This window comes from Tetrao urogallus, assembly GCF_951394365.1.
Source record: "Tetrao urogallus genome assembly, chromosome: 7".
Classification (NCBI taxonomy): Eukaryota; Metazoa; Chordata; class Aves; order Galliformes; family Phasianidae; genus Tetrao; species Tetrao urogallus.
The window spans coordinates 50,793,396-50,935,548 of NC_136820.1; the positions used below are offsets into that span (position 1 = coordinate 50,793,396).

At 53.2% G+C, this 142,153-nt stretch overlaps 4 protein-coding genes across 5 annotated transcripts in view; 1 reads left to right on the plus strand and 3 right to left on the minus strand.

Annotated features, from left to right (window-relative positions):
* Positions 1-295: 295 nt before the first annotated feature.
* ELP6 (elongator acetyltransferase complex subunit 6) lies at positions 296-15,575 on the minus strand (the record flags this gene model as incomplete). Its single annotated transcript, XM_079538278.1, has 7 exons — positions 296-421; positions 994-1,140; positions 3,177-3,369; positions 4,846-4,973; positions 10,618-10,688; positions 12,075-12,153; positions 15,522-15,575. 7 exons carry the CDS (start codon positions 15,573-15,575, stop codon positions 296-298), a joined length of 798 nt encoding a protein of 265 aa, XP_079394404.1.
* Positions 15,576-23,514: 7,939 nt separating this feature from the next.
* On the minus strand, positions 23,515-30,403 carry CSPG5 (chondroitin sulfate proteoglycan 5; the record flags this gene model as incomplete). Of its 2 annotated transcripts, none has more annotated exons than XM_079538268.1 (5): positions 23,515-23,670; positions 25,983-26,055; positions 26,505-26,693; positions 27,880-29,188; positions 30,325-30,403. In XM_079538268.1, the coding sequence occupies 5 exons, from the start codon at positions 30,401-30,403 to the stop codon at positions 23,515-23,517; spliced, it is 1,806 nt and encodes a 601-aa protein (XP_079394394.1). The 2 variants fall into 2 exon arrangements, with proteins under 2 accessions (XP_079394394.1, XP_079394395.1); XM_079538269.1 differs by lacking the exon at positions 23,515-23,670 and adding an exon at positions 25,714-25,740.
* A 3,459-nt stretch (positions 30,404-33,862) lies between these two features.
* On the minus strand, positions 33,863-101,762 carry SMARCC1 (SWI/SNF related BAF chromatin remodeling complex subunit C1; the record flags this gene model as incomplete). Its single annotated transcript, XM_079538265.1, has 28 exons — positions 33,863-33,948; positions 35,016-35,189; positions 41,163-41,418; positions 45,973-46,107; positions 48,624-48,778; positions 49,618-49,732; positions 51,141-51,196; positions 58,986-59,147; positions 59,736-59,994; positions 63,094-63,153; positions 65,085-65,198; positions 65,856-66,009; positions 66,834-66,947; positions 72,805-72,876; positions 74,923-75,044; positions 77,615-77,652; positions 78,287-78,346; positions 78,906-79,030; positions 80,501-80,619; positions 81,254-81,379; positions 84,366-84,441; positions 85,460-85,529; positions 87,716-87,785; positions 89,423-89,515; positions 90,906-90,987; positions 94,823-94,908; positions 96,570-96,689; positions 101,553-101,762. 28 exons carry the CDS (start codon positions 101,760-101,762, stop codon positions 33,863-33,865), a joined length of 3,309 nt encoding a protein of 1,102 aa, XP_079394391.1.
* A 27,900-nt stretch (positions 101,763-129,662) lies between these two features.
* The window catches only part of DHX30 (DExH-box helicase 30), a gene marked incomplete at both ends in the record, with an annotated part of 26,416 nt that continues 13,925 nt past the window's right edge, over positions 129,663-142,153 (plus strand). The window contains 5 exons of the mRNA XM_079538264.1: positions 129,663-129,867; positions 134,400-134,530; positions 138,714-138,824; positions 140,084-140,439; positions 141,526-141,652. Coding sequence (XP_079394390.1) covers positions 129,663-129,867; positions 134,400-134,530; positions 138,714-138,824; positions 140,084-140,439; positions 141,526-141,652 — 930 coding nt within the window. The remainder of the gene's footprint in view (positions 129,868-134,399; positions 134,531-138,713; positions 138,825-140,083; positions 140,440-141,525; positions 141,653-142,153) is intronic.

Below are 142,153 nucleotides of genomic sequence, written 5' to 3' on the forward strand. Positions count from 1 at the left end.
AGCACATCCAGCCCAGTTGGTTCTTGGTGGCCTTGTGTGTTGGGAACGGTTGGGATGACAAAGGGATCAACAGGCTGTCGACAAGCTGATGCCCTTGTCTGCATGCACTTCGAGATGCTCTGAAGCTTCCCTCCTAGGCCACATTGCTGCACAGCTCCTGGAAGGCGCTGAGGAAGCAAGCAGGCTGGTTTTGCAGCATGTCCGATCTGTAGGTACCAATCTATAGGTTCCAAGCCATCAGCACCGGTTCTCCTCGTGCTGCAGTGCTCTCGCAGCTCTGCGTGGTGTCACTGCATCACAGGACAGCAGCTGACAGCCCTCTAGCAAAAAAGGAGACGTTCTTGTCCTGGATCTTGTATTGGTAGATCTGGATGACGTCCTTCTCTGTTGACTCCAAGGACAGTCTCTTAATTATTTTAATCTGCAAACGGAAAGGACCAGGAATGTCATCCCTTGGGATGCCACAGTCACAGCATCCTCACCCCGTGCCCCTCCATGCTACCCTTACAAAACCACTGTTACAAAAACATCACGCAGTGCTGCAGGCAGCTCACCCTCGTGGAAGCCCCTAACGAGAGGCCAACAGCAGCCAGCAGCACAGCTGCGACCCCAGCCCAGGAGAAACGACCACAGCTACAGCCAGGATCCGTGCACGTGGTGCTTTGGGGAAGCTTCCCAAGAACCAGATGTTATTCCTGTGCCACCACCTCGGTGGAGGACACAGCCTGCACTGTGATGCTGCACAAACCTCACCCATCCTCCAGGAATGGGAAGCGTGCAGGATGTCACCGAAACATCCCCAGACAAATCCTGCAGGAGCCTGGGTGTCCTAGCAGGTCCCAGTGACTGCAGCAAGGCTGTGTCAGTCCTTAGCCATGCTGCAGACCAGGCTAATCCTGGAGCATCCTGCAGGGCAGACAGAGCACGTCCCCACACTGTCAATTCTGCGTGACATTGCCACGTGCCACCCCCCAGCGCCCCGTCGTGCCTTACCTCCCCATGAACATCCTTGCAGAAGCCAGTTGCCAGCCCCTCCACCCACAGGATCAGGTTGCTGTGATGACACAGGGAGGTCACCACCAGCTTGTTCTCCTCATCCTCTGAATCCTCGCTGCCGTGAACCAGCACCACAATGTTCCCCTGCAATGACAACAGCTGGCAGTGCTGAGCCTCTCGTTGGCTCCAACTCACTCCAGGTGAGGCCAGGCAGGGAGCAACAGGAGCCTTGTGTCCAAGTGCCCTGCCAGTAAAGCCACTCAGACATCTGCCAGCATGCCAGCCAGTGCTCAACCGAAACCCACTGGGAAAATCAACATGAGGCATGTATCAGAATCACAGAACGACTTTGGTTAGAAGGGACCTTAAAGCCCATCCTTTTCCAGCTCTGCAGTGGGCTGCCCTTCCCATCTCAGGCTGCTCAGGGCCCAGCCAAGGCCTCAGGCACCTCCAGGGATGGGACACCCACACTTCCCTGGGCAGCAGTGCCAGGGCCTCACTGCCCCCTGAGTAGTTTACCCCTAACATCTAATCTAAATCTCCCTTCTTTTAGTTTAAAGCCATTTCCCCTTTCTTATCCCTATCTGCCCATGTAAAAAGTCTCTCTCTCTTCTGTTCATAAGCTCCCTTTAAGCACTGGAAGGCCTCAGTGAGGTCCTCCCTCGAGCCTGCTCTTCCCCATGCTGAATGCCCCCAGCCTGTCTTTATAGGGGAGATGCTCATTGTCTGAGCATCCTCGTGGCCTCCTTTGGACCCTCTCCAACAGCTCTGCATCTTTCTGGGCTGGGGTCCCAGCTCTGCACGCAGACGGGGTCCCACGAGGGCAGAGCAGAGGGGACCAATCCCCTCCCTGCCCACTGCCACCCCTCTGCTGATGCAGCCCAGGATGCTGTTGGCACTCTGGGCTGTGAGCGCACACTGCTGCCTCGTGTCGAGCTTTGTACCACCAGAACCCCCAGGTCCTTCTCTACGGAGCTGCTCTGAGTTCTTCTCCCATCCATACTTATATCTGGGACTGCCCTGACCCAAGGGCAGCACCTTGCACCGGGCCTTGAAGACATACACACATCTCTGAAATAGCTTGGTGTGTGTATGTGTACAGATCTGTATACACACAAACACACACATCTGTAGTATCTGCAGACGTATCTAGACTAAAAATACATGCAGCCTTTGTTACAAGGCAGCTATCTAGTTAAACCTGTCTGTCAGGCCGTGCAAACAGCAGCTCTCTGGATGAATTCAGAACAGCTAAATAAAGACACGGCTGAGCGGCTGCAGCCAGAGCTGTGCTTCCAAACCTTCTCAGCTCCTGAAGAGCTCCCCAGTGCAACACCACCACCATTAACCATATCCCAGGAGCCTCTGCCTCAGCACAGGCAGCTCACTGTGGACTTAAAATAACATCCAATTCTCAAACAACTAAAATGTACTTTAAAGCTTCAGAACATCTTGGAAACAGAAATAGAAACGTGTTAGCAAAATTTACCTTTTTTTTTTTCTTTTTCCAGCTGCTTTGATGGTAAGTATTCCCAGCAAGCAGAACATCCCCTGTCAGCATTTACAGCTCAAACACCCCAGCAACATGTGAAGTGCAGGGTAACAAAACTTGACACCATCTACTTTATTTCTCACTCAAGCAAAGAGAGAAGTGGCTGAGGTGGTGGATGCTGCAGTGTAAACAGCAAAGGATGGATGTGATTAATGATTTTTGGCTGTGATGCTTCCAGGACGAGCGCATCGCCAGGGAGATTGTTGTAGAATTGCCACATCGTCACATGCCCTCAGAAAGCAGCTGGTGCAAAACTGCTGGAAGCAGAGAGCCACGTCCCCTCCACCCCAGGAGCCGAGCAGACCTTCAGCTACATCCCCAGCTCGTCAGCCCCTTGTCACCTTAGAAATGTTTCCTCCTGCATGCACACAAACACGGCTGTGAGCAGACATCTCTGAAGTGCCACAGCTTGAAAAAAGCAGCGCGTTCCACCCCAAAGCCCTGCTCTGCACAGCACCTCCTGGAAACCAGTTGCAAAGGTACCCCGGGGACTCATGCAACTCCCCAGGAACGGCCATGGAGAGAAGGTTTGAACTTCCCACAGAGACAAAGCCTTCTGCACTTCTGTTGTGCACAGGGGAGCAAAGAGAAAGCCAGGCTTTGCTTCTGTGTGCGGAGGGAGCAGTACCTTGAGCTGAGAGCACACCACCATTCTGCAGTAGTGGATGAAGTCCAGCACGTCCACTGGCGCAGCACCCAGGCTGAGCAGCACGCTGAGGTCATCCACCAGCAGCACCCGGCCCTTCCAGCAGTCGCTGTCAGCGGGCGTCAGGGACGTCCGGACAAAGTGAAACAGGTCCTTGAGGTTGGAAACGCTCCCACTGGAAGGGAAAGAGGAGATCTCGAGGGGCTGCCATCACCCAGATCACGGCATCACAGAACGGTTGGGTTGGGAGGGATCTCAAGGATCACGAAGCTCCAACCCCCCACCAATGCAGGGCCACCAACCTCCCCATTTCACAGCAGCCCAGGCTGCCCAGGGCCCCATCCAACCTGGCCTCCAACACCTCCACGGATGGACGGGGCATCACAGCCTCTCTGGGCAGCTGTTCCAGCACCTCACCACTCTCACAGCACACAACTTCCCCTGACATCCAACCTCCAGCTGCCCTCCCTCAGCTCCAAACCATTTCCCCTTGTCCCGCTGATGTCCCACTGAGCATCACTGACCCAACAAAGGCAATGCCAGCCTGCAGCCCCCCTACTGCCATGACATCCCTCAGGTCACAGAATCACAGACTGGTTGGGCTGGAAGGGACCTGACAGACCATCTGTTTCCAAACCCTGCCATGGACTGCTTGTCCCCAACCAGATCAGGCCGCCCAGGGCCCCATCCAGCCCTGCCTTGAGTGCTGCCAGGGATGGGGCACCCACCCTGTGCCAGGGCCTCACCGCCCTCTGCTTAAAGAACCTCTCCTAACACCCAACCTCGATCTCCCAGATCCAGAGGTTACCTGCAGACAATGCTCCTCGCTTCTGTGTGCACAGGGAAATCCTCATACCTCGCTCAAGGGATATGCCATGCTGCAGCAACACCCACGAGCCACATCCCAAAAGTTATGGGATCCCACAGCACAGGGCCTTACAAGGTTTCACTGCCTGCCCTGAGCCTCTCCTCTAGCATGCTCCCCTCGAGGTGGTTACCTTTCAGGTGCTCTCAGTGCATTTTGCTGCCCCACAGCACTTTCCACATGCCCACCGTCCCATAGCAGGGAGTCCCCGTGCCTGATGGGGCACCAGGTTTGCTGCTCTTGCTTTGTGTGTGTGCTGCTGTTCCTCAGTGACAGGAGGGAGCGACTCCTCTCCTCCATGCAGGGTTTGGTACACTTTTATCAAGTCGTCAGGAACATGGAAAAGTGCAGTGGGCACAAAAAGGAAACCTACACGGCCAGATCAGCACTGTGCTCTAACAGTTTGGATGGAGTTTTATTTGAGACAAGCCTGCTGAGAGCTGGAATAAATTTTCTGTAGCCCTGTAGCACACTAAGCAATGAGGATGGGGCAAGAAATTGCTCCAAAATGCTGAAGAGGACAGAACCCCTCCCTGAGCAGCAGAGAGGGGCAGGGAAGGACAAGCACAGCAACATGCATGGTTTTGGTATTTCCTTTACCAAGCGCAGTGCACACCTGCTGAGCCCTTGGGCCCTGCAGGGAAGCTGAAAAGTGGCCTGACCTCAGTTCATGCTGCTCTCCATGTTGGGTGGAGGGGCAGGAGACGTGAGAACCCGGAGGTGAAATGCTCAGCATGCTCAGCCCCAGCAGAACCACCTCTGCCTCCTCCAGCTGGATGGGTTTACCTTATAAACTGAAGAGGACTGGGCTGTCCTGACCGCTCCTCCTCCCCAAACACGAGGTCAAGGCAGGACTTGAGGCCTTCCAAAAAGACAAGCTGCCCCTGTTCCTTGGCAGCTGTTAGACTGATCCCCTAGAGAGAGGAAAACATTATGTTGCAGAGCAACCTGCTTTGGAGGAAGGGTACAAACAGAACCAAGCAGATCAACAGACTATTTTTATATCAAGTCCCATCAAAATGTGCTAATAAAGTCACTGCCTGAATGACTCCTGCACATTGGCTGTAAAAGGAGGAGAAAAAACTGAGACGGGGCACGTTTAGGTCAGATATTAGAAGGAAGTTTTTCAGCCAGAGGGTGGTGAGGCACTGGCACAGGTTGCCCAAGGAGGCTGTGGATGCCCCATCCCTGCAGGCATTCAAGGCCAGGCTGGATGTGGCTCTGGGCAGCCTGGGCTGCTGGTTGGTGACCTGCACACAGCAGGGGTTGGAGCTGGATGAGCGCTGTGCTCCTTTGCAACCCAGGCCATTCTGTGATTCTATGATAAACAAGCAATGGGGTTTGGGGTGCTCAAGTGAACTGGAATCACTCCTGGGAAGACAGCAGCATCACTGCTGCCCAGCATGAGAAAATAATTCTTACTCAGAGTCAGGGAGAATACAGGCATGGGGTATTAGCAGGGAGCAATTTCTTCATCTTCCTTTCTTGGCAGGTGAAAGCTAATGGTTTTTATTATCTTCACATCACTGATGTGGCAACACTGACAGCCTGGCACTGGCAGCTCCTCAGCACAGCCCACGCACACGAGCAAGGTGCGGTCCGGAAGAAGCCAAGGCCAGGCACTGACACCCACACAGCACAGCTCCCAGGGAAAGCAGCCTCAGCATCCACCCGGGTGCAAGATCTCCCAGACTCATACAATCATTCAGGTTGGAAAAGACCTCTGAGGTCACCGAGTTCAACCCCAGCCCATCCCCACCATGCCCACTGACCCTGTCATCACATGCCACATCTCCATGGCTCTCGAGCACTCCAAAGACAGCAGCTCCTCCACCTCCCTGGGCATCCTGTGCCAATCTCCTGCTCTACCTTGAGAGCCAAGCACGGGGCACATCCAGCTCCAGCACCTCCAGGACCAACGAAGAAAGCCTTAGCAGAGCCGCAGCAGATTCCTTACAGAAGATCCTGAATGGAAATCCCAGCTGGAGACACAGTTCACAAAACAGCTCCTCATCCTTTTTTCTTTTTTTTTTTTTTTTAATCAAGGGCAACTTTTGGCAATTCTGTTGTTCCTTAGCTTACTGGTAACTGCACCAGTTTGGCTTTTTGGAGAAAATGTAGTACTTTGTGTAACCATCAAGATACATCACACAGCTCACCGTGGTCAAACCGCCAGCTTCCCTGTGGGAAGAAGCATGAGTTTGCTAGGCTGTGCAGCGTGGGCTGCTTCCCACATTTCACAACGGACTGTAATCTCTTCAAATGGAGCTGGGGAGCGTTAGCACAAAGCCTCTGGAAATGGGGCTGTTGTGCAAGGCAGCAGGTAGTTGGCCAAAATGGCGAGACGTGGTTAACTAAGAGTTCAGGAAGCTTGAGCTCAGCGCAGGGTTGCTCAAGAGGCAAAACTAGGGAGACAGAGGCTGGGACGCAGGCTGTGAGCACCTGATGGAGCTGTGCACGTCCCTGCTCACTGCAGGGGAGCCGGACGAGGTGGACTTTCCAACTCAAATGACTCCACAATTCTAACCAGAAACAAGGATTCTGAGAGAGCGGATCACTGGGACAAGGATCCCTGCAGGTGGGCAGAGCACGGCTGGGCAGAGTTGGTACCAGCCCAACTCCCCCCTTTGCTTTACAGAGGTTTTCCAAGTGACACCCATTAGCTCTTTGCTCACAAAGGAGACGCACAAAGCCACATGTCCACTTCTGCCTCCCGATTCCCACCCCATATCCCACCTGCCAGACCCTCCTGTTACTCTGACATCAACCCATAAGAGCCAGCATTTCACCTCCTCCTCCTCCTTTTTTTTTTAATTCTTAGTAGATTGGAAAGCTACAGCCCAGACATCTAATCAATGCCACATACCTACACGAGGCTGCTTTGGGAGCGTGGCATTTCCACACAAGCACCCCAAGAGAGAGAAGGTCTGAGTAGATAAGGAAGAGGCCCCTTCCAGGAGATTAACCCCCAGCCCTGCAAGGCTTATCAGTGGCCACATGTTTGCTGCTGATGATAGGAATGACAGATTTACATCACATTTCTTCTCTTTGCTGAAGCTCTCAGGGGAGCATCCGTCAGGGCGCGTGGGCTTCAGGCACAGGAATTCAGCTTCTGCAGGTGATAATTACCCACTAAAACCCTGATGGGAAGCAGGGCAGGAGTGCAGAGCTAGCACTAGCCTCCTAGGCAATTATAAGGCCACACCACGGAACAATTCCTCGCCAAGAACACAAGAGCTTTATGCAGCAGGAATGTGGATCAGCTGGCAAATACCTGACATGCCACAAAGCATGTACTGCAGGGCGGCTGCAGGAACAGGCTCACTGATCCCCTGTTGGACGTCTGGAGCTCACAGGACTCAGGCTCATCGTTAAGTGCTTTGCCAAAGCAGCACCTGAAGTCACTCTTCATGTTGGTCACTCAGAAATGGAGTTTTGCTTTGCTCTGTGCACATGCAAACTGTGTACTTCAAACAGAATGGCTCAGGTCAGAAGGGACTTCAAAAGAGCATTTATAGTTCCAGCCTCCCAGTTCAGCTGTTTCCCTAGCAGAGCAGCAAGGAACCATCATCTCCTCCTTGAAACACTTGGCAGCTCAGCTCTAGGACAGCAGGGCCTGCCTGGACAACAGAGGAAAGAGCCAGGACAGCTCAAAGGTGATGGAAAATGAACCCAAAATAGCCAATGGCATCTGCTTGAGTGCCAGCAGGATCAGAGGCACTAAAACGTCCTTGCTGCAGGGCCACAGTGCCGAGCAGTGTGCGTTACCAACCCTGAAAGCCCTCATTATCTCACAGCACCGCGCTCCATCACCACGCACAGACATTATCTCTGGCAATCTGTCACTCATCGATCCAGCCCAGAAATGCCTCCGAGATCACAGTCTGGGGAGATTGGAATCAACAGCTTCCCGACAAGGCACAGCTGCAGAGCCTGCAATGCTTCTGGGCAGGCAGCACCTGCAGGGTCCCAGCAGCCTGCAGCCGCGACGTTCCTCCAAACCAAACCTGCTGCTTGCTGTCGGCCACTTCATAATGGAAAGCAAACTATCCGCAGGAGAGAAGGAATGATGGAGCACGTGAGGCAGCTTCATTAAGCTCCATCAGCTCCAACGGCGAATGGCACCGCGGTACAAAGTGCGACAGTCTGTGATCAGGCACTCATCCAAGGTCTCCTCTCCAGCACGTGTACCCTCAGGGGACAGCAGGGGCGAGCAGGCAACGTCCTCGGGTCTGCAACCTCCTCGGGTCTGCAACCTCAGCGCTGGGAATGGGGAGCAGGCAAGAGGGAGGCCACATGGAAATAAATATGTTTTTCCTTCAAAACAAATCAAACCTTGGACAAGTGAGAGTGGGAACACCAGCTGGTAGGCTGCCCTCGTGTCATTAGTCCTGCTGCAGTTCTCTAGAAGGTCACGACAAACAACGTTAACGTTAACTGTCCCTTCAATTCAGTGTGGATCCTCAAACGAAGGGTGGAATTTGAAAAAAAAGGAAGTGCGAGGGCAGCACTGCGAGGCAGCACAGGCACAAAATTCCAGGGAAACTGCATTTAGCTAAGCTGTGAGGGTCTGATGAGACCTGGCAGCACTGCTGGGAAGCAGCAACACCACCAGGTGCTACAAGGACTGCAAGGTAGCACTGTAAAGCCTGCATCACACTTCAGCAGCACACTCTCTGGGGAGGTCAGAGCATGCTTTCCAGCCTGGCAACGACAGCCAGGTTCAGCTTGCACTGAAATCTGTAGGCACTGTGATAGAAAAGAGCCAATCCTAGAACCACAGGCTGGCTTGGGTTGCAAAGCACCTTAAAGCTCACCGGGCCTCAGTCCTTGCCACGGGCAGGGACATCTCCCACAGCCCAGGTGCTCACAGCTCACATCCCAGGTTTGGGCATCGCCGGCTCATTTGACTGCAGCCCTTCATTAGCACATAACCTTCTGCTAGAAAGGAATGCTATGGGAGATTGAACCCGTGCAGCCAGTGCTGCAGCTCAGCAGTCTTCCAACAGATCTGTCCCCCTGCAGCTCATCCGGCCAACGCAGTGAGCCCAGGTCCACAGCTTCCCAGTGAGGAAGAGGCGCTAGGCAGGGACCAGCTGGGTGTTTGCAGCACGCAGCACCTCGCAGCAGCACGGCTCTGCTCACAGCACTGCCTGAGACCAGGGCTTGCTGCAGCAGTGACATCCCAGCTGCCTCCAGCAGGCATCTACAGCAGCACAGCCAGACTGTAAAGAGAGACAGCTCCCATCATCAAGTCTCCAGTCGTAAACAGGCCTGAGTGAAACCACTCTGCTAAAACAGAGTAACAGAGCCTGCCGTGATCATCTGGGAAAAGGGCTAAAGCAAAGCTCTTACAGAAATGCAGATACAAATAAGTGACAAGAGAACCACTGACTGCTTTAAAGAATTCACACCAATCGCACACACAGACCTGCAAAGTTATAATAAGAGTGATTCAGAGACCTGAAACCAACAGGACAGGGTCAGCTCACTGCTGTAGGCAAATGTAATCCCTTCCCTCAACTCCCCCAGCAAACTGCATTGTTCTTCTTATCACTCCTTCACAAGAGTAATCTTTGTGTTGGAATCATCAGACAGCAAAGCACTTTGATTTGCATTGCACATGGGCTCCAGCTAATCCTTCTGTTCTCCCACTTCTCAGACTCTCCCACCAGAGAGATGACACCACCACCTATTAAAAGCACACCCTGGAGCTGTGTAATGGGAAATTTCACCATCTTCAGGAACACACCAGCAAATATGATTCTGCTTTTAGTGCAGGCAAGGTTCCCATACTGAACAGCCGAATCTCCAACCCACATTTCCTCCTCTGGGAAATGCTCTGCAGGGGAAATGCACGCTCAGTACCTGACTGAGAGTTAAAGCTTCACATCAAAATGCTGTTTGCTCAGTCCATCTTAGTTAACTTAAGTCTGAGCCCTCAGGCCATTTATCTCCTCCTAACAGAAGGTGAAAACTGAGTATTAAAAATAAAACCAGCTGTCTAGCAAGTATCAAAACCCATCCCACATTTAGAGTGGGGAACGGACCATCACTGCACCTGGCTCCTCAGTACCTTCTCTGTAAGCTGAAGCACTGCTGAGGCTCCCAGCAGAACAGAGCAGGGTCAGTGCAATCCCTTCAGCTCTGGGAGGTCACCTGGATTTTGCACCCAGAGCATTCTATGGCTGTAAGAGAGCACTCCACAAAAGCTGAGAGATGCATTTCAACCCACAGGTGAGAGGGGTGCTCTCACACACTGGGAATCAGTGTGTGATCAGACACTGGGAATGGCCTTGGCTCTTAGCTTCCTCATTCTGTGGTACGTGTAATCCTTCCCTGATTCGCCATGGGAAGGAAATTGGTGCTTGTGGCTTCTCAGATGGCTCAGACCCATGTCTTTGCCCAGAGGCCAGAAGCAGCACACAGGCACCCTCTGAATGTACCTGGACACAGATACCAGAGGGCTTTCCTCCCCAGAGCACCACTGAAACTGCGTCCACAGGTGTGGGCTTGTCTACAGGGCCCGCAGTTACCAACCTGTGCCAGGAGACTTACCAGCTTCTGTGCTACAATGTTATAGTGACTGAAGGACTGGACCAGGGCCAGGAAGCAAACCTTACAGCCAGCTGGGGAAGAAGACAAAAGACACATTGTTATTACTTCACTTGTAAACTGCCATTATTGCGGCACATAAATCACAGCAGCCAGGCCATAAATCTGCCTGCAAAGGCCTTGAAGGGAGGAAGGTGTAGGCAGCCTCTCACTTGCTCGTAGCTTGGAATGGGACAGAATGGCTTTCCATTCTTACCTTTCTAAGGGTTTTCCATTCTTGCTTTTCTTTGAGCTTTCCAATTTAGTGAAAGGTTAAAAATAAACAGAAGAACAAGAAAGAGATGACAAAGAAAAATTAGAAAGCCTCTTTTCTGTCCCATTCCATTCTGCCCAGGGATCTCCCTGCATTGTTTGTTGGTACAACTGCAAGGAGGCCAACGGCCGACCATGACACGAATTACTGAAATCACAGGCCTGCCAAGAGTCCCTGTTTTGGCTCTCCCAGGGCAAGTGACCTTATCTGCAAACACACACAGAACCAGCAATTTTCACAAAGATATCTCACTAGAACATGATTTTGGAAAACCCAGCGTGTGACAACCTGGCCTTGTGCTTTGGTTCAGACCCAAAGCGGCGCGGCTGCTTCTCCCTGCCAGAGTGCAGGACACAGATCACAAGTGGCAAGGTCTGTGGCCTTAGATTACGAGCAGCAAGGTCTGCGGTGCCAGCTGGGCCTTCCCAAATGTTTTGAGCACCAGCTGGGCACTGGGTCAAGGGCAGGATGGTGCTGAAGTTTGGCATGGCAGGCTGTAAAGGAGCACTGCCCCCCGACCGGCTCCCGCTGCTCACTCTCTGCTCAGCCCATGCCTTCCTGCAGTGCCTCTCTGTTCAGCCAATCAAGGAAACCAAACCTTGGAAATGATGAAGCTGCAGCTGAGGAGGTGGCAGTTGTGGGGGAGCACACACAGCACCCCGAGCAAAATTTCACTCTGCACAGGTTTAACAGCAGAGAACTGGAGTCTGCGAGTCGGGTGGCCGCTCCACAGAGGCCGATAGGTTATTTGGGGCTGGGAGGTCAGCAGCAGAGCAATGAGGCAGCTTGCCAGCAACTCTGTTTGTTTGTTTACTCACTGCTATCTTATCTACCCGCCGGTTGTTCCTGATAGTTACAAGATGTTGCGAAATGTTCAGTAACAAAGGACCCACACATGGCAGCTCTCCCTCAGATGCCCAGGTGATTGACGGCCTTCACTGCGCAATGACATCACTGCACAGAGACGAAGGGCTCGAGAGCAAGGCCTAGGAACAAGTCAGGACTGGGAGCCAGAAGCCCTGCACTGATGGGAGGATGCCCTGATCCCCGCAGAATCAGCTCTTGCAGAAACACTTTGTGGAGCAGGAACTTCCAAGGAGCAGGTGAGGACAAACCCCTGCCTTGCAGAGTCCTGCTGCTCACCCACCTCTGAGGTAGAAGGAGAGGAAGTGGTGCACCAAGAAGCTGCCATCCGTTCTGCTGTCTCGCAGCAGTGTGAATTTACCCTGGAAAAGAAGCAGCAAAGAAACTTCAAAGCGGGTTAAGATGAGGGTATGAACAGCTCCTGGCTCTGTGCCTTGGGAGACGATGCCTGCAGCCAGGGGAGGCTCTGCAGGTACAGAAGTTGGACTCGATGATACCTAGGGGTCTCTTCCAACTCTGGATATTCCATAATTCTATGGCACCAGAGGAGGAAGGGCGCAGGCAGCACCTCAGCCACCATCAGGCTCACTGAGACATGCCACGTTCAGAGCAGGAAGCCTCAGCATCTCAATGTGTTTACAGGAGCAGAACCCTGCACAAAGTACACTACCTTGTTCTGATCGGGCAGGAAATGAATTCACTTCATCAGTGCACACTTGTTATCAGTACTAGACTCATCAAGGCATTTGTTTCCATTAAAATATCAGTTGAGATTTTCCTCTAATCAGTACAAAACATAAATGGGCTGCTTTTAATCACTAAACTTATCATTGCCTTTTTTTTTTTTTTTTCAATTTATTACAAGAAAAAAAAAGCTCTTTGCAGCAACAAGCAATCTGCCCATAGGTGATTTGTAAGGCATCTATCAGTTAACACCCCCATGCATAACGTGTTGTGAAGTGCTGCTAACAGAATGACAAATATTCAGTCCGTCTGCAGAGAATGCAAAATGAAGTTTAGGGTACAGAAATGCTGCTCTGCCCCAGCCAGAGAGCACTTTTCCACCCAAAGCAGAGTGGAGGCACCACCCAGTGAGAGGCTCACAGGGATGTCAGTATCGTAAGCCTAGAGCGGTTGCAGGAACAGCACAAGATCCTCATTTCTGTGTTCAGCCCCTCCACGAGCTCCTCTCATCCCCTGGGACTCTCCTCCTGCACTCTGTGAGTCCAAATGCAGCCCCTCTTCCCCTCCTTGCTCACAGTGAAGTGAAGCCTGCCTGCTTGGAAGGCTGTGCGCTTTGCTACCGCATGCTGTGCGGGACTCGGTGGGATGCTGTCATGGAGCACACATGTGATTTACCTCCTTCAGAACTTCCAGTTACTGACCTTCAGTCTCAATGATTCTCACTTTGCTGTCGCGCTGCAGCTGCTCAGTACTCAAAACTCTCCATTTCTGATGTTTCCATGCCCAGCTAGTGAGTGATAGGAATGTCTGAACCGTGCACCTCCTGCACTGCTGGCTTTGCACCCAGGACTCCTGGAAATACCGGAGTCCTGCCTGCCTTCCACCCAGTCCACACACCCTTCCCGAGCCCAGGAAGAGGCTGCTCAGCATGTCTGTAGCACTTCAAGGGAAAGACTCCTGCAGCGCCTTCTCCTTCTGTCTGCCCAGCACTCCGCTTTCACACTCTGTCCACCTGCAGGCTACAGAGCAGAAGCTGCAGCTACGTGTTAGAAACTGCCAACATCGACTGGCAGGGCAGCGGCAGGAGTGACAGCATTTGGTGGTGACATGTCAGTACACCCACAAAGGCAGCAGCTTCTTCCACCTCCCAGCCCTGCAGTCAGTTCTTTGAAAAATCACACAACTGTAGAATCATCACGTTTGGAAAAGGCCTTTCAGATCGCTGTGTCCAGCTGTCAGCTCCACCATGCCCGCTGACCATGCCCCCAAGTGCCACATCTCTACGGCCCCTGACCACCTCCAGGGATGGTGATTCCACCACCTCCCTAGGCACCGTGCCAGTGCCTGAGCATTCTTTTGGAGGAGAAATTCTTCCTAACACCCAACGTGAAATGGCACAGGCTTAACCGCAGACATGCAGAAACGATATGGCAGAGAAGGGAAAAGGAAACCTGCAAAGGGCTGATGCTTTTTAAGAAGGATTTCTGGCCTGCATTCGTAGCCCAAGAGTGGCAGGACGTCCAAGTGGGTGGATGGAATTCCATGTCCTCAGCTGATGGAAGGAGGAAAGAGCCAACACAAATCTGAGTCTTCGGTTCAGCACTGCTTCCAGGTTCTGCCCACGCTGCCACATCAAAACTCAGGATTTTGAGGCATAACCTCCTTCTGCTCTGCTAAATTCCCGTCCTGCACCTGCGTTCATTGAGTCCATCTGCTGGCATCACACAGCATTATCTAACAATTAAACCTTATATCTGTGAGCGGTGTCCCAGTGCTCCATGAGCTCCAGCAGCTCAGGGCTGTGCCTGCTGCCCTGGGGAGCTGCTCCATGCCCACTGTCCTGTGGGGCACAGCCTTTCCCTCAGCCCTCCCTCCCCCCCACTCCCCAACCCTCCCTGACAGCTCCATGCCTTTTCCTTGGGCCCTGTTGCTGTCATAGAGAGCAGAGCTGCCCCTGTGCTCCCTGTGAGGATCTGTAGAGCCATGAGGGGCTGTAGGGCACCATGAGGCCTCACCTCAGCCTCATTTGCTCTGGGCTGAACAAGCAAGATGTAATGGCTTCAGGCTGCACCAGGGGACGATCAGGTTGGATACTGGGAGCAGTTTCTTCTCCAAAGAGCATTTGAGTGCTGGCACAGCTGCCCAGGGGTGGGAGATCACCATCCCCAGAGGTGTTCAAGAACTGTGGGGATGTGGCACTGGGAGACGTGGGCAGTGGGCATGGTGGAGGTGAGCTGACAGCTGGACATGATGATCTTAGAGGTCTCTTCCAAACTTAATGACTGTGGGACTCTAAACCCAGCGACCTCACATGTTCTCTCCTCAACGTCTCCACTCCTTCAGGGTGTGGGGTGACAGATCCCAAACACCCCATGGCAGCTGTGGGGAACTCCATGGGTTCTGCAGCTGTACAAAACAAATGGCCACTCCAAATATACAATTTTATTGCCTAACATAGCACGTATCAGGAAATACATCCCATTCTCTGTAACATGTGGAGGTGTTTTCTTAACGTTTGACCCAAACGTGCCACAGCTCCACACGGAGCTCAGCAACCACAGCTCAGCGCCAAAACTGCAGGGACAAAACACTTCCATGCAGCCTCCTAAAGGAACAGAAACTTCTTCTGCCCAGAGATGCGGTGGATGCTCCATCCCTGCAGACTTCCAAGGCTGGATCAGGCCTTGGGCAACCTAATGGAGCTGTGCTGTCCCTGTGCACGGCAGGGGAGCTGGACTAGATGGCCCTCACAGCTCCCATCCAGCTCTAAGAGTTTTCCCCGGAGGGGCAACGCTTTCACATCCCCTCCTTTTGCTCCGTCCGCCCCACAGATCCCAGCGAGCTCTGTGAAGGGCCGTTCCCTCCTCACGGCGCCACGGCCGCAGCCCGCCCGTACTACAGCTCCCGGCGTGCCCCGCGCCGCCGCCTTCCCGCCTTCCCGCCTTCCCGCCTTCCTGCCTTCCCGCCCCACAGCCCACCGCCTACCGCCTACCGCCCCCTTTCCGCCTCCCCGCGCCCCCGCCGCCTTCCCGCCTCCCGCCCTCACCGTGTCCGGGCGCTGCGGGGCGGCGTCCAGCAGCTCGTTCAGCTCCTGCAGCATGGCGGCTGTGTGTGCGCGCGTAGTGAGTGGGGGGAGCGACCAGAGCCGCGCATGCGCCGGGCGGGGCCGCCTTCTCGCTGCCAGCCCCCCCACACCTCCGCCATGTTGTCCTGGTGGGCGCGCGGAGGGGGCGCGCTGAGAGGCGCTGTGAGAGGCTGAGGGGATGCACTGAGGGACACGCTGAGGACAGAGGGGCAAAGTGAAGGCTTTGCACTGAGGGGACGCACTGAGGGACTGAGAGAATCCCTTGAGGGGCATCCTGAAGGCTGCCCTCAGGACAGAGGGACGTACTGAGGGGATACGCTGAGGAGACAGTGGAAGGCTGAGGGGACCCGCTGAGGGGCAGGGACACGAGCACGTCCCTGCTGTAGGAAGGGCCCTTCGCTCTGTTCCAAGCCAAACATTCGCTTATTCTGCGATCCCCACCTCCCCCTGCTGGCAGCGCTGTCACCGCCGCAGCCCGGACGCCCTTTGCCCGCGGGCTGCGGCTGCTCGCAGAGCTGAGCTGCGCCCGGGTTCGGGGCTGTCAGCCTTGTTGCAGCAGGGATTGGATCCGGGTGGTCTTGGAGGTGCTTTCTGTCCAACCATTCTGTGATCCTGTGACTCAGCATCACTCCTGGGGCTCAGCGCTGGGTCCTCCGGCTGGGCTCTTCACCGTGGAGCAGCATGGAGCTGTGTCATGGAGCAGTGCCTCGCGTCATGAGGCAGCGCCTTGTGTCACAGAGCAGCATCCCGTGCCATGGACCAGCATCCCATGTCATGGAGCAGCACCCTGTGCCATAGAGCAGCACCTCGCAACATAGCAGCAGCCCACACCATGGAGCAGCACACCATGCCATGGACCAACACACTGCACCATGGAGCATCTCCCTGTGCCATGGACCAACATCTCATGTCGTGGACCAGCACCCTGTGCCATAGAGCAGCACCTCACCACATAGCAGCAGCCCACACCGTGGAGCAGCACCCCATGCCATGGACCAGTGCCTCACATCATGGGGCAGTGCCTCGTGTCATAGGGCAGCGCCCTGTGCTGTGGACCAGCATCCCATGTCATGGAGGAGCACCCTGTGCAGAAGAGCAGCACCCCACAGCATAAAGCAGCATGCCATGCCATGGACCAACACACTGCACCATGGAGCATCTCCCTGTGCCGTGGACCAACATCCCATGTCATGGAGCAGCAGCCTGTGCTGTAGAGCAGCACCCCAGATCACAGAGCAACACCCCACACCGTGGAGCAGCACCCTGTCATGGAGCAGCCCCCCACACCATGGAGCAGCACCCTGTGCCGTGGACCAGCACCTTCGTGGTCACCACCCATGGTGTTCTGTGGCACGCTGCCTTTTTGGGGAAGGCTCTCTGATTTTCTTAATGTTTCTGATCAGCTTACCATCACATCCAGGCGCTGCTGAGCTGTCATTTGGCTCTCAAAGACAGAGCAGTGGCAGCTCCCTGCTTTGCTGAGTGGTAACAGCTAATTTACAGCCAGCAAGCATGAACATCTGAACTGCGTGGAGCTATTTTTTGCCTGAATTTGCATTTTTTTTCAGCACTTTTCCATGTTATTCCCTTGCCTTTGCTTTTGTAACTTTATTGTGCTGTAAGTGAGGACTGCAGGCTGAGGGAGGTATGCAGGCCCAGCGTGTGCCCCGTGCTGCCTCGTCTGCTGTGAGCATTAGGGGGCATCCAACGATGCTGATAAATGGGCGATGCTGCACGGCAGTGAGGGAACACACGGCACAGCACAGTGCTCAAAAAAACACAGATTGTCCCCATTGAAAGGTTATGAGGGGCTCAGAGGGGTGATTGATGGGAGAAGGGAACGGATCCGTGGAAGAGAGGTGTTCTGAGGGCTGTCACCAGCTCAGGGGGTGCCTGAGATGCACATTTTTGGGGTGTAGGAAAGGAGATTTGGGACCACGAGCAGCCTTAGCTCCAGGCTTCTCCCATCTTCTGATGTGGATATTTGCTGCAGTGAGAGGGTGGGCTGACAGAGGTCTGTCTGAATCACTGCAGCTGTTCTCTGTTCTTTATTTCCAGTGTTCACACATGCAGTATCTGTAAAATGTTGGCATGCACCGGGTGAGCCCAGAGCCCCGGATATCCGCCTGCAATCCCTCCCTGCTGTATCAGCCCCTGCCTCCTGCCTCCCACCCAGTGACCGAGCTGGGAAAGTGCTTTCTCCCTTCCCTCCAATGGCTCTGCTTCAGGAAAAGCTTGAGCTGAAACCTTCCATCGCTTTGCTTTCATTTTCCAACCCTTTCACAGAGCTGGGAACCTGGTCTGGTCTCGGTTTCTCTCCCCGCAGCACTTCCCTTCGGGAGCTGCACAACCCTCGGTGCCATGTGAACGAAATGTAAAATCTCATCTTTTTCTCTTTGCAGAGGGAAGAGGAGCAGAGACGCATGCAAAGTGCAGCTGTGTCTCTCAAAACACCTCTTGTCCTTCTTAATGTATTCCTTCGCACATTCCATGACCGCGCAAAGGCAGCGAGGATTTCGCCGTTGGAACTGTTGCCCCTTCCCTCCCGTCTGCTCCGCGCTTATCCGCAGCACTTACAATGCAGCAGACCTTGTGAGTGGAGCGCAGAGGAGCCATATGGCATCCATAGGTAACAATGCTGCTGACAATTGAGCTGTGTGCTACGTGAGACCACCAGCAAAAAAGCAATTTGTGACCAACAGCAGGAAAAAAAAACAACCCACAACTAAATAAAACAATCAATCTTGCAGTGTTTGAGGTGATTCCCAGGAGTGTGGCTAGGAAGGATAACTAAAAGCAGTGAGCTTCTTGGTGTGAGTGGAAAACCGCCTTTGGGGAGAGGCGCTTTGATTTACCTCCCTCGATTGTGGCTGCTGCAGCAAACTGCCCACAGTGCCACCACCCGGGATGTCCCCGTCCCTTTGGACTGCAATCGAACCGGGGTGCGAGCGTTCCCATGCCTGCAGATAGCGCTGTGGCCACCGGTCGGATGCTAAAGGCGTTAGTAACGCTTTGAGCCACAAAAGATCATTAGTGCTGCGAGGCCAGAAGAGGTTAATGAGAGAGCAGCTGTTGGGCTGGCTCAATGCTGGGGCGACAAAAGGGAAGGCAGAGTGTCCCCTGAGCTGGGGGGGGGGGGTCAGCCCTCCCGACACGGCCAAAAGCAGCTGGAGGAATAATGGATGAGCAGAGCCAGGTGCTGGGTTGCTCCGAAGCAATGCGGTGAGCCCACACCGTGATGGGGTGCTGCCACTGCTGCGGAAATGCTGCCCCATGCGCCCATCCTCACCCCTGTAGGAAAAAAATGGGGAAAACTGCCGGCAAACCGGCTGCTCCTTGTCACATCAGCACGGCGTGAATTCTCAATGTGAGTGTTCCAGCTTGCAAATGAGCAGGAATCACAGAGCCGGCTGCAGCCAGCTCCCAGTGCAATGCATCACTGCTGGGCTCGCCTCTCCGCAGCGCCAGCTGGAAATGGGGCACAGGACCTCGCTGTCTGGGTCTGGAATGCAGAGACAGACGTGGGGAAGCAGCAGCAGCACACCTGCACCTTCCCAGTGCCTTCAGCTCAGCAGCGAGTGGGAAAAGCACTGCGGGTGAAGCCAAGTCCTGCAGGGATTTGCACAGCCGCTCCCTGGGGCGGTCGTGGTAAACACAGACAGTTAATAGGAAAGGCAAAGATCGTTATTCTTTCCTTTACAGAAATCTTCCTGTCTGCCTGTTCATCTGCACATTTTACACGTCTCTCCCTCTGCGCACACAGCAGATGTAGGAGGAAATGCCACAGAACTGCGTTGTGCCCCCGGCCGAGAGCAGGAGAGCTGGTGAGGACGGAGGGGAAGGGCTGACATTTCTGATCAGCCGAGCACCAGGCTGCAGGGACACGGCGAGGTCGTGCAGCACCTGCTGCCAGGAGGGATCAGCTCACCCGAACCCCTGCTGGCAGACGTCGGCCCGCCCTGCTCCCAGGATGCTGCTGCACCACAGCCCTGCTGGGCGTCCCTCCCAGCCCCTCAGCCCCCTCTGCTCATGTCAGAGCCACGCATCCCTTGCTACTTTTAACCGTGACTTGTTTGTGACCGCCTGTGGCCATGAGGAAGAATATACTGCATTCATAAAGCGAGCAAAAGAATGTATTGTTTTGATTCAATTTTCAGGTCACCTTTACAATTCACGTTGCTGTTTGGAAGCAAGCTGCCTGCTGGCTCTCCAGGAGGCCCTTTTCCAGCAGAGACTGAAGATCCCCAGGAGCCGAGCTGAAAGCGGCGGGGATGTGGCAGCAAAACCACCCCAGCGGGAGCTGCCGCGATGTGAGCGCTGCTGTGAGCAAAGGGGGAGCAGCAGCTCCCAGCACTGAGCATCGCAGGCAGGGAAAAGCACCCAGTCCCATCCCTGAGGCTCTCTGAGCACGCTGCTCCAGCTGGGCTCTCTGCCCTTCGCATCCACCTTCATCCTTCTCCTTCAAACCTCTCCTTAGCCTCGCCCAGCTCCTTTCCTCACTTTGCCCCATGCTGCCTTCCTCCCTGCAGCTCCTCCTCCTCATCCTCCCTTCTTGTCATAGAATCATTGAAACAGAACCATTCAGGTTGGAGCAGTCCTCCCAGACACCCACTGCCCACGTCCCCCACGGCTCTGGAACACCCCAGGATGGTGACCCCCATCCCTGGGCAGCTGTGCCAGCACCCGGTTCTCCCTTTTCCTCCCTTCTTGCCCTTCACCTTCCCCCGTTGCTGACGGATCTCTCCCATGTCTCCATTTCTCTGTCCCCTCCTATTTATAGAATCACCAAAAAGGTCAGAAGAGACCTCTGAGCTCACCAGTCCAACCCCAACCCATCCCCACCATGCCCACCCTCCACGTCCCTCAGTGCCACATCTACCCTTAAGAATTCCACCTCTCTCACACTGAATCTCCAGTCCTGCTTCGCCCCTCAGAAGCAGGAGCAGAATTTCCTCCTCTTCTCCCCAGTCCTCCCCAAAATGCCCAGTTTCCCTCTCTCTGAGCACCCAGCGCTACTGGTGCGCTGAGCCGCTGCCCGCCGCGCCAGCCGGGATCCTCTGTGCCTCTTTGTGCTCCTCTCCCCAACAGATTGCCTCCATCTGCCGTCTCTTGCCTTGCAGTTAAATCGTGAGCTCTCTAAAGCGAGAGCCGTGTTGCCGTGCTGCATTTTTGTCGCACCTGCAGAAAGGAGATCTTCCCTCGAAGGTGCTTCTGCAAAATGGCTTCTAATTAATGCAATAACGGAGAATAGGAGGCAGCAGTCTGAGCAACGCTCGGAGAACGTCGTGTCGAGAACTGAGAGCATGGATCGAGAAACGAGGGGGAGCAAAAGAAGCACAAAGGCAGGTGCAAAGTGCAAAGCAGACATTTTCAAAAGACTTTTATTTTTAATACACTGGGAACCTGAAATGCTGGGGCCCTTTTGTGGCAGCCGTCCTTCCCCACCACCCCAACACGCCGTCCCCTGCTCCTCCCCCAGTGCTGCTCACTATTTCCATCTCAGTGTTGCCGTGGCCCTTCTGATCCCCCCTCATGCCTGTGCTCTCCCATAGCCGTCCCTGGTAATCTGACCCAGTTCCCACTTTCTCTAAACCTTTTTTTCAAGCTGCAGCTCAGCACAGAGCTTGTGGTGTAGCCAAGCTGCTTCCCACCGCGCTTCCTTTTGGGATCTCTCGTAGCGGTGCCGTTCACATCGCTTCTTTGAAGAGCTGCCAGTTTCCTTCTTCCCTTCACCTTTAGCCGTGCCTCCCATCACAGCTTTCACAGCATTCCTCTGCGTTTCTCAGCCCGCCTTCCTGGGGTCCTCGTCCTCCATTACCTCCCTGTGTCGGCCACGGCCGTGGTGCTCCCACCTCCCACCTTCAGCCCCCTCCATCTTCTGACTTTGTCTCTGTTCTGCCCCTGTCCCAGCAGAACCAGGACCAGCCCCAGTGCCACCAGCACCGGTCCCAGTAAGACCAGGACCAACAGCAGCCCCGGCAGCATGGAACTGGGCTGCTGTGGTGGAGCCATCACGAGAGCCAGCCGGCATCCACAAACACACGCACAGCTGTTCTTCCCCATGCTGAGCGTTATACAGTTCACCCAGCTAAGAGGATTTTGCCTTTCTCCTCTCTCTAAACCCGCTGCAGGTTCAGTGTAATACTGGGCCTGCTCCTGCTGCGCTGAGGCTGAGAGCAGTGGGGGAAGTGGTGCCATTTCCCCCCATACTGACATCCCACGCTCTGCAGCACCGCCTGGGGCTCCCATTGCACCCTGCAAGCCAAGATCTGGCCCAACCTTGGTGGGAGGCAGGAGGACTGTATGGGACACACGTCCTCCCCAGCGTGTCTTAGTGTCACTGGGAGCTGCGGGGAGGTGGATGAGGTCCCACAGCTCCCAGGGGCAGAATCACAGAATCTCAATTCCCGAGTTGGAAGAGACCCGTGGAGATCATCGAGTCCAACCCCTGAGTCCAAAAGGAACCACCCGGAAATCAGACCAGAAATGAGTCTGATGAGAGGAGTTGGCTTTGGGATCGGCTCCACATGCGCGACCTCCTTATCCTGGACATCACTAGGGCTGCTTTGTCTCAGGCAGCCCAAGAGAAGAAAGGGTCCTTGTCCTGGGGACAAACTCCCATCCCAGTACGTGTCCACAGGAGAAAATGGGACAGCAGAGGGACGAGGACAAACACGGTGCCCGTGCCAATCCTCTGCGCCAGGGCTGCTCCCCTCCCCGCCAGCCAACCAAGCATTTCACCTAATAGCCGTCCCCCACCCCGCTGTATAAAGGCAATTTGAGTGAGGCTTTGCATGTGAGAGGAGGCAAATTCCTCCGTGGAGCCACGAAATCAGACGGAGCCTGGGGCTGCCCCTGCTCTGCGGGGACATCACCGTGCTCCTCCGTTCTCCAGCGAGTGCAGAGCTGACAGCACGAGGGAAACTGAGGCACAACGAGGGATGCAGAGCCCCAAGTGAGATGGGGTTCTGGGGTATGAGATGGGGAGGGGAAGTTGGGGCTCCATGAAGGAATTGGGGGTGCGCGATTAATTGCTTTGCTTCCTCTCTCCTGAGGTCCCATCAGTGCCACCAAAGGAAATTCCGAAGTGAAGGCACTGCTGGGAGCTGCAGTGTGCGTGGAAAATGGGATTCTCCGTGGTTCTGAGCTGCCTGGGGAGTGAATTCCTGCTGGGGACATAAGGCTGCCATCCCCTCCAGCATCCTGCAAGCAGGTGGGGACAGACAGTGGTGACAGCGCCGGCGCTCAGGGCAGGGACTGAGAGCGTGGTGAGGGTGATGGGCACAGCACCATGAGCCACATCTCACAGGGGGACCCTGCGCTGGGATGGGATGCGGATGGGGTTGGGACAGGGATTGGGATGGGGACAGGGATGGGGAACAGGACGGCGATGGGGACAGGGATTGGGATGGGGACAGAGATGGGCACAAGGATGGGGATGGGGACAGGGATTGGGATGGGGACAGGGATGAGACAGGGACAAGGATGAGGAATGGGGTGGGGATGGGAACAGAGATGGGGATGGGGACAGAGCCCAGGTATTGACCGATGTCCTCACTGTCCCATGGCTCCAGTGGGGCACCTGGCAGAGCTGGGGTGTACGTGGCCACACGGGGACAGGGAGGGGCCGGGTGACACCTTGCCATTTGGGGCTGGGGCTGACGGACAGGGAGAGTGCAGGCACTGGCAAGAGGCTTAACTTAAAAAAAAAAAAAAGGTTTTATTTCAAGATCTTTCATTTTTTTTGTTGTTGTTTTCGCTCGTATTTCAAAAAAAGTGTTGAGGGGGTAAAAGTACAAAAAAAGTCAGTGGCGGAACAGCAAAGGTTTAGAAATCACAGCGCAGAACAAACCCAAGCAATAGACACAGAGCACAAAGCGAACACCCGACGACACGGTGCAGCCACGAATGGGACCCTCTGTACAAATGCCACCCAAATGTGTCTCCCCCCGCCCTACCCCAGGTTGTTGTGCAGGCAGGGCACCCCACAGCCCCCTGGCTCGCCCTTGCTGCCCTCCTCTGGCGCGGCGCTGAGGATGCTGAGCGGCTCCTCGTCCTTCAGGCCAGGCTTCAGCGGGTCCTGCAGCTTGTGGGGTGCGCCGGGGTCATCCTGGGGGGAGAGGGAGACTCAGGGGGATGGCTGTGGTGGTGGTCCCTTCTTGTGGGCACAGAACGGGACAGCAAGACCTGAGCCCATCCTGCCATGGTCACATCTATACCAACCAACCCAAAGCCAACCTAACCCAAACCCAACTCAACCCAACCCAACCCAACCCAAACCCAACCCAATGCAATGCAAAGCCCAACCCAAACCCAACCCAACCCAAACCCAACCCAACCAAAGCCACCCCAATCCAAACCCAACCCAACCCAAACCCAACCCAACCCAAAGCCAACCTAACCCAAAGCCAACCCAATCCAAACCCAACCCAAAGCCAACCCAATGCAATGGAAAGCCCAACTCAAAGCCCAACTCAACCCAAAGCCAACTCAACTTCATCAAAGCCCAACTCAATCCAAAGCCAACCCAACCCAAAGCCAACCTAATTCAAAGCCAACCCAACTCAAACCCAACCCAATCCAACCCAAACCCAACCCAACCCAAACCCAACCCTATGCAATGGAAAGCCCAACTCAAAGCCCAACCCAACCCAAAGCCAACCCAACATAACACAAAGCCCAACTCAATCAAAGCCCAACCCAACACAATGCGAAGGCCAACCCAACCCAAACCCAACCCAACCCAAAGCCAACCCAATGCAATGCAAAGCCCAACCCAAACCCAACCCAACCAAAGCCACCCCAATCCAAACCCAACCCAACCCAACCCAAACCCAACCCAACCCAAAGCCAACCTAACCCAAAGCCAACCCAATCCAAACCCAACCCAAAGCCAACCCAATGCAATGGAAAGCCCAACTCAAAGCCCAACTCAACCCAAAGCCAACTCAACTTCATCAAAGCCCAACTCAATCCAAAGCCAACCCAACCCAAAGCCAACCTAATTCAAAGCCAACCCAACTCAAACCCAACCCAATCCAACCCAAACCCAATCCAACCCAAACCCAACCCAATGCAATGGAAAGCCCAACTCAAAGCCCAACCCAACCCAAAGCCAACCCAAAGCAACACAAAGCCCAACTCAATCAAAGCCCAATCTGACACAATGCGAAGGCCAACCCAACCCAAAGCCAACCCAACCCAGCTCAATGCAACCCAACTAAAGCCCAACCTGACCTCAAGCACCAGCAGGGATGGGACACTGTCCTCACTGCCCCCACTATGAAAGCTCCCTTCCTTCCCTCTCCATCTGCCCTCCTGCAGCTCACAGCCCTATCGCTGGTCAACTCTTTCTCCACCTTTGTTCAGGGTGTTGAGGATGCACCCAACATCACATCCAACACTGCAACCTCACACCTCCTACAGGGGAACGCATCCACCAGCACACGGATGGCACTGGCGTCCCCACAGAGCGCTCATGGCACAGGCAGAGGGCAGGCAATGGAGTCCACTGTGTTCCCATGGTGCCCCCACAGTGCATCCATGCTGTCCCCATGCTGTCCCCACGCTGTCCGCTCGGCACTGGAGCACCCTGAGCCCAGCTCACCATGTGCCACCATCACCTTGACTGGCTGCCACCCGCTGTCCCCCTGCCACCCATGAGGTCTGTCTGTGTCGCAGCCCCTCGTGCCAAGCAGTCACCCCACACACGAGTCCCACGTCTTGGTTTTATTGTGTCCCATTAGCGTCCGGCCGCCATCCCAGGTGGCTGTGCCACCAGTGGGACGTGTCCCCACGTCACCCCCCTGCGCTTGGACACCTTGTCATACAGTGTCCATAAAACAGGGAGTGGGTCTTCAATCCCAAATCCCGTTCCTGGGGTGTCCCCATCGCTGTCCCCTCCAGAGTGGGGCTCACAGTTCCCAGGCACCAATGGGAACGAGCCCATGGCATACCAGTGGGGACAAAGGCATGGGGAACGATGGTCCCACATGTGGGGAACACCCCCAAATCCACTCCTGATCCAACCCACTTGTGGGGATTGGTCCCGAATCCACCCCGGGGCTGCGCCAGGGCTCCCGCTGGGTCACTTGCAGGCACTATGGTGCTAGAATTGCTCCAAACCGGGGGGAAAATGTCTATAGGGCCAGGGTTAGAGGGCTCTATGCTGCGCTTCTCTCTGTGGCAATGCAAAAAGTGAGGGACGGCTGCAGTGCTGCCCCCATAGCGCCCACCACAGCCCAGAGAGCATCCCCAGCTCCAGCGTCACCCAACGGCACCGGGTGGCACAGGTGGGACACGGCACAGCACAGCGCAGCGCCATCCTCAAACCCCCCAACCCAAGGGGATATGGGCTGTGGGGAGAGATGTGGGGAGGGTTATGGGGAGGGTTATGGGGAGGGATGAGGGGAGGATCCTTACGTTCGGGTGGGAGCCCTCGGCGATGGTGGACAGCGAGAAGTTGTCGTTGTGCAGCTCGGACGGAGTGCGGTATCTGCGGGGGGACGCGGGGTGAGCGCTGCGCCCCACAGTCGCTCTGGGGTTTATTTTTGAGGTCCTCATGCGGTGCAGGGGCAGGCAGGAGCCGAGGAGCCAGGCTCTGGCACGGGCTCCGCCGCTAATTACACTCAGCCCTGCCAAACGCTAATTAAGAGCTCGTTAGTGACCCGTGGGAGCACTTTCTCCTTGCTTGGCTCTGGGAGGATACGAGGCAGCGGTTGCGCGGAGTGACCCCACTGCGCCCCAAGTGTCCCCACAGAGTGGTGCCCGCGGTGGCAGATGTCACCTGCGGCCCCCAGACCCCCAGCCGTGCCCATCCAAAGGGCTGGAAGCATGAACCCACTGCAGCACGGTGACGTTCCTGCTGTCCCCGTGTCCCCAGCTGTCACCGGGCAGGGGGACACGATGACAGCTCCCCATCCCGCCCGGGGTCACCCCGCTCACTTGGTCTTGCGCAGTTTGCTGTTCTCCGTCTTGAGCAGGTAGAGCTTCTTGGCAAAGAAGACCGTGAGCATGAAGAGCAGCAGCAGCACCAGCGCGGCCGAGCCCACGGCCACGCACAGCACCTGGAAGTCGGTGACGATGGCCTCGCAGCGCGTCCCCTTGTGCCACGTGTAGTCCTGTGTGTTGCACCTGTGAGGGGACACGGGGTCACGGTGTCACCCCCGGCACTGGGACCCACGGGGGACATCTGTGGGGGATTATGGCCGGCGAGGAAGGGATTAATGGGTGTCCCCACGTAGGGGTGACCTCCCCCTGGCCCAGCAATGGGGCTGCGGTGCCCTGAGCCCCATACAGAGCATTGCAGCGACCCACCAGGACGTCCCCATCACGTCCCCGTCACACACCCACATGCTGAGCCCTCCCCACTGCAATCCCGACGGGCGCTGCGACCGCAGCCACATCCGCACAGCCCTGACCTAATTCCTGGAGGAAAGCCCCCGCCCGGGGGGGCACAGCCACGCTGCGGCCCTGGGGACGCGGCCCTGGCTATGGGGCAGGGAGCAAAGTCCCTCCTGTGTTACTGCTGGGGCTGGGGGAAGCTGAGCCTCACCCCTGATCCTGCACCCTCCTGTGGGTCAGAGCACCCAGGGGACATCCCCATGTCCCCTGTGGGGATGCAGCCATGGCTAAGGGACACCCACTGGTCTTGGGGATACCCAAAGGGAAAGTGGGGTGCCCAATGGGTCTGTGGGACACCCAATGGGCTATGGGACACCCATGGTGCTACGTGATGCCCATGGGGACTATGGGATGCCCATGCAGTTGTGGGACTCATTGGGGCAACGGGACACCAGTGGTGCTGTGGGACACCCATGGTGGGTATGGGACACCCATGGGGCCTATGGGACACTCATGGTGGGTATGGGACACCCATGGGTCTGTGGGACCTATTGGGCTATGGGACACCTGTGGTGCTATGGGACACCCATGGGGGCTGTGAGACACCCATGGTGGGTATGGGACACCCATGGGCTATGGGACAGTCATGGTGGGTCTGGGACACCTACGGTGGGTCTGGGACACCCATGGTGGATATGGGACACCCATGGTGGGTATGGGACACCCATGGGTCTGTGGGACCTATTGGGCTATGGGACACCCATGGGCTATGGGACACCCGTGGGGGCTATGAGGCACCCATGGTGGGTCTGGGACACCTATGGTGGGTCTGGGACACCCATGGTGGATATGGGACACCCATGGGCTATAGGACACCCGTGGGGGCTATGAGGCACCCATAGTGGGTCTGGGACACCCATGGGGGCTATGGGCCATGGCCCAGCACAACCCGCCCCCACGCTGGGGCCGCCCATACCTGCAGAAGGCCCCGTGGCTCTCCACCAGGTAGCACTGGCCGCCATTGTGGCAGTAGCTGGGGACGAGGTCGCAGACGGAGCGGCAGGAGCTGTTGTGCCGCACGTATCCGTTCCGGCACTCGCTGCTGTTCTCCGGCACCGCGCGCTCCCCGGGCCTCGGCCGCGCCATGGGGCTCCCCTCTGTGGGGCTGGGGGGCGGCGGGACGCGGGGCGCAGCCGAGGCGGGTGGTCTGTAGCCGTTCTCATCCTCCAGACCGCCGTCTTCCTCCTCCTCCTCCTCTTCGTCTTCCTCCAGCTCCTCCTCCTCCTCCTCATCCCCTTCGGCGTAGAAGGAGGTGGTGGGGTAGAAATCGGCTTCGTCGAAGGGCGTGAAGTCATCGTAGAGCTCGTGGAGGCCCCACGGCGTCGCCACACCACCCGGCTCCCTCTGCGCCGCGCCGCCCGCCCCACGGCTGCCCCCGGGCCCTTCGCCGCCATCGAACACATCGTAGTAGTCGACGTCGATGATCTCAGGTGGCTCCGCTGTGCCCGGGGCGGCACTGATGGGCTCCGGAGCGCCCAGCCACGTGCGGTCCGTGCGGCCGCGGGCCCTCTGCGCCGGGGCCGGGCTGGAGGAGGGCTGGGGGAGCTCCATGGACACCTCCGAGTCTTCGGCCACGGGAAGAAGGTTGGGTTCGGTGCCTGGGCTCGGGCTGGGGCTGGTGAGGGCGACGTTGGGGTTGGAAAGACCAAGGTTGGACGTGGGAATACCAAGGCTGGGGTTGGGGTTGGGAAGATCAAGGTTGGGGTTGGGGTTGGGAATGGGACGGTCAAGGGTGGGCCCGGGGCTGGGGAGACCGAGGCTGGGGTTGGGAAGACCGAGGTTGGGGTCAGGAAGACCGAGATTAAGATCAGGAAGGTCGAGGCTGAGGTTGGGGTCAGGAAGACCGAGGTTGGGCCCGGGGCTGGAGAGCCCAAGGCTGGGGGGACCCGGTGTCAGCCCCTCCGTGGGCCCGACGCCGGCCCTGGTGGGCTGCTCGCCGCTGCCGACCTCCTCGGGGCTGCCCAGGGCCACCGCATCGCCATCGCCGGGCCCAGTAATGCCGAGCCGGGGGTCCTGGGCTGCGTCGGGCGCGGGGGGCACAGAGCTGGCGGCCCCCTCTCCGCTGCACCCCATGCACCCCACTGTAGGGTCGGCGGTGGCCGGGCCCCCCCCGGGCGGCTCCAGCTGCGGTCCCAATGGCTCGGTGCCGTTGATGGGGGCTGCATTCTGCAGGGGGCCCCCCCAGGCTCTGCCTGCGCTGCCGTTGCGGGGCGGCCACTCGGGCGCTGCGGGGCACAAGGACAGAGCGGTGTCACTCACGGCGTTTCCCCCCTCACCCACGGGGACGGCGGCACGGCTCTGTGACACCCGGGTGCCACGCGGCCCCGCAGGGCTCCATGCGTGCCGCTGGGGGTAGAGCTGCCCCCCCCCCGTGGGGACGCAGAGCAGCACAGGGGATCCTGCCTCCCCCCCCCCCCATACACATAATGGGATGCAGCCCCCCAGACACACGTATAATGGGATCCAACCCCCCCGTACACATGATGTGATCCGGCCCCTCCCCCCCCAATATATAATGGGATCCATCCCCTCCCCTGCAGCGGGATGCGGCCCTTCTGTGCAGCGGGTCCCAGCCCCTGCGGTGCCACCCGACCCCGTGCAAAGGAATCCGGCTGCCCGCAGGGGGTCCAAACAACCCCTCCAAAAAAAGCAATGACGGGATCACACACCGACGCGCGCATCATTGGATCCCACCGCCCTGCACCGGGACCCAGCCCTGCAATGGGAGGATCACAGATTCTGCACGGGGATCCAGCTGCGTGCCGGGGAATCCGCCCCCCCCGCCCCATAACGGGATCCAGCCCCCCCCCCCCCATATACACACAGAGCGGGATCCAGACCCCCCCGGACGGGACCCGGTCCCTGCAGCGGGATGCAGTCCGTTCCGATGGGGTCCATCCCCACGCCATGCTTCCAGCCCCCGCCCCACAGAACGGGATCCACTCCCTAACGTGGGACCGAGCCCTGTGCGGGGGGAGGGGGGGTCCGGCTGCGCGCACGGCGATCGCGGACCCCTCGTCCACAGTGGGACGTGCCCCCCCAGAGCCCCGCAATGGGATCCAACCCCCACCCCCCGCGCACGGAACGGGACCGAGCGCTCTGCAGCGCGGACGTGGGGACCCACTGCGGCCCCGCACCGCCCCGCAGCCCCCCGCCCATCACGGGACCCTCTCCCCCTCTCGCAGCGGTTCCCATCCGCCCCGTATCCCCATCGTCACCCTGCAGCGCGTCCCATTCCCCGCAGCGGGATTCACCCCCCCCCCCTCCGCTCCCCCGCAGGTGGCTCCGCCGCCGGGCCCGGCGCGGGGCAACGGGGCCGAGCCCCCCTCCCGACCCCCCCCTCCCCGCAGCCCCCACGTACCGGGCGCGGCGGGGCCGATCGCGCTCAGCGCCAGCAGCAGAGTGAGGGCGGCGCGGGGCGGCGGGGCCGGGGGGGCCATGGCGGCATCAGCGCCACCGCCACCGCCACCGCCGCACCGGACGGGACCGCGACCGCCGCGGCTCCGCCCGCCCCCCCCGCGCCTCCGCTCCGCCGCTCCCTCCGCTCCGTCGCGCTCCGGGGGGGCCGGGCCGGGCCGGGCGGGGGGCGGGGGGAGGCGGCTCCGCCCGCGGGAGGGGCAGCGCCGCACCGGCAGCCCCCGGCACCGGGACGCCCCCAGCGCCGGCAGCCCCGGCACCGCGAGCCCCGCGCTGGGATCGCCTCCCTCCCCGAGGGGACCCGGACCGCTCTCAGCCGCCCTCCTGGGGCGCGGGGTTCCCTGGGGGCCTCCGAGCGGCCCCTGAGGACACCTCTGGGAGGGGGGGGGGGCACGGCGCGGTGCCCCGAGGGCCGCAGCCTCGGATCTGCGGGCACCTGGAGGTCGGACGGGCGCGGGGGGGACACGGGGGTGTCGTGGGTTTGGGGCACCGCGCACACGGGGACGACTTAAACGTGGGGACGCCGCACGTGGGGACGTCGCGCAGATGGGGACCCTCCGGTTCCCAGCGGGGCTTCACCCCCCCCGAACTCCTTCGGGCGGTCGGGGCGGTGACATCGGTGATATCCGACCCCTCCCTCAGCGCCAAGCCCGGGACCCGCAGCGTCCCCACCCCGCCCCACGGCCGCCTCGTCCTCCCGGGGCCGCCCCCGACGCAAAGGACGGACGGTGCGGGGTCGGGGCTGAACGTCGGGGTCCCCATCCGCCGCGCCCCCCCCCCCCCCTGCAGCGCGGGGCCGCGCTCTCTTCTCCCGGTGCTGGCCGCGCTCACCGCGCCGCGAACAAACCGCGCTCTGTGCCTCTCAAAGGGGTTTTCAAGGGGCTGCGCTGCTTAATATTCCCCGCACCTCCGGCCCGGAATGCGTCTCCAAGGGGACGGGGCGAGGGGACGCGGGGGGAGCGGTGCCAAAACCCCTGCGATGGGGCGGCAGCGGTGCGCACCGCCTCGAGGTGCGGCCCATCCCGCGGCTCCCCGCTTAGCAGAATCCTTATCGGCTGCGGGGAGCGATGGATGCGGGGCGGCCCCGGCGGAGGGCAGCGGAGCTCACAGCGGCCGCGCTCAGAGTGGGTCAGAAGCGGAGTGTGGGCGCACGCTGCACCTCTGTGCCGGGGGAGGTCATGGAGCGGCTCCTGCTGGAAGCTGTGCTGTGGCACGAGGAGTCAGACCATAGAATGGCCTGGGTTGCAAAGGAGCACGATGCTCATCCAGCTCCAACCCCCTGCTGTGTGCAGGTCGCCAACCAGCAGCCCAGGCTGCCCAGAGCCACATCCAGCCTGGCCTTGAATGCCTGCAGGGATGGGGCATCCACAGCTTCCTTGGGCAACCTGTGGCACGGCACAGCCAGCACGGCTTCACCAAGGGCAGGGGCTGTCTGCCAACCCGTGGCCTTCTGTGATGGCGTCACTGTGGCAGTGGATGAGGGAAGAGCTGCAGGCATCACCTCTGTGGATTTCAGTGAGGCCTTTGACGCAGTCTCCCACAGCATCCTTCTCTCCAGATGGGAAAGATGTGGGTTTGACGGGGGGGACCTTTCAGTGGATGAGGCACTGCTGTGAGATGTACCCAGAGCTGCGGTCAGCAGCTCCACGTCCAGATGGAGAGCAGTGACAGCGGTGTCCCTCAGGGCTCAGTGCTGGGATCTGTGCTCTTTCCCATCTCCATCAGTCAGCAGTGCACTGAGTGCACCCTCACAGTGTGGGTGACACCGAGCTGTGCGGTGCAATGGATGCACCTGAGGGATGGGACGCCATCAGAGGGACCTGGGCAGCCCAGCAGTTGGGCACAGGGGGGTTCAGCAAAGCCAAGTGAGGCTGCAGGACGCCCCATGCCTGCAGATACCCACAGTCAGATGGGCTCTGAGCACCGATGGAGCTGTGGGTGTCTGTGCTCTGCAGGTGTGGGAGCACACAGCCTTGTAGGCTCCCTTCCAACCCGACCCATTCTACCCCAACCTTCACCAAAGCACGACCTGACCCGGCGCTGCAGCACACACAGACTCCAAACGCAGCCCAAACTTTGTACAAAAACGTCTGTTTTATTTCACAAAATTGGGTGGCTGCGTGGCTGCAGGAATAAAACCGGCCCTATACAGAGGATCAGATGAAAAAAGTCAGCGCGTGGATTATTTGTACAGAAACACAACAGTGTCGAGCCGGGGTTACTCTGCGAGATCATTGCTAGGACAGTAAAAAAGAGTCTCCATCTGGATCCTTTAGACTGATCACACTAAAAACAACCTGAGGTTATTCTAAATGGTCTGAACCAGAACCCCCAGCTCCCCCCCAGTGCCCTGCAGAGGAAGGGCCCATAGGGGGAGATCCCTGGCTGGAGGTGGGAGGTGGGGGCTCCCGGCCCGGCAGAGGGATGCATCGTTCCTATGTGCTGGAAGCAACGTGGCTGCAGACGGCTGGGAAGGTCAACCACTGGTGCTGAGTCGAGCAGCTGAGTGCTGTCCAAAGCAGATCCGTGGCTGTAAGGCCAGGGATGCGAGTGGTTCTATGGGTCTGGGGCCGCAGCCGACCCTCACCGCCATCCTCCAGCATCCGTGGGCACGGAGATGTGGGGAGGGCGGCGTGGAGGGGATGCGCCCACAGTCCAACTGACCCCCACCCAGCCCCCGACCCACCACTGCTTCCTATCTACTGTTTTTTGTTGTTCATTTTAAACATTAAAAAGCGGATGCTCCAAAAAAGAGGGACTAAAAATGGCGTCTTTTATTCCTCGGTTGGCTACGGCACCAAACTACTCAGAGGGAACGTCCAACTACTGCCTCCAAAGGCAAAAGAAAGGTAAAAACTGGAGCAAGAAAACTCCTACCGTTGAGTGGTTTCATTCCAATCGATTCGCTCCTGGCTCCGCTCGCACCGGGCCGTATTCTCCCTATTAGGGCAGTGGTGCCACCCCAGGCCCCGCCGCCATCCTCAGCGACAGCCGCCTGCGTGGCACAGCCCAGGGCCCCACTGTGCCCCCCGCCCCGCTCTGGGATCCACTCTCGGTGCTTTCTTTGCTCTCCCCATCTGGGGAACCCCAAACATCGGCTCAGAGGCAGGGGGGGGACGCGTGGGGCATCCCAACGCTCAGCTGATGCGTTCAGCGCACGGCTTTATCCCGCTCTCCCCAGGAGAACCCAAAGCTCCAAACACCGAGAGGGGATAAAACCAGAGCTGGGGGCGCCGGGAGCAAGCAGAGCGCAGCAGGGACCTCAAACCCGGGGCCAGAGGTGGCATCTCCGATGGGCAACGTCCCAAAGGAGCGCCAAGGGCCACCAGGATACAGGGGGAGGGGAAAGGGGGCGGTGTGTGAAGGTGCCCATCTGTGGGTGCGCGCACGCGATGGGGGGCGAAACCTCCGGGGTAGAGGAGAGTAATGGAGTTCTTTTGGTCACCACTGTGTTGCTGTAGAAGTTCCTTCTCTCGGGATGCTTACGGGGCGGCCGCGGCCGGCGGGGCTCCTGCGGGAGGGGGGGTCACCCCTTCTGCGGGCGGAGGCGGCTGCGCAGCGGGGGGATCTGTGGGGAGGGCAGGCAGAAGAGTGAGGGCACGAGCAGGAGAGCTGCAACCATCCCCCGTCCTCCCCTCCCAGCTCAGCACAGCTGTGCTCCACCTCTGAGCAGTGGGTGGGGGATGCAGCACAGGAGATGCTAATGGGACATGACAAACTCGGGTAGCAGGGGAGGAAAAAAGGAAAGCAGAGTAAAGAGCAGCAGGAATAGAAGCTGACACAAAGGCATTCCCGTGGTGGAGGCCCGGAGAAATGGAAGGAGAACTGAGGGGAGCACCAGGCTACAGAGAGCCAACACCCAAATGACAACAGCAGCCACACAAACAGCACTCAGTGCTCGTGGCTGACAGCACTGAGGCAGCGCTCCCTGCAGTGGGAGCCCAAATGGGGCAGATGGCCCCAATTCGTTGTGGGAGAGGCACTGAGGGCGACTACAGCCCCCCTGTGCACATGAGTCTGTGTGCACAGCATCACAGCATGGTTGGGTTGGAAGGGACCTCAAGGCTCACGAAGCTCCAACCCCCCACCAATGCAGGGCCACCAACCTCCCCATTTCACAGCAGCCCAGGCTGCCCAGGGCCCCATCCAACCTGGCCTCCAACACCTCCAGGCATGGACGGGGCATCACAGCCTCTCTGGGCAGCTGTTCCAGCCCCTCACCGCTCTCACAGCACACAACTTCCCCTGACATCCAACCTCCAGCTGCCCTCCCTCAGCTCCAAACCATTTCCCTCGTCCTGCTGCCATCTCCCCTTTCCAAGAGCTGACTCCCCTCCTGGCTGCAGGCTCCCTTCAGGCACTGCAGGCTGCACTCAGGTCACCCCGCAGCTTCTCCTCTCCATGCTGAACAAGCCCAGCTCCCTCAGCCTGTCTTTGCAGGGAGGTGCTGCAGCCCTCTGCTCATCTTTGTGGCTCCTCTGGCCCCTCTCCAACAGCTCCCTGTCTTCCTTGTCCTGGGGGCCCCAGACCTGGACGCAGCACTGCAGATGGGGACACATGAGGGCCGAGCAGAGAGGCAGACAAGCACTCAGAGCCCCAAGCACTGCTTGCAGCCCCGCACACAGAAGCACTTACACATGCCATTGGGTGCTGCCAGAGGGACGCGGGGCCCGATGAGGCCGCCAGCCATGGGTGCCATGCCGGGAGGAGCGGCAGCGCCTGCGGGGTGGAGGTTGGCCGACACTCCTGGCAGCATCCGGCCCGGCATGGGCTGTGTGGGCAGCAAGGAGCCAGGCCCAGGCATCTGACCTGTGGGAGGAGAAGGCACAGTGAGACACGGGGAGCTGTGAGCAGCACCCTGAGGAGATGGCAGTTAGTATCCACCTATGCAAAGGGAAAACACAGAACCATAGAATGGCCTGGGTTGCAAAGGAGCACGATGCTCATCCAGCTCCAACCCCCTGCTGTGTGCAGGTCACCAACCAGCAGCCCAGGCTGCTCAGAGCCACATCCAGCCTGGCCTTGAATGCCTGCAGGGATGGGGCATCCACAGCCTCCTTGGGCAACCTGTGCCAGTGCCTCACCACCCTCTGGGGGAAAAACTTCCTCCTAATACGTAACCATGAACTGTTCTACAGTAACAAGAGCAGCCACTCTGCCTCCTGGCTTAACCTAATGGGAGTAATGAAATCATTGAGTTAATTATTGCACTGCGGAGGTATTTCCACTAGTAAAAGAACACTGATGTGATGGAGGGATTGGAAGCACCCCATCAGCTCTTAAGGGACCTCCACGTCACAGCAGCAACAAACTGCTGTCATCACACAGCTCTGGACACACACACTGCAGACTGCTGCTTTAAAACCTCATCTGCAGACATCCTTTTGCAGGACCCAATGACAATTTACTTTGGCACACATCCACAAAGGTTCAGTACTTTCATGAGCAAAGCAGCCAGCAGGCCCCAGGGCTGACTTTGGAAGCGTCCATCCCACCCCACAGCCCGAGCAGTGATGTGAAATGAAGCCCTGTGACAGAGCCCTGCAATAAGGAGGGCCCTGAGAGCACACACTGCACACACACACACTGCACACACTGCACCCCAAGCCAGCAGTGCCAGCTCCGTGCTGGGATTGAGTTGATAAGCTGGCACTGCACTGATTCTTAACTCAGGTTTGGCTTCACAACAGCTCTAAGGAAGGTTGTACCGATGCTTCCACTTCCTGGAATAATTCCTGGATCATTAAAATAGGAGAAAACCTGTTCCAGATGCTCGGGTCTCCCCTGCCCAGCCACAGCAACGCACATCTCAGATCCAAACCCATGGCTGCTCCTGGAGCCTCAGCCCAAGGCACAGAGCTGCTCTTGGAGGCACTGTCCTTACAGAAACATGAGGCAGGAGCACAGGATGAGGTTCCATGCTTCCAGGCACCCTTACCTCCTCCAGTTAATGAGAAGAAAGGGGCCTCACGCCCAGCTGAAACCTCGTGTGTTCCAGGCATGGGACCACAAGTCTTCCCCTGGCATCTCTTGTTGTGGAACTTCTGCCATCCCACTCCTCCAGCCCTCCTGAATGGCAGCCCTGCCTTCAAGCACGTCAACAAAAAATGCTCAGGGAGCCCAATGGAAGCAGATGTGACAAGAATTTGCTGCCAAAGGCATCAGTGCTGGTCCGGCTCGCCCTGCATGGAGCAGTGGGCAGCAGGGCACAGCCAAGGCTCTCCCCACGCTCATGGATCTGTTGTTTGGGAACGCCTGGAGCTCAGCCACACCTCACGTGAGCTCTGAAGCTCCACTGAGATCTTAAAATGTTGTTTCTTCACCCACTCCAGCAGCAGCAGTGCCCCACGTCTGGTTCCAACGCCCACCCACCAAACAGAGGAAGCTCCCCACCTTCTTCTCTCTAGGAGGTATGAAATTAAGCAGCACTGCAAGCCAAGGAGGTTCTGTTTGAGCCCCTCTGGTGGGATAGGGGACAATTCTGCCTTACAGTCAGCACTGGGTACCTGCAGGGCAGCAGTTATCATGAGAGCCCCGAAATGCTGAAGCTGAGTGGTAACCAAACAGCACCCAGCCAACCCAGGGGGAAATCATCACCACCACCACCACTGCAGCAACAGCACAGTGCAGCTGTACAGAGATGGCATGCTTCTCCACTTCATTTCACTGGAGACAGTGCTCCAAGACAGCAGCTCAAGCGTAAAACATGGAAGTGTGACCTACATAAGGGGGAGAGCTGAAAAAGCAGCAGACACGGGCAGAGAGAAAGCCATGAGGTTCAACAGAACGCAGCTGAGCAGAGGGAAAGGCCAATTCCTTCACACGTTACTGGGGACACGTTCCAATGCATGCTTCACAGTGCTCCACTGCTAACAAGGCTGTGGATCCAGGGTGCACTGAAGCTCACCAGAATGTGATGATGACAATCAGGTGAGGCTTCAATGAGCTCCGAAAGGGGGACTGCAGTGCTGAACCCTGAGCAGCTTTGTTGGTGAAACTGAAAGGTCTGCAAAAGACCTCTGAGATCCCAAACCCCAACCCCAACCTGCACTCCTTTCCCTGGACTCTGGGCCCACTCCAAGGCCTCCATCAGGTGCCCAGCACTCAGCACACCCTGCAGCAGGCGACCCCCAGCTGAGAACTGTGAATAATTAAGCATGCTAATTCACTTAGCATCACATCTCTGGAGAAAGGCATGATTTCCACTTCGCTTGCATGTCGTGTTTCTGTCACTTCCCTCCAGTGTAACTCACTTGGTGCTGATGGATCTGACTCCTCTGATGGCTGCGCTGGGCTCCAGACCCACCTGTGGTCACTGCTGCATTTCTGTGACCATGCACACCCAGTACAAGTAGCTAGATGCACTACTCCAGCCAGGGCAGCCCTTGTGCAGCACAGCAAGTAACCTTCCAAGCACAGAACCACAGAACACAGTGGGTAGGAAGGGTCCTTCCAGACTCCAGAACCACAGAAGGATGGGATGGAGCGGGTTGGAAGGGTCCTTCAAGATCCCAGAACCACAGCGTGGTTGGGCTGAAAGGAACCCCTGCCCCCAGCTCAGGCTGCCCAGGGCCCAGCCACGACCTCAGGCACCTCCAGGGATGGGGCACCCACAGCTCAGGGCAGTGCCAGCATCTCTCCACCTCTGGGTAGGGAGTTTCCTCCCCACATCCCACCTAAATCTCCTTCCTTTAGCTTAAAGCTGTTCGCCCTTGTCCTGTCACTATCTGCCTGTGTAAAAAGTCACTCCCTCCCGTTTACAAGCTCCCTTTATGTACTGGAAGGGCCACAACGTGGTCACCTCGGAGCCTCCTCTCCTTCAGTTTGAACACAGTCAGCTCCCAGCTCTCCTTTGCAGAGCTGCTCCAATCCTCTGAGCATCCTGATGTCCTCCTCCTGACCCGCTCCACATCCTTCCTGTGCTGAAATATTGACACACCTTCAATAATGCATCCCTGGGAGGAGCTGGGAGCTGCCCACACTCCCAGGAGCTCCGCAGCCATGAAGATGATGGGACGGTGTGAGTCGGGAAGGAGGCAGCAGCCAGCAGCCCACGTGGCACCCAAAGGAGCCTGGAGGGTCCTCCTGCACACCCTGCTTCTGTGTGACACAGCAACGCAGAGCTCTCAGCCTGCCTGCCCCAATCTCCTGCTACAGCTCACAAGCCCAGACTCATGCATGAATGCTGCACCACCAGCACCACGTGTACACAGCTCTGCTGGGCCCCCCTCGGACAACCAGACTGTGCACAAACAGAAGTCAGCCTTGAGCTCCTATGACGTGACCAGCTGCAAGGCCAGAAACAGAAAGATGGGGCAAGTCTGTTTTTGAGCCCAGCCTGCTTCTGCCTCCAACCCAGGCATGCTGTAAGCAGCAGCTTTCCCTCTTTCCATCTATAAACGCCTCTCAGATCCTTCTTTTGCTTTGTTTCCTGCCATCTCTTCAGCTTACGTCAATCACTGTAAAGACATTTGACTTTGCATTTTGCTCACAGTCTGATGAATCAACAGCTCCACTTTTCACCACCCTTAAGGCCAGCAGCTTGCCTGGTGACAGCCATGAGACTCGAAGGAGAGCCAATCCCACACCAGCATCCTGCCTGCTGACACCAACGAGACCCAAAGCTGAGACCCAAAGCTGAGACCCAAACCCATGCCAGCATCCTGCCTGGTGCCCCCAGTGAGATCCAAAGTTGAGCCCCAACTTCCTGATCAATGCATTCAACTATTTTACTGCTCACTTGCCAAGATTGACACAAATGAATACATCACAGTCATCCCAGGAAAGCATAAGGGAGGAAGATGCACACACTGTGATAGCAGCTCTGCTGTTTTATCACAGACAGAACATGAGCAATCTGATGTGATGGGGCTGTTTATTTTTCCTAATGCATGCAGCCCATGGGCTGTGTGTGTGTGTGTGTGTGTGTGTGTGTGTGTGTGTGCAGAACACAGCTGCTGAGTGCCTGAGGGCTCCAGCAGGGCTGCTGCAGATCATGGCTGTGCATGCACCATCTGCACACACGACCACACCGTGATGTTCTGACGGTGAGGAAGGAAAGCTGAACAGTGGAAAACTCCAAGTAGCCAAACAGAAAGCCAGGAGAGCTTCTGGGTCACCATATCTGCAGACTGCAGGGTCCCTCCTGTGGCACAACCCTACCTGGCTCGGCACACAAGAGCTGAACTCACTGGAGGAAGCAGTGAACTCCCTGGGTTTGCTCTCCTTCCCCACTCCTGCACAATGCTCCACGTCCAGCAGCTCACCATCACCCAGCAGGGGAGGGGGGGTCAATTACTGACCCACTTTAATCAGCCTGGAAGGAGAGGTGTGCTCAGTGATTAACAGCACTGCACTCCCTGCAATGCACGCTGCAGGGACTGCTGCAGGCACGGAGGGCCTGGATGACTCTGGTGGGGCTGAAGTGATAAGGCATGATGTGAACTGAGGATGTGAGCATCTTAGAAACGAAGCCTTACTGGCCCCCTAATGAACACAACGAAGCATATTACCTCGTTATGCTTTCAGTCTCAATAGCAGCCTGTGAGAGCTGGTCTGATGGCACACTGTATGGCCCCCTCCTATAAACCACCTTCAATTTGCCCCTTCTCCATGGCACAGAACGGTTCTTCATTGCACTCAGTGAACAAACTAAGTAATCAATATGGCATAAAAAACAAGACCAACCAGGCACAACATCACTCCAATCCAACCCAGAGCCTATTTTACCACAAAACCATAGGAAAGATGTTTAATTAATAACCCACCGCTCATCTTTTAGAATGGTTTTGGTCCAGCAGCTGAAAACTGACAGAAGCTCTGCTCCCTCCCTGCCACCCAACCAGGTTCAGCCATTCCAGGTGGCTTTTTTTGCTTGAAATGATTTCAGCAGCACTCAGCAGGCACTGCAAAGCCTTCCCTTCTAATTCCCATAAGCTCCTTCCCAGCACAAGTACAACACTGGACAGTCCCAATCCCTTTTCACAGTGAATGGTTTTAAGGTAGAACTGCATTAATAAAGGTAAAACTTTGCAGCTCTGTTTCTTAGAAGCAGAGCTGCCTGTTCTGCAATGAAACACACGCAGTTTGGAATAAATGGCAGGAATGCTGCTTTCCAAGCTGGTCCTGCACGATCACTTGGCCACTCTGCTTCCCCACCCCTCAATGTTAGGAATATCTTCATCCCCAAAGACATCCAAACCTCCATGGCACGACCTGCCCTGCTGCTGTGCTTCCAGCCGCTCCTCCGACCAACACAGCTCTGTGATTCCCAGCTGACAGCAGCACAGCCATGGGGCAGGAGCTGGGATGCCCTGAGGAAGGCACGGAGCGCATCAGTCACACCTCCTGCCATGGAGAAGTGCCTCAGGAGCTGCCTGCTCTGCTCCTCAGCTCGTGTCCCTTCCCTTAAGCTTTTACCCGATCAGACAGGTCACGAACTGGAGAAAATCGGAGTGAATGATTGCTGTTGAAGGAGCAGAGATTGCCTGGCATGAAAAAGTCTTAAGGAAATACAGAGTCTGAGAGACGTTTGGCAATGACGCTCGGTGGCAGCTCCGCTTTTACTTCCTTTGTTTTCTCCATTCAGAGCTTTGGAAACAGCCCGTGGCTCGGCCAGGCAGCACCCATCACCCACGGCAGCACGGCGGGGCTCCTATGGAATCCCACGCGCCTCATGCGCCCCGACTCCAACCGACACCGGCAACAGAGCCCTGCCCCCCTGCCCTTCTCCCTTCCATCCCTCACAGGGTGGCGACGGCAGCGCCGTGCTTGGATCCTTACCTGGCTGGGGAGGGTGAGGTGGAGGCATCTGGTGGTGCATCATAGGGTACGGCGGGGGCTGCTGGTGGGGCAGGAGGCCCTGGTGAGCTGCTGTGCCCAGCGGGTTCAGCGCGGGCGCGGAGTGCTGGTGAGGCTGCTGGGCATTCTGGCTGTGCTGCTGCTCCATTTGCTGCCGGGCGCGGAGCTCGGCGTACTTCAGCTGCTCCATGTGGAAGTTCTGGCGCTCCGTCAGCAGCTGCTGCCTCTGCTGCTCCAACTGGGGGGAGAAACACAAAGGGAATGGGTCAGAACAGCAAACTGAGAGCCTTTCAACGGGGCAGCTGGGAGCAGAAACAGCCTGTCCTGTGTGCAGCGGTGGGCACAGGCCATTTCCCAGCTGCACCCAATGAACTCGCCTCATTTCATCCTAGAGACTCTTTCAGTACTGCTATTAAAACACTACTTGATCATAAATTGCACAGAGCATCCAGCACTGCTGCAGTTCCAGCAGAAACCGTGCAGCTCTCTGAGGAAAGGTTGAGGGAACCGGGATGGTTTGGCTTGGAGAAGAGAAGGCTGCAGGGAGACCTCATGGTGGCCTTCAGTGCTTGAAGGGAGTGGATAAACAGGAGGGGAACGGCTGTGTGTGAGGGTGGGTGGTGATGGGACAAGGGGAATGGTTTTAAAGTGAGACAGGGGAGGTTTGGGGTGGATATGAGGAGGAAGTTTTTGAGCCAGAGGGTGGTGAGGCACTGGCACAGGTTGCCCAAGGAGGCTGTGGATGCCCCATCCCTGCAGGCATTCAAGGCCAGGCTGGATGTGGCTCTGGGCAGCCTGGGCTGCTGGTTGGCGACCTGCACACAGCAGGGGGTTGCAATGAGATGAGCATCGTGCTCCTTTGCAACCCAGGCCGTTCTGTGATTCTATGACTCTTAATTAAGAATCATAATGCATTTCTATGACAGTTAAGAAACCAGCTCTGTTTGCTACTCATGCATCAGGTTTGAGAGGTGCTGCAGCTGCACTCTGTGACCGATCTGGGCAGTGTTGCTGAGGAGCTGCACATCTCAGGGATGCCCTCCAGGAATCCCAGAGCCCCCCACGCTTTGTGCTGCCCGTTTGAGTGCTGACAAAACACGGATGAGAACCAAATTCCACTACAGAGCGTGCATTCAGCAGCAGAACCAGATGGGGACAGAGCTGATGAATAATGCATCCTGCTGGTCGGGGGCTGTTTGTCAGAGCACAGGGACAACAATGCGATTCCTCACGCTGCCATGAGCCCTTTGTCCCTGCCCAATGGGACAGGTCAGGGGGAGGGACTGGATGAAACGAGGAGACACAGACACCAATGGTGTAATGGTGCATGTATGGCAACAGAGTCGGTAGGCGGCAGGAGGTTCAGAAAGGAACTGTTGCAAGTGACCCTGAAGACCAAAGCACTGCTAACACACACTTGTTATGTTCACTTACACTGCTGCTGTGCTCTCTCCATGACACCCTACCCTGCCGTGGAGAAAAGACGGTTGGACACAGGAAAAAGGTTCCTTCATACAAGATATGATGCAGGCTTGTGCCGAAACCATGCAGAGCCCAATCTACCACTTCTGTGTTAGGCTCCTCATTGAATCACACAACGGTTGGGTTGGAAAGGATCTCAAGGATCACGAAGCTCCAACCCCCCACCAATGCAGGGCCTCCAACCTCCCCATCTCACAGCAGCCCAGGCTGCCCACGGCCCCATCCAACCTGGCCTCCAACACCTCCAGGCATGGACGGGGCATCACAGCCTCTCTGGGCAGCTGTTCCAGCCCCTCACCGCTCTCACAGCACACAACTTCCCCTGACATCCAACCTCCAGCTGCCCTCCCTCAGCTCCAAACCATTTCCCTCGTCCTGCTGCCATCTCCCCTTTCCAAGAGCTGACTCCCCTCCTGGCTGCAGGCTCCCTTCAGGCACTGCAGGCTGCACTCAGGTCACCCCGCAGCTTCTCTTCTCCATGCTGAACAAGCCCAGCTCCCTCAGCCTGGCTTTGTAGGGAGGTGCTGCAGCCCTCTGAGCATCTTTGTGGCTCCTCTGGACCCTCTCCAACAGCTCCCTGTCCTTCTTGTCCTGAGGGCTCCAGCCCTGGACACAGCACTGCAGGTGGGGCCTCACAAGGGCAGAGCAGAGCGGGACAATCACCTCCCTGTCCCTGCTGCCACCCCTCTGCTGATGCAGCCCAGGATACCATTGATTTTCCAAGCTGCAAAGCACACTGCTGGCTCATGGTCCGTTTTTCATCCACCAGGACCCCCAGTCCTTCCTGCATCCATGCCCACGAGCTCAGCACAGCACTGCAGATGGCCAGCGGAAGGCTGGAGCAGCGTAAAGGCAATTGGTGCCAGCACACTTCTCAGTGGGAAGGTCCCAGCAGTCTGCTTCTGTGTGCTGCAGGACCTGCAGGAGCAAAGCAGGGCCGCCCAGCAGGACGAGCACACACAGCTCAGCTCCCTCATAACCCCATTCCTTACAGCTCACATTCAGGCACGCAGCCATGGGCACAACTTTCCCCACAGCCCTCAGGTTTGTGGCAACGCATTTCGGTGCTGCTGCAAAGAGATTCACCATTAGAGGCACTCTTACAAGCACTCTGTACATATGTATGGTCACACAACAGTCTGTATGACAGTTCCTTCTTCAGAAAGTAACTCCTCCCCGTACAGGAACGGTAAAGAAAGGCATTCGTGTGCAATTATGAATTCTGGGTCAACGAGGCTCCCACCAACAGGATTCCCATTGCACACAATCAGAGTTGGCAGCACTGAAATTGCTTCAGCTTCAACACTGAGTCAATTTGTTTTGCCCATCGCCTTCCACTGCGCAGTCTGCAGCACACATTTCTTCCAACACTTATCTTTGCTGTAACACAGCAGCAAATAAGGGCATCTGCACAGCGTGCAACAGCACTAAGGGCTTTTTTGCTTTAATTGTTCCACCCAATACCCACAGTGACAGGTGAAAAGACCACGTTTAGCTGCCAGAAAGCCAAGGAGGAAAAAAATCTGTCTGCGTATTTTTAAGAAGGAAAATGTCACATGCCTCAAAGAGGAAAAACCCTGTCACTAATAGAACATATCCCCACATACAGCCAGGGAGAACCTTTTCAGAATAGTTAGGTCCATTTCCAGCACTGCCAGTCAGTGTCAGGGCAGACACTGCACTGAGGTGGTGGAAGATGCTGAGCAATCCAGTCAATCCTGCTGACATTCTGCTGCAACAGGAGACCACAGCTTGTCAAACCCCATCAGTGTGATTAATGCCACGGCCAGGATGTAAATTCCATTAAACTCACATGGCAGGGCAAACGTGACAACTCCTAGAATGACCACTCAGTATCTTCATCACATCTGGAGCCATTGCATATTGACAGAAAGCAAGGTAAGAGAGAATAACACACGCATGGACTGCTCCCTGGTTACAGTGCAGCTTTGGGTCAGCTTTGTAATAGCTGCAGAGGAACTGCACAGCAAAAGCCCGTGGAGCTACAATGGGAAGGAAGGTGTGCAGTCATTGCATGGATCACAGAACGGCCTGGGTTGCACAGGAGCACAGTGCTCATCTCATTGCAACCCCTGCTGTGTGCAGGTCACCAACCAGCAGCCCAGGCTGCCCAGAGCCACATCCAGCCTGGCCTTGAATGCCTGCAGGGATGGGGCATCCACCAGTCAGACCCCACCAGGCACAGACAGCATCTCCTCCTGTTGCACCCTGACTTTAAGAGATGCAGGTACCCACGAGCCATCCCCACAGTGCTACTATCACCAATCCCAGCCTGGGCTGCACCACAGTCATTCCCAATGGCACTGCCATTCCCAGCTGGCCCCACTTCACCACCCACCAGACTGAAGACACATCAGCAATGCTTTCCTTTGCTTGCCCAGCTCCTCCAGTTCCACCTCACTGCCAGATGTACCCAAAGGGAGTGGATAAACAGGAGGGGGAATGGCTGTGTGTGAGGGTGGGTGGTGATGGGACAAGGGGAATGGATTTAAAGTGAGACAGGGGAGGTTTGGGGTGGATATGAGGAGGAAGTTTTTCAGCCAGAGGGTGGTGAGGCAGTGGCACAGGTTGCCCAAGGAGGCTGTGGATGCCCCATCCCTGCAGGCATTCAAGGCCAGGCTGGATGTGGCTCCGGGCAGCCTGGGCTGCTGGTTGGTGACCTGCACACAGTAGGGGGTTGCAATGAGATGAGCACTGTGCTCCTTTGCAACCCAGGCTACTCTATCATTCTATAACATATCCATGGTTGCTACCAGCAGTCCCCTCTTCTCATGTGACATCGCTGCTTCCCTGTGCTGCAGCTGCCTACAAATCCCTGCCTACAGCAAGCAGTTGGATGGCATCTCACCTGGAGGATTCTTCCAAGGATATCCTCCAAAAACAGGAGGTGCACACTTAAAACCAAACCTGCAGAGCAGGTCAGGAAGAGAAGCAGGCAGCACTGGCTCCCCATCCCTCTGGGGAAGCCAGGTGTCCATCACTGCGTTCTCCTCCCAGGAAGCAGCAGTGCTTATGTCAGTTATCAGCCAGGTCACAAGGCCTGCACAAAGCTCACATGGCACAAGTAACAGTTAGGAAGCAAATCTGTGATGTCCCCAGTTTGCTGCTTGTGGTAAAGGGAAGATTCTGCATAGCAGGGAGGGCTCCAACAGCACAGCGCAGGGGAACAACAAATTCCAGCTGGGGTAGAAATTGCTGCACAACAGGGAGCAAAGCTGCAGCTGCTGTTAGCACACATGAAGTCTCGCAAGTACTGAGCCCCATTTCAGATCAGCATCCCACTACTTACTGCCTCTTTCTCTCGGTCCATAATGGTTTCCAGCTCCTCGAAATGGCGAAGCTTTATCTCCAGCTTTTTCATCTGTGTTTCCACCAGGAGAGCAACCAGGGACTTGATTTTTCTTTCTTCCACTGCTGCTAGGTGCTGAGAATAAAACAGAGCTCAGCTTTAAATGCATTTCATGGTTACCAGCCACACCTGCACCTAGCTGTAGCCATTCTGTTCTGTGTCTGGACAGAAATCAGGACACCACATTATCAACTTTATGCTCAGAATCAGAAGCCCCCAGGATACTACCAAGCTTTCAAATAGGGGTCTGGTTGTAACACAGGCAGCACTGTGGCTGCTCATTTCTCACTAGCCATCCAACATTCTGGACACAGCATGCCCAGGGGAGATGCAAACAGGGGAGCACCTCACTATAAAGCCATACAACCTCTTGCTGCAGCAGTTCAGCCCCAGGATGGGGCAAAGCCTGTCTATGAAAAGGAACTCGAAACAGTCCCATCCAGTTTCTTTTGATAACCAGGCTGCAAGGCTGTGTGTACACAGTGCCAAACAGAACAGGAAAATGCAGACTCCCTGAAAGGCTGTGACAGACACACGGACAGGCACCTGGCATGGGAGACACAGAGCTTCATACACGGCATGAGACAGCCCATGGAATGCTGCACATCTCAGGTGGGAGAGGCACACGGACTCACAAGAGCCCACCAGCTCTCAAGGACAGCTTACAGCTCCAAATGAAGCCATGCTCAGAACAGGGCACTGCCACCACAGCATTTCTGCGTGGCACCAGGGCATTGTCAGTGAGTGGGCTTCAGTGAAACTAAAAGATCTGCAATAAAAGTCGGTGACAAAACTCCCATGGTTGGGACACAAAGCCTCTGATGGACATTTTGCCTGGCTTGATGTAATTTTAATTATTACACTGTTAGCAAGAAGTCAAAAGATGTCTACAGTCACAAGCTACAAAGTTGGGAGACCTCTGTAAGTGTAAAGCAAAGAGAATCTTCCCCCTCCCTGGAAGCACTGCAGGCCAGGCTGGATGGGGCTGTGAGCTGCTGTGCTGGAGGTGTCCCTGCCTGTAGCAGGGGGTTGGAACTATGTGATCCTTAAGGTCCTTTCCAACCCCAGCCATTCTATGGTTCTGTGTGTCTGATGCTCTGTGATTCACCACCTGTGGCTGGTCTGTTTTGCCTGACAGTAAGTGGTGATGATCCCTCTGCCTCATCCCAACCCAGGGGTGTTTTCTCATCATATTCCCTCCCCTGGTGCCCCCAAGGGAGGCTGTGAGGGGCTCTGAGCACCCAATGGAGCTGCAGGTGTCTCTGCTTGCAGCAGGGCAGCCCATCCCCTCCCACTCAAACAATCCTGTGACACGGAAGCTCTCCCCTAAATGCTCACATGCACTGGACATCACTCCCCAGATAGGACAACTTTCCTCCAATCCTTGGTTCTCCTTATAACTGCAATAATTCCTCTGATATCAAATCAAGAACTTTGTAACAGCTCTTCACATGGCCAGGTCTGGAGCTTAACGTGAAGAACTGAATTAGCCTCAGACAAGACACAGCTCAGCAAGAGCTTTAACACTGTCTGGGTTTTTAAATGCAGCTGGAAGGAGAAATCCCTGCTGCATCTGAATTCTACTCGGAAGCACGAGCGCTCTAATTGAAACATATTATTTCCTGTAATGTAAAGCTAGAATTCTTTGGGAATATCTATATGATCATAATGAAAACCACCATTAGCTGAGTCCCTTCTCCCTCCAGCACTCGTTAGCACCTAATGGAGGCAAGTGGGATATCAGTTTGATTTGGAGAACCAAGATTTCCATTAAGCAGAGATTAAACTCCATGCTTTAAAGCGAAGCACGGCTGGAAACACCTGCAAGGCTGCTGAGCAGCACTGGGTTATCCTGTGCTATGCAGGTGGAAGGGCCTGGGACTGGAAGCAGCGTGGATGCAGATGTGATGCACAAGGAAGGCGGGCAGAAACCACGTGATGTGAAAACAGAGACTGAAAATGATGAAAATGATACTGTGAAAGAAGAAAAGGCATTCTGGTTCCTGCAAAAAGAGAACGAACAAAGGAGAGCATGCAACTGGTCATGATGGCGTGTAAGAGCTACCAGGGCAGCAATGCAAAGCACAGCTCATTAAGGGACTGCAGACAAACGAACAGGAGACGAATGACGGCCAAAAGCACGCTGTGAGCAGAAAGCAGCACCTCTGTGCTCAGGTTTCATCCAGCTGCCCATAGAAACCACTGCACCACTGCATCTGAGCACATCGCCTCCTTGTTCCCAACGAGGGGTCACAATGGCACAGCACAAAGGCAACTCGAGGGTGCTGCTTCCTTCAGCACCACAAGCTGAGAGCCACTGAGCAGAGGGAAGCCCTTACAAGGGATGCCAAGAGTTACAGCTCTTTCTCAGGGCTGCTCACTGGCTTCATAGAGGCACGAGCAGCGCCTGAATTACGTTACACAGCTTCACTGATGAGGCCAAGCAGAAGAAATCAAAGATGGCATCTGTGGCCTTTCAAGGTATTAGAGATCAGAACATGCAATTCTACAGCTCTGGAACAAAAGACCATTTTAAAAAGAGATCTAATGTGAACTGCAAACCAAGCAGTGGATCTGTGTGCAGAACAAACCTTTGCTTTGGTGGCAGCTGAGGCGAGAGCAGCAGCTGCAGCTGTAGCCACATTTCCTTCCGAGATCTCGTGTTCCACTTTCTTCTTCCCAGCCTCCATTTCTTTGTCTTTGCTTGCATCAACGTTCTCCTTGTTCTCTTCTGCCTCCTTTTCTTCTGCAAGAGATTTGTGGCCAAGTTTGTTACGTGCATTCCCCCTTTGTTAGCAGCACGGTGCCAGGACAGGAATTGCACTGCTCTGAGTCAAACCAACCCATTTATCCACACCCCACCAGTCCTACGTTGCTGCTGCCGCCCATCCAAGTGCTGCAGAGGGGACAGCATTAGTTTAAAAGGATCTGATCCAACACACACTTTCAGTTTCCATCCTGTTTATCCCTTTTCTGCCATCAGTGTGCTTCCACCAGACCTCTTCTAGCTGTATTTCCAGACCAACTCCATTACCACCTCTCCTTTCTGTATGAATTCCAAACACATCTCATTCTTCCTGGTGCCAACATGCTGGCTGTAAGCCCCAGGTAAGAGCAATACATCCACCAGGTAAAGAGAACATGTCAAACAACAAGAGGAACATCCCATGGAGGAACAGCCCATCAAAATAAAGACTGCAGCACCTCAAAGGGAAATCACCCCACCGAGTTACTTTCTAAGTGCAGAAGTGGGCAGCCCCATTTCTTTATGTGATCAGATGGAGTGGAATACAGGCAGAAGAAAAGAATTTTGACCTACACTCACTCTCCAACTGTAATTTCTCCACCCAGTCACAACACGCTGTGAAAGAAAGCTCAGCTGAGCTCTAAAACGAGTTCAAGGAAGAATTCAGTGCCTGAGCTTTGCAGCAAAATTAAACCAGAATATTTACTACTGAAGCACGAAGCAGCCTGATGTGCAGGAGGAAATACTTGTGCCACAGTTGAGTTTATGGTCCCTTCCAAACACTTCAGAGGAAGGCTATTAAAGCTAGCACAGCCTGAGGAACAGCTGGGGGCCATTACCTGGTTTGGTGTCTGCAGTCGCTTCACTTTCTTGTTCCTTTTCTGGATTCCTCTCATTTTCTCCTTCTTGTACTTTATCACCTTCCTCAATTTCACTCTCTGCTTTGCTTTCAACCTAAACGGGATGAAGGATTGTTTGGAGAATGAGAGCTATACGAGGCACCCGCTGTTGACTTGGTTGACAGCTTTCAAATTGATTCGCAATCATGAAGGAGGATTAAATTTTAAAGGCTGACTTCTGCTTAAGCCCATTTTGACACTCCTACCAACAACCTGAATAAAGCCAGTAACTGCAGCATCAGCTCCAGCGGCCCAGGCTGAGCTCTCCACCTGGTGGGATGTGACACCCTACAGAACCTGCTGGCACGAGTTCTGCTCCCTGCTGTCCCCACGTGGATGTGGGCACACCTCACACCCTGTCCCGTGTTTGTTATGTTAACAGCATTCATAGAACCATAGGATCAATCACAGAACCACACAATGGCCTGGGTTGCAAAGGAGCACAAAACTCATCCAGTTCCAACCCCCTGCTGTGTGCAGGTCGCCAACCAGCAGCCCAGGCTGCCCAGAGCCACATCCAGCCTGGCCTTGAATGCATTCATCTGCCCCCATGTTATCTTCAAATTGTGAGGAACTGTAACCACAGCAGTGACCTGTGGGCCCAAATGCCACAGCTGAATTACGTGTTTCTGCCCAGGAATTGGAAGGGAAACAAAATCTGGGCGCCTTAAGCTATCATCAGTGGAATCAGCAGCAGCTTCATGCTTAAGACTGCAAGCATCATTTTCCCCTTGAAGATTTCCTGCAAAAAGGAGTTTCACTGACCAGCTACAGAGACCTCTGCTGAGCCCAACCTCATCTCCCACACCCAGGGGATGGAACAGCTCCCAAAGCAGCACCCAGAGCTGCACACATTGAACAAGCATTGCTCCCATTGTCACTGCAGAGTTCCAACAGCAGTTAATCATTATTCAGGTTGTCTGCCCAGCTCCACTCGATCATGGTTGCCAAGCACTGCAAGGAACCCAAACAACTCCCCGTTTCCCAGGAAGGCCCTCACCCCTCTGATCCTGACAGAGCCAAAAGCTGCTTTCAACTCTGGGGAAGGCAATTTGCCACGAGACAGACTTTTCCAGGGCAAGACTTCAAAGCAACTCCTGCCTTAGACCACTACAAGTCCTGAACAATAGCAAACCAACGTCCTTCTGCAGCTGAAGTCCCCACGATTCATTTGATACTGACTGCTTTACAGTCAGTACAGTCAGTTACATTTCCTCCCAGCCCCAAGCTCCTTTTCTCAGGACTAGGAAACAAGATGCTGGCAAAAGAAACGTGGCAATGACTGAAGACCAGAGCACTCACTGCAAGTGGAGTGGGGACTGCAAAGTGCTGGGGAGCACTGCTCTCACAGGACTGACCAGCACACTCCTTCCCCCTTCTTATCAGGCATTTCAGAACGCAGTGATTTGGGTTTGTGAGTGTCAGAAGTGCCTCATCAGAGCCATATGCTGAGCTGAGTTTACCTTCTCAGGCTGCTGCCCATCTGTCTCTGTTTCCATTTTTTCTTCTTCGGCTCCATCTGAGAACACAAATAAAGTATTTAGAATTGTCATAACATTCATTCATTACGCTCATTTCAGAATTAACTCAATTTTCTGTTCCGTGCTGATGATGGTTTATAAGGAAAGCCACACAGCACTGAAATCCTGGAGGACACAAAGCCTCTTACATTAATCTTGGTTTAAAAACCAAGTTTACTTGCAAATGTAAATGTAAGAGGTTTTCTTTTCAGCCCACCGAGCAGGACAAAACGTGGCATTATCTGTGCTCTGCTGATACACCCAGCTCACCCACAGAGGGGGAAACACTCAGCTCTATCAATTTTAGCCACATAAAGAGGAGTTTAACACACAGCTCCGCAGCGCTGGAGTCACCCAGTAATTCCCACTGCTAAGTCACAGCATTATACAATGTTTTCCCCAATACAGCCAATTTGGTTCTGTAGATGGTTGTCAGTTACATGATTAACCTCAATTACGGAGCTGCCAGACTTGTAATTCCTCCTCAGCACCGGATCCCCTGAGCTGCTTTTGATGCACGGCCCATCCAGCAGCACTCTCCAGGGCTGCAGGTCAGCTGAAGATTTAAATTCCATCCTGCACATGCCACAATTCTGTGCTCAGGTTCCCAAAGCAATACCTCATTACTGCCTACGCCAGCACTTGATGCCTTGCAGACAATACAGTGGAGTTTGCTAGCATTTCACACGCCTTACAGACAGAATTAGAGAAGCATACAGGTTGGAGAAAGACCCCAGAGATCCCCATCCACCCCCCCATGCCCACTGCCCACATCCCTCAGTGCCACATCCCCACAGCTCTGAACACCCCTGGGATGGTGACCCCCCCTTCCCTGGGCAGCTGTGCCAGCACTGACCACTCTCAGGGGAAAGAACTGTTCCCCATATCCAACCTGACCCTCCCCTGGTGATCCTGAAGCCATGACCCTTTTTCTATTGCTGTTAGCAGGGAAGAGGCCGACCTCCATCTCACTGCATCAACATACGGAGCCCAATGAATGGGAATTGAATAATAACGATGCTCAAGTCAGAGAAGACAGTCCAAAAGGTGTCCTGTGATGGATGGTCCTGGACGACTCTCCCACCCTCACCGTGCTCCTTCATTCTCCCATTCCTCCCCAGCTGTACTGACAGCAGTACCTGTGGCTTTGTCCTGGAGGCTGGATCAACGAAGTGACCCAAGTTAGAGCCACAGAACGGTTGGAGTTGGAAGGGACCTTAAAGATCACATAGTTCCAACCCCTGCTGTAGGCAGGGACACCTCCCAGCACAGCAGCTGCTCACAGCCCCATCCGGCCTGGCCTGCAGTGCTTCCAGGGAGGGGGCATCCACAGCCTCACTGGGCCCAAACAGTTGTTTTTTTTTTTTTTTTTTGCTTTCTCACTAGAAAAAAAAACATTTAATATTACAACTGCTGTGGATGTGTGGGTCCAGACAGCACCCACTGCCTCCTGTGCATTCACAGCATCACAGAATGGTTGGGTTGGAAGGGACCTCAAGGATCACGAAGCTCCAACCCCCCACCAATGCAGGGCCACCAACCTCCCCATCTCACAGCAGCCCAGGCTGCCCAGGGCCCCATCCAACCTGGCCTCCAACACCTCCAGGCATGGACGGGGCATCACAGCCTCTCTGGGCAGCTGTTCCAGCCCCTCACCGCTCTCACAGCACACAACTTCCCCTGACATCCAACCTCCAGCTGCCCTCCCTCAGCTCCAAACCATTTCCCTCGTCCTGCTGCCATCTCCCCTTTCCAAGAGCTGACTCCCCTCCTGGCTGCAGGCTCCCTTCAGGCACTGCAGGCTGCACTCAGGTCACCCCGCAGCTTCTCTTCTCCATGCTGAACAAGCCCAGCTCCCTCAGCCTGGCTTTGTAGGGAGGTGCTGCAGCCCTCTGAGCATCTTTGTGGCTCCTCTGCACCCTCTCCAACAGCTCCCTGTCTTTCTTGTCCTGGGGGCTCCAGACCTGGATGCAGTGCTGCAGATGGGGACATACGAGGGCAGAGCAGAGAGGGACAATCACCTCCCTGTCCCTGCTGCCACCCCTCTGCTGATGCAGCCCAGGATACCATTGGCTTTCCAAGCTACAAGAGCACCCTGCTGGCTCACGGTCAGTTCTTCACCCACCAGGACTCCCAGGACTTTCTCTGCATTCTTCCCATTGGGAACCTGCAGCAACTTTACCAGACCCCCAGAAATACCCAACCCTGGCCGCAGTGCCATCGCAGCAGCAGCCATCAGGATGGACATCCAGCCCATGACAACGTGCTTCCTGCTGCTGCCCGTCTGGGTTCTGGCTGGTGAGACTAAGCTCTTCAAGCTAATAGCCTCTTATTTACTGTCTGCATGGCATCCAAATAGCTGCGACACAGACATGTGAGGAGCTCTGCCAGCACTGCCAGACCTGGGAGCTGCACAGTGCTTTCTGCCCAGCTCGCAGCCCATTCACCTCTGGCACTTACCAAGGCAGGAATGGCTGGACTGTAAGCGAGCTAAAGGGGCAAAAGGGAAAACAGAGATGCAACCTCTGGCAGCGCTCCAGCAGCACTATCAGCACCATGGCTGTGTGTATGCACTGAGAGAAGGGCTTTAGCAGCAGTGGGGATGCTGTCCTTGGCGCCGACCTCCTGGTGCCAACCCTTGGCTCATTCACTCCTGCTGATCCTGAGGCCTTTCAGGATAAGAGATACCAAATGTGCTGATGGAGAAGGACATGAGATAACAAGTGTTTCGATGCAGAACACCAGGAAGGTGACCGAGCATTGCACCACTTCCCAATACTTTGCCCAAAAATTGTTCTAAAGGCCAAACAACCCCAACTGTTCCATAACAAGACCAGAAGGAAGCTTCAGCACAGCCTTGTGCTCCTTGCCCAGGATCCCACAGCTGCCACAGCAGACACCCCAGTGCAATTTCACATACACAGGCATTAAGAAGGGAGCTTGCTTAGCCCAGGGCTCCAGCACACACTGCTGTACCAACACAGCAGTGCTGCTGGAAAGCCCTCACCCATCTGAAGACACCAGCTGGTGGAGGGGGGCTGCTCTCTGTAATCCTCCTTTTACTGCTAATTCCCCCCTGCTGCACGGAAGCAAAACAGACGCACAGAATGCATCCCTTCAACAGCAATAGCTCTGTAGAAAAGTTTTTACAGAAGCCCCTGCCATACATATAAGAAAATCATTAAACAGTGTAGAAGAAAAATACATTGAAATCTCTGACCAAGATGGTGGTTTCCTCACTTGAAGAAGATAAATCTACTTATCCAACCCATCTGCCACCATGATTCAATTCGTGGTGGAAAGGGAAGCACCTCAGAAGTTACAGCTCAGAGCAAATCCCATAGGACACGGGCTTTCTTGCTCTACCCAAAAGCCAACCTCAGGTCTTTCAGATAGGACTGAATTCCCCCTTCTGTTCTAACCTCAGTCCTGGAGGTGAGGGTTTCTGTGTTCTGAGTACAACACACAGCAAAGCTGCCAGTCTCAGGGTAAAGAAAAGCAGTGGATGGTGCAGCGTGGTGCCCTGCTGCACCCAGAGATATTCACGTGGGTCGTGCTGTGCAGCTGCACGGCCAACCACTGCTGCTGCTCCTCAGGCATTCACTGCTAAACTCCACAGCAGCCGAGGTGAGCTCCATCAAGTATTCCTTTTTCACTTGCAGATCCTGGCAGCTATCGCTAGCGACGCTGCCACAGAAGATGTGCCAAGGCAAACACACTGCAAGGCTCAGAGAGCTGGCCACAGAATGGTTAGGCTGGAAGAGATGTTCCAGCCCAGTCCTCTGCCATCTCAGCTCATCTACCCACCAGTTCTGGCTGCTCAGGGCCCCATCCAGGCCAGCACGCTCCTTCCTCTGAGCCTTCACATGGAAAGTTCTCAACTAAAACCATCACAGCATTCTCAGCAGGGAACAGCAAGTACTCCTGGACTCTCTGAGCACACCTGAGTGACTCTTTCAGAAATTCTTCTGTATCAGAGGGTCACATTCAGCTACAGAAAGAATTAGGAGGTTTGTTACGTGTGACAGCAAGATTACTGTGAACATCCTGACTTAACTTAGGTCTGCAAGTCCTGCCTGTAAGAAAACATGTTGTTCTGAACTGAGGATGACAACTCGAGGCAGGTTGGAGTCAATGGATTTTGAGAAGTGCTGCCCTGTGTCAGCTCCCAGGCCACTATCTGCACTGACAGCTCCTGCTGGCTGTGCCATTCATTCCATACTTGTGCACACCAAGGAGCCCACGTGGAAGTCCTACATGCAGTAAGAAGGGAGCTGCTGCTTGTTAGTTTGGGAGTTACAAATCGGTTTAGCTGGGTTCAAGCAGGTTTTTGCTTCTGGATGAAAGGTAATTCCAGTACCTTGTAAGCAATTAACATCCAATGAAAATGAATCACAAACTCAAGTAAGTAAAGATCTGCAAAGAAAAATAAATGTATTTCTGAGCCCCCATGTGAGAGGTAAGAGAAACCACTCCTACATTTCTGCAAGACACAAACACAGCCTTCCTGACTTTGCGACGTGATGGCATCAGGTCACAGAGAATAAAACTGGTGATGCAAATGAGCGCTGATGATTGGAGATGCACGTTTCTAACACCAAAGGGGAAGACTTGACTGTAATGAGAAAGACCCTGCAATCCTTTTTACAGGACAGCCACGATGCTCTGACACCATACAGAGGTTTTGGAATGTGAAACCTGCAGGATGGGAGAGAAGAAAGGAGAGCTGCTCCTCACCCCCACGGCAGGAGCTGCGCTGAGCCCTGGGGCTCCAGCTGTGGGGAGGGAAGCTGCCCATTTCAGCAGGGCTTGGAATACTTCCGAGTTAAAGCACAGCCTGGGGAACCCACAAGAAATCATCCTGCCACAAATGAGGTAAAAAAGCTTCTCCTCCGTACCCATGTTTGGCTTCTCTACTGTACGTCACAAGACTGGCTGTAAAGTGTTAAATTTAATCATCACTTACGTTGCTTACAATTGCAGTGGAGCAGTAAATCAGAGCACCATTCCCCCACTGTTTGCTGTCACAGATGAGCTACAGTGCAAAGCATCCATACCCCACCAGGGAAACAGTGCCAGGGAAATACTTGGTAGCTAAGGCCCGAATCCACACGTAGCTGCCTCCACCACGGGCACTTCAGAGACTCCCCAGTGCCCGATTTGGCACACATATATGCAGGCAGTGCAGTTAATCACCTCTGGAAAGTTATTAGGAAAGCACACACGCTCAGAGGAGATGTGGGAGGAACGCTGAGCACACGGGCGTGCTGCTCACTGCTCTGCAGCTCCGTCCCCACCCGCAGAGCCGGGCTCCTTTGGTGGCTCATTTTCATTACAACAGAAGCATCTCCCATCACACTGATAACACACAGCCCTGGGAAGCATCTCTCGACTCTGCTGGGCTTTACAGTTTCAATCTGAAAGGAGCCACGGCTTGGAGATTCCAACAACAAGGACTGGACAGCCCGTGTTCCTGGATATCAGCGGTGCCTCCAGGAACTGCTCCAGCGCCGCTTTCCCCTTTTGCTCTCTGCAATGCCTATAATTCACCAACACTAAGAGCTTTACTTCTAAAACGCACCAGCTGACGAGCTCTAATTACAGTACAGAAACCACAGTGGGCATTTTCAGCTCTCTGTGGTGAGATACACCTCTTTGGGTCCGGCCACCAAAGCACAGCTGCAGCCCAGCCCAGCAAACCCAACTGGGCCCTAAAGCACGACCCACGGCTGAGCTGGAGGTGCTGATCACAGTGACCCACTTCACTGCTGCTCAGCAGCTCCCCGGGGAGAGCCATCTGCTGTTGTCCTAATTTATGCCATTAGTCACAGCCCAACACAAATCGCATTAGCCGTAACAGGGCAGTATTACTTATACAACTCAGTGCAGCTCATTCAGAAGTAATCGTGTTATGGGCAGCTGCTCTCCAGCTCCACACGTTACATGACAAGCATCTCAACGGTCCTGCCTGCAAGTTGTGGGCAAGGTTCTCCTAAAGGAAGGGCTGCCAGAGCAGCAACTCTGCCAGTGACGTGGATATGGTGAAGTGCCACAACTGTGCTGCAGGACGGAGAAGGAAGGCTCAAAGAACTCATGACAGAGGTCCTTGGGGTGAATACTACAGCAAAAGTTGTTCTCAGAGCATCAGAGAATCATTCAGGTTGGAAGAGGCCACTAAGACCAGCAAGTCCAACTGCCAGCCACCCCACCATGCCCACAGTGTCACGTCTCTATGGTCCTGGAACACCCCTGGGATGGTTACCCCCATCCCCTGGGCAGCTGTGCCACTGCTCAACTGCTCTTTGGAGAAGAAATTGTTCCCAATATCCAACCCGACCTTCTTCCAGCTCAAGCTGAGGCCACCACCTCTCATTCTATCAACAGGAACACAGAAAAGGGGCACAAAATCACGCTGGACAGTAAGTAACTCTTCGCCTTCAGTTGTATGGACTGAAGCACAGTCCCTCACCATCCCATCACACAATGTGCACTGTGCTCGTGTCTCCGGACAGGCTGACAGCAACTCAAGGATGAGATGCACAAAGCCAGGTCCAACCAACCCCCCGTCAGCCCAGAGCACAGCCAGCACTGTTCTGACCAAAGCTACTCGCTGAACTCACCACTGTCATCTGCAGCGAGCTGAATGAAGCAGCAGCCAGCAGTGCTGGAGTGAAAAATAATGCTACACTGAGGAGCTGGCAGATCTGTGCAAAGCTCAGGAGATGAAGGGATCTGAGAAACTAGCAGGCATGCAGCTAAATATCCCTCTGTGCTCGCCTTACTGCTGTGCAATCATAGAATGGTTGGGGTTGGAAGGGACCTTAAGGATCACGTAGTTCCAACCCCTGCTGTAGGCAGGGACACCTCCCAGCACAGCAGCTGCTCACAGCCCCATCCGGCCTGGCCTGCAATGCTTACAGGGAGGGGGCATCCACAGCCTCACTGCACAACCTGTGCCAGTGTCTCACCACGCTCACAGTTCTTTACTCCTCATGTCTTCCTCATATCTGGTCTGTATCTGCCCTCTTCCACTTCACAGCCATAAGGAGAGCCAACGTAGAGCTAAGGTGTCTGAGAAACAGCAGGTTCAACTGGACCACAAAGAGCCAACAGAACTCAGCTTGCTGTGTCATAACCACAACACTGGAAAGGCAGCACTGTCCAACTGCTCCAATCCACAGGACTGGCATGAAATCTGCTCTGCTATTTCTGCCCATTCAACTCATGCATATGCCAAGCAAGAAAACTTCCATTAGTCCACAGCAGGAAAACAAACTGCTAGAACTAAAGGTGGTGCTGAGTTATTAACTCGTTGTCAGGAGCCAATAACCAGAGAATCCCAGAACGGCCTGGGTTGCAAAGGAGCACAGTGCTCATCCAGCTCCAACCCCTGCTGTGTGCAGGTCACCAACCAGCAGCCCAGGCTGCCCAGAGCCACATCCAGCCTGGCCTTGAATGCCTGCAGGGCTGGGGCATCCACAGCCTCCTTGGGCAACCTGTGCCAGTGCCTCACCACCCTCTGAGGGAAAAACTTCCTCCTCATATCCAACCTAAACCTCCCCTGGCTCACTTTAAAACCATTCCCCTTGTTCTATCACCATCCACCCTCACAGTTATAAATCCTACAGCCCACCTGCTGTAATCCTGCAGCAAGCACAAGAGGAATGACCATCCCTGGTGCTGCCCCTTACCAACAGCATCTCCTGCTGCAGGTGGGCTCAGTCAATCAAGAGGCACAAGAAAGGGCCCAGCACAGCTGTGTGCAGCTCTCTGCATTCAGATGCTCACCCATCTTCTCTGGCTCGTCCGGCCCCGTCCCAGCAATGCAGCTGCTCTCCAGCCCATAGGTGGGATCCACCTTCCCTGAGGCACGTGCTGCTTCCTGCACTTTCTTCACGTGGGCTTCCACCAGCTCCAGGGGCACCTCCTCTCTGACGCGAGAGAACTCCTCTGTGAACAATTAGCCACGATGTTACATGGGGGGTTATTAAAGGAAAATTAATGGTTACGATCTCAAATCAGCACGCGGGTGAGCCTGGTGTCAAAATGAGTTCTCAAAGATGTATCTGAGAGAGCACGTTCCTTCTTTCTGCATTCAGTGCCTGATTTTCTCTCTCCAATGCGGTACGAGAGACTCTTTCCAATCACATACATTTGGTTTTACATATGAAAATAAGGGAAAAAACTCCCAAATCCTATCTCATTGAGTTTCCCAGGGGGTACAGCTGTGGCTGAGAGTTTCAACAGTAGGAAATGGGAAAATGGAAGTTTAGCATCGTGCATTTACACACAGCCAGCCAAACTGCAATCAGCCACTGCAACTCCAGGGCAGCACCTGCAAAGCACCACTGGGCAGCGAGCACAGAAAGGGAACTCAATGGCTTCTAAGAGTTATTCCAGCCTGTCTACAAAGCAAGTTCCAGTGCACCAAAATACACTGCTGGCTGTTAGACCTGAGAACATCTCACGATCTCCAAGAACCTGTAGGAACTGAGATGCACAGAGAAAGTGGAAATAACTGCAGGGATGAAGTCATACCTAAGGCAGCCTTTGCTGCTGCTGATGCCACACGAGGGTCCACCACCGATGCCAGGAAAGCAACAGTGCTCATCACGGGGTTGCCAGACTGGCTGAAGGGCACAGGCTGGTAGGCCAGGGGGCCGAGGGACGCATCCGAGTTCTCCAGGTAGGGGTCTTCAATGGGGAGCCTTAGGAAATGCAGGATGCACTCATCCTGGGTGCGGCTGCCAACGTGCTCTGAGACCTTGTTCCAGTCGTCCTTGTACATCTCCAGGGCCTGTGAGAGATGGAGGTACCGTACGTACATTCAGTGATCTGGGGAAAAGCTCCACCACTCCACCTTGTGCAACGCTGGTTATTTCAGTGAGGCAACAGAAGATGGAATGCAATGACTACTTCAGCTATTTTGGTGCTCCAGAGAGCTCATCTCACCGGGACCTCAGTGCCACCCTGCACAGATCATCACACAAGTTTACGCTGTTACTGTATTGCAAGAAAAGTCAGAGGATTTGGGATTTACTTTTAACGTTTGTACAGGCTGTGTGCCCCCTCCTCATGCAGAACCAAGGTTTGCCTCTCCTGCCAAGTCTCACCGAATGCTTTTTAATTCCCATAAGAAATCCCCTTCAGGGCACTTGTGCTCTCATTTGTGCCTTAATGCACTGAGCTCATTGGGCAGAAACAGTATTTATTTCACATATGTGTACTGCATATGACGGTGAAGTCCAACTCCTCCACTCAGCAGATGTCAGGAAAATGAAAGAGCATCAGACCAATACACCAGGAAAAAAGGAAATCACAGAATGGCCTGGGATGCAAAGGAGCACGATGCTCATCTAGTTCCAACCCCTGCTTTGTGCAGGGCGCCAACCAGCAGCCCAGGCTGCCCAGAGCCACATCCAGCCTGGCCTTGAATGCCTGCAGGGATGGGGCAGCGAACTGCTGAAGCAAAAATGTCATTCCATGCAATGTGACACAGAACCAAGCTCTGTAACAGATGTTGCCCTATACAAGGGACCTCAAGGATCACAAAGCTCCAACCCCCCACCAATGCAGGGCCACCAACCTCCCCATCTCACAGCAGCCCAGGCTGCCCAGGGCCCCATCCAACCTGGCCTCCAACACCTCCACGCATGGACGGGGCATCACAGCCTCTCTGGGCAGCTGTTCCAGCCCCTCACCGCTCTCACAGCACACAACTTCCCCTGACATCCAACCTCCAGCTGCCCTCCCTCAGCTCCAAACCATTTCCCTCGTCCTGCTGCCATCTCCCCTTTCCAAGAGCTGACTCCCCTCCTGGCTGCAGGCTCCCTTCAGGCACTGCAGGCTGCACTCAGGTCACCCCGCAGCTTCTCTTCTCCATGCTGAACAAGCCCAGCTCCCTCAGCCTGTCTTTGTAGGGAGGTGCTGCAGCCTCTGAGCATCCTTGTAGCAAATCCCTGCTGCCATGGGCTTCTCATAGCACACATCTGCAGGTATGATGTAGTGCAGAAGACAAAGCCCTCCTGCTTTCCACCTTTCTCCCTGTGACACCTGAGTTTCCCTAAGTAAGCAGGAGCACAGATGCATTAAGATAAGAACAAACCACTGAGGTCACCAAGCCTAAGTCAGCCCCCAGCACCATGCCCACTGCAGCACGCAGCTCAGTGTGATGGGCAGCCCTGCCCAGGGAAGCTGTGCTCCTGCTGAGGTGAGCTGGGGGAAAAGAACACGGCAGGACCTTGCAGCCCACAGAGCAGACAGCGAGAGGAGGGGCTTTAAAAGCTCAACAGAAGAATGATGTAGGTCAGACACTCTTCTCTGGAACTGAAGTTCCCAAACTGCTCAGGATCTGCTCTCCCAGCCTCCTCCCAACCTTGCTGCAGTGCTTAAAGCAATGTGACACTGCTCAGTTCACTGGGCCAGACTCGTGGCAAAGTATTTATTCCACATTCAGCATTCATTCCACTTCCCCTAAATCCATCTAGCTACGTGTCATTGCTCCCCCACTGCAACCACTCTAGCATATTAGATGGAGCTCTGCTTTTCGCAGCCACACAGCAGCTTTTCACTCACTCTCCTTCACTCCCTGTTAGATTTCTGGTGCCCTCCTAGAAACAGCTGAGAGCTCTGGAACAGCATGGAGAGGCAGAGCAGGGAGGCAGGGAGGGAAACCCAACCTCTCCCCCTGCTCAGCCAACAGCAGGAAGGATGGGCATTATTTTAGATAATTATTTTAGATACCACTTATTCTTTGGAACTGCACCACACATATATTTGCCCAAAGCTGCCCTGAGGATTTAATTGGACTGAGCTGCCTCGTTACAGCTGCATTACTTATGCTTGAACTGGTATTCTCTCTTTACTGATTTATTCATAGGTTAAATCCACGAAGAATGAGAACATTAATAATTGAAATTCACATTAAATACATTTGCAATCTCCAGACTTTGTTTGTTTTTCTAAAAGAAAAATGAATATGCTGTCTGGACTATTTCATTAGGTTGCTGCTTGCTATGAGTGAGTGTAAGGTACAAACATTTAATATTAGTAACAGGAGTAGAAGAAGCCAGCACATCAAGATAAGCCCTGTCAGAACACCATATCTTCACTGTTTTCTCCCATAAGCAAAGTCCTTCCCCAGGCTGCTAAGAAGGCATGGAGCAGAGTGCAGACTGACACCCAAACCTGGAACGAATTAACGTGCTGGATTGAAGGCTACCAAATAAAAAGCTTCCTTTATTAACAGGCAAAGCACAGGAAAACAATCGGTGTGTTAAATAATTCAACTTCCAAAGTGGCTGCTTGCAGCTCCCTGAACTGTTATGGCTTACTGGAGAGCTTGTAAAGATCAAGAGAACTTCACAATGTTCTTAGGTGCAGATAAAACATTCCTTGAGGGGCATGGTGTGCTGCTAAGTGTTGCTCAATGCAAAGACCCCCCCTGCACTGCAAGATCTGCTCTGGGCTTTGTGCAAACATTCCTAAGCATTTAATTCCTGAGTTGCAGCTACAGTCAGATAGGAGCAAACCTCAAAGAACACGACGTGCCCTCAGCACGCAGATGCTTCCCCTCTATCTGTGTAGCAGCAGTGCTCTTGTGGAGATGATGGTCAAAGAAAGGGACACAGCCTCGAGGGAGAACTGCAACCTTTTACCAGCCCCAAAGCCACAGCAACAGCAGACAGCCTCGTGCACACACCGAACCCCACCACTCGTCCCTCCAACTGCTGGGTCTCAGCATTGCTTCCCACTGTAAACAGCTCCAGCAAAAGGATGTCGTTGTCATCCACCTCAACCTCAAAAGAACTACCAAACCTACACGACCATCTTCCTTTATGTGTAACACCCTGCACAGCTTTGTCTCCTGGCCTTCAGTTTTCCCCCATGAACTTACTTCTAACAGCAGCAGCGTCTCCTGCTCCGTCCATTCTCTTCCAGCACTGGCACCTTTACTCTGCAAAAGATAAGGAAAACATGAAATACTACTTTCTTTGTGCAGAACTTGAAGAAAATAACAATGGAAGGAGAAGAATCTGTTATCTGACCCACTCAGAGATCCACCTTCCACAATATTCCTACTACAGCAAACAAACCCCTGCTCATCCCTGTCCAGTTCACACACTCTGTTTTCATAGCTAAAACAAGCTGGGCAGTGCCTTCCTGCACATTTGCACAGTGGGTGTTTGGCTTTTTTTTTAATTAGGAAAAAAAAAAAAAGTGAATTAACTGAAAAGACAGCAGCAGTCATTGGAACACAGTCAATGCATTCAGCAATCGGCTGCTCCAAGGGTTACAGCTCCCAAATCTTGTGGTTACCTCCTCAGATCTCCTAGAAGAACTCCTGCACAAAGCTTATCCTTTAACTCCTACAGCCACTCAGCTATTACATAGCAAATGAAGACAAAAGCAGCTCGTCACCTGCTTATAAAAGGACATTGCCCAGATTGCACATCTCTGTGTAAAACCACACCAAAATGAAAGCGTGTCCTATTTCTAACAGCTCATTAACCCACAGAGAACATGAGACCAAGGGATCCGTCCTGTTGCTGCTCAGCTCTCATGCAGGCTGCTATGAGCAGCCAAAACAGTTCCACAGACATGCTAAACAAGGGGAGAAATGAACTTCTGCTTGTAAATCTGCTCAGATTTGTTGCTAAAGATGCGTGTGAACAGAACTAGAGTCTAGAACCATGAAAAGATTTATGAGTTTGGTGATTATTTGGCGAAATGCTGAAGCAAAAATGTCATTCCATGCAACGTGACACAGAACCAAGCTCTGTAACAGATGTTGCCCTATACAAGGGACCTCAAGGATCACAAAGCTCCAACCCCCCACCAATGCAGGGCCTCCAACCTCCCCATCTCACAGCAGCCCAGGCTGCCCAGGGCCCCATCCAACCTGGCCTCCAACACCTCCACGGATGGACGGGGCATCACAGCCTCTCTGGGCAGCTGTTCCAGCCCCTCACCGCTCTCACAGCACACAACTTCCCCTGACATCCAACCTCCAGCTGCCCTCCCTCAGCTCCAAACCATTTCCCTCGTCCTGCTGCCATCTCCCCTTTCCAAGAGCTGACTCCCCTCCTGGCTGCAGGCTCCCTTCAGGCACTGCAGGCTGCACTCAGGTCACCCCGCAGCTTCTCTTCTCCATGCTGAACAAGCCCAGCTCCCTCAGCCTGGCTTTGTAGGGAGGTGCTGCAGCCCTCTGAGCATCTTTGTGGCTCCTCTGCACCCTCTCCAACAGCTCCCTGTCTTTCTTGTACTGAGGGCTCCAGCCCTGGACACAGCACTGCAGGTGGGGCCTCACAAGGGCAGAGCAGAGAGGGGCAATCACCTCCCTGTTCCCTGCTGCCACCCCTCTGCTGATGGATCCCAGGATACCATTGATTTTCCAAGCTGCAAAGCACACTGCTGGCTCATGGTCCGTTTTTCATCCACCAGGACCCCCAGTCCTTCTCAGCAGGGCTGCTCTCAAGCACTGCTCTTCCAGTCTGTGTACATGGATTCCTCTGGCCCAAGTGCCAAACTCTGCACTTTGCTGAGATTCTCAGCTCTGTACTCAAGACTCTGCTGAAAGACTCTCGGTTCTGTACTGAATTATTTGACACCTGGCTGACTACAGAGCTTTTTAATTGAAATTAAAATATCAAATGAGGATAACATGAATTCAGTGTCCGCAGACTGACAGCACTGAATAGTTTGGGACAGGCACATGGACCTCTCTACAAAACTGTGTATCCAACATGAATACAGTGAGGCATCTCAGTGTGAGATCTTAAGTGGGAATCTAAGAGTAACAAGTCATTTCACAATCATCTAGAGGACGCAACTGAGGAAGAATGCTTAATAGAAGCCACAGGGGAACAGAAATCCAAATGCACTTACCTTTGCTAAAGTCTTTTTTGAGTAAATGTCTGTGCGAAGTCCAAAGTTCTGCAGGTCAGTGGGTTTCTCTTTGTTTTTTTCAGGAAAACTCAGCATCTGCTGAGCAGCTGGGATCTGTGAACAAACATGAAAGGAAGGACAGAGGGTCAGGAGCTGAAAGGCATCCCGAGTTTTCAGACAAATATTGAGCAGAACACAGAACCAACAAAACAGCTCAACATGATGACTTATGGAGATGCCTTTACACAGCATCAGCTGCACTGTGCAGGACTGGTTCAGGAGAGAAGGCTGCAGGGAGACCTCGTGGTGGCCTTCAGTGCTTGGAGGGAGCGGATAAACAGGAGGGGAACGGCTGTGTGTGAGGGTGGGTGGTGATGGGACAAGGGGAATGGTTTGAAAGTGAGACAGGGGAGGTTTAGGTTGGATATGAGGAGGAAGTTTTTCCCCCAGAGGGTGGTGAGGCACTGGCACAGGTTGCCCAAGGAGGCTGTGGATGCCCCAGCCCTGCAGGCATTCAAGGCCAGGCTGGATGTGGCTCTGGGCAGCCTGGGCTGCTGGTTGGTGACCTGCACACAGCAGGGGTTGGAGCTGGATGAGCGCTGTGCTCTTTGCAACCCAGGCCATTCTATGGTTCTATGATATGATGTGACTTGACAGGCCCATTTCTGAGCTCACGAACATCTTCCATGAGCAACACGTGCAGACAATATTCCCCTGCATGACACTGAGCAGATCCGCCATCTCCCACCCCCAGGGCAGCGCAGGGCTCACCTGCGGCGTGCGGATGTGCAGAGGCATGAGGCCGGAGGGCGTATCGGCGAGCACGTTGAAGTGAGGGGTGGGAGGAGGGCCCATGGCCATGGGGCGGCTCTCCGGGTCCACCTGGTAGTTGATGAGACCCCACTGCTCCAGAAAAGCATGCACTCTGAAACCAAAGGACAAATCCGAATGTTAAGAAACAAAGCGAGACTGCAAAGAGAGCCGAGGAACAGGCTTTGGTTTTGGATCAGATAGCCTCATCAGCTCCCACAGATGTTCACTGATCACAAGAGCAGTAAATACTACACGCTGTGTGGACCTGACTATCACTTCAGCATGATAGCTAAAATGTAACATGGTAACAGAACAACAGGACATTTAATTAAAGACTAAGCAAAGCTAGGGCTGCACACGTGGAGCCATCTGCAGCCATCACACCAATGTGAGGGCTGCACAACCCCTTTCTTTCCTCTCTCACTATCCGTAGCTGTTCTTCATTGGATCTACCATCAGTAACTCCTGTGATTCCAGGGCTCTGCTGCACCCTACAACTTAAGACTGATGAAACAGATAAAAGCAGCAAAACTGAACTGCAAACCCAGGAACTCTGAAAAAAACTCCCCACGCTGAATAAATAGCAGACACTAAAGGTTAAGATCCCAACTCTGCAGGTTCAGGGAGCACCCAGAGTATCACCAATAAAGGACAGCATAACACAGCCTGGTTGTAACAAGAGGCTGAACAGACTGCTGATGAAACAGCACAGTGACTACAGGCTGGGGGTCAGGCTGGATGGGTTCTGAGCAACCTGACCTAGCTGTAGGCGTCCCTGTTCAGTGCAGAGGAGTTGGACTAAATGACCTTTAAGGGTCCCTTCCAACTCAAACTGCCCACACACATCTTGTCTACCAGGGCATTTCCATTGCTAAAGCAACTCTATTTCCTTTTCTCCTAGTGAAAGCAGTGGCTGAAAGATGGATGTTTCCTCACCTCATGACAGCACACACATCTCCAGTCAGGTTCCTCCTGCAGGCAGTGCTGGTCAGGTACTCCTGGGGGTTCAGGCGATAGGTGTCGATCATGAAGTTGCGGTAAGCCAGGTATCTGCAAGAGTTGGTACAGAGCTCATGTTGGATGCTGATGCCTAACAGAGTTTCATAGGATCACAAGGTTGGAAACGACCTGCGAGATCAAAGAGTCCAACTGCCCTCCCATCACCACGGCTACCACAAGCACTAAGCAGATCTCACAGCTCCTCATGCAGGCGCCTCCTGAGCACTGCCAGGGACGGCGACTGCACCACCTCTCTGTGCAGCCATTCCATGCCTGACCACTGAGACAAAAAGTTCTTCCTCATGTCCAACCCAAACCTCCTCTGGCACAACTTGCGGCCGTTTCCTCGGGTCCTGTTTGTTGCCTGGGAGAAGAGGCCAAACCCCTCCTCATCACAACCTCCCTTCAGGAAGTTGTACAGTGCAGTCAGGTCTGCCCTGAGCTCCTCTTCTCACACTGAACAATCCCAGCTCCCTCAGCCGCTCCTCATATTTGTGCTCCACACCCCTCACCATTTCGCTGCCCTTCTCTGCACACGCTCCAGGGCCTCAATGTCTTTCCTGCAGTGAGGGGCCCAAAACTGAGCACAGTGCTCAAGGTGCAGGGGCTCTCAAGCACAGGGGATGCTCACCTCCCTGCTCCTGCTGGCCACACCATTTCTAATGCAGGCCAGGATGCCGTTGGCCCTCTTGGCCACCTGGGCACACTGCTGGCTCGTGTTCAGCCCAGCACCATCCAGCACCCCCAGGTCCCTTTCCTCTTCACACTCACCCAGCCACTCGTCCCCAAGCCCATCACACTGCATGGGTTGCTGTGCCCAAAGAGCAGGACCCGGCACTTGGCCTTGTTGAACCTCAGCCCAGCCATCCAGCTGATCCAGATCCCTCTGCAGGGCCTCCCTGCCCTCAGGCAGATCCACACCACCTCCCAGCTTGGTGTCATCTGCAGACTTACTGAGGTGCACTCAATGCCCTCATCCAGGTCATCAATGAAGCTATTGAACAAATGGCCCCAGTGCTGAAGTCTAGGCAGACTGCATCAACAGCCTCTCCCTCGTCTGCCAGCCTGGTCACCCAGCTGTAGAAGGAGATGAGGTTGCTCAAACACGACCTGCCTTTCATGAACCCATGCTGGCTGGCTCTGATCCCCCGGATGCCACACACGTGCCGTGTGATCTCACCCAAGATGATTTGCTCCATTACTTTCCTTGGTACTGAGGTTCACAATGTCTTTTAGGATTCATCTCCTCCAAACAACTTTATTACTGACCAGTAAAAACCTCTGCTGAATTCTTATTGAAGAAACAAGATTAAAAGTCCTGTCCAAGTGGAATTTCTATTGTATATACTGAACATGATCCACCTCGTCCAGAAGTTTCACTCTGGATTTTCTCTGTAATTGGATTAGCAGAACAAATGGCAACCAAAATCAGCAGAAGCCCAGCACTGCATGTGCCAGGAGGTGCAAAGCAGGACAGCATCTCCATACATCTGCTCTTCCAGCATGAATACTACCAACAGGAAAACAAGCACCTACTTGTACACCTTTCCTGCTGCTCTGCTGCATGGATCAGATATACAAGGAGACAAAGCTTTGCTACATTTAGGTTTTGAGTTTCTATTGGGCAGACATGGCATTCTTGGTGGAAATAAGCCCAATACAGGTCATCCTTCCTGTCCTCACTCCAAAGCACCCTGTGACTACAACCACTGACCAAGTGTTTGGCCAGCAGACTGCAGAAAAGAAACAACAGGGTCTGGTCCTAATGCAGAAAAAGGATAAACAGCCCAACTTGGGCCCTGTGAGCCCAGAAAGAGAAAAGGGGAGAAGTAAAACAGAAACTGTACATTGGATGGAACGTTACTGTTTCTATTTCAGGACGTTTTATATACAAAAATATCAGTAGGAAAGGTTAGAGGGCAAAAGGAGGACAGAGTCTCTGAAAAGCAGCCTGTGAGAGCCCAGTCCAGCCCAGCACTGCGCTGGGAAGGGCTGAAGCAGGAGCTGCCCTTCAGTGCAGACAGAGTGGGCAAGCCGTGGGGTTCAGCCCATTCCTGCCCCTGCTGAGCCTTTTTAAGTGTGCTTCTGGAATATACTGCTGCTTCCTCATACAAGCTGCTCACAATAAGCACAGTAATACCTTGCTAGCTCTGTTCCTTAGATTGAACAAAAGCAAACCTGCAAACAAACACAGGCAGGATCCTCTGCAAAGACCTGTTCAAAACAGCTTCTTACAAAAGAGATTTCTGCCTTCTGTTGAAAGTTCAAGATGGAGATGCCTCGTATGGAGTGCAAATCGTGCAGAGAAAGAACACCAATGTGTTTCCCATACCAGACATAAGCAGACAGATGCTGCAAAGACCCGTTCTTGCCAGAACACCAAATCTTCACTTCTGTATGGGTTTTATATGGGCCTTGCAGGAACAACACTCTGGGAGCAGGTGTTGGACTTCGTGTTGAACACTGGTGCAGTAGGCAAGAAACAAAAGGCAGCTTCTTCACAGAATGCCTTGGGTTGGAAAGGGCCACGAGAATCACGAAGCTCCAACCCCCCACCAATGCAGGGCCATCAACCTCCACATTTCAGAGCAGCCCAGGCTGCCCAGGACCCCATCCAACCTGGCCCTGAACACCTCCAGGGATGGAGCCCTCTTCCACAGAGGGATATTCAGGAACACTTCTGACCACTGCTGGAGAGATGTGGGGTACCACCTGCTTTGAGCAGCACACCTCCCTGTGCTCCTGGCTGCACAAACAAGCTCCGTACGCACCAGTGAAGGTCACATTACTAGGTGGAGAAAGGAGCCTAAGACAGAAACATCCCTAACATTTATCGTGAAGTGAGCCTGTTCTCTACAGTGACAAGGCCCATTAGCTGTGACTTGTTATCAGCAAGAAAGATGAAGTCAACTCGTACTTAGCTAAAATCCCTTCTGAGACAGAAAAGACCCCAGGCCCTGCTGTCACAAGGATGAACCCGTATGGGCTCTGCAAACACGGGGCTTTGTCTGGCCTGAGAACCAAGCTGGAGGCCAGACATTTCCATTCTAAAGGAAGGTTATTTTATTAAAAGGAAAACACAAAGCTAAGATCACATGCTGCTCCTGCAATCCCTAAATAGCAATAAGATAATGTAGGGACTGGGAGAAAGGGAGTCCCTCATCTGCTTCACTCGAAAACAGAGAACTAGCACTGATGTTTTGTTGTCAGCTGAGCAAGGAAGCATGAGATTCCACATGAAAGCTGCATCAGTGCAAACTCACATTTCTGGATCCAGCTTCTGCTCTGTAACCAGGTTGAGGGGGAAATGATTCTTCAATTTGTCCTCAAGCTTTCTCCAGGAAAATCAGCTGCACAATAGGAACGGGCAGGCAGCGGAACTCCTTGGGCAGTGCAGTCTCAAACTAGAACCTGTTAACACGGCAGCTGATGGCAGCTACAGCTACATCTGCATCTCAGACACATGGAGGAGTTCCAAGTACAGACTGCAGGTTCAAAATCATTCGATTCAATTCAAAATCATTCGTGGTGTCAGAGGTCTCCCAGCCCTTCTCCAGGCTGAAAAGGTTAATTTCTAATTTCTATCACAAGTTTAGATCGGCAGCTTCACAAAACATCAGTTATGTCTGAGCAGAGATTGAGCTCCAGGAACCCCACCTGCAGTCTGCCTGCATTACCTGCTGCAGGAGCAACGTGGGGTGGGATTACCATCATAGAATCACAGCATGGTTGGGTTGGAAGGGACCTCAAGGATCACGAAGCTCCAACCCCCCACCAATGCAGGGCCACCAACCTCCCCATCTCACAGCAGCCCAGGCTGCCCAGGGCCCCATCCAACCTGGCCTCCAACACCTCCAGGCATGGACGGGGCATCACAGCCTCTCTGGGCAGCTGTTCCAGCCCCTCACCGCTCTCACAGCACACAACTTCCCCTGACATCCAACCTCCAGCTGCCCTCCCTCAGCTCCAAACCATTTCCCTCGTCCTGCTGCCATCTCCCCTTTCCAAGAGCTGACTCCCCTCCTGGCTGCAGGCTCCCTTCAGGCACTGCAGGCTGCACTCAGGTCACCCCGCAGCTTCTCTTCTCCATGCTGAACAAGCCCAGCTCCCTCAGCCTGTCTGCATAGGACTGCCTATGCTCCAGCCCTCTGATCATCTGCACCAAGAAGAAACTGAGAAAAAACACAAATTTGGAGAACTGCTATGTATGAAAAACACACAGCTTTGCACATTAAAACAACATACTGAGAAGACTCCTCAAGTATTTCATTTAGCAGCTCATGAGAAAACTGCTTTTAAAGCCCCAAACGCTGCTTTGCAGCAAGACAAAGAGTTGCTACCAAGATGAAGCAGCCACAGCGAGCACAGTTCCTTTATCAAAGTCAACAAGCATTCCATGGATGTCCAATCCAATTTCTTTCTCTCAGGTTTTGGGTTTACAGCTTTAAGGAAATGCACACTGCTCAAGAGCCTGATGCTGACTGCCTTCCTTTAATCAATGGCCTTCGGGGATTGCTCTGAATAACTCACTTTGCTGTTGGAACAAAATGCTCGGGGAAGGCGAGCTGTGCTGTTACTAACGCTCAGAATGACACTGCAGCAGACAGCCAGGGCAAGCATCTGATGCACAGCCACTGGCTTACCTCCTTCCATTGCCAAGCCAGAGAGGAGGAGAATCATTCCATGTACAGACCAACAGCATTCAGCTGGCGTTGTGCTGCTTTGATTGTTTTCTAACAGCTTCTCTAAAGCCAGTTAAACAAGTGTGCTTCTATTTTGAATGAGGAACGTGTAAGTCCTGTGCAGATCCCACAGGGGGATGAGACAGATTCAGTTTCATCTTAGATTCAACCAAGAGAGCTCCGCTGAGATGTTTAGGATGATTAGGAACTACAGAGTCATGAGAGGGCTTAGAACAGCTACACCAACAAGCGTTTCTCTTTAGCAGTGCTCAGCCCCAGCTCTCTGATTTTAATCAGACTACCCAACATTCACACTCCAGCCCTCACGTGCTCCAGAATTACCCATCACCTGCTCAAGGAACCATGACATCAACACAGACAGTGTGGAAAATCCATTCCACAGTCTGACACTGCATCCTACAGCTGACGTGGTGATCAGTGCTCACATACAGCTCTCACATCCCAAAACCACAGTGTTATGGGAAGAGGAAGAGAACTACGGGGCTCACTGAGGCTCTACAGTACCTTACATTTTTCCCCCAGAGGGTGGTGAGGCACTGGCACAGGTTGCCCAAGGAGGCTGTGGATGCCCCATCCCTGCAGGCATTCAAGGCCAGGCTGGATGTGGCTCTGGGCAGCCTGGGCTGCTGGTTGGCGACCTGCACACAGCAGGGGTTGGAGCTGGATGAGCATCGTGCTCCTTTGCAACCCAGGCCGTGCTGTGATTCAATGATACAGTTTTACAGATTTCTCTGGGAGATACTGGATGCTGTACCTTGCCCAGGACACGTTCAACAGTTTGTTCCAACACTGCTTGGAAAAAACATGGGTTCATTTTTCCTTGATAGCTGCTATTAAATGTTGCCTTCATCTTTACAGTAACGCTGACACAATCCAGCTGCACGCTGTGGTGCCACAGGTGCTCCTTTCTTTCATGCACCCACAGTCAGCACCTGCTAAGCACACACACAAGGAGAAGCAAGGGAAGGATGAAGGACATGGAGAACTGCCCTGCCATGCTGAGCTCTTGCACGCTGACACTCATGCTGTACTTAAATTCATGCTGTACTTACATTCACGCTGTACCTACATTCATGCTGTACTTACATTCATGCTGTACTTACATTCATGCTGTACTTACACTCATGCTGTACTTACACTCATGCTGTACTTACATTCATGCTGTACTTACACTCATGCTGTACCTACACTCATGCTGTACTTACATTTCAGGAGTCTTGGACTTGTTTTTTCCATTGAAAAACTCCGGAAGAGCACGGCGCTCAATCACATGAATGCTGCAAGGAAAACACAAAGTTCAGATGGCAAACCCCAAAGTCTTGCACAGGGAACTCCACACACCTTCCACGGGTACTGAGAGCACGCTCACTGCAAGGCCTCTCTTGGAAACCTGAACATTCCAGCAGGAGCCTTCCATTCAGTACTTCATTAAAGACACGATGGTTTATTTTCAGCAGAAATAAGGAAATGTGGCTGTGAAGGGTCACTGCACCAGCAGGTATTAATGAGGACATTTGTGTAAGCCATGGTATGTGTGACACGTGAGGGCTGTGACAGCAAAGTAAAATCACAGTGTGAGCACCCAGACCACATGGACCTTGACTGCACCATTTTTTTTATAAACCTTAATGAGAAAACTGTGAGGATTTAATCCAGCCAGCCCTGCAGGAGGAGAGCTTCACAATTCCAAAGATGTCCACTTTATAAGGTGTCAGAAACGAAGAACTTATTTCCATTAAAATGACAAGAGTAACTCCTAAAATGTCACACACTTCATCCAAATTAACATCAGAAAACTACAGAGGTCCTTGAGAAATAGTTCCTTCTAAAGGAAGCACACACTGCTATTATTATTATTATTAAAACTAATGCTCTTCCCTTGCATCTTGCAGTTTTCAGGCAAACACACCACCGTCCTTTGGTGCCAACATCATTCATTCTGTCATCCATTCAGAGAACAGAGCTCAGAGAGCACGATTCACCAAACAACAGGTTTACAGCACATAAGTCATTTAGTTCTTGCAGTGAAGTCACCTACAGCACAACAGATTACACTGGAACTGAATCGAGGATCAAATAAATTGTATCTGTTTACTACAGATTTAATGTCAGCAATGAATGCTGTGAAACAGCAGCTTGGAATGCACTTCAGGAGAAGGAGGTTGGAATTATTCTTCCATTTGCTTCAAACCAGCAGCAGTGTTTGCAGTGTGGGAGGGCTGCAGCAGTCTGTGCGCACTGACATGAGCCAAAAGTGACCTTCTGGCACAGCAGCAGCAGCCACAGCTGAGCTCTGCTGCTCTCCAGGACTGCAGGAACCTCTCTGGATGGAGGCAGAGCTCAGGGACAGAAACACGTCAGCCTCACAGCTGTGCAGCTATTTCAGCCTCCAGCCTAAGTCAGCTCCATGTGCCGGACATCTCTGATTTGGAGAATCTCAAACCAAAGCCTTTTTTGCATCACAGATGCTTTGAGGTCCCCTTTCACAAGGTAGGCACGGGCACATCTGTGCCAAGGAGAAGTTCCTTCTGTTTCTTTGCACCTTCTGTGTCAGTCCTGTAGCTGTGCTTCACGAGCTGATGCTGCTCTCAGGAGCACCAGTACAGCTCCTGCTGCTGCTATGAACACAAACATCTGCAGGAAGCTTCAGCCAGCCACTCCACGGGCACACATACACTAACAGGAGAGGCATCCAAAGGAACCAAAGCACAGAGACCGCACAGACATCTCCACGTTGACTTCAGGGAATCCTCACTTAGCTCGAGCTGCAGAGCTGCCTCTCCTGACCTACAGCAGGCCCCACAGTCACAAAGGGAATCATCCATTTAGAGTGAGTTAATGGAGCCTTTCACCCTGCACTGCAACAGAGCACCTCAAGACTCCCTGCTCAGAAGGCAACCTGTAAGTTCACACTGCGTGCTCCTTGTGGCTTTTCTGCTTCTCCAAGTGGGAGAGAGCAAAGGAGCGAGGTGAAGGATGGCTCTACTCTGAGGATTTAGGTCAGCTCAAGCTGTGAGTGCACACACAGACAAGGCAACACAGTTTGGCTCAGCCTCCAGCTCTGGCTATCTTTATGCTAACAGCTCAGACCCATCCTCAGCACTATGCAGGAAGTTATCCACCACAAGCTCCAGCTTCTGCTTTTAAGAACGGCTGTATCAAATCCCACACACCTCAGCTCAGGAAGATTTGCAGGCGGAAAAGATGAGCCCACACGTGTGAACTACACCTAAAAAGAAGTAATTTCTTTCAGCTCTCAGCATGACTTACAAAAAAACCACCACCGAAACTCTAAAATCCCCAGATCCCAATCGCTTTCTTACCAGTTGTAGTCAAACCAAGACGCATAGCTGGGAATGATGATGTGGTTGGTTTGTTCTGTGACGTTATCTTCACCTGGATCCATGGATCGACTCTGGTCACCTTTGTTAGGATCTTCATCCTCCTGTGTCACGGAAGGAACACAGTGGTGAGGAGGCTGCAAGCAGGGAGACATGGACAGCCCTCGTGCAGCCACCCCAAACAAATGCCTTCAGTGGGGAGAGCCTCAGGGATGAAAGTGCTTCCATAAGAGAATAGAGGAAGCAAAAAGCTGCTGAGAGCTGTTGTCAGACCTCAAGAACATACCTGGCAATACCTTAAGATCACTTGTACTTCCTGCCACTCTTCCCTCACTCCTCAAAAGAGTACTAATGGAAATCAGTCATTAGTTCTCACTTTACTGGGTGACACTTGTAGGGCACAGAGTGACAATTCTGCAGGCACCGAATTATGACCACTGACATTTTTGCTTGGACAACCTTTATTGGTCAGTCTTAAGGCTGGTCCTCAATAATTCTGCCTTGTGAAGAGATATCAAGCTCAAATTTTGACTGTGCCATGAAAACCCAGGCATGGGGTATAGATGTGCTGTGCTGGACATAAAAGATGGACAAACTTTCATAGCAGACATTAGAGCAGCAGATCCCAGGAGCTACAGCACAGTGGGCAGAGGTTTCTCTGGAAGGCAGTTGCTAATAAAGTCAGTAGGAGATGTTTTAACAAGGGGACATCAAACATGGCCACGTGGATTAACAGGCTGAAGGGACCATTCCTCTCTCATCAGAAAGCTGAGAATCAGTGCAGATTTCTGGGGACAGCACACAGAGGCTATTTACACTATTACACTATTACACTATTTACAGCCTCCTCTGGCTCAGGTTTCTTGTGTACCTGTAACACAAGATCCTTACCTTGCCAAAGGTAACTTCACTTCTAACGAATTTCTTTGCCTGAATTACTAAGCCAGCCCCACTTCAAAGAAACAAAAGGCTGTTCAAAACAGCCCAGCCCTTGAAGCAGGATTTTGGGACCACTGCACCTTTTGGGGCAACTCAATTCTCCCGTAGACAAGGTACTCTCCAAACCTATTTACTGACCTCACCATAGCTGTCCAGAAAAGAAGTCTGTCCTCTCCTCATCCCTTCACTCCCCCTCCCTGTCTCCAAGAACAGAACACAGACCATGGCCAAAAAGAGCCAACCCCAAACCAACAAGCCTTTAGCATAGAACGTAAAAGCAACATCTCCCAACCTAGCACAGATTGAACCCTTGCTGCATCAGTTCATAGAATCATAGAATCACCAAGGTTGGAAAAGACCTCAAAGCTCATCCAGTCCAACCGTTCACCCATTCCCAATAGCTCCCACTAAACCATGTCCCTCAACACAACATCCAGCCTTTCCTTGAACACCCCCAGGCTCGGTGACTCCACCACCTCCCTGGGCATCCATTGCAGTGCCTGACCACCCTTTCTGAAAAGTAATTCTTCCTCATGTCCAGCCTGAATCTCCCCTGCCGTAGCTTGAAGCCATTCCCTCTGCTCCCATCACTGATGACACGAGAGCAGAGGCCGACCCCCAGCTCACTACAGCCTCCCTTCAGGAAGTTATAGAGAGCAGTGAGGTCTCCCCTGAGCTCCTCTTCTCCAGGCTGAACATTCCCAGCTCCTTCAGCCTCTCCTCATCAGCCCTGTGTTCCAGACCCCTCACCAGCTTTGTTGCCCTCCTTTGAACACGCTCCAGGGCCTCAATATCTTTCTTGCAGTGAGGGGCCCAAAACTGGACACAGCACTCGAGGTGCGGCCTCACCAGTGCTGAATATAGGGGAACAATCACCTCTCTGCTCCTGCTGGCAGCCCTGTTTCTGATGCAAGCCAGGCTGCCACTGGCCTTCTTGGCCCCCTGGGCACACTGTCGGCTCATGTTCAGCCCAGCATCCATCAATACCCCCAGGTCCGTTTCCTCTACGCCGTCCTCCAGCCACACCGCCCCAAGCCTGCAGCGTCGCCTGGGGTTGTTGTAGCCCAAGTGCAGGACCCGGCATTTGGCCTTGGTGCACCTCATCCCATTGGCTTCAGCCCAGCTCTCCAGCCTGTCCAGATCCCTCTGTAGGGCCTCGCTACCCCCAGGCAGATCCACGCTTCCAGCCCATTTGGTGCCATCTGCGAATGTACTGAGGGTGCACTCGATGCCCTCCTCCAGGTCATCAATCAAGATATTGAAGAGGACAGGCCCAGCACCGAACCCTGGGGAACACCGCTCACCACCGGTCGCCAGCTGGATTTGACTCCATTCACCACCACCGTTCCACAATTCCAGGTTATTCTACACCCTGGAATCAAGGAACTGCAACTAACGTAAGAGTATTTCCCTTGCTGGAGAAGCCCAGTCACTCTTTGTGAGCACGAAACACTGCTCACCTAAGAATGGCACTTTGGCCATCTGCCCATGTGTTTGCACCTAGGTGCTTACACAGCCTGAAACAGCCAAGCTTTACATTTAGCACTGAAATCTAAAGGAAGAAAACCCACAAGCTTTGAAAAATCTGCATCCAAAAGATGTTCATCTGAAAATACATCTGTTTCCACCAGTGACCAATTTGGTCTTAACTATCACTTGAAAAGCACTGCAGGTAAGTCCACAACGATGAAGATTTCAGTTTCCACCAAGCTCAGCATGAAATCACTGCAGTTACCTTTCCTCCAGTCGCCACTGTCTCCTCATCCTGTTCATCTGAAAGGCAAAAGCACTGGGAATTAAACTGATGTCATGCACCTGACTGCTCACACACGCAGTCCTTCCCAGCCGTGAACTGCTTAATTGGAAAGAAGACTGCATTTGTTTTGGGAGGGAAGCGAGGAGGAAAGCGAAGCAGAGCACACATCATTAAGACTATCTCATCTCTATGCAGGCACTCAATGGTCCCACACAAAGGAGCACATCAGAGAGGGGATAAAGAGGAAGATAATTAGAATTTTTCCACGCTTAGGAATCCATAATTAATTACTGCCTGGCCCAGTGCCCTAGATGTACCCTGTATAATAGGACATGGGACACTAGTTTCTATCTCTTATACCAGAGGGCCAGCAAAGCTCAGGGAACCTGCAATTCAGCCTAACTCCTAATAAGAAATAAACATCTACCAAAGAAGAGCTCGTATGTCACTTCCCAAAAAAGCAAACACTGCCTGCAAGGGAACAGACCCAAAAGGAAGAGCACATTTCAAATGGAATACAGGTGAAAACTGAATTAATTCAGAAATCAGAATGAGAGATTCCTTTCACAACTGAGAGTTAAAAATACTCTTCCTGCTGCCCTGCAAACACGACTTTGCTGTAAGAAGGATGTGTGTCCCTGCATGCCTTACCAAGGTCTGCCACTGTTCCTCCTTTCACAGGCGTGTTCTCGCTGTCTTTCTTTGGGTTCACTGCAAAACAAAGATTGCAGCTCTAATGAGTAATCATCAGACAAAATACAATTATCAACGTCCAGCACGCTGCTGCTATCTTATCAATAAACCGTTCTGTTGGTCGGGTCCTTGCAGTTCAGAAGAGTTCATCTGGTCGGGACAGTTTGAGCACAAGAGACCATTTATTTGGCTCCTGTCTGATCTCCCATGGAACACAATGCTGCCTCTATGCAGGCACTGAGGGCTCTGACTGCTGTGCTTTTCCCACCTGCACAGCACCCAGCAATTCCTCCACGCAATCCAGACCAGATCAAGTCAAACTGCCACATCCAAAACGCTTTGGTGCTGGATTTTATTTCTGACTTATCCTTCCTTAACACCCACTGACAAATGTGGGCACTTCTGCCCACACTGGGCATGTCAGAAGAGCCTCCACTAATTCCATATGGTTAGCTTATGGGTATATCCATATGGGTACTCGACATCACAGTCCAAACATCTGACAACACATGCATGTTTTCCCTGTACAGTTCAAGCAATTGCTTTAACGTTCAAATACTCTGTATCTGCAATTTACCATTTTTGGGAAGTACCACTTCTTCTATGTTAGGTACTGGCGTGGGATCCTCCATGTCCTTTGTAAGATCTTCTTGCTCATCTTCTTCCTTCTGCCCTCTCCTTTTCCCATATATGGTTGCTTGTCTGAAAGAAACCATAGAGAAACTCTCTGACAGCTGCACGTGTCAGATGCATTCACCTCGATGTGATCCTTCAGCAGACATCAGGATTAAAGGGCCGGGTTAAAACTCTTCTGTGCAAACAGTGCAGCAGGAAGCGTGGTGGAGTTAACAAAAACCAGTCTGCGCATTACTAACATAATTTAGAAGGGCACTAGCGAGTAATTTTTGCAGCCTAATGATTCAGAAGTGCCTCTCAGTTTCATACAAATGATGGTCTTTTGCCATTGATTCAGGACTGCAGGACACTGCTGTCTGAATTCTGAATGCCAGCACGCTGGCAGCACCTGCATGCCTATGAGACTCAGGGCAGCAGTGCTTCACTTCCATTCCTCCTTTCCCAAGCTGCAATAAGGACACGTGCTGCACGGACCAGAAGAGGCAACAGACCATTGCAAGGCCTTCTGCCTCATCTGGGGAACAAGCAGGCTTTTCCACATCATTTCTACATCCAGAGAAAGTCCTTCCGGGAACAAAGGCAGAATCACCCAGGCCCCTCCTTACAGAAGTGAACTCAGACCACATTTGGAAATAAAGAGTCAGGATTAATTCGTTATCTGACCTTTCTGACCCTCTCATCTCAGACTAAACTAAACTAACCCACAGACGACAGACTTCCAGCACTGCTGCTTCTTTTTTTAAGATAGCACTGCTAAAGAAGCCCTGGTTTTTAACAGATTCAAACAGAATGGCCTGGGTAGCAAAGGAGCACAGTGCTCATCCAGTTCCAATGCCCTGCTATGTGCAGAGTCACCAACCACCAGCCCAGGCTGCCCAGAGCCACATCCAGCCTGGCTTCGAACGCCTCCAGCACCTTAAGCACTTTTTAAGTGCTCCCACCCACACCGCAGAACCCCACCAGTGGTAAGCTTTCATTTGGTTATAATCTTGGCCCTTTTTTTAAAGATCAAACAAGCACAGAGAAAAAAATCAAACACGGCCGACCTGTGGGCAAACTGTAATCAACCAACAGTGCTCAGGTGAAGTGATATTCCAAAAGTTCACTTCAAAACACATGGCTACGTAGATTAAAAGTTCCCCAATTACATGCAGTCATTCCAGTGGCTCTCCTTCAAAACGCACCCCAGCACCACTGCTTGCACTAACTGCAGCTATTTCAGAAGCAGTGAGGGTTTCCCTAAGCTCTATTTCAGTGCAGCACCACGTCCTGCTGCTGAGCAACAGACAACATCAGGACTTGCACGGGTTCTCCTCCACCCACAGGCAATGCACTTCCACACAGAAGTCAAGAAATGATGAACACTGCACTATAAAACCACACGAACCTAGTGTAGAAATAATGATTCCAAACCTAGTGTAGAAATAATGATTCCAGCCTAAGGCAGATCTGAGGTGTGAATAGCGACACGGGACAGGGCCGCTCATAAGCACCCTTCAGAACAGCAGCCCCAGCTTCCCTGAATAAGGCACTCACCCTTTCTTCCCTGATTTTTTTCTTGACTCCACAGGAGTGGGGGGTGGAGAAGGAGAATGCTTTCTCTTCCGTGTGCTTGCTGCTGCTTTCCTGTCTCTCCTCTCAGGACTACGCACGGGCTGTAAGAGAAATGAAAGGCATACTGCAGTTACTGAAATGCTGCAGCCTTCCTTGTTACGTCTTACAACAAAGGAGCTGAAAGCAGTAAGCAGCAAGAATCCTCAGCTCCAGAATGCTTTCCAAACACACCTCTGCCAAGGTGAAGTAATGTAAGTTTTTCATAGCCATCCCTGCTGCAGGAGCTACCTACAGACTGTGCTCTTAGAGCAAGACTCAGCAGCTAACTTCTGGCACGTCCAATGTACTCTACCCATCAGCATTTCCCAGCAAGCAGCCTGAGCTGAAGGTGAAATGAATGCTCTCAGAGTCCTATCAAACTTTCTGCATCAGGAAGAATACGAAATGAGAGCATCTGGAAATCAATTGATGCTGTCCAATGGAGCCCTAGTTTCATTTAAAAGAAAGTACAAAGTCAATCTCTTCTCTTGCCATCCTTGGGAAAGAGAAAGAACGTAGAAATAATAAAAGACGACAACAGTTCTCTGATATGAATGACACACCAGAAGAAAGTCAAACTAAGCTGTACTATCACAGGTACCTAAAGTGTTCAGCTTGTCTGAATCTCAGTCACTATTGCAGAGAGAAGGAGTATTAATGTAGCAGCAGGTCACACACTGAGCTGGAGCCACCTACCTCTTCATTCTTCATGGAGATTCTCTGCCGAAAGCTCACAGATTTCCTGTTCTCATCCACCTCATAATCCTCCTCATTCATCCATTCGTTGAATATATCTGTGTCCAAAATCCACTTGGCGTGAACCTAAAGAACAGAGCAACACGAGGCACATCAGGGACAAGTAGGTGATCCCAGACAGCCAGCATGGATTCACCAAGGGAAGGTCATGCCTGACCCATCTGTGGCCTTCTATGATGGAGTGACAGCACTGGTGCACAAAGGGGAGGCAGCTGATGTCATCTACCTGGGCTTCTGCAAGGCCACGGTCCCTCACCACATCCTTATCTCCAAACTGGAGATATGAGGGGTGCATAAGGAATTGGTTGGAAGGCGGCAGCCAGAGGGCTGCGTTGAACGGCACTGTGTCCAGGTAGCAGCCAGTGATGAGCAGCGTCCCCTGCTCATCTGTTACAGGAGCAGCACTCATCAACGTCTTCAGCAGTGACACTGATGGTGGGATTGAGTGCAGCCTCAGCAAGTGTGCTGATGGCACCAAGCTGAGCAGTGGAGCAATAGCAGAATGAAGGGACGTCATCCAGAGGGACCTCGACAAACTCGAACGGTGGGCCCTTATGAACCTTGTGAGGTTCAACACAGCAAAGGGCAAGGTGCTGCACTTGGGTCAGGGTGATCCCAGCTACAAATACAGACTGGGAGAAGAACTCCTTGAGAGCAGCCCTGAGGAGAAGGACCTGGGGGTCCTGGTGGATGAAAAGCTGACCGTGAGCCAGCAGTGTGCTCTTGTAGCTTGGAAAATCAATGGTATCCTGGGCTCCATCAGAAGAGAGGTGACAGCAGGGACAGGGAGGTGATTGTCCCTCTCCGCTCTGCCCTTGTGAGGCCCCATCTGCAGCACTGCATCCAGGTCTGGAGCCCTCAGTACAAGAAAGACAGGGAGCTGTTGGAGGGGGGCCAGAGGAGCCACAAAGATGCTCAGAGGGCTGCAGCACCTCCCTACAAAGCCAGGCTGAGGGAGCTGGGCTTGTTCAGCATGGAGAAGAGAAGCTGCGGGGTGACCTGAGTGCAGCCTGCAGTGCCTGAAGGGAGCCTGCAGCCAGGAGGGGAGTCAGCTCTTGGAAAGGGGAGATGGCAGCAGGACGAGGGAAATGGTTTGGAGCTGAGGGAGGGCAGCTGGAGGTTGGATGTCAGGGGAAGTTCCCTTCCAACCCAAGGCAGTCTCTGATTCTATGACAATTCTATGAACACAGTGACACGTTGATTCTTGCAAGTACTCACTCTACAATGGACCTAACAGGATGAAGGAAATACTTTCAGCCTTGTTATGGGGGTCTGAAGTTACAGATCTCACAGGAATTTTACACATGTTAAGTGACAGCTCCATGAAGCAATGCTATGAAGGCTGGGCACACTGTAAGCCTGCTGAATGCCATGTCTGCTCTTCTGTCCTTTCAAGTCATCTCAAGTGTGAGGTCAGCTCTCACGGCTGGGGGAATAGCTGTGCATTAAAAGCATTAAAAGCATACTTCAGATACCAAAAATTCCTCTCAGAATCCACCAAGTTTGACACAGATCACCTTAACAGTTAGAATGTGCAGCAATGGAGACAAATAGGAAGAACGGCCATATCTTGTGAGGATTGACTATCCTGATTTAAAACAGCCATCTGCAAGTTTACATAGCTGAATAATGATATTTTCGAGCTTCAGTGTATTTTATACACAAAAAGCTGAAGTCCCATTTATTTACAAGCAGCAGTTTGGAATAGGGAGTGCCTGCACAGACATCACATCCAGTTATTTTCTGACCTGAGCTGCCCTTTCCTAACTCTGCTATTCACATGAACAGTACAGGCACAGAACAATGCTGCATGTGATGCATAAAGGAATAAGCCCTATAATAGAACGTTAAGTAGCATTTACTGCTGTTGGATTGTAACTGCTTTGTACTGTCCTCTTGCAGTGAAGTACATCAGAACGACTTCTTCCATCCCTGCGACGTCAGCTTCGAGCAGAGCTCCCCATTAAGCAAACAGTGCTGCAGAGCAATGTGAGCTGTGGCCCTCAGGGGCTCTTGAAGCAGCTGCTGTTTTCTCAGAGGCTCCCACGTTGGCTCTCACTCCAGGGACAGCTGCGTGCCCACAGCTGTGTGCCTGCAGCAGTGCCAGGGCTCGTGGCACGCTCAGCCAGAGCAAGAACCAACAGGAGAAAAATGAGGCATGAGGCAAAATGAAACCAGCAGGAGGGACGAGGGCACGGGGAGCCCATCCAGCTCTGCTCCGCTGCCAGTACCTGAGACTGCTGCAAATAAAGTTGCCACAACAACAACTGATAAAGAACAACAAGGTTTCAGTTGGACCAGAGGTTTGTTTCCCAAAGAAGCCCATTTCCATATCAGCTGGCTCCCGTTCCTTCCGTCCATTTCCACGTATGAAGTTTCTGCACGCACAAAGAAGTGCTTTAAATCCTGTAATACGTGTGAAGTGCTCGGGCTCCTGACAGCATGGCTCCTTTCTATCACAGCATTCTTCAGAAGAAGATCACCAAGGATGAGGTATTACCCCCATCTCCACTCCTTAACTAATTACACCCAGTAATGAGCAGCCAGTGCTCCTCCCAGAGGCAGCTCAACTCAGCAGCAGAGGAAGGAATTACCTTTAGCACAAACCCCCCCAAGTCAGGCCAGAATAAAGGTGGTAATTTTAGCATCATTAGGTGGTGGAGTCACCGAGCCTGGGGGTGTTCAAGGAAAGGCTGGATGTTGTGTTGAGGGACATGGTTTAGTGGGAGCTATTGGGAATGGGTGAACGGTTGGACTGGATGAGCTTTGAGGTCTTTTCCCACCTTGGTGATTCTATGATTCTATGATCATAGGGATGCGTCCATCTGCCCTCATCATCCACAAGGAGATTTTCCCCACGGTGCCCCTCTCCAGACCAAAGAAACCTGTTGGGGGTTTTCATTACAGCTCTACAAAAATCACTCTCTTTTTCCATATATATGGAAATACAGCTACTGACACCCAGCAGCACATTAAGACATCTACCCAGTAGCATTCACGGATGGGTTACACCAATGCAGTAACTCTGGGAAGCTCTTTAAGGGACACTCACCTTCCACGGCTTTTCAGGAATTGGAGGATCCTCAATTTCAGCATCTATTTCGTTGGCATGAACCCAAGTGTCATAGCTAATGAGAAGAGGCAGAGAAAACAAAATTGGTCCCCTGGGCTGCTCATCCAGAGACATCACCAGCAGGAATATTTATTCAGCAATTCTGACATCTGCAAATCACACTGCTGCGATGGAACGGCACATTATTTTCCACTCAGTGGAAGTCAAACAAAGGAATCATCACTGGTTCCTGCTGTGGGAACAGGGCACTCTGAGAAGAGAGGGGTCTGAGGCATCCAGGGCACATTTCTCACTTTGTGAACTCAGAACCCATCTCGGTGATGTCATCTCCTGCCTGGAATTGCACATCTCTGCATTCAGGGGTACAGCACACGTGGTGTCACTCGTGCAAACCCTGCCAGGAAGTTCACTGTTTCTGAAGACTTCAAGGCAGGAGATACCACACTCTTAGGAGAAGAAAGAATGCATCCCCTTCTTCAATCCCTACTGCAGAACCCAGACATTACTTACAGTCACTTTTCCACATATCATTCCCCTCATAAATCTGTTTGTTAATATTAAGAAACTGCACTCCAAACCAAACCAAACCCCCTCATAACCAGGTGCTGAGCAGCTGGAAGAAGGCATACTTCAGAAAAGATGGGTGTGCAGCATTTTCTTACTGTTTATGCTGGTATTTATAACTATCTTTACATACACACCTACACAGTAGGCACACCCTTGGTTATACGATACAAATAAAAAATATTTAATAGCTCATCAGCAGGAAGAAGGAAGCTTAAAGCACGATGTTGTTTGCTCTCTCCTGCTGAAACGTGCAGAGGGCACTGGAGAACACATCTGTGCCCACTGCTCTGCAGAACAAGAGTGCAGCCACACAGCTGGGACATCCTCCAGCAGGTTCACTGACAGCACTGAGGGCAGAGCACAGCCATCAGGAAAGGCAAAACTCAGTATGCTGGAAGAGCAGCTTGTCTGAGGGCATGGATTGGCCTAATGGCAACTTCTAAGCAGTCCTTTGCCTTTAACTAAACTTGGGATTTGAGGTGTGCTTTCCTCCCCCCTGGATTTACCTGTCTGGAAAGAAGCCCCAGTGCACCAGCACCTGCTTGTCTTTTTTCATCACTGGTCTCAACCATTCATCTGCAAAGGGGAAACAGATCTAGATCAGATTCAGATTGCAAAGTACATAACACACTGTTTTGCTTTCCTAGAGTCAAGCATAAAAAGGTTAATGCAATCATCTCTTTTTAAGCACGCTGCAGTGCAATTACAGTGCCCTGACCCATAACAGTAATACAGTTGCCTGCATCAACTTTGCCATGCATAAATGTTCATGTGCTCAAATCACAAATATTAAATTAGGAAAATCATTTTAATGCAAACAATGATTGCATTTCCTTCCCTGGCCATACGTATCCATGCCCTAACGTGCTCATGACTAAAGCCCAACGGAGCCCGAAACGCTCATCAGCTTCCCAGCAGCAGGAGGAGCTGCTGGGGGGGCACACAGCACTGCCAGCTCCCCCAGGCCCATCATCTCCCCAAAGCTCAGAGTAAAACCTTCACAATGACATCCTGCAAAGACACCAGCAACAACACGCTGAGAGACACTCTCCAGCCTGCCACAATTCTCTCATCATTGTGCAGCTGAAAGGACTGAAGCTCTCCCAGAATGTTTTCTTGTCAACCAGTAAATACACGGATATTTTAAAACCTTCTCAGACTTATGATGCCCTCATTATCTCCTATTGTTCCACAAGACTCTCCCCAGAATTAAGTTCTACTCTCAACACAGCCCAGAGAATGACCCTGAAGAGCTGCACATGTGGAACATCACTGCTTGAATTCACAGCTCTTCTCTCAGCTCACTGCAAACCAGGCAGCCCTGGCATGCCCACTGACTGCACAACCACCACGTCCAACCCTTGTCAACAACCTGAAGCAGTGGTAAAAGCAATGCAAACTTGTGGCTAGACGTTCCCAGAAGCACAGAACACACAGAACAGCACACCAAGGGACACACAGTCCTCCAACATCCCAATGTGGAAGTGAACACTTCCATCTAGTGGAGCTGGGATGCCAGGACGCACCAGGAACAGCGAGCCGTGGCAGAGCACCAGCAAGGACCTGCTTCTTCACACAGGCAGACAGCACAGCTCATTTTTGCTATCTGATGAAGGCTAAAGCTGTTAAATTGCTCCTGAGAACCTACTGCATACAAACACGTTATAATAAAGCCAACAGTCTCCATTGATCAAGTCTGTTACTGTGTCCACCTTGCAAACCACGGGCAACGACAACATTCCCCATCTATAACCCAGAAAGGGCAGAACATGGCAGAAAGCTTCTCATTCTCTTTTACTTTGGTGTCTGTGATACCTTTTGCACATCCTGCTGTCCCCTAATACTGTTCCACTCAACTTTTGGCCAATTCTTACACAATGGGGGAATACATCAAGGAAGGAAAAAAAAAAAGGTAATGAAAACTTCAGCTTTAATTTCCCTACTTCCATTATCCTTCCTTCTAATGTTTAATTCTAAGCTAAGTTGATTTGTCCCTCAGTTCTTCCAGACCCTTAGGCTTTGGTCCCCCTCACCCTGTAAGTTATCTGGGTCAAACTCAACGTTCACTTGCTTGCTGCACTCAGCAATAAACACTGATATCCCAGCTAACCCAACTGCTAAGAGCTGTGCCAAATAAAGATGCTCAGAGGGCTGCAGCACCTCCCTACAAAGACAGGCTGAGGGAGCTGGGCTTGTTCAGCATGGAGAAGAGAAGCTGCGGGGTGACCTGAGTGCAGCCTGCAGTGCCTGAAGGGAGCCTGCAGCCAGGAGGGGAGTCAGCTCTTGGAAAGGGGAGATGGCAGCAGGACGAGGGAAATGGTTTGGAGCTGAGGGAGGGCAGCTGGAGGTTGGATGTCAGGGGAAGTTGTGTGCTGTGAGAGCGGTGAGGGGCTGGAACAGCTGCCCAGAGAGGCTGTGATGCCCCGTCCATCCGTGGAGGTGTTGGAGGCCAGGTTGGATGGGGCCCTGGGCAGCCTGGGCTGCTGTGAAATGGGGAGGTTGGTGGCCCTGCATTGGTGGGGGGTTGGAGCTTTGTGACCCTTGGGATCCCTCCCAACCCAACCATGCTGTGATGCTGTGTGTGATTCTTTGTTAAACCAAATAGTTAGAAGCAGAGCACAGCAATTCTATCCGGAGTTGTTAATCCTAAAAATGCTTTACAAGAGCTCTCAGGAGCAGGTTAACAACATTCTGTGCCTGTGTGAAATCTCCCAAAGGTGCTAAAAGATTATTTCCACTTCAGAATTGGAAAGCATCTTTACCATCATCCATTGAGGTAGGACTTGGATACACGTGGTGGGTGGCCTTGGATTTCTCCTCAGTTACTGTTCCCTGTGGAAAAGGTGAGGAGAAAAGACACCAGGTGAGCAACCATCTCATTCCCCCCCAAAAACAACTGTTGCCTTATACCCACATATCTCATGCAACCCAGAAACAATGAAGGCTCACTGCAACTACAGAGAACACAACCTCTAATTGAAGTGCTAGCAAAAAAGCAATTTTAAGTGAATTTCTAAATACTACAATTTAAGCACAAACAGGAGCTTCGCTACATATGGCTGCCATGAATAGGAGGACGTTCCTAATAAACAAGCCTTTACATTAAGAGACAAAAACTTACGGTCTTTTTTACACTCCAACATAGTCACACAAAGGGAATGTATCAGAAACAACAATGCTATACAATTTTGTGACCAATGCTCAAGCATAAACATACTTTCTATTCTTGAAGGTTTACAACAATTCACATATAAGCAGCAACAAGAGGTGAACCGTCACACGCTCACAAAGATGCCACAATTACACTCCCAGGGGTCTAATCATCATGGATGAAAATCCTGCTCGACAGCTGAGGATCTGTTAGATATCTTCAGCTCTGTGAAAGGGGAGATGGCAGCAGGACGAGGGAAATGGTTTGAATGGAGGGAGGGCAGCTGGAGGTTGGATGTCAGGGGAAGTTGTGTGCTGTGAGAGCGGTGAGGGGCTGGAACAGCTGCCCAGAGAGGCTGTGATGCCCCGTCCATCCGTGGAGGTGTTGGAGGCCAGGTTGGATGGGGCCCTGGGCAGCCTGGGCTGCTGTGAGATGGGGAGGTTGGTGGCCCTGCATTGGTGGGGGGTTGGAGCTTCGTGATCCTTGAGGTCCCTTCCAGCCCAACCATGCTGTGACTCTGTGAGTAACTTGAGAAAAGCTATACAGTTAAAGCTGAGAAGATGATTCAGAACCATAACACAGCAAATACATTTAACCTGGGAAGGAAAGCATTCCCTTTGGCTACCAGCAGTGAGCTGTCTTGACACAAAGGACTACAGAGCACATTCCCTCCCCACTCACCCAGAGCAGTGCTCTGCTCAGAACTGTCTGTCCAAAGAGTTCACATCCCAGAGGATTTCCCTCAAGAGGAGTGAAAGCCCATTTATGTTTTAAAAGATGAAGGCATTAACCTTGCTCAGGCCATCACTGAGTGTGTTAAACTACAAAGATGTTGATTCTTGTGGAAGTGCACTAACAAGAACCTGATGTTGCTTGTGCTCTGTTCAGCATAAATAAAATAAAAAAAGTAATAAAAAAGACCTAAGAAGGCAGCGTTTTTAAGACTGAAACTTCTTTATGCTTGCTCCCACACGTCTAGAACAGTTATGCTATGCACTGCCTTTTTTGGGCTCAGACTTGGACAAACTGTGAGCTTCTGCTTTCCGTGAGCAGAATTCAACATTAAATCAGCTCAGGCCTGCAGCAACCTCACTGAGAAAACACATCTCACACTGCTGGCTGCTTTAAGCCTCAGCAGCTCATTTACTTTCAGAGCAGAGCAATGATTCAGCACCCACGTGATGACAACCACTCATGGCATCCTACAGATGGCTGACCCGCGGTCTGAACGGACTTCTTGCTGCTGCCTGGCACCCAAACATCACCAGGATGCTGCAGCCACGCAACACACCGTCCTGGGAAATGCTGTGTCACTCACCTGGTGACGTTTGACAATATCCTTCAGTTTATTAGCCAGCTTCAGCTCTATATCTGGAATGAGGTAGATGGTTGGTCTGCTCAGACAGTTGTTCTGCGGAGAGGAGACAAAATAAGGAATCAGCAGATGGTGTGTGACCAAACAATTCCTATCGCAACCACAATGCTGCAAAAAGCTCACAGGGGCCCAGATGTGTCAGACAGGTGAGATGTGCTAACTGCAGCCCCAGCAGCCCTCAGGACAACACTCCCATGCCCACCCCCTGCTGGAGCCTCATCCTCAGCTCATTTCTGCAGCTGTGCTGTTCACCCATCACAGGGCTGTTGGTGTAGGGAATGGGAGCACAGCTCACCACAGCAGTTCCTGTCTTGCTTTCACAACACATCCTTGATAAAAGCCATGTCTTGGATTTCAAAGTATCCTGACAGGACCTTCATTAAGGGGAATTTAAGTTCCCCACCTGACAAGTTGCAGCCCCACGCTGCCCTGCTGCCTGTGCATTCCCACAGCCCTGACAGGGATGCCTTTCATTCACTTGGGATTGAACATGCACATTATTACGGGCACATTCAGCTGTATGATTTTAACACTTTTGAAATATGAAGCACTGTTTCTTATCCTTCTCTCATTTCCGTTTTTGACAATCACTTGAAAGTTACGTTTGTTGTTATGCTGTCTGACAATAAAAGACAGAGCTCAGGTTCTACAGTTTGGGAAAAATACTTCATTATTCTCATCCAGCAGTAAAAAAAGAGAGCAAATAACTTCAGATGGAACTCCATACAGCTGCTACCTGATGTTTCCTGGTAGCAGCAATGGAGGTCTGCCAGAAGAAGTGAGGGTCAAAATACACTCCAGCCCTGAAAAGGCTCAATCTCACAACAATGCTGAAAGTCTCAAGGAGGAAAGACTGGATGTTCAGAGCAGCAGTTACTCAGGCCTGAAGGTGGGAGCTGCACGGGATGATGGAGATGTTGGGGATGCACTGCCCAACCTCACTGGCATTTTTCCTCGCCCTGAGTGCATCCATCAAGTACCAGTGTGAACACCCCAAAGCTTTCTCGTAGTTCAACAAACGTGACCAAGATGGGGAAGGAGAGGGAAGGAAATACTTAAAACTTAGAGAGAAGTTAGAGTGGAAGCTCTTCAGCTTCATGAGGAAGCTGAGGTAGGTAACAGCAGGACTGGTAAAATGGTTTTAAATTGAAGGAGAAAAGACTGAGGTTGGATGTCAGGGGAAGTTGTGTGCTGTGAGAGCGGTGAGGGGCTGGAACAGCTGCCCAGAGAGGCTGTGATGCCCCGTCCAGCCCTGGAGGTGTTGGAGGCCAGGTTGGATGGGGCCCTGGGCAGCCTGGGCTGCTGTGAAATGGGGAGGTTGGAGGCCCTGAATTGGTGGGGGATTGGAGCTTCGTGATCCTTGGGATCCCTCCCAATCCAAGCCATTCTATGCACAGGGAACTCCAGGCTGATCTGAGTCTCTTGCCTGCACTAGTGTTTTCTCAATGTTCATGAACATCTCCACGTTTCGGTCCATCCGGGATGGGTTCTGCAGGTCAAACCTCCGCCTGTAGAGGGAAACCATTCAAAAAGTATTAAAGGATTCAACTTCCCTCTGCTCAGAAGCAAAGAATCTCTCATGTTACACATAAAAAACAACACACTGGGAAGCTAGACAGGAACATTCAGGGCACAATCAAGTTTTGCTTCACTTGGTTGCCCTCAAGTGAAAAAAAAAAACAACACAATGAAACAATCAACAAAATGAAAATGATCTGTGATAGGTTTAAGAAAAAGGAAGGCTGGAATTGTCCAGCAAAACCCTGCAGAAGGGCTGTGTCTTCCACTGCAGGCACAGGGGATAATTCAATGGAAACCATCAAATATTCAAGGCAGATTTCAATAGCTGGAGGGGGAAAACCCTCGACCCAGTGGTGGAGTTTGTCCAACCGCTGTGTGCTCCCAGCACCCACCCCAAAATCCAGCCCAGGAACATGGGCAATCCCTTCCTGAGCCATGAGAAGGGTCTCATGCACAGCACAGGGCAGCTAACGACCCACATCAACATTACAGAACAGCCCAAGCTGGAAGGGGCTCATTGAGAGCACCGAGTCCACCAAGATGATCGTCTTTATGGGACTCTGGTACTTTAAAGCTCTCTGCTGCAGTGAGAAATGAATCCAAGTCTGGCAGTGACAGTGCAGATGGAAGCATCCGTGAGAAAGGGGGAAGGCAGAAGCACGAGAGTCCCAGCAGGCATCCTGCAGACCCACCTGCACGTGTTGCAGGTGAACCACCTTGAGTGAAGGACCTGAACAGCGTGCCCCCAGAAAGGGTGAGGCTGGGCACTGATGGCACTAAGAGCACTGCATGAGCCATGGGCACAGAGCTGCGGGGCTCCAAGGCAGGCTCAGCCCAACACAACATTGCCCCGGGTGGTCAGCACTGCCTGCTGCACCTCTGTGCCTGTGCAGCTTTGGAAACAGCCACCAGCTGGGGCTGAGAGTGCTCTGAATTGGAATGCTGAGCTGGCAGCCAGGAGTGGTGAGGGATTTCAGCATGTAGAAATACTTCCCACAGCCATGAACTCACTACCCTGCAGCGACTGGCGAGCTGCTCCGAGTTCAGAGCGCAGCTCCAAGCACCAGAACGCAGTGCTGTGCTCGTATGTTTCATGACTGTTTCTTTTAGACACACACTTCTTTCCAGTAATGCATCAAATCAATGTTTTAAGTTCATAAATATGCAGCAAAGGTAAACCAAAGCAGGACTGAAGTCAGAAAACCCATTACTGCACAGCCAGGGCATCACAGAGGCGCTGCTGAACATAACCCAGACCCTTCAGCTGCGGCTGCCATGTCTTCCTTCACCAGGGGCTCAGCATCAGGCAGCAGCTGCCCGACGCAGCACCACACAGCATCAGCAGAAGGCTTTTCCTACGTTCCATTACAGATGCATCCCCTCCTGCTAAGGAGCTGGGAACAAATGGCAGAGGATACCTGACATAGCTGTTGTCTGTGCACGCGGGAGCTGCGTGCTGAGGCAGGACGAGCACAGCCCAACGCACCGCTGCACCAACACACGCAGGATGCTGAGCAAAGCCCAGCCACTTCTTCAGGACTCACACACTGATGTGTCATGGTTTATTCAAACCACGTGTGCTTCGGATAGGTAAAGTTTCAAGCAAGCAAATGGAAATAAATGTCAAATTAATGCTAAAGGATCTACTTCCTAATGGCCAACAGCTGGCAGTGCCTCTGAAACAAAGACGTGAGGCGCTCTGGTTTGATCAAAGCTGTTACATTTGGTTGCCTGCAACCTGCATTTTGGATTCATTAAATGCTATTCATGCCCCACACTTTTGCAGCCCGGACTCGAAGAGAAGCACATCCATGTACCAAGCAACAGAACTCTTTGTAAAGGAGATGAAATAGCAGTGCTAATCCCTCCTGTGCTCAGATTACAGGACACCTCTGGCAGGTTTTAGCCACCAACCACTTCAATGGCAGTGACAGGCAGGGTATGTCCAGCTGCACTGGGTAAGTGCACTTTTCAGACATACCTATTATGGCGAGGAAAGGTACTTCTCCTATAAGACAGATCATTCACAAACAGGTTAAGCAAGAGCGACAATGCATACCATCAAATCAAAAATCATATTTCAGGCAAAACACCACGTATTATTTGGTTGGGTCAGTGAAGGACACATTCCAAGATCTAAATCTGATTCACAGAGTTAAGTTTCCAGTATTACTTCCCTCTACATCCCACATGCACGACCACAAGGCACTACCCACTAGTGCTGAGGAACCAGCAAGAGAGTGAGAAGAGAGGAGGCAGCCGCGTGCCTGCGCTGTGCTGACAACTGCAACGAATGAAAACTCCATTTGTTCTGGAATAAAAAAGGGGAGCATGGAAGTGGCTCCTACTTGATGAATATTTACCTGCAGGCAAAGAGGCAGCAAGGCAACTCTGAGTGCTAGGGCACACAGAACACTGCCAACAGGCATCTCGCCCCAGGTGCTGGCAGTCAGGAAACAAAGCCTGGCAGCACTTCACTCCTTCTTGCTCTCCCATATAAGCACCTCAGATATCCGATGTGCTGACGTCAGTATGAACGACTCAAAACCAACCAGCCCTACCAGAATAACTGGATTTTTGCCTTTTGAATTGCTTTTGTGGGTCACAGAAACACAGCCAGTTCCAGGAACGCTCTTACAGGTCTGCACAACATCAGATCAAGAGTTATTTAAATGCTTGTACAAAACCCATCTCTGCGTGCTTTTATCTCAAGACTTCTCATCCTCATTTTCCTCTAATGTTCTCAAATACAGTAACTCGTGCCTTCCTGGAAGAACCTTGAAGGACCTCGGAAGGGTCTTGATGATCAGAGGGCTGGAGCAGCTCTCCTATGAGGAAAGGTTGAGGGACCAGGGCTTATTTAAGCTTGGAAAATAGAAGGCTGCAGAGAGACCTCAGGGTGGCCTTCAGTGCTTGAAGGGAGCAGATAAACAGGAGGGGGAACGGCTGTGTGTGAGGGTGGGTGGTGATAGGACAAGGGGGAATGGTTTAAAGTGAGACAGGGGAGGTTTGGGTTGGATATGAGGAGGAAGTTTTTCAGCCAGAGGGTGGTGAGGCACTGGCACAGGTTGCCCAAGGAGGCTGTGGATGCCCCAGCCCTGCAGGCATTCAAGGCCAGGCTGGATGTGGCTCTGGGCAGCCTGGGCTGCTGGTTGGTGACCTGCACACAGCAGGGGGTTGGAGCTGGATTTGTGCATTGTGCTCCTTTGCAACCCAGGCCATTCTGTGATTCATTCTATGATTCTGTGGCTAACTTAGAGCTGCAGAAGCCAGAACTACATGGATATCACATGAAGAGCTTTACCACTCGTGTCAGTGGTACAGGGCAGAGCTTTAACTCACACTCCTCATTTATGGAGGTTGAGAAGCAGCGGATTGCTTTGTATTTATGTGATGTGATATATATATTATGTGTCTCTGCAACAATTCATATTCCTCAGCTACGAATAAACCCCATGCTCAATACAGTAACAATGATCTGCATCTTCCAGATGGGAAGCAGTTTCTACAATAAGGGATTAATTTGTTCTATCAGATGGCAAATAAATGCAAAAAAGAAAAGTCTCAAGTTTGTAATCAACTCCTAACCTCAGAGCTCAGGAGCCCAAACTTGGACAACTTGTCTTCAAATTGAGGAATGTAACTCGGGTGTTTCTTTAGACAAAGCTACCATCAGCAAAGCAGGGAAAAAAGTCCTCTTCCCATCTCCAACTCCCTTGCCTACCCAATTCTCCAGCAAGTATTAAATCTCAAGGAGTCTGCATAGGCATTTCATGTGCTTCATCACATGCAAAAGGTGTACAAACCAAAATCAGAACTTACCAGCCCTGTTCATTCTTATATTTGTAAGCAGCACCAAGAATGTGACATAATGTACCTCCAGCTTTGAAATCCATGAAGCACTTTGCCTAGAACCAGAAAGAAAAGTGAAAACGGTGGCACCCAGGAGTGTTTGCTAATGCAGAACCAGCACCAAATCACACCACTGGCAGTACTGCCAAATGCTTTAAATTTATTCTTCCACCAGGTATGGGAACGCCATGGAACATTGCCTTCTTGGCTCTGGGGCTGCTAAGGGAAAGAGAAGCAGCTCTGGGACATATCACATAACTGCTGTCCAAAACCAACACGCAAAAGATCCTTCAGAAGCATTCAAAAGGAACACAGCTGCCTCTGCTGCACCACCTGTTCAGAGCTCTGCTGTGCACCCAAAGTGACCCAGAGCCCGAAGCACGGCAGGCAGCTGCCCCTCAGGAGGCCACAGAATAACAGAAGGAAAGAGCTTCCAGCAGTGACACCAAAACCAGGAGACAATCCTTGGGGAGACAGAATCCCTTCAACCATTTCACCTAACAAAATCCATCGTGAGGAGGTGACCGAGATCAACTGGCCTCACAATCTGCTGCCTTAAGGGCTGCTTCCTCACTACAACCTTCACTGAAACACAGAAGCAACTACAGGTAATTGCCATTTTGCTATTTGAGAACTAACAAGGTTGGACAACAAGCCCTTCAGTGCTGTAACCATGAGGCATTGCTGCGGTCACATCTCTGCCCTGCACCCATGCATAGGGCTGGTGCAGCACTGCATCCCTGCCAGCTGCAGCCCAAACAGAGCCAGCAGCCTCAGCACAGTGCCAGGCCTCAGGGCTCCCTGCACTGCACCCTTCACCATGTGTGTTTTGTACTTCATGTTCCTTTGACAAAACCCTCCTCAAGGCACACAGGATGCAAAGCACACGGGGCCGACCTCCAAGTCCAGTCCCGAGGATGTCACTGGTAAAGGTGCACCAAGTTTGAACTCAAAATGCTCCCAGGAAGCCTTACAGGCTGGGATTACTTCTGTCTGTCAGTGCAGTGAGTGACTGGTGAGCTGTCCTGGACTAATGAGGTCAGTGCACTGCTACAGATGTGCTCCTGCCTCTTTCCAGCATCGGTGGCATCACGGGTGAGATGGCTTCAGTTGGAATTTCTAGTTATTCAGGTGTCAGGTGTTCCCAGTACTTGAAGAGAGCATTTAAACAGGAGGGGGAATGGCTGTTTGTGAGGGTAGATGGTGATGGGACAAGAGGGAATGGTTTTAAAGTGAGACAGGGGAGGTTTGGGTTGGATATGAAGAGGAAGTTTTTCAGCCAGAGGGTGGTGAGGCACTGGCACAGGTTGCCCAAGGAGGCTGTGGATGCCCCAGCCCTGCAGGCATTCAAGGCCAGGCTGGATGTGGCTCTGGGCAGCCTGGGCTGCTGGTTGGGGACCTGCACACAGCAGGGGGTTGGAACTGGATTTGTGCATTGTGGGCCTTTGCAACCCAGGCCATTCTGTGGTTATAAAGTCATGCATCAGTGCCTACAGGCTTGATTTAATGCTTAACAGTTCACATAAGACACCTACCCAACATCACCCAACATCAAAACCTTCCCCCAGCATTCAAGAAATCATCTCCAAACACATACCCAGACCTCTTGCAGATACCAGCCCCTTGCAGATGTGCCACTGAAGCCTTTGGCTGAGCAGAGCCCCAGCACAGAGGGCAGCAGCACAACCCCAGTGAGACAGAGCTGTGTGACACTCACCGGGAGCTTGGTGAAGGCAGGATTGGTGACATGTTTCCCAAAGGCATCTTCCTGGAACTGCAGCAGCTGCACCACCAGCCCAGCCAGAGTTTTGTTGGTAGGAGCATCTGCTTGCACATACTGAAAGACAAAGCACACAGGCTGCCTTGGCACGGAGGCTGACACAACATGGAGAGAGGCTCCCCGAGTCCCCAGCCTGCTTGGTCAGCTGCAGAGCAGAGTTCAGGGATTGCTGGGGATAAGGGTCAGGCATGGGTGAGCACACCGCACCTATCTGTGCAGCACCGCAGATTCCTTGCAGCCAGCAGTGCCTTACAGAGAGATTCACTGCCTGAGTCTGATTCTGTTCCTAATACAGGAAGAGGCCAATTACAGCCCAGGCATGCACAAGGCTTCCTACAGCAACTTCCATGCATGCTTTACAACCAATCACTTCCAAACATCACACAGATACAGAAAGATATGAGAGAATGTAAAATAACGTTACTCCTAATGTAACTCTATGCACTTACAGGATGCAACCTTCTCACCAAGGCTCCTGAGCAGAACATGACTTGCTCACATAAAACAATCAGCTCCCCTACATCCATGAGCAGTGAAACCTTTGTGCTTCGTTCATATCAAATTCTCCTAAAGCCCCTTAAAAAACCTGAGCCGGGACCTTCAGAAGATGGAAGCAATGGTGTCACACAGCAGTCAGACCTCACCAAGTCTCCCCAAGCGCTGTGCACACTGACACACCACAAACAACACTCCCTTTGTGTCCTACAGCATCGCACAGCTCCTGCCATACAGCCGGGACACAGCCCAGCTGCTCCAGGACACACACAGCCCCAGCTGCACACCTAATTGGAAACACAGCTAATTGGGAACACAGCTCCATCACATCCCAAGGCTGCATTTCCAAAGTTAAGCATCCCTGCAGGCCGTGAGCCTTCCATCCTACTGTTAAGCGCACCAGCACGCCTTTAGCCATGCCTTACACCAAGAAGGATGACTTACATGCATGCAGGGCAGTATACGCTTTCAAAGCTGCGTACCACCTCCCATCTGCTCCAGCGTGGTGCCACAGCCAGCAGTGTGCAGATGAGCACACCTCAGCTCCCCAGCTCTTTGCATTGCACTGCGCACAGCTCCGAGCAGAACAGCCCCCAGCTCAGCAATTCCTATTGCCATGCGACCGAGGGAACGGCAGCCGCAGGGCAGGGCGCTGCTGTACGGCACTCAGGGTTGCACCAACGTGAACAACAAAAGCACAGTGAGCAACTCGCAGCAAAGCAGAGCTGTAACGCCGTGCCTCCCCTCTGCGTTCTCTGGGGAGGTGACAGCAGTGCAGCTCTGCAGCCCCGCAGCCTTCACTGTTGTGTCAGCAGCGAACAGCACGCAACTTCATCACCACAGTAACTCAGCCCATGGGGGAAGCCCAACCGATGCCGCCACGTTTGCTTCTTTCATCTGGGTAAAAGTCAAAGCTGTCTGCGCCGAGTCTAGCTGTACTGTCAATTAATAAAGCATCAAAAATGTATAAAAAAAAAAAAAAAAAAGCAAACATTGGCAGCTATTCCAGGCCAACGGGGAAGCAGTACAGAGCAGCTCTGTGCTTACGGCTGCTGGAAAAAACAAACCACCGGCAAACCAAGAACTGAATTCAGCCAACCCCCACAGCACTACAGCCACCTTATGGCACCAGAAACCCACCGTGATGAGGACAGCAGCCCTCGAGCCATTTCTGCACTCAGTGCCTTGCCATCCTTGTGCATGGGAACCTACCTGCCCAGCTCTCCCTTTAGCAGAAGGCCACAAGCCTTCAGAAGGGAGCAGCGAGACTCCTCTATCACACAGCAAAGGAGAATGCAGGTCTGCCCTGCAGGCTCCAGTGCAGCAGAGCTAGGATTTCCTGACGGGCAATCCATGGTTTTGAAGGAGCTAATGAGGCCAAAGCCATGTCTGCAAGCTTCCCTCTCCTCCCCACAGCAGCCAGAACCAGCTCCAGAAACACGTGGCTCTTCTTTACTGGGAGCGTGGCGAGACACTGGCACAGGTTGTGCAGTGAGGCTGTGGATGCCCCCTCCCTGCAAGCACTGCAGGCCAGGCCGGATGGGGCTGTGAGCAGCTGCTGTGCCGGGAGGTGTCCCTGCCTACAGCAGGGGTTGGAACTACGTGATCTTTAAGGTCCCTTCCAACCCCAACCATTCTATGACTACGACCTGCAGCCCAACAGCTCTGGTGTAGGAGGATCGTGTGACTGCCTGACCCACACTGCACGCTTCCCAATCTACCACAAGGACAGAAAAACCACTCAGAGCAGAGAGGCACAGCCTGCAGGAGGATCCACTGATCCTCTCCAGCAGATTTGCCATTACAGCAGCATGGAAAAAGCCTTTGTCACAGATATCAGGGATGGATTTGTATGCCCAGCATCACTGTGGTTCCTGACCTCGACCAACCCTGTCACAGCTCTGCATTGCACACAGACAGCCCTTCCTCCCCCAGACAAAGACCATCCCAGATAACTGGGCAACAGCCAAAGGCAAACCAACACCACAAGACTTGGATTTCACTTACGGCCCTTTCTCCTTTTTATAAAAGCAAGCACACAAAAGAGCTCCAAACACAGAAACATCGTAGCGTTAGAGATCCCCAAGCACCAACACAACAAAAAGTGAACCGCCCAGGTTGTCCCTCACTTCTCAAGTGCAAGATGTTGCACTTCTGCACCGCCTGCATTAAGGGAACAGGGATGAGGAGGGAGCTCACAATGGGACATGAGGAGCAGAGCCCATCAGCTGTGCTTCAGAGAGATCAGCCTGGAGAAGAGAAGCTGCGGGGTGACCTGAGTGCAGCCTGCAGTGCCTGAAGGGAGCCTGCAGCCAGGAGGGGAGTCAGCTCTTGGAAAGGGGAGATGGCAGCAGGACGAGGGAAATGGTTTGGAGCTGAGGGAGGGCAGCTGGAGGTTGGATGTCAGGGGAAGTTGTGTGCTGTGAGAGCGGTGAGGGGCTGGAACAGCTGCCCAGAGAGGCTGTGATGCCCCGTCCATCCCTGGAGGTGTTGGAGGCCAGGTTGGATGGGGCCCTGGGCAGCCTGGGCTGCTGTGAAATGGGGAGGTTGGTGGCCCTGCATTGGTGGGGGGTTGGAGCTTCGTGATCCTTGAGGTCTCTTCCAACCCAACCATGCTGTGACTGTGATCAGCTCTTCGACTTACGGTCTTACAGCTACTTCTATACTGGCACTTCATAGCCAGCAATAGGTGTAACCCCTTGGCAGTGGGTTTACTTTGGAGTATGGGATGAGAGCTCCTGCTGCTGATGACCAGCCCAGGGCAGACCCTGCAAGGGAACCAACACGTGGGTACTGCAGCACTACCCACACTGTCACAGCTCTCAGCACACCATGGCTCTCCTGTAGCACGGCAAGGGCCAGCTCAAGGTTATTTTAAAAAGCAGCAGGCTGACCGCATGCTGGTCGGCATTTCCTAGGATCACAAAATGGATTGGAAGGGATATTAAAGGTCATATAACCGTGGAATCATAGCATGGACTGGGCTGGAAAGGACACCTCAGTGTCATGCCCTCCCCACTGCCCCCCACCCCAACAAAACCCCACCCAGCCATGGGCTGGCTGCCCCCCCAGCTCAGGCTGCCCATTGCCCAGCCACAGCCTCGGGCACCTCCAGGGGTGGGCAGAACAGCTCCAGGCAGTGCCAGCACCTCAGTGCCTCTGGGTAAAGGATTCCCCCCCTCACAACTGCCCTAAATTTCCCTTCCTTTAGCGTAAAGCTGTCCCCCCCTCATCCTACCGCTGTTAGTCACTCTCCCTCCAGCCTATCAGCTCCCTTTAAGTACCAGAAAGCTGCAGGGAGGGCTCCCCAGAGCCTTCTCCTCTTCAGGCCAAACATCCCCAGCTCTCAATCAGGCCCCATAACAGAGAAGCTCCACCCCCCAAGCATCCTCATGGCCTTCTCTAGCCCCAGATTTCCTGACAAAAAGGCAATGAAACCTTCCCCCTCAGGAGCCCAGCAGCAGGAGAAGAAGCATCAAAACAAACTCCACTTAAAGACACACGCCTTTGCAGCACCACTTCTTAATCACCACACAAAGCTCCAAGCACTGTGCTGACCCACACACGTGGCTGCTCTCTGCAGACACGGTACAACACCTCCAAACACTGCTTGGTGTTTAGCCATAGGCAGTCCAAGTACCCTTCTTCTGGAGGACCATGAGGCAAATAATAAAGCCATGGGATCCAGGCTGGATGTGGCTCTGGGCAGCCTGGTGTACTGGCTGGCGACCCTGCACACAGCAGAGGGTTGGAACTGGATGAGCATTGTGCTCCTTGGCCACCCGGGCCATTCTGTGATTGTATCAGAGTGGTTGGGTTGGAAGGAACCCTAAAGATCAGAGAACCATAGGATGGGTTGGGCTGGAAGGAACCTTAAAGATCATAAAACAATAGGACGGGTTGGAAGGGACCTTAAAGGTCATCCGGTTCCAACAGCTGCCCCAAAGCAGAGTTTGTCTGCTAGAAGTTCCACTTCAGCCTCAGCTACTGGGAAGGGCGCAGGAACAGCGCTTTAAAAGGGAGCAAAGGAACAGAGGGCGAGGAACGGCATGAAAGAGGAACGGGGCCGCGGGGCACCGCTGTGCCCGGAACAGAACCGGGACGGCTGCACGTGGAGCCCCGGCACGGGGATCGGGGGCTGAGGGGTGCCGGGGAGCCACGCGGGGCTCTCGGAGGGATCCCGAGGTGCTCTGAGGTGGGGTGCTGGCGGCCTCACGGGGGAGGGGCGCCGAGGAGCTTCCTAAAGGGATCCCGACGGGCTCGGAGGGGCCGGGGGTCCGCAGGGAGCCCCGCGTGGCGGCCCCGGAGCTCCGCCACGGATGCGTGCCAGCCCCGCGCCGCCGCGGCCCTTTGTTGGGCTGCGCCCCCCGGGCCTCCCCGCGCCGCCCCCGACCCCGCCGTCCCCCGCCTCCGGCCTACTCGCACCTTTTTGTAGTGCTTCCCGAGCCACACGCGGACCGAGTCGAGCTGGGACACCGTCTCGGGGCTCTCCCAGAACTTCCCCGTCGGGCCGCCGTCCTTCCGCCTCGCCACCGACAACGCGGCCGGGCCCGGGCCTCCCCCGCCGACTCCCACGGCCGCCGCCGCGGCCGCCCCGGGCCCGCTCCCCCCGCCTGCTGCCACCGCCGCCGCCATTGTTGCCGCCGCCGAGCGCCGCCGTCGCGGCCCTGCGCCTCCCCCGAGTCCCGCGCCGCGCATGCGCCCCGCGCAGGGCGCCCCGCCCCCGCCGGCGCCGCACGGGAGCCCCGCCGCCCCTCCCCCGCGCCGCGCCGCCGCCGTCTCGGCGCATGCGCCGCTCGCCCGCCCGTCCGCTCTGCGCGTGCGCGGGAGCGGCGCCGCGCCTCTTTCTTCCCGCCTGGCGGTGACCGTTAGCGCTGAGGGGAGCGCGGCTTCAAAGCCTCCGGAGCTGTTCGAGGACTCTCTGAGGGGATCTCGTCCTCCTCAGTGCTCTGACCGCGCTTACGGTTATGTCTTGCGGTGATTTTTAACTCCCGCTGTGCCGCTGCTGTACGTCGATGGATTTCGCTTTGTTAAATGCGCCCTCTGGTGCCCGCGGGGCGGCTCTGCTCGTCCCTCAGCTGTGCGCTGCGCTCTGAGGGGCTGGCGGGGCCCAGCAGCGGCTCACGGTCGGGGGGGGGGGGCTGAGGGGAGAGGGGGGGAGCTGAGGGGAGACCTGGTCCACCCCGAACCTGTCCAGAACCCCTGAATCTGCACTATTAGAATCCTAGAATCACAAGGTTGGAAACGGCCTATAAGATCAGCTAGTCCAACCGTCTCATCATCACTGCCACTACAAGCACTATTCGACTCATCCAGAACCCCTCAGTCTGCCCCATCTGACCCACTCGGAACCCTTCAATCTGCCCCATCTGACCCACACAGAACCCCTCAATCTGCCCTATTTGGCCCATCCAGAACCCCTCAGTCTGCCCTGTTTGACCCACACAGAACCCCTCAGTCTGCCCCATCCAACCCACACAGAACCCCTCAATCTGCCCTTTTTGGTCCATCTAGAACCCCTCAATCTGCCCCATCTGACCCACTTAGAACCCCTCAGTCTGCCCCATCTGACCCACTCAGAACCTTCTAATCTGCCCTATTTGGCCCGTCCAGAACTCTTCAGTCTGCCGTGTTTGACCCACACAGAGCCCCTCAATCTGCCCCATCTGACCCATGCAGAACTCCCCACTGTCCCATGCTGTTTGGGGACAGGAGCTGAGGGATGTGGGGAGGATCCCACGTTGTTCTGCTCCACGCACCCAGGCTGTGTTTCCAGCAGCTGGTAGATTGAAATTTCTAGCAACCTTCTGGGTAATTTCACTTTACAGGGGTTGAACTTGTTCTCTTAAGGTCACTTCCACCCCTGCAATTCCGTGATTCTCTGTGTTGAAGTCTCTACATCTCTGCGTGGCTCTTGGTTGTTGTTCTTCCTGCTGTGGAAAGAGAGGTGGTAGAGAGTTCTTTAGCCTTTAGCATTTGCTCCTCCATCTCAAGGGCAGCTGACAACGAAGCATCAGGTCTGCACTCCGTGTGTATTTGCTCTCAGGTAGGGCTGCAAAGATAGGGCTGCATTTATGTTGTCTGTTCCCTTTACTTCTGAAGGCAGCTGACCCCTTGCTGCAGGACAGCAATTCTAGCGTTCCTTAGCAGAAAGGAGCCAACACCTCACAGCTTCAGCCAGCAGCCCAGGTTGCTTGTTCAGGTCACATATTAGGAACAACTCCTCCTGAGAGCAGTCAGGCACTGGTCCAGGCTGTGCAGTGACTGGGGGAGTCACTGCCCCTGAAGGTGTTCAGGAACCGTAGGGATTTGACACTGGGGGACGTGGCAGGGGTGGGATTGGAATTGATGATCTCAGAAGGCTTTTCCAACCCTTCCGATTCTGTGGTTCTGATCGCCTGCAGCAGGATGTGATGGATGCCAAGCAGCAGTGCCAGTGGAGCCATCGCCAAGCAGCAAGGCTGCTGACATCGTTCAGTGACTTCAGAAGGGCATGTGACAAACTATGTAGAAGACAGGGAACTTGAAAAACGTGACTAGGAGTAAGTTAGGTGCCAACATAAACAGCTACCCTACAGTGAGTTCTGAGGCTAATAGGATTCTTTGAGAAATTTATGAAAGGTTAAGCAGAGATTGTCCTGCCTTGTTCTTTCAGATGCTGGTGAAGACCAGGCTCTGTTTGCACAGTTTGGACACCTGAGCCATCAGAATCCTGACGGGTGAGCCTCAGGACTGGGGATTTTGATCAGAGCAGTGAGTGCCAGATATAAACTACTGTGGCTGTACATTCTGTGGAATGAAAAGCAGAGAAAGAAGTTCTCAAGTTAAAGCCTGGAACCAGAGCGATGCAGAACCAATCTCCTCACTGTTCCTCCAGATCTGCTGATTCAATTTAGAAAGCCAGCCTTAAGTCTGCCACGGTGTGGATGCAAACCCACATTTTAAGATCAGTGAACGCTGACGGTGTGCTGTTCACACTTGCAGGATCACCAGTGCAGCTGTCTGTGGGCACCAAGGCACTGCCTTGCCATCTCCACTCACATTCCTTACTTTTCACTCTGATCTGAAAGGCTTCCAAAGCAGACGCTGCGCACTGGAGCCCAAAGAAAGGGCAGATCTGGTGTGCAGGACAGCACTTGTAAGACTGTCCGTAAGGATGAAGTTCTGTTCTTCTGGTAACTTCAGAACTTGTAGCAAAGGTAGTACTTTTTTTTGGCAGAAAGCATTATCTCATGACGTGGGCAGCTGTCTGAAATTTGTCATGTAGGTGACTCAGTCCCACACCCAGCAGAAATCTCCAAATTCCAGGTCATTATTGGTTTTGAATGACTTCAAGTGCAACAAAGAAGAAAGTTTCTTTGTCCCACTATTGTTCACCCAAGTCTCAGCAGGCACCCAAGCTGCCGTATCCTTGGAGCTCAAGCTGCATTTCCCTTAGATGCCAATGTAGCTGCTTCAAAGAAGAACACGTGAGCTGAAGCCAGGGGGCGTGAACTTTAAAACAGCTTGGTGAGCAGCTACCAGCCCATACAGGCTTCCGTTTCAGACTTGTCTTCACATTTTAATTTTTCCTAGCTTTGCTTTTACACACCAAAGCCACAATATCACACTGTTGTGATTACTAATATTTTTTTCATGCCAAGAACCCAGTCCTTCTCTACCAAAACTGTTCCCAAAGCACCCTCGCTCCCATTGCTTCCTCCAGCACTGCCAGGGCAGCTCTGGCATCTCACAGCAAGGCAGCATTGTTCTGCTCTCACTGCTTACAGACAGGGATTGCAAGTCGGTGCAGCTCTGAGGGCTGTGCAGGCCAGATCTGTGCACACAGATCATCGGGCAATTAAAGCCAGTAACTGGAGAAGCTGGTGGAGCCCATCGGCCATCTGCTTTGTTAGAGGAGGAGGGCCTAAAGTGAAGTCCTGTTGGAAGCACAGCTAGTCATGTAAAGCAGTAAACAAAGATAAGATGGGTGTACAGGGAAGACTGTGAGGTGAGGCACAGTTTGGGCCAAGTCCCTCCATCTCCTCCGTGCAGTAAAATGGCTGCGTCGCTCCGTTGGTGCTGCAGTAACTAAAGAGGCCTCCCTCTCCTTCCAAAGCATCTCACGGCTTCTCGGGCAGTCACTGTCCCTTCCACTCATCCTGAGCACCAACAGTTAAGCCATAAGGGATGAAAAAACAACAAAACTTGTGAAAAGCAATCAGACAAACCAGAACAGCACACCGGTACTACAGCCAGAACTGCTCCAGCTGAAGTGACTGGAGGTACTTCGTGTGACCGCGCTCCCTGGGCCTGCTTGCAGCAGGAAGGATTGGCAGCAGGATGATCTGTCAGCCCCTCTCACTGCCCTGCTCACCAACCCGTGGAAGCATCAATTCCAGCTCTGATGAGAGGCAGAGGTCCCAGAATCAGAAGCCGTCCTAATAAAAGCTGAGACGGACGTGCTGTTGTCCCACTGAAGGAAAGGCAGAGTGCAGAGCAAACAGCACGTGCAAACCTGTGGGCACACAGCTGGTGGATCTCCGTCCGGGCGACAGGTCAGGAAATGCAGCAAGTGGATGGAAAGAGCCTCTATGGCAATGAATGCTGCCACTGCTGGCAGGGCAGCACAGGATGCTGAGAAATCCTTGGCTGAGTGTAAGCACTGCTCAGCGCCAGCCGAAACATCGCTGTTATCTGCAGTGTTTGTCTCCTAAATGCCAAACGGCACCACGCTCTGCAAGGGGAGTGAAGCATGTCAGGCACAGCCAGGGCACAAGCCAAAGGAAAAGTGTTTGGAGAAAGAAATAGGAAACACCGCGGTTACAGCTCTCACAACAAGAGGCTGAGCTTTGGAGGAAGCTGATTGTTGACAAGGCTGTAACACGCTGCATGACTGCTTTGCTGATTAGGCTCTATTTTATCAACATTTGTGTTATGTAGCTGGATATTATGAGCAAAACAACGGGCACACAAAGATTTCTCATTTTAAAGGAACTTCTTGAATCAAGATCTCCGTTTACATACAGAGCTGTCTTCTGTATCTGCTGGTGAGATCAGTGCCTGCTCCCTCGCTGATGGAAGCAGCTGCCCCCTTGGGGCTCCTTCCATCCCCATTCTTGGAGCGGTGACTCGAGAACTTCCCATCAGAATTATCCTCCAACCAGCAAGAGTTGTGTCTGCATACTTAGAGCATGAAATCTGGCCTGCAGGCCAAGCTTCCTGTGCTGAAAATTGAGACAAGCACCATCTAACCCGTTCACAGTGACTGGGCACAGCACACACATTTGGTATCACTCTCATTTGTATACTTATATATACTCTTACGTACTGAACTGGAAACGTTTTTGTCAGCCTGAATCATCAAGATCCAGATGCACAAATTACTGCCAAGGGCATTAAATGGTTCACACTGACAGGCTTTGCTCTGCAGGCAGCTTGCAGTGGTGACCCACAGCTGCCACCCCACTGCAGCCCTCGGCCTGCTGCCTTGCACCGCTTCACCTGCAGCTGCATCTCAGCTTGACTTTGCTGAGTGGCCCAGCAGAATTTAATAGCTGGTAAAAGCACCACAAGTGCTAATGAGCCATTTGCATGTTCTCAGAATGGCTACAGATGTCTGAAACAAACCAATAAAACTGTTTTCTTTCTTTAGAGCTCACTTGACTGAAAGGCTTCAGTTCCTGGAGCTCTGCTGCCCTTCAGCTGTCAGAGACAACACAAGCTTGACACCAACATCAAACGTGATTGGCAGCAACGTGTAAATCCAGGCAATATTAATCACTTTTTAAGAGTAGTAGAGTACTCCAAAGAGTAGAAACCTGCTTGTGTCATTAGGCTTGAGGAGCCACACTGATCTTACAAAATAAGGAAGAAAAAAGAGTAAAAACATGCAAGAGCTCCACCTTCCTGAGTCTGAGGGGTACTGCTGTGTGGACCGCGAGTGGGAGCATCCCAGCAGTCAGCGCTTAGAAATTCAGGAGCAAGGCTCTGGGGCAGCCTGCTGGGAAGAGTGCGATGGGGAGATCCCACAATGGCCTTGGGGTGCGTTTCCAAAAAGGCCCATGTGCTGTGGCTGCCTGCAGAGCTGGGATGAGAGCGGCGTTCCTGAGTGGAAGTGGTCCCTTTTTGCTGAGCAGCCTCCAGGATGCCACTCGTTTGCTCCATCCCCAAACAAACACCCTGTTGTTTGTAGGCAAAGAGGTCAAACAGAAATTGAAGTTCTCAGTGACCGTAAGGTCGGCTGCGATCATCACTGATGTGCTGAAAGCTTTCCTGGACACATCCTCAAAAATCTGATTAGGAAGCAGGGATTGTGCCTGAAAGAAAAGCTTCCAAGCTGCCAACTCAGAGCTGAACTCAACATTTCTATGCATCAGAGAGGGAGAACAGCCCTTGTGTTGGAGGCAGGAAATGCAGGACCCATAAAACTCAGGAGCTGAGCGGCTGCTGGGAGCGAAAGCGGTGTAACGGGGACTGCAGGCTTGATGGAGGAGCTCAGCTCGTTGTCCCCTCCTGGAAGGGCCTCTGAAGATACACGAGTATACATGAGATACACGAGTACCACCTGAGCACCGTGAGATGGATCTGAAGCACTGAAGGCGTGCGGTTGGCCAAACCTACACAAGAGCTCTGCTCTGGGATCTGACAGCTGCCTACCAGCTAAAAGAGAAAGGGAGCAGCGGTGAGTGTAACAAGTCTGAACTTCTCCCTCAAGGCTTCCTTTGCTCGTCGCTGTGGCAGAACCAGGAGTGGTGCTTTCCCAGGTGCAGCAGTGGCTGCTGCAGGATGCTTTTCATTTTTAATCCTCACCTACTTACAGAAAAACAAACAAATGTAGAAGACCATCTCCTGAGTGGTGCTCCGAGAAGCTGATGGCCGACTGTGGGCTTCTCCTACCTTCAAATGGGGAAGCAATTACATTCTCTACAATTAATCTGTAGCCAAAACAAAGCCATAACATGATGCGTTTATTGCTACCTGCTTTCAAAAGGAACCAGTGGAATGTACTCAGTACTGAATCCAGAGCCGACTGACCCAGCTGGGAAGCAGTGCAGCAGGCGCCCAGCCAGCCAAGTGCTGCCTCTGGAACACGCTTAAACTCAACATCCAGAATGCATTTCCCAGCAGCACATCAGGTGTGAAGACCGATCTGAATTCCCAGTGGCTCTGCAGCCCCAGGCAGTGCAGATAAGAGAGATACCGTAGTACCCAGCTACTGCAAAGGCTGCTCTCCCTTTTCAGATCAATTTGCCACAGTTTTCTGTTAATTCACCACTGCTGAGCTGCCAGTGAGAGGGACTGGGGCTGGAAGAAGGGCTGGAGGAGTCTGGGGACAAAGACAGGGCGTTGCAGAGCAGCATCCCTGCGCCGAGGTCAGGAAGCAGGAAGGCTGTGTCTGGATGTTCCTTCAAGGTGCTGCTCCTCTGCAAACAGCAAACCTGTTAATAACAGCAAACAGAAAACCAAAGTGGGGTCACACGGGCTGGAGATGCACTGGTGGTGTTGCTGGCCCTGCAGGGTCACCAGCACAGAGCAGAGCAAATGCTGGCACTGGGGAACAGAAACCTCCAACAAAGTGTCAGTGCTCTGCAGAGCAACAACAGTGGCTGTATTCAAAATGAAGTGGAAGGTGACAAAGTTACAGCTCTCAAAAACAAAAATACAGTCCAAAACACAACCTGTGGAACTCGTTGGGCTGGTCCCATTTCTAACAAACCCCAGTAACAAACCACACCAATATTAATACAAACGGACTCTTCTCTTTGAAGTTCTGCAACCTCAACGGTTTTTTCCTCCATCACTTAACTTTCTCCTCTCCCCACTTGTGAGCGGCTCACTCCAAGTCTTATCCCACGAATGAAGCAATCTTCCAACCCTGCTGTGCCAAATTGCAGCACTATTTAAACCTCTCCTGCAATCCCAGCTCTGTGAGGCTCTTGGAGTTCAGAGCGTCAGAGATCAGTCCAAGTCAAATAGGTGCTGCTCAGGAATGCTACTGGTGTGGCACTGAAGCATCTTCCAGCAGGTTCTCACACTCATTCAGCACCAAGTTCTGCACTCACAGCTGATCCTCAGGGATGATGTCCCCACAACTCCTCTCATTGAAAATAACATCCATCGCCATTCAAGGCTGAGCAACCTCAGCCCAGACTCATTAAAGCCTCATTAAATCGCCTTGTAGCTCATGCCCCATCCCTGCAGGCATTCAAGGCCAGGCTGGATGTGGCTCTGGGCAGCCTGGGCTGCTGGTTGGCGACCTGCACACAGCAGGGGTTGGAGCTGGATGAGCATCGTGCTCCTTTGCAACCCAGGCCGTTCTGTGGTTCTGTGATTCTCCCAAAGCAGTGTGGGCACACACAGCTGGGACAGCAGTTGCTGTCACACAAGGAAAAAATACCAGAACACTGATAGGCAAACACCGATGCAATCAGATTTCAAATGAAGGTTCATAAAAAACTTCCTTTCAGGTTGCTCGCTTCCCATAAGAGAAACGAAGATTAGCAAGGTGTTTTCAATTGTTTTTATTAAAAAAACTAAAAAGACTTGGCTGAAGCAAGCATTTCTGCATCCTTCTAAGCTGGTCAGAGTTTCTGCAGCTCGCAAGATGCTGGACTCAGAGTTGGACAGGGTTCCAATTATCTTCCATGTAAGAAGGGGAGCTGCTGACTGCACTGTACTCCGGCTGCCTGCCCTCGAGCATTGGCTGAATGCTCGCATTTGATTTTTAACTTCACTCCCTACTCAGTTTTGCTGAGGAAAGCAGAGTGAAGAGCGCAGCGTTGGGAATGCGCTGTCGGTGGGTCTTGGCTCTTCCCCAGGTGGGATCTCTTCAGAGCCCTCAGTGCTCTCTCAGTGAGGCTTAAGTGCCAATGGAAGGGTTGCCTGAAGAGGGGAATTTTGGTAAGCACAGCACTTCTTTTCCCACACACAGACCTGTGTGTGCACCTCCAGCAATCCGCAGCGATGAACACTTACTTTCTGTCCTCGTCACATTTTCAGTCTTTCGTACAATCACAGAGCCGTGGAATCATTAGGGCTGGGGAAGACCTCTGAGATCATCAGATCCAGCTCTGTCCCACCCCACCGTACCACCGACCACGTCCCCAAGTGCCACATCCCACACTTCTTGAGCCCCTCCCGGGCTGCCCCTCACCTCCCTGGGCAGCCCAGCCCACGCAGCCCCGCTGCTGATCCCGCAGCCTCCTGCAGTGCCCTGGCTCCTCTCTTGCAGCGCTGGGATCGCTCTGAGCACCAGGTGAGGCTGCTCACTGTGGCAGCACAACAAGCAAACAGCAGCAGCTCAGAACTTCCCAACGCCAGCAGGCCAATGTCAGAGATGCACATTCTTCCTAACAAAACCAGTAGTAGCTCGCCAACAGGAACAGTGCCCTGCTGATATGGAGGTATGGGGATGCAAAATAAGTTTGGGCTTCCCCTGCCCTTTCTCTTCTCACCTTTCATGGACTCGGCTGTTAATGAGAGGCAGGCAGTGGAGCCCTGGGCAGAGGTGTCTCTATAGCCAGAGCAGTGCCCACTTTGGATGCCTGGCACCCCAACCCTTCCACCTATTGCTTTTCCACATCACAAGCAGAAGCATGCGCTGCCAGAATGGTTTCTGTTATCCAAAGTGGATATATATAATAAAATATACAACGCCTTCCTTGTGATTAAGAAGAATGGTTAATTGCAATAAAAGCATACAATTCCATGTAATGCAGCATGCAGGAAGAAGTATTTCATCTGGGTGTGAGATGACTGTGTGCCTCTTAACTCTTCAAGAATGACAGAGGCACAATACCCCACACTGCACTTAAACAGATTTAGAAGCTTATAATTTGGTGTACTTCCAGAATCCTCTGGATTTCTATCACATAAATCAACAAAAAATCAGGTTTATTATCTGCAGAATAAAAGTGCACCCACTGCAGCACGCACCTTCAGGAGATCAGCAAAGCTGCTGCTTGAAGCACAGCACTGATCTGTTAAGAGTTGGTTAAGCTATCCATCACTGCAGCAGAAATACAGCATTGCATGTGTGCTTTGAGTAGCAGAAATACAGCATTGCATGTGTGCTTTGAGTAGCAGAAATACAGCATTGCATGTGTGCTTGGAGTAGTCTGTGCTCTGTTCACTCTGTGTACTGCAATCTATTCAACTCTAGGCCGAGGCTGCTGATAAAATGCAAATGTTCTACTGACTGCACGAGTGCAGCCTTTCCTGAAGCTGTCTATGGAGGAAAAACTGTTCTCCAACAGAGGCATAAGAGGGACCAGCAGTCCTGATGGGCACCAGGTTGAACAATGCCAGCACTGTGCCCTTCCTGCCAAGAAAGCAATTCTTCAACTCCTAGAAAGGGGAGATGGCAGCAGGACGAGGGAAATGGTTTGGAGCTGAGGGAGGGCAGCTGGAGGTTGGATGTCAGGGGAAGTTGTGTGCTGTGAGAGCGGTGAGGGGCTGGAACAGCTGCCCAGAGAGGCTGTGATGCCCCGTCCATGCCTGGAGGTGTTGGAGGCCAGGTTGGATGGGGCCCTGGGCAGCCTGGGCTGCTGTGAAATGGGGAGGTTGGTGGCCCTGCATTGGTGGGGGGTTGGAGCTTCGTGATCCTTGAGGTCCCTTCCAACCCAACCATTCTGTGATTTATGATTCTATGAAGGCCAATGCTGTTCTGCACTGCAAGAGACAAAGTACCACCAGAAGGAGGTCTGTTCCTCTGAGGTCTCTGGCCTCACCTGGATGTGAAGCTGCACCCCCTGCCCTGGCTGTGGGGTGGTCCAGAAGGACCCTTGTGTCCCTGCCACCCTCAGCCCCTGTGTGATACTCTGTTTTTTTGTACAGCCCTGCAGCTCCATCGCCGACCACGACGACAACAGCAAGATGGCTGTTCCAAAAGGCTGGATGTTGTGTTGAGGGACATGGTTTAGTGGGAGCTACTGGGAATAGGTGAACGGTTGGACTGGATGAGCTTGAAGGTCTTTGCCAACCTTGGTGATTCTACGATTCTATCATTCTATGTGGCCAGAAGGATCTGCCTGTGAAAGGAGTGCAAGAACAAAATGCATCATCCTGCGGCTCTGGGCAGCCTGGTCTGCTGGTTGGTGACCCTGCACGTGAAAACCAGATGGGCATTGTGGTCCTTCTCAATCCAGGCCTTTCTATGTTTCAATGATAAGCAGGCACGTGTGATACATCCTCAGAGCTCTGCAGAGTCCCTCCCACCACCTTCACCTCAAACCACATTGGGTGTAGATAGCGACAGGGCGTCTGGCAGCTGCAGTGATCCTGCTACTGAGCAGCGAGCTGCAGGCTGGGTATTGGCTTTTCAGTAGGTTTGCAGAAAGCTGAATGCCTCCAATGACCTTACAGAAAACATGAGGAAAACCTCATAGGAAGTAAAAGCAGGAAAGGCAACAAAATGTGCTCAGTTGCCATAAGGTTGATGGTGCGTTTGTTTGAGCTGATGAGCATTGCAACCCATTCCTTCTGTCCCTCGGCTGAGGCAGCTCCACAGGAAAGGTGACGCAGCAGACCAAGGGGAGATGTGCATCTCCCAGATCAGCGAGTTTCAACTTCAAGCTTTTTGGAATGTTTCCACTGAAGTGCAAGCTTCTTTCAGCTGATCTCCCTCCTATCTCCGCTTCATCAGATTTGTTCCGAGTCAGACACAGGGAAGAAATGAGGTTCTCAGCTTTTGTGTCAGAGCAGGGCTAATTTTTTCCTCTCCCCTTTGCAAGAATAAAGTGCTAGCTGCAGAAATCTGAAATAAAATGAAACTCAGAAAGGAAAGAGGTAAGACAAACAAGACTTCTCAAAGAGGGCAACCTAAAAGCCAAAGAGATGCCACAAAGCTATACACGAAATGGATCCGTTATTATTGGCACAATCAAAGCCATCAAAACTTGTTTCAGCTTCTCACAGCATGAACTGTTCCCAGAGGGGTCTTCTATCCAGAGGTCACTTTCTCATCACTGTTATCTATGCTCTAAATATGAGATTACTTTGATCAGTCTATAGGAAGAGAAGAACTCACCAGGTAAGCCCTCTGTTGCCGGCTATGATTACAGGGCACAGCCTGGAGCTGCACTGCTGGGAGTCCAGGAGGGACACAAAAGGGCAGAAGAGGCTGCAAAGCACAGAGCTGTGCACGAGGAAGGCAAGATGGCTCAGCAAAGCTTGACACAACCACGAGCCTGAAGAAGGATGGTAGCAGAGAGGAGACAAGCCCAGAACACCAAAAGCAGGAGTCACCTAGGGACCATTCTGCACTGAAGCACTGTGTTGAGCACACATGGGCCCAGTGTAATCAATCACGTGCAAGTCAGTCCATTCAATTTCAAGACATCTCCAAATTAAACTGAATAAATATTTGCTGTGTATTCTTACGCAGCACAAAGCAGGAGGCAATACAGGGCTTTCAGTTCTGCTCCATCCGCTGGGGACCCTTCTCAGAGCAAGACAGACACACACCTCATACTCCTTCCCACTAGAGGAAGTTACAAGCTGTACCAAAGGTGTTACTGATTTCATACACATTTGCTGAAGCTTTTATGAAATGTTAATATTGGAGAATATTCGATGATTCACACGATTCCAAACTCACTGGAGATGATTCTGAAGTGTCCAGAAATAAATGTGATTGGTTCCCACATCGCTATGGCCCGATACCTTCATCGGTGTCAGAGTTCCTTCACCTGCAGGAAGCATCTCCTCCCACTGCCACAAGGCTTGGAGCCACGGCTGCAGGGAGAACATCCTTATTCCCTTTGGGAGCAAGCATTCCAAACCTGAATGCCACTGACTGTATTTCCTTTCACATGTTTCTATTCAGTGAAGAAGCAAGGAATCATCCACCCTGCGCTCATCCTGAACCAAGCAAGCACAGCCTTTCTCCTGTTCCCACCAGTTTCTCATCATTTATTCCTCACACTCAGATGCAGTGCTTACCCCCATATGCATCCTCCCTTGGGTTTTACCATTGGAAAGTTGCCTTTCGGGAAAAGAGGTGCCCTTTTCTCGGTGTTCTCCTTAAAAATCCATGCACACAAACAACGTGCAGCCAACACTGAGCTCCAGCCACAGCTAAAGGCCAGACCTCCAACTCCAGCAGCTGCTGGTCCGGTTCCTGCATGCAAACCGGGTCCAAAGGAAATAAATGCAAGGAGGAAATTCCAACTTCCACGCTCAGATTTGCTGTGACAGCGGGGCTCACATAGAACATCGCCCATCTTAGCAATCTTCTGAGACACTCGAGAGGATTTTAGATTAAAACAATCTGAAACGCAGGGGGAGGGAGGGGATTCTCTCCAGCCTTCAGACACAACTGCCTTGGTGCACGGCTGCAGGCATTACGAGTTCAGGCACTGCTCTCCCCGTTTTGTCCATGAAGAGGAGAGCCATGCGAACCTGCATCAGGAGACACGAGGCAAATCCAATTCTCAGGAGAGGAAAAGAGCTGTTCGTAGGCTGCCTTCAGTACTGGAAGGCTGCAGTGAGGTCACCCCACAGATGCAAATTCATAGCCAGTAACTTTTCTCCCATGCTCACTTCTTAGTGCTCTGAAGATAAAGCAGCAAGGCCTACAGTTCTTCATTCTTTTTTTCTTTTTGTCATTTAAATAGCGTTTATTTACTCGATCTGGTGGAAGCAAAACTAGGAATGTTCAAACACAAAGGTTTTCAAAAGCAAAAGGTGAAGCAAATGCAGCTGTCACAGCACCAGATGCAATTACTGGTGAATGCTGTCAGCTGATGCCACGTCCCCACGGCTCCGGAATGTCCCAGGACAGAGATCCCCCCCTGTGCCAGCACTGGCTGCTCCACGGACAGGGAATTGTTCCTGTTACTCTCCTCCCCTGGGTCACTGATCGGATTCCTGTCCTGCTTGCTCACATCTTACAGAGCAGTGCAGAGAACAGCGGCTTCTGCGGGGCGCTGTGGGATGGAGGAGGAAGGTGGGAGCCGTTTGCTTGTTGTGGGGGTCACAGAGCAGCACCCAGTGGGTCCTGATGCTGCCTGACGTCCCCAGGCTGCCAGTCACCACCACGGACTGCTGGGCCCTGGGGACAGAAGTGACACTGAATTTCACTTACGGAAGACATAATTTCTTCAGAATGCTCTAATAGGGAAGCAAACAATGAGAAGCTGTATTTCTATGGCAACAGCGTGAATTCAGAACGTAACAATGGACCAGAGAAAGCCAACCCCACTCCTATCTGTTTGTCATAGAAGAGTCACCCACAGCCATGATGCAGTCATTTGCTGCTTTCAGGGTCATGCAGCTCTGCTGTCAGTCCAGGCTGCTGTAACTGAGACTGGCACAGCATCCCTCAGTGTCCCGTTAGCACCCACTGTTATTCTAGATCACTGTAAGCTTGGGCTGCAGTGCATGAGCACTGCCCAGGAGATGCTGATGGCCATGGATGACACTATTACTCCCCTTCCACACTTTTTATCACGAGTGAGCAGAGCTGCCCGCCCTGCAGGTTTGCACCACTGCAATCACGTATCCTTCCATCCTCCCCAGCACGTGCTTTGAGACACAAAGGGCTTTCTCTTGTCAATCTTCAGTATGCTCACCACTCCTCTATCAGCAAAACGCCTCCTTGGCACCAGGGACCGGTGGGAAGGAGCTGGAAGGTGAGCATTCCCTAAGGGGAAAATGAAGGCAGTTTGTGGTGTAGCCTAGGAGTGTGCAGCACCTGAGGTATGATTGCACACATTTGTAAATGGAAGAAAATATTATGCGGAACAATCAACGGCGTGCATTCATGTCTGTATAAACATCATAATTGCCTGAGAAAAATAGCTGCTTTACAGTGAATTAAAGGTAATCATAAGCTAATTTGGTTAAATGCTGCAATACAGTTAAGACAAGTTCTAGTTACTTGGATACAAAGCATCTGACAAGGTACCGCTCTCCCATGCTTTGTTATGTCGTGTGAGGCACCCTGCTCTGAAAGTCTATGGCTCTTCAGAACCATTATGTCCAGAACGTCAGAGCAGAGCCAGCAGCTCCGCATGTCAGGCTGGAGGTGACGCAGCCTACGTCTCCACTGCGAGCACCTCTGCCTGCACAGGGTTCCTCAGCACCGCGCTCCTTCCCACAGCTCTGGAAGAAAACCAAAGCCGTGCAGTGCTGATGAGCACCTCTCAGCACAGACACAAAGCACAGGAACATTTGGTTACCCGCACAGAATCACAGAATCACAAGGTTGGAAACGACCTGCAAGATCATCCGGTCCAACCCCCCTCCCATTCCTATCAGTACCACAAGCACTAAACCACATCACGCAGCTCCTCATCCAGGCACCTTTTGAACACCACCAGGGACGGCGACTCCACCACCTCCCTGGGCAGCCATTGCAGTGCCTGACCACCCTCCGAGAGAAAAAGTTTCTCCTCATGTCCAACCTAAACCTCCTCTGGTACAACTTCTGGCCGTTTCCTCGGGTCCTACTATTTGCCTGGGAGAAGAGGCCAGACCCTTTTGCACCACAGCCTCCCTTCAGGAAGTTGTACAGTGCAATGAGGTCTGCCCTGAGCTCCTCTTCTCACACTGAACAATCCCAGCTCCCTCAGCCGCTCCTCATCAGCCCTGTGCTCCAGACCCCTCACCATTTCGTTGCCCTTCCATGCACACGCTCAATGTCTTTCCTGTAGTGAGGAGCCCAAAACTGAACACAGCACTCGAGGTGCGGCCTCACCAGTGCTGAGTACAGGGGGATGCTCACCTCCCTGCTCCTGCTGGCCACACTGTTTCTAATGCAGGCCAGGATGCCGTTGGCCCTCTTGGCCACCTGGGCCACCTGCTGCCACTTGGCCACCTGCTGCCAGCACTGTGCCTTCTGTCACAGAAGCTCAGGACTCGGTGCACATCAGTGCTGCGACAGCTGAGGAACAAAGAGCAGATCAGAACTGGGGCTGCAACCACACTGCAGAAACACTCAGAGGTTCCTGCAGCGGAGGGGAGATTCTCTGCTTTTGTGTAGGGCCAGATGCGGCCGCAGCTTAAGAGCTCTGATTTTAATGAACACAGCCAAGAATCACCTCCAGGAAGGAGTGGAACAGGAGATGAAACCACCGCGTCGCTCACACAGAAGCTCTGGGTTTTCTCTGGACGAGAACTTCTGGAACCAACCTGGAAGCGACACGGGAGCAGACGCAGCTCAGACGGGGCACGGCTGCAGCTGCGGGGATGGCATCCTTGCTGCTCAAAGATTTTCAGGCTAATGATGTTCGGAAGGAAACTGTACCATTTGTAACAACTATTGCTACAACAAATGACAAAGGGGTGCCAGAAACAAGGCAAAAGTGGAAAAAGAGGAGAAAAAGGAATATTTAAGGAGGTAAAGAAGAGCAAAATGCCCCTTTTTCCCATTGAGGTCCTTAATAAGACAGTCCACTTCCAAGGGATTATGACTGCCTAATCCTAACACTGAGTGGGGAATGGTTATAAGGTTACCTCATACAGGCAGATGAGATGAGATGGGATCTTAGGCTGTTTCTCATTAAGCCCAGGGAGGACATGCATGCATTTTTTCCACGAGCAGCACAGCGCTCAGCCCATGGAGCGTTTCTGCTCCCAGGACACAAATCCCTTCCTGTCTCATCACGAGAGCCATTAGAGGAGATTAGAAATGAAAGCACGCAGGCTCATATTAAAGAAGAGAGGTGATGTGTCACTCGCTGACAGCCCCGTCCAACAGGTTCCATCAGAGGCCCCTCCACACTGCCTCAGCAGCCGGGCTGCCTGGTTTCCCCACCATCCTTGCCCTGGCTTTAAGAAGCAGTTTCTCACCCGACCCGCTGGCTCCTTTCCTGATGCCATCATCCACGGCACCAGAGCCACCAGAGCTGCAGCAGGGGACGTGAGCGACCTCCTTCACAGCAGGGGGCTCAGGAAATGGCCCTTGTTCCATTCGGTATCACAACGTGGGGCCAGACAGACTCAGCTGTAGTGGGAGGGTGAGGATCTGGTTTAAAAATCTACAGTTTTGAAACTACTTTTGGTTTGGCCTTAATAACCGCAGTGATGGTTTCTAACGCCTGCCTCAGAAGCTGCGTTTCCCCAATGCACCTCTTGTTAGCTCACGTTCACTGGCTCCAGTAGCACCCAGCCTTTCCTGTTAGGAAGCAGTGCAGCACCTCAGGCACGCTCTGTTCAGCAGGTGGGCTTTGCTTGCTCCTCTGCCTCCTCTCCAGGCAGTTTTCCCACTAGTTTCTTTAAGCCATCCCTAAGCTGCATGCAATGAATTCGCACTTGTGAGAAGTTGGAGCAGTTTGCCTTCAAGATTCCATGTCACCGCAGCAGCTGTGGCAGCATCCCACAGAGAAAGGCAGAAAGGCTCCTGACCTCAGAGAAGCAGTGATGAGCTCAAAAACTGCAGCAGTGACACCCAACTTTCCAAGCAGGTCCCCACAGCAACCTTCCAAATCAGCCCTCGCAGCCCTTCCATAAATTGCATTAAGCTTTTAGCATAGAAGCAGCCTAAGAAAGCTTGAATTAAAACATTTTCTTCTACACTGCTGTATTTCTCTATATCCTCCAGGTATTGTGGCAGAAAGAGCAGCAGATGCTCTCAGCTGGTCTGACACTGAGCTTCTATGAAATGAGATCAACACAGCATTGCATCCTTTGTCCTCAGAGCTGCAACGAGAGCAGAAAGGCATTGTAACCACATGCAGATTGTACGAGCATGGAAGTTCAGCACAATGTAAGCAGGCTGTGAAGGTGTCAGATGTGAAAAGATCCAAAATGCCAACACTTGTCACCCATTTATTTCCTTGAATGGGAGCTGTGGTATCTGGGCCATAACAGAAGATCATACAGAAAAGCAAATGGGAAAGAACATTCCACCAGAATTACAACCAGAATTCACTGCCTGCATTTCCTGAAAATCAAACAGCTGTCCAACTCGGAAAGCACTGTTTGTAGGCTTGAATGCAGTGTTTTCATTATGAGGAGCTCCACTTGCCAGAGACCCAACTGCAGGGTGGGCAGCGGGGCCGTCCTTGCCCCTGATCCAGCTCTGATGCTGCTAACCTGGCCCCTTCCCTGCTGCCATCCAAGCCCACTAATTAGTTTCACATAAACCCAACCGAAGCACTAACAAAAATAATAAAAAACCAAAGCTGCCCACGTTGGTGTGGAAAAGGAGTAAAGCCAGCCCCCATCCCAGCTACTCTTGAGCAGCCAGCTGCACGTAGTGAGCGTGCCATAGGCGAGAGGCTGCCTTTGGTTAGTTGTGCTGGGCAGGGCATGCAGCAGTTTCTTCGGAACAAAGCCAGGTGATTAGCTAAACAGTTAATTGTGAAAATGGAAATCACAGTGAGAAATCAGAGCATCCCTGTGGTTTTCTGCCCATTACACGGTTACAAGAAGCGCCAAACTGCATTTGGAGCTTGCCTACAGTCAGACTTCGCAGCACCTCCCAAGTTGCATAGAATGAAGACTACAAGATATCAATAAAAACATTGCAATCAGTGGAATCATAGAACCATGGGACCAGAAAGGATGGAAAAGAGCACAAAGGCCACCAAGTCCAATCCCAACACACCAAACCCTCTGACCGCATCCCCCGAAGGAAGCCAGCAGAAGCAAGCAGAAGGCTGTAATCAAACGATCACGATGGTGTGACATGTTCTCTACCAAATCACTGCATGGAGCAGTTTTCCATTCTAAGCCTCCTGAAACCCATTGCTTTACTTGAGGTCATTTACAGAATGACTGGTGGATGGTGATGCAGGCTTTAAGGTTAAGCCTGTCATAATGGCATCAGTTCCTCACTTATCTCAGCACTTTGCCTTACTTATCAGTGAACGCTGCTCAGGGATGGGGATTTCCCACCCACCCACCCTTCTGCCTTCAGTCTGGAGTCATGGACTTCATGTTGCAGCTTCTGGGGGAAGGTGCAGTGCTGGAGTTCCCTCAGCATCTGCGGCCACTTCCTCCATCCCACACACTGCCAGGTCCCGGTCACCTCCCCCTACAGTTCTGTGAGAGATAAGCCCTGAGGAAATCCCACCTTCATGCTCTTTCCTTCAGGTATTCCCCTTTCCATCACGTTTTGCCTTGTGTACAAGTGACATGAAGACAGCAGTGCCCTGAAGACCACGGTAAGAAATCAGCAGTTCTGTAAGAGTTCTGGAAAGCACAGGCTGTGGGCATGGAGGGGTGGGAACCCACAGAACCTGTGGAACCTGAGCACTGCATCCAGGTCTGGGGCCCCCAGGACAAGAAGGACAAGGAGCTGTTGGAGAGGGTCCAGAGGAGCACAGAGATGCTCAGAGGGCTGCAGCACCTCCCTGCAAAGCCAGGCTGAGGGAGCTGGGCTTGTTCAGCATGGAGAAGAGAAGCTGCGGGGTGACCTGAGTGCAGCCTGCAGTGCCTGAAGGGAGCCTGCAGCCAGGAGGGGAGTCAGCTCTTGGAAAGGGGAGATGGCAGCAGGACGAGGGAAATGGTTTGGAGCTGAGGGAGGGCAGCTGGAGGTTGGATGTCAGGGGAAGTTGTGTGCTGTGAGAGCGGTGAGGGGCTGGAACAGCTGCCCAGAGAGGCTGTGATGCCCCGTCCATGCCTGGAGGTGTTGGAGGCCAGGTTGGATGGGGCCCTGGGCAGCCTGGGCTGCTGTGAAATGGGGAGGTTGGTGGCCCTGCCTTGGTGGGGGGTTGGAGCTTCGTGATCCTTGAGGTCCCTTCCAACCCAACCATGCTGTGATGCTGTGAACCCTCAGGCCTCACAGAACCTGTAGGCCTCACAGGCCCCGCAGGCCGCAGGCAGCCGCCGTTGCCGTGGATACCGCCCCGCGCCCACGCCGTCGCCCTCCGGCGCCCTCTCGTGGACAGGAGGCGAAGTTGGAGGTGAGGGCGGGCGGGGAAAGCGAGCGCGGGGTTTCACATCCGGGTACTGCGGCGGAAGGGCCGGCGCTGCGTGCGGGCGTCGCCCCGGAAGCGGCTCGCGGGGGCTCCTGGGAGTTGTAGTACCGAGCGGCGGCGGACCGGCGCCAGAGAGTTGGTTGTGAGGAGGTCGGTCGCGAGGAGCGGGGCCGGCGCCGTTCCCAACGCGGGGGTTCGGGCCGCGCGGGGCGGGACTGCGGGGACGGGGAGAACCGCGACCTGAAGGAGGGCGGCGGGAGGAAGGGAAGGAGGGGGCGGGCGGCGGGGAGCGGCGGCGCCGAGGCGATGGGCCCGGGGGGGCGGTGGCGCGGCCCGAGGAGCGCTGAGGGGATGCGGGGTCGGTGAGAGCCGGGGGAGGGCGGGGCTGGGCGGGGGGTGAGCGGGATGCGGGATGGATGCGGCCGGGCCGGGAGCGCCGGGGCGGCGGGCCGTGCCGTGCGTTGCCGTGCCGTGCATTGCCGTGCATTGCATTGCCGTGCATTGCCGTGCCGTGCGTTGCTGTGCCGTGCAGTGCATTGCCGGTCCTTCGCTCCGTGCTGCCCTCGGTCCCACTGTGCCTCTCGCCCTGCCCACGGCCCGGTTTGAGCCCTGTGTGGCACCGTTTCCCACCATGAAATGTACGGGATGTCCAATGGATGTCCAATGGATGTTCAATGGATGTCCCAATGGATGTCCCATGCATGTCCCATGGATGTTCAATGGATGTTCAATGGATGTCCCAATGGATGTCCCATGGATGTCCCATGCATGTCCCATGCATGTCCCATGGATGTTCAATGGATGTCCAATGGATGTTCAATGGATGTTCAATGGATGTCCCAATGGATGTCCCAATGGATGTCCCATGGATGTCCCCATGGATGTCCCATGGATGCCCAATGGATGCCCCAATGGATGACCATGGATGCCCAATGGATGTCCAATGGATGTCCCAGTGGATGCCCAATGGATGTCCCATGGATGTCCCAATGGATGTCCCATGGATGTCCCAATGGATGTCCCAATGGATGCCCAATGGATGTTCCATGGGTGTCCCAATGCATGTCCCATGGATGTCCCAATGGATGTCCAATGGATGTCCCAATGGATGTCCAATGGATGTCCCAATGGATGCCCAATGGATGTCTCAATGCATGTCCCTACCAACACACATCAGGCTGGCCAGGCTGTGCTTCATCGCTCCTTGGAGCCGCATGAGGCAGGGCAGCGCGGTGTGGGGCAGGGTGGCCTGGGGGGGTCTGGCTGTGGGGGCACACGGGGCTGCTGCCATGGAGCAGGGAGTCACCATCACAGCCACTGCCTGGCACCTGGAGGTGTTGGGAACCGCAGGGCTGTGGGGGCACAGAAGGGATCCTGGAGATCTGTGATCTTTTCTATGAGCTGATGTGGCAGGGATGGCTGGCTGGGTGGGTAATGGCTGGACTTGGTGCTCTGAGCTCAGTGATGCAATGAGTAGGGCTGGTAAAGATTTGTAGTGAGGATGCCACGCGCCATTAGCCCACATAGCAGAAAGTCAAAGTGCTTTGCTATCATGGATCCCATTGCGGGTGGCCCTTGGGAGTGTGCTGTATGCAGGACGGCACCGTTTGCCTTTGTTCTCATGACAACAGACTTTAGGATGGACCTCTTTGTGCATGGCTGGAACCCCACAGTGGGTGCAGCCCATCGATGTGCAGAGGTTGGCCTGGATGATCTCAGTGGTCTTTTGGAGCCTTCCCTATTCTGGGATAAGCAGCAGTTCTGTGATGCTCACCGGGGGTGGACGTGGTTTCTCCCTATACGTGCATGCAGCAATTTCCACGTGGATCAAAGAAACCCAACAAAGACCTCATTGCCAGGCCTTGAGATTTTATCTGCGTTTCAGTTGTCAGCATTCCTTACCTTTGTTCTTCCCCTTGCAGAAGGGGCATTAAGTCTATTACTAATAATTTCTTAGCATCTCTTTTGTCTTCTGGGATTCCAGTACTTTGCCAAGTATGAGCCATAAAGAGTCATCATGCGTGGTCATTTCTCATCCCAAATATAGCATCACCTTGTCCACAGGCGTCCCACGCCATCAGGTTGCTCAGAGAGGTTGTGGAGTCCTTCCCTGGGGATCCCTGCCTGGATGTGATGCTGGGCAGCGCGCTGAGTGACCCTGCTTAAAGCTGGGGGTTGGACTGGGTGACCCCAAGTGGTCCCTCATAGAATCACAGCATGGTTGGGTTGGAAGGGACCTCAAAGATCACGAAGCTCCAACCCCCCACCAATGCAGGGCCACCAACCTCCCCATTTCACAGCAGCCCAGGCTGCCCAGGGCCCCATCCAACCTGGCCTCCAACACCTCCAGGCATGGACGGGGCATCACAGCCTCTCTGGGCAGCTGTTCCAGCCCCTCACCGCTCTCACAGCACACAACTTCCCCTGACATCCAACCTCCAGCTGCCCTCCCTCAGCTCCAAACCATTTCCCTCGTCCTGCTGCTCAACCATTCTGTGGTTCTGTGATTCCCCACCTTTGTAAATCCCCTGTCCTTGGACACCCCATCTCCCACCCATCATTTGGGCCCAACAGAATGTATTTGAGCCTTCCGAAGTCTTCCTCTTTCAGTGATGTTCATGCATCCCCTTCAGGTCAGTGCGTGGTGAAGCAGCTGCCATAACAGGACTTTCTTTGGTACTGAGGCCTTTGGCAACGTCCAAAAGCTGAGATTTCCAGCTGGCTGTGCTCAAACTGATGATTCCATATTTGAGATCCCCTGTGTTCAGATCCCTCAGATCTGTCCCAGGTAATCCAGCACTGGTGCTGCTGGGGTTCATCTCTGTAATTACTGATTCTCCTTTCTGCTCTGACCGTGTCCATGTGGGTGCACAGGCTTCAAGTGCCCAAACTCCTCCATATGCAATTGAACCTTATCAGCTGGACCTGGGTTCTGTTCTGGGCCTTTGCTGGATTGCATCCATTCTCCACACCTCTGTTCTCCTCCCCACCTGTCCCAGCTCCCACCCAGGCTGCCCCCAGCTCCCTCAGACCTGAGGCCGTTGCCGGTTGCCCTTTGGCTGCTCCATCTCAATTAGAGATCTACTGCTTGTCAGTGGGGCTCCCAGCCGCTCACCTCGGAATCCCGTTGACACAAGGTTGTTTTGCTCCTCTCGTTCTTGAAAAGAAAAGACCACTTTCTTCCACTTTACTGATGGAGATGCCGTGCTGCCCCCCCTGTGTTGGTGGGGCATTTTTTGCTGCCTTTCCCACCACTAGTGCTCTGTAGGTGAGCCCTGCTCTGCTGACCAACTCCAGCCTCCTCGGGCTGCCGTCCACCCAGCTCATGCGTGGAGCTGTGGGAGGCACTGAGGTTCCTCCGTCACTTCGATCCGGGAACGTTGTGCAGCTCTGCACATCATACTTGTGCTGTTCCTCCAGCAGCTTCAAGACTTGTGCTGCTGTGCTGGGATGAGTCTGGATTCCATTCAGCTCTTGGCCTCATTAAACAACCCAACAGGCGGGTTGCACTCAGTCCTTGAAAGCAGGCAGTGCAGAGGTGAAGGCACCGAGCTTCGTGTGCCTGCAGGGAGCTGCAGCTGTGCTGTCCGCAGAGCCGCCTCTGAACGCGGCATCATCCCAGGCTGAAGTAAACAGTAATTTTGTCATTAGCTTCACCGAAAGCAAAAGCAGATCGTTGGAAAGAGTAACAGCTCGGGGTGTTGGTGGTGTGTGTGCAGGAATGGCTCTCAGCGTGGGTTGGGGTGGCAGCTCTGCTCGGAAAGGCTGCTGGTGGCTGGGAGGCCCGATGCTGAAGGCATCCCGGCATTCGGATGAAGAACTCTTAAACCAAGTCGGCTGGCTTCGTTGTGCCTTACTTAAGTAATTTGAATAAGGAAGCAAAATAGAAAGTGGAACGTAATTTCAGCAATTAACAAAAGGATGCGTGTCATTCTTGGCTGGCTCTGCTGTAAGGGAGGAATCATGGTGGTGCTCTCCCTCCCTGTGGCGTTTTGACTGAGGTTGGTGCAGACATGATGGAGAGCAGAGCCCAAAGTGCAGAGTGCCTCCTCTGGGGGCACAGCACTGGGGCAGAGGGGGAGCAGGCACGGTTCAGGTGGAGCAGGCAGGTGAGGAGCAGCAAGGTGGAGCTTGCTGAGGGCTCTCAGCTCTGTTTTGCACTGAGGGCATCCAGTTTCATGAGTGCTGAAGGCTTTAAACTTCTCAAAGGGAACGTGAATTCTAACTCTGTGTTTCTTTTTGCTGCTTTTGCTCTCCTAGGAATCAACGCTTTCCGCTGTGATGGAGATGTTCTCACTGAATTCCCTTAAAGGTAAGGGCTGAGACAGCCTTCAGCTATTTGTTTTGAATTTGTGCAGAGATTTTAATGCTTTGGCAGTTTCCTCGAGCAAATTCATTGCCAAGGAACAGTGCTGGCCTTTACTGGGAGGAAGTAGGTTTGTCCCATGGCCGGACTTCCTTCTCAGTGCACCAGGGACCAGAAGGAAGCAGATATCATAGAACCACAGAACGGCCTGGGTTGCAAAGGAGCACGATGCTCATCCAGTTCCAATCCCCTGCTGTGTGCAGGGTCACCAACCAGCAGCCCAGGCTGCCCAGAGCCACATCCATCTGGAGGCTGTGGCTGTACCTGAGCTGTGAGCGATGGACGTAACGCGCAGAGCCAAATGTTCTGTTGGCCACACGTTTTCCATTCTGTGAGCAGTGCCCCAAACTTTCAGCCTGCTTTGCATGGAGTTTGTGAGCAGCTGTCACTGCCACCGTGGCTGAACTGTCTGTGTGTTGGTGCAGCACCCCAGTAAGTGCTGTGTGTGTGAGTGCACCCAGTGCCAGGGAGCAGCAGGGAGCCCACAATTCAGGAAGGCCCCACTGTGTCACCCAATAACTGGCAGCGTAGGCTCGCAGGAGTACAGCTAAACAGGGAGTGTTAGCTCTAAGGAAGGGCTTTCTTGCCTCCTGTATCATCCCACACGTAGCTGGTCCTTTTGTACCAGCTCAGTAGGTGCTTTCTCCTGGGTGTTTGCATGCTTGAAATAATCTCATGTTCTTTCTCTGCTGCCATTGCTTTGCCAACCTCTTTGTGTAGATCTCAGTTTTTCCTAAGGAATCCTTCCAGTCCACAGCAGCTTTTTTTGTATCTTTTTTTAATTTTTTTTTTTTTAATTTCTGTGACTTGGCCTTAAAATAAAGAGCACAGAATGGGTAGAAGTACTCCAGCATGGCCGATCTGGTGCTGCATCACTGCCTTCCATCCCTCAGATGCGAGGAGCCTTCCTGTGAGGGCTGCTGGTTTGTCATGGCCAGACTGGGGCTGGGCCTGTGCTGCAGTGCCTGTGCTCTGGGAGAGCAAGGCTTTAGAGCAGGTATGGCAGTGAGCTCCTGCTCAGCACCGCAGCCCTGCAGAGCTCTGCTCATCACAGCCAGCCTCGCCATGCAGCGCCTGGAGCACGGCTGCGAGTGGCCACGTTTGTGCTGTTTAATATCAAGATATTTGGATGGAATTTACAGAAGCAGTCTGACTTCTGGAATTTTTGAATAAATCCAGTCTTAGCTGATTTTTTGTGTGTCCATGAGCTGACTGTGGCATTACTTGCAGTGGCAAACCTCCGGCCCTCCTGATGTCTGACCCCATGTGCCAGCACGCTGCCTTCCAGCAGCCTCTCCCCTGTTTCTCCTTCACTCCAGCTGTGTGTTTCCATGATTTCCCCCAGCACATGGCTTATTTCTCAATTTCCTCTGCTTGTTTTGATGTTAATCACTGTGGTTTCATCTCCAGCCATGGGTTCCATCCCATAGGGTTCTTGTTTTTTTTTTTTTGAGCTGCTTCCAGATCTGTTCTTTTGCTTTTTGCTTGGCTGGTTGGCTTAGTAAGAGCAGCTATACACAGAGAAATCACTGCATGTATATCAGAAAAGGCAAACTTGGTGCTGTAAGACCTATTTCAGACATCCATACATGTGTGCCCTTCCAGAGGTTTTCCTATGCAGGATTTTGTGTGATGGCTTTCTGCTCCTTGAAGCTCTTCTCATGGAATACGGGCTCTGTACAGCTGTAACCATGTTATCCTTTTGGGGCTTACTGGGGATTTCTCACTCTGATTTAAAGAAGAAATCCCTCCTCTTGGTGTTTAAACAGCCTCTCCTGTAACAGTTTGGCTCACACACAACGTATTCACAGACCCACGTACTGTACAGACCCACACAGTGATGGTAGTCACAGGTATGTGCTGCAGCCAGGATGATACAGTTTGTGTATCATTTGAAATAGAAAGAATTGGGATGTTTTAAAAACTACAATTTCCCTGTAGTGTTTGGATTTCAGGCAGCACTGCTGTGCTGAGAGCTTTCTGCCCGAGACATTGGGTCATTTGTGTGGAGCCTGAGAGCAGTGAAGGAGAAGGGAAGGGGATGGCACTGCTGTCTGGAGCTGTAACTGAGTTGTGTTGGTGGCACAGAGCTGTAGGGGTTGGAAGGGATGAGCAGAGGGCTGGAGCAGCTCTCCTATGAGGAAAGGTTGAGGGAACTGGGCTTGTTGAGCTTGGAGAAGAGAAGGCTGTGGGAGACGTCATGGTGGCCTTCAGTGCTTGAAGGGAGCGGATAAACAGGAGGGGAACGGCTGTGTGTGAGGGTGGGTGGTGATGGGACAAGGGGAATGGTTTGAAAGTGAGACAGGGGAGGTTTGGGTTGGATATGAGGAGGAAGTTTTTCCCCCAGAGGGTGGTGAGGCACTGGCACAGGTTGCCCAAGGAGGCTGTGGATGCCCCATCCCTGCAGGCATTCAAGGCCAGGCTGGATGTGGCTCTGGGCAGCCTGGGCTGCTGGTTGGCGACCTGCACACAGCAGGGGTTGGAGCTGGATGAGCATCGTGCTCCTTTGCAACCCAGGCCGTTCTGTGATTCTGTGATTTTGTGACCTCTGGAGATCCCCCACTCCAACTCCTCCCGAAGTAAATTGCACAGGAAAGCATCCAAGTGGGTTCTGAACATCTCCAGATTAGGAGAGTCCAGCGCCTCCCTGTGCTCTGTGCCAGGGCTCTGTCACTCCCAAAGGCAAGAAGGTGTTCCTCAGGTTCAGATGGAACTTTCTGTGTTCCAGTCTGTGCCTGCTGCCCCATGTCCTGGCATTGGGCAGCACCAAACAGAGCCCAGCCCCTCCCTTCAGATCCCCTCAGCACTGCTCAGATCCCAATCAGCAGCACTCAGATCCCCATCAGCAGCACTCAGATCCCATCAGCACTGCTCAGATCCCAATCAGCAGCACTCAGATCCCCATCAGCACCACTCAGATCCCATCAGCCCTGCTCAGATCCCATCAGCAGCACTCAGATCCCATCAGCAGCACTCAGATCCCATCAGCACTGCTCAGATCCCCATCAGCACTGCTCAGATCCCATCAGCACTGCTCAGATCCCAATCAGCCCTGCTCAGATCCCATCAGCCCTGCTCAGATCCCCATCTGCAGTGCTCAGATCCCCATCAGCACTGCTCAGATCCCCATCAGCACTGCTCAGATCCCCTCAGCACTGCTCAGATCCCAATCAGCACCACTCAGATCCCATCAGCACTGCTCAGATCCCATCAGCACTGCTCAGATCCCCATCTGCAGTGCTCAGATCCCTATCAGCACTGCTCAGATCCCATCAGCACTGCTCAGATCCCCATCTGCAGTGCTCAGATCCCATCAGCACTGCTCAGATCCCAATCAGCCCTGCTCAGATCCCATCAGCACTGCTCAGATCCCCATCTGCAGTGCTCAGATCCCCATCAGCACTGCTCAGATCCCCATCTGCAGTGCTCAGATCCCCTCAGCCCTGCTCAGATCCCCTCAGCACTGCTCAGATCCCCTCAGCACTGCTCAGATCCCATCAGCACTGCTCAGATCCCATCAGCCCCTCTCAGATCCCCATCAGCAGCACTCAGATCCCTCAGCCTTCTCTCCACCATGCACACAGCCCAGGGCTCTCATCCTGCCCCATCAGGAGGTGCTCCAGGCCCCACCACCCCACAGCTGGGCTCTGTGCAGCAGTTCCCACCTCCTGGAGCCGGGCGGCCCCGCACTGCAGCGCTCCTGATGCGCCCCCCAGGGCAGAGCAGAGGGGAGGAGCAGCTCCCTGCCCTGCTGGCTGTGCTCTGTGCAGTGCATCGCAGGGGCCCTTGGCTACCAGGGCACGCTGCTGGCTTATGGTCAACCATTGGCCAACTGGTAGTGCAGAACCTTCCGGGGTTGTGTGTGTCTGTTTTGGGGTTATTTCCACAAAAAGCCCCAAATGAATCGCTGAACACCCCCTGATCCCTGTGATCCCCTGCTGCTCGGGCTGGTTGAGCCGGCCGTGGAGGCGCTGCGATCTGCTGGATGCGCGCACAGCAGGGAGGTTTTGCCGGAGATTTGTGGATGAAAATGTCGTTATTTGGGGCCGGGTTTCGGTGCGTGGGGCGAACCATCGGCACCGCGTGGCTGTAGGAGGCAGCGGCGGAGCCCCTGGCAGCCGCACGACGCCGCGGCCTCTTTTTCCCTCACCCCCCCCCCCCATTTTTTTTCTCTTTTCTCCTTTCTTTCTCTCCGTTTCTCGGTCCTCCACGCCGAGTCCTCCGCGCCCGCTCTCCGCATGGGGGCGCCGTAGCAGGAAGGCGGCGCTCTATCCCCCCCCTTTTTCCAGCGGCCCGCAGCCGGCACCGGGCGGCCTCAAGATGGCGGCGCTGGGACTGCTGCTGCAAGCGGCGGCCGCCTGCGGCTCGGCCGGCCCGCTGCGCCTCGGCCGCTGCTACCGCGGGGCGCGGGGGCTGTGCGCCCGATTAGCGGAGCCCGACGGCCAGGAGGAGGCCCGGCAGGAGGACGAGGAGGAGCGGCCGCCTCCTCCGGGCGCCGAGGAGCAGCGCGGCGCCATGGTGAAGGGTGAGGAGGAGAGGCGGCCGGGGGGGCCGCGGCCGGCCCCGAACGCAGCGGAAGGGAGGAGCGAGCGGCGGCCCGGGGCCGAGGAGGGGGAGGGCGGTTGGAGGCGGCGCGCGCGCGCCCGCGGCCCTCCCGTGCGCGCTCCCGGCCGGCCCAGGCCGCGGCCGTCGCGGGACGGAGCCCAGGGATGCGCGGAGCGGGCGAGCAGGCGGGGGGCGGCGGCGCAGGTAGCGGCGGGCGGAGCGGTGGCCGTGCGGCCCTTTGTTGGGCCGGGCCGAGCGGCTCAAGGTCGCGCGGAGGGGCCGGGCGGCGCGGCGGTGCCGGGGCCGCTGGCGGGCGGCGTCGGGCCGAGGCCGTGCGGGGCTGCCCCGTGCGCGGCCGCTCGGTTAGACCGAAAGCTTTCCCGCTTCTAGGCTTTTTTGTCCTTTTTTTCCTCTCTCCATGTGCGGGACTTCCTTCCTTCCTCCCCTCACGGCATCTATTTGTTATTTTCTAGTTTTCTTTGCGGCGTTTGGGCAGCGCTGTGTGCAGCCTGGAGCTGTGCCCTGTCTTTCTTGTGGGTCCCTTCCAAGCGGGGACGTGCTGTGATGCTTTCCTGTGCGGCTCGCTGAGGAGCCTCTGTTAGCGGGGGGTTGGATGGGGGCATCTGCAGAGCTCGGTCCTACCCTGTGGTTCTGTGATTCTGTGTGATTCTGTGATTTTGAGTTCTTTGGGTTCGTAGTTCCGATTGCAGGAGCTGTGCAGAGCTTTATCTGGAAGGTTTTGTGGATGGTTTTAGTTTGAAACCGTTCCTCCGTGTCCTGTCGCTATCAGAGCAAGGAAGAAGTCATCCTCCCTCTGTTTGTAAGTACCAGAAGGCTGCAGGGAAGGCTCCCCAGGCTAAACACCCTCAGCCAGGCCCCATAGCAGAGATGCTCCATCTCCTGCGTGGCCTCCTCTGCACCAATTCCAGCAGCTCCACATTGCTTTGTGTCAGATAAGTGAATAGAACCATCCCCAAGGTCTTGCTGTGCATCTGTCCTACCCGCACAGGTACAGGGATGATAAAATTCATTTTAAAAACCTTAGAAGTGCAAGTGCCGTGCCTTCAACAAGTCGGTACCTTGCTGGCTATCCACACGTGATTGCTGTTGTTACTAGCCCTGGATAGCATTGCCAGTATGGAAAAATAAACTGCAGTCTGAGGCCAGCTTTAAATGGCTGTTAGATAGGTACTGACACTTGGTCCACTTCCTTGTGAAGTGCTACCACGGCCACACAGCTTTCTTCTCCATGTACATTGTCGATGTATTGGGGGCATTCTTCACTCAGATGAATATCTTAATATCCTGCTGGGTGCTGTGTTGAACAGTTTGTCCTCGCTGCTCCTTGTTGCTTTTCCAGGGATGCTCTGTTTGTTGCTTCTTCAGGGAAGAGAATTTGGGGGAAGGTAGAAACTGCTGAAACGGATTTAATGCTCCTCTGTTTTGCCTGGATGAGAGTACAGGGCATTTTGTTTGTGCTCCTGATGTACCTGGTGGTGTCTTTGTGTCAGATCTGTTAAGGGTAACAGAAGGCTTACATTACACACAGGAGTTGTTTGCTTTTTTTTCTTCTTTCAGTGTTACTTGGAGTTACCATTGACTTCCACAGCCAAGTTAGGCTCCAGTGCTCTCTGACTTAGAGAACAGAAATCAGTTAATTGGCTTCTTTGGATTTGTCTGTTATCCAAGGCAGACTTTTAGCATTCGTGGGCTTGGAACTGAGGTTAAAGACATCATGTATGGTTCTGGCTTGGAGCTGGGCTGCAAATCAGCTCTGTTTTGTTCTGGGAGTATTAAGCTACACTCCTTTTAATGGAGCTCCTGCCCAAATATCCATTCTCAGCAGTCGGGATCCGTGAGTTCTGTGGATGAAGGTGCCAAGAAATCCAATCTGTCAGGGGAGGAAACGTTCTGCAAATCCACTGCTGCAGTTTAGGAGTTGTTTCTTTAAAAGCTGTGAGCGAGGCATGGCTTCATGCAAAGAAAGATCCTTTCAGCTTCTGATTTCAGGCTAAGGATGGGCTGAGGGCAATCCATCAAACCTCTGAGTGCTGTTGGTGTGTCAGATGGTGTTGCTGAATATGGCATTGTCAGCTGGGGAGAAGACATTGTGTCTGGGTTGGCAATTCAGGGTCTGATCTGCAAGCCAGAACTGGGCTTTGTTATTTAAGGATCCTGTTCTTCGCATGAGGATGACTTCAGTATTTGGTCCTTGCTGCGAAGTCACCTCAGAATCTGAGAGATTGGTTCAGTCCTTAAGTCAACGAGTTGTTTTTTGGGCATTTACCAACAATGTACCTCTTGCCTCCATCTGTTCCGTATCACACAATTCCTCGGGGTATCCTTCTTGAAAGGGGAAGCAACCGGAGGCCAAATAATACAGGCTGCTGCTCGAGGTTATTATTTATTTCCCATTTATTAAGTGAATTGAATGGTGTGCTTGGGAATCGTGCTGCTGCTCCTTCCTCCGTGTGTCCGGGGCTGGAAATCAGCACCGACGCGAGGAGGGCTGCGATTTCAGTCACTGCTCAGCAGGTGATGCTGTGAGGTGCACTGACAGCCTGCTGCTCTGTGTTTGCTGTGCAGCTGCAGGGAATTGGCTGCTAGCGTGTTGGCTCCTGCTGTCCAGGTGGCACTTAGGAGGTGGTTTGGTGCAGGGATGTCTGCTCTGCTGCTGCATTCACCTGCGAGTGAGAAACAGCAGCCTGAGGGCTTTGCTGTCAGTGATGCTGTGGTGACTGTCACCCATGGAGAGCAGTGGCAGCTCGTTGATGCTGTGTGCTGCTGTGGCAGTGCAGGTGGCAGTCCTGGTGTGTGCACTGAGTGCTGCCCACTGACTGAAGTAGCACCAAGCAGAGCCAGCACGGTGTCCCAGCGTGTGCATGGAGTCCCAAGTTCCTGCACTGCCTGCTCCTCTTGGCTTCTGGAAACGATTTCCCTGCCATTCAGCTGCTTTTTGTGCGCTTTGGAGGGAGAAATGTCAAACCTGTCAGCAGTAATGGGTCTTTTTGTGTCCTCCAGATCAGTTTTGTTGTTGTTGGGGTGGGTTACGTGAGGAGCACTGTTTTTGTTCTACCTTAACCTGCAGCCTGCCAAGCTCTGGTGCAGGGTAACTCCTTCACTACAACCCCGTGCTGTCTGTGTTGCTCTGCTTCCCGGTGAGCGCTCGTGCTGCACAGCTCCCTGCAGTATTCTTGTGCCATGCAGCTGCTCTGGGGATGACAGAGCTGTTCAGTGCTTGCTGGAAGCAGTCCCTGGGTCTTTGTTACAGTGACTGCGGTCGCTGTTTTCAGGAGGACGTGCTGGTAGCTGTGGGAGCCACGTGTGGCTCACTGCTCCTTCCTGGCTCGGTGCTCCACCTGCTCCAGCTGCAGGGGTGGTTGTGTAGCACTTTGGGGGCTGCTCTCGCTGTGCTTCTGCTGCCAGTCCCCATCTCCCTCAGTGAGAGGGAGCAGGCAGTGCAGGAACTTGGACTCTGGGACGCTGTGCTGGCTCTGCTTGGCGATCCTTCAGCCTGCTCGTCACAGGGCAGCGCTCAGTGCATGCTCCACAACTGCTGCTGAGTTCTGGCGCTGCCACTGGGGCTCTGCAGGTCTGTGCAGCCGATGGCTTTAATTCTGAACCCAGCAATAACTGTGCTCTGCTCTTCTGGATGAGCTTTCTGGCAGACCAGGGCTGCAACTTAACCACCAACGTGTGGAGCTGAACCAGTGAGCAGTGTTGTACAAAGCACATTTCCAGCCGCTAAGCGAGAGCTTCGGAGCAGAAGGGACTCGAGATGCAGCAGGAAGCCCCACTGTTTTATTTCACCTCTTCCATGTGTGGTGACTGGATCTAACGTGCAGTGTGTGGGGCTGAGAGCCCGGCTGTAACCCCAAGGTGACGCGTGTGCTTCAGGGGTGCATGCAGATATCAGAGTCTGCCCCAGTTACTGCTTGGTTGGGTTTGGACATCAAAGAGTGACACACAGAGCCTCCTCTGCCTTCATAGTGAGGAAACAGCACTGGCTCCTCGCACTGTGCTGGGCTTTGAGTTCTGTGCTGGGATATTTGCGTTCAGGATCCATCAGGTGTATTCAGGCTGTTGGTTTTCCTGTTGTCAGTGTGTTTTTTAGGGGATGGGGAAGCGATGCCATGGCAGTTTGGGGTGGATTTAGTGTCTCTGAATCACAGAGTCGGGCTGTGTGGGTGCTGCAGGGAGTATTACTATTATTTTGGAAAGGGGAGGGGGGAACAGCAAACCTCTGCGTTCCAGGAAAAGCATTGCAGATAGAATATTGTTGGGCCTTGTGGATGTGCAGTGCTGTCTTGTATCTGGCTCTCAGGAGGCATCGTCCTGCTGTGCACCATTTCCCAATGCCTGGAGATGTTGGATGTGGACCACTGAATACCTGTGCCTGCTGGGCCGTGTGTGAGCTCAGAGAAATGTGTGCTCTGGTGTTGCAGCACGCCTGGAACAGGACTGCACGAGGATTGAAGTCATTTACATCTCCTGTTGGTTTTTGCCCTCCAGATTCCAGAGACCTGTTAAAGGAATTCCCGCAGCCCAAGAACTTGCTCAACAGCGTGATTGGACGGGCCTTGGGCATTTCCCATGCAAGGGACAAACTGGTGTACATCCATACCAACGGGCCCAGAAAAAAGGTAAGCCTGCTGTGCTGGGGATGGCAGCTGTGGTGCACAGGAGGGAGAGTGAGCCAGGAATGCTTCTACACCTGGAAGTGAGCCTTTAATGGAGAAAATGACATCACTGCTTTAATTCCACGTGGTAGTTGGAGGATAATCTTTCAGACCGAAGGTTTTCTCCCTCCCTGTACCTCTGTTTTCACATGGTTTAGTAGTGCATAGATGTAAATCCTGTCCCTCCTTTGGAACGTGGAAGGGTGAATTCTTTCCTTGCTGTTCTCAGCAGGAAGGTGCACAGTCTGCCCTCACGCATGTTGGGCTGTGTAACCCACCTTGTTTCAGACCTTAGCAGGGCTGGATTTTGTTGTTTTTATGTTCTGATAGAGAAAATGCCCAAGAAAGCCTAAAATGTTTAATTGCAATCAGAAAAGGAGAATTTGCTTGCAACGGAGGGAGGCTTCTCGTACAATTAAGGGCAAAGGGAAACCCAGGGTTTGTTGTTGTTGAATGAAGGAGAGGAATTCCAGGCAGATGTTTTGCCAAAGAGTCGGAGCCCTCCTTGGTGCAGGGCTCACATCCCAGCCTGTGCTGTGAATGCAGCAGCTGTCCTGAGGGCTCAGCTCCTTCTGCCACACAGCCCCAGCCCTCCCACTGCAAAGCAGGCAGCCTTTCCAGCTGAAGTTGAACATCCATTGCAGGATTTCAGTTCACATAGAGTCACATTTTCCAATAATGTTCTATCTTAAAATTTCCCGGGCGGTTTTCGTGACCTCGTCCTTTGTGAGCATCTCTCTTTTAGGCGATGGATCAAAACGGGTACAGAATCATAGAATGGCCTGGGTTGAAAAGGACCAGGACGATCATCTAGTGCCAACCCCCTGCCATGGCTACTTCAGAGTTGCTTTGTTATCTGTGGGTGCATTGCCTGCTTTTCCTCAAGCAGTACTGCAGTTTTCTAATGTATGTTGTGCGATGCCATGAGCAGTGCCTGTGCTGAAGAAGTGCAGAGATGGCAGAATGAGTGAGGCAAAGTGGGGAAGTCTTGTTTGGAAGAGGACAAGGCTTCTTTTTGAGCGCAGAGTATGTTGGCCTTCGTGAGACAACTGTTCCTCAGCAGGTCTGCCTCTTCATGCAGAGCCCATCAGCAAACATGCAGCAATTTCCTGGGGTAAGATGAGATTCAGGTTGCAGGCAGGCAGCTGGGTGGAGGCTGTTGAGAAGCAGATCCTTGTAGGTGGGGCTTTTCCAGCAGACCTGAACACCACCTCAACAGCATCACAGAATGGCTCATGTTGGAAAGGACCTCAAGGATCACGAAGCTCCAACCCCCCACCAATGCAGGGCCACCAACCTCCCCATTTCACAGCAGCCCAGGCTGCCCAGGGCCCCATCCAACCTGGCCTCCAACACCTCCAGGCATGGACGGGGCATCACAGCCTCTCTGGGCAGCTGTTCCAGCCCCTCACCGCTCTCACAGCACACAACTTCCCCTGACATCCAACCTCCAGCTGCCCTCCCTCAGCTCCAAACCATTTCCCTCGTCCTGCTGCCATCTCCCCTTTCCAAGAGCTGACTCCCCTCCTGGCTGCAGGCTCCCTTCAGGCACTGCAGGCTGCACTCAGGTCACCCCGCAGCTTCTCTTCTCCATGCTGAACAAGCCCAGCTCCCTCAGCCTGGCTTTGTAGGGAGGTGCTGCAGCCCTCTGAGCATCTTTGTGGCTCCTCTGGCCCCTCTCCAACAGCTCCCTGTCCTTCTTGTCCTGGGGGCCCCAGCCCTGGACACAGCACTGCAGGTGGGGCCTCACAAGAGCAGAGCAGAGAGGGACAATCACCTCCCTGTCCCTGCTGCCGCCCCTCTGCTGATGCAGCCCAGGATACCATTTGCTTTCCAAGCTACAAGAGCACACTGCTGGCTCACGTTCAGCTTTTCATCCGTCAGGACCCCCAGGTCCTTCTCCGCAGGGCTGCTCTCAAGCACTGCTCCTTCCAGTCTGTATGGATGCCTGGGATTCCTCCGGCCCAGGTGCAAAACTCTGCCCTTTGCTGTGTTGAACCTCATCAGGTTCACCTGTTCCCACCTTTCCAGCCTCTCGAGGTCCCTCTGCACGGCATCCCTTCCTTCCACCGCATCGACCGTGCCACTCAGCTGGGTGTTGTCAGCAAATGGCTGAGGCTGCCCTCGATTCCGCCATCGCTGTCACGATGAAGATGTTACAGAGCACCGGTCCCAAGACAGAGCCCTGGGGGACGCCGCTCGTTACCGGCCTCCACCTGGACACAGAGCCATTGATGACCACCCTCTGTCTGCGGCCTTTCAATCAGTTTCTTATCCATCGAGTGGTCACCCATCAAATCCACATCCCTACAATTTGGAGATGAGAATGTGGTGGGGGACCATGTCCAAGGCCTTGCTCAAGTCCAGCTCAATGACATCAGTCGCCTTCCCCTTGTCCACCGATGCCGTCACTCCATCACAGAAGGCCACCAGATTGGTCAAGCACGACCTTCCCCTGGTGAAGCCGTGCTGGCTGTCTCGGATCACTCACCCATTCCTCATGTGATCAGGCATGTTGTCCAGGAGGATCTGTTCCACAATCTTCCCAGGCACAGAGGTGAGACTCACCAGCCTGTAGTTCCCATGTCCTCCTTGCTCCCTTTCTTGTCCATGGCAGTGACCTGACCCTTCCTGCAGTCACCCAGGACCTCACCTGACAGCCACGACTTTTCAGATGTGATGGAAAGCAGCTCAGCAGCCACCTCAGCTTCTTCGGAGCCCTGGGCTGCAGCCACCCGGCCCATAGTCTTGTGCACATTGAGTCTCGTGAGGCGGTCTCAGACCTGCTCTGTCCTCACAGTGGGGGGGATTTACTGCCCCAGTCCCCACCTGGAGGTTTAGGGATGCAGGGCTCAGGGACGTGAGAAGAACTGGAATCCTGGCCGCCAGTGAAAACTGAGGCAAAGAACCCATTGGGTCCCTCAGCCTTCTCTCCATCCATTGCAACCAGTTCTCCTTTTGCATTTACAAAGGAGGCACACTCGCTGTGCCCTGTCTCTTCTGCCCAATGTACCTGTAGAAAGTCTCCCTATTGTTTTTCACATCCCTCGCCAAGTTCAGTTCTGCCTTGGTTTTCCTGATCCCACGTCTGCAAGTCCAGACTCCATCCCTGTGTTCTTCCCAGCTGACACGGCCTTGTTTGCACAGCTTGTTGCCCTTTCTTTGCCCTCAGCTGCCCAGCAGATCCTTACTGAGCCACACTGGTTTCCTGCCTCCTCTGCCCGCTTTCTCATTCAGAGGGACGGAGAGCTCTTGTGCTCTCAGGAAGGCATCCTTGAAGAGCAGCCAGCTCTCCTCAACATCTTTGTTTTTAAAGACAGCATCCTGGGGAATCTCGGCCAACAGTCCATTGAACAGCTTAAAGTTCACACTCCTAAAGTTCAGGTCCTGACGCCACTCTTAGCCAGGCCCACATCCCTCGAGATGAAGATCTCGACCAGGCTGTGCTCACTGCAGCCCAGGCTGCCTCCAACCTTAACGCCTTTAATTAATCATCTCATCCTCACTGGTGAGCAGCAGGTCCAGCAGCGCTTCACCTCTGGTCGGTCTGTCCAACACCTGGACCAGAAGGTTTTCAAGGGATTCCAGGATCCTCCTGCACCTCTTGCAGCTTGCTGTGTGATCTTTCCAACAGATCTCTGGGTGGTTGAAGGCCCCCATCAGGACGAGAGTTGTGAGCACGACGCATCTGAAGCAAGGAAGCCTTGCCAACAGACCCTCCTTGGTCAGGTGGCCTGTAGATTCCGCCTGCCTGGCCTTTGTTGGCCCCATCCCTACCTCTAACCCACGGGCTCTCAGGCTGTTCCTGCCTGTTTCTCAGAGGGAGCTGCTCACAGTCTATCCACTCCTGGACGTAGAGGGCAACTCCCCCAGCCTTCCTACCTCGCCCATCCCTTGTAAAGAGCCAGTAGCACTCAGTGGTGGTGTTCCAGTTATGGGAGTCATCCCACCATGTTTCCATCATAGCAACAAGGTCATAACTTTCATCTTTGCTGCAGCAACAGGAGAGAATTCCTTGGACATACCCTCTTTGAGCCTTAGAGAAATTCAGCTACAGATCAGCAGGGCTGGGAGTGGAGTGAGTTCTGGATGTGGGATGGTTTTTTAAAAGGGCAGAGTTCAGCTTCTGGTGTTCTTTGCATTTCAGAAAGTCACTTTGCACATAAAGTGGCCTAAGAATGTGGAAGTAGAAGGCTATGGGACCAAGAAGATTGATGCTGAGAGACAAGCGGCAGCTGCTGCGTGCCAGCTCTTCAAGGTGAGCTTTTGTTCTTCCTCCATAACTTGATGAAACGAGCCTTTGAGCATGCAGGCCTTGCCTGTTCTGCTGATACCCCTTCTGAATTTCTCTGTCTTTGCCTGTTGACCTTCTTAGTTGGCCTGTGTGGAGTTTCCCTCTCATCCAGGAGTAGGAGCAGTGCTTCCTGTTAAGGAGCCTGGAGGAGGTGCCGCAGGTGCTCCGACAACAGGAGAACTTGTGATTTGCTTGTAGACCAAGAAACGTGCATTTAGAAGTAACTGTTTAGTTTTCAAGCGGAGCCTTCAGATCTCAAGGATTGCAGCCTTAAAGCCAGCAGTTTCTTCAGCTGCTTTGTTGAATCCTGTGATTAGCAAAACTTGTTCCTCTGGTTGGCTGTACCTGCAGCACAGTTGGTGCCCATTCAGTTCACGTTCACTGAACATGTGGTTTTTTTAGCCCTGCTCTTCTGCACTCAGTGAAAGCACTGTTTCTGGCTGTCTTTGTAACCCTGAAAGTTTTCATAGGGAAACAGTTGCAGTATGCTGTTTGTAAATTTGGGGAAATGACTGAACTCTTCTCACTTTGGAACTAGAAAGCAAACAAAACCAAAATGAACAACAACAAAAACCAGCTAACAGCAGAAACCAGCTAACCCTGGAACCGTAGATTAAGCATGCAAAGTTTTAGCTGTGTGGTTTGCCAGCTGGAGCTGAAACCAACAGGAAAACCTGGTGATGGGAGGTCTTGTGCAGTCCTAGCTGTAGAAATAGGCCCAGTGCTGCTCTAAGTGAATGGTCGTCAATGAGGGCAGCGTGGCACTGTTAACTGGGGCAGAGGGCATCTGAATATGGCTTCTGAGTACAGCAGCAAAGTGAATTCTTGCTGTGCTAGGCACTCCTACAGCGCAGAATGATACAGCCTTATCTAACAGAGGTCCTCTGAGAACTAAAGGTGGAATGGATTGTAGTGGTCTGGTAAGACCTTGACAGAAAGGTGCTGAATGCGTTAAAACCTTGTAAAACACCAATAGATCCTGGCCCAGCCTTACTAAGGAGATACAGAATTCCAGGCAACTGTGCTTTGGGGAGGGAGCTTGGTGTACGAATGTCCTTCCTTAAGTCTGGCTGGAGGAAAGCTTTGAGATTGTCCAAGTTCCCTTTCCGTGTGATGCGAAGGAGCCGCTCCTGCCCTTCCCTCCTTCACCGGAGGTGGTGCTCCCTGCTGTCACCTTTCTGCCTCCTCACCGCTGCTCCATAACTGTCGTGTCTCTCTGGTAGGGCTGGGGTTTGCTGGGGCCCAGGAACGAGCTGTTTGACGCTGCCAAGTACCGGCTGCTGGCTGACCAGCTGGGCTGCCCCGATGAGAGGTGGTGCTCGGAGGGCAAATGGCGCTCCAAGTCCGGCCCTTCCCTCGCCGACCTGTCGACCTGCTGGCGGCGGATGGAGCCCGACGACCCCATCCAGCCCATGGAGCAGGGCAGGATGCCCAAAGCCATGAGGAGAGAAGAGCTGGAGGAAGGGGAGCTGGAGGAAGGGGAACTGGAGGAGGGAGAGCTGGAAGAAGAGGCGATCGATGTCTCTGATTATTTACCCATGGCGCATCAGGACGCTCGAACTCCTGGCAGAGATGCGAGGTGAGTCTGCCAGGCAGCTGCTGATGCAGGGCAGTAAAGTAGACAGATTTTTTTCCTTTGTGGCTGATCATAGAATCATAGAATCACCAAGGTTGGAAAAGACCTCAAAGCTCATCCAGTCCAACCGTTCACCCATTCCCAATAGCTCCCACTAAACCATGTTCCTCAACACAACATCCAGCCTTTCCTTGAACACCCCCAGGCTCGGTGACTCCACCACCTCCCTGGGCATCCATTCCAGTGCCTGACCACCCTTTCTGAAAAGTAATTCTTCCTCATGTCCAGCCTGAATCTCCCCTGCCGTAGCTTGAAGCCATTCCCTCTGCTCCCATCACTGATGACACGAGAGCAGAGGCCGACCCCCAGCTCACTACAGCCTCCCTTCAGGAAGTTATAGAGAGCAGTGAGGTCTCCCCTGAGCCTCCTCTTCTCCAGGCTGAACATTCCCAGCTCCTTCAGCCTCTCCTCATCAGCCCTGTGTTCCAGACCCCTCAAGGGACCCCCTGCAGGTGGGCCCAGCACTGACTGTGGTGCTGTTTTGTATGTGAGAGTGAGTGAGGCAGCCTGACCTTGTGCCTGATGGTTTTCACAATGGAAAGCCCAAGTGCTATCTTTGGTATCCTGGGCCTAAAGAGATTTCTATTTCCAGAAGCAGTGCAGGTAGGAATCCTTTTCCAACCCCCTAAATGTTGGGGGCAATGCTAAGTCTGCTCCTTTTCATCACCGTGCTTGCTTGACTTTATGAGCAGAAATCTTGCATTTCAAGTAGTCAACAGGAGAAAAATCAGTAGGGTCCTGGTGGTGGTTGTTTTGAGGAATGCTGTTGGATGGAGAAATAAGTTAACCCTGCCTTGTTGGGTTTTGTTGTTTTAATCAGTTAAAAGCTGTTTGTTCAGTCTGGTTCGTAATACTGCTGTAATGTTTTAATTGCTGCTCAGGGTGATTGTTCTGTAATTGACAGATTTTAGTAGTAAGAGCAGCCTGATCAGGTGACTGAGGTTACCTGTACTCAGCAGCAGCCCTGAGGTGAGGTGGCTCTGAGGATAGAGGGGATGTTTGTGTATCAAACTGTTCTCTTCCATCCAGCCGAGGAGGGGGTTCCATTGAAATGACAGATGACAACACTGCCATCCGTGCTCTGACGCAGTTCCCGCTTCCCAAAAACCTCCTGGCCCAAGTGATTCAGATTGCAACCTCTTCCTCCACAGTCAAGGTAAGGTGCTGTTTGCTCCCTGCCCTGGGACCTGCAGTGAGGAAGCTCAGAGGCTCCAGTTGGGCTCTCTTTGGATGCTTCTTTGGGCAGCTGGATGTTGGGGGGAGAAGGGAGGTTAATTAGGCTGACAAAAATCAGCCTGAAGAGTGGGAGAAATCTTGGTGGGAGAGAAGGAAATGAAGCACCAGGAATGCTGTTACTTGAGGTCCGGGCAATAGAGGAGCTGTTGTTTGCATGAAGGAGTCTGTTTTCTAAGATGAGTTGGCATTTCCTCTAATGTCTGCACCAAATACAAGTCTGTGTTACTCAGAACTGTGTCATTTCTGCTCTGAATCTTTCCTCGCTTCGGTTCTTGCCAGTATCCAGCAGTTCTGCTCCTTGGTGTGTGTCACCCACCTCCTTTCCAGACCCCACGTGCTTAGCTGTGCTCCATCCCATGTGCTGTCAGACACGTTCTTCTCCACACAGCTGTCTGCTTTCACTTTTGCCTCAACTTATGGG